The sequence below is a fragment of the Delphinus delphis genome, chromosome 5 (assembly GCF_949987515.2).
Source record: "Delphinus delphis chromosome 5, mDelDel1.2, whole genome shotgun sequence".
Lineage (NCBI taxonomy): Eukaryota > Metazoa > Chordata > Mammalia > Artiodactyla > Delphinidae > Delphinus > Delphinus delphis.
The window spans coordinates 75068266-75212444 of record NC_082687.1 but is presented as its reverse complement, the minus strand read 5'-3'; the positions used below and the strand labels follow the sequence as shown (position 1 = coordinate 75212444).

The following is a 144179-nucleotide window of genomic DNA, read 5'->3' as shown; positions in this document are numbered from 1 at the left end:
GACGAGCCACCACTAATGAACTGGGACACCAACAGCAATTTCCAGAGAAAGGAAAGATTTTGGGGTCATAGACCAAGCACATCTTTCAAAAAATTGCCACCAAATGTTTATCTTGTTAAAAGTAGTACCAAAGCACACACAAAATTCCCAATGCACCCACCAATTCGTAAAAAAAAAACCCTCTCCATTAGCATCAGAGTTAATTATTTAAATGGAATTTTCAGAGTTTTGGCTTTTTTAACCTTAAAAAATCAAATACATTTTCACATTTTAATAAATAATATTTAATATATATTAATAAGTTCAAAATTTATAACACAATATCTATCTTTTTTCATATAATAAAACAGAAAACTATTATCTCCAAGAAACTCCATTTCTGTACCCTGATCTGCATCCCTGATTCTCTCACTGGTAGTATGGCAGGACAGACATTCTTTTCCTCCCTGTATGCTCTTCCCTTCCTGGGGCAGAGCACATACCATGGGAACAGAAGGAGCATTTGGCAATGTTACTGAATGCAGTGGAAGAGACAGAGACCCCTTCAGAATATTAACACATGAGGGAGTTCAGTCTTTGCAATGTGAAAAGTCTGATTGTATATACTCCACTGATAGGATTTGACATACCCCAGGTCTGATCTAAAGTGGAACAGAGCTGAATGGCCCACAGCCTATGCCAGAGGTAGAGAAGAAGACATAAGATCATGGGGAAAAGGTGCAGGTGTCATGGAAGGAGAAGAAAAGAAAGGGTAGGGCCAAAGGGGAGGATGTTTTTTCTTTGTTGGCAGAGAGGGGGATAGCCAGGTAGGGTGGCTCTGTGGACTTAGATGGAAGAACCCCTGTCCACTGAGGGCTGGGGAAGCTGATATGTAAAGAGTAGAGAAACCCTTTCCAAACACTTAGTCTGTTGTGAATCTGGGGGTATCTGACACTAACTTGAAGCAAGGTACTATTGTGTACATTCTGCTAGATTACAAACCATGTGAGGGCAGGGATCTTTGCTTATATTATTCAGGGTGTATCTCAAATGTCTAGAACAGTGCCTGGCACACTCAGGCACTCAATAAATATTTGGTCAACTGAAACAGAAAATTCTGGACTATGTGTCTATCCCTAACTGGCTAAAAATATGGATGTTTAATATTGGGCTGTACCACTGCTGCCTTCCCTATCCCAGGCATGGTTCTGCTGTTTCACTAGAAATGAACCAGCACGTTTGTCAAGTGGTATACATAAGTAGAGGAGGAGAAGGAGATACTTTATAGGACACGACAGAGTATTAGACTTTTACTGCTATTATCTCTGACACCATTCCAGATACAGGAGAAATTAGGGTCAACAATGAAGTAGAATTAGGATTTTTCCAATATTACTATAATCTTTTAAGAATATAGAATCTACTGCTCTCTTCTTCCCTTTCCCAGGATTTATCCAATCATATCAACTCTGAAATGGATTGGCTTGACATAAGACCTAGGAGAAATGGGAGAGTGCTACATACTTACATTTTAAAAAAAAGTTTTTATCAAAGTATCATTGCTTTAATGATGCATAACAATATAAAATACAGATAAGTAGTTTATTATTCTATTTGAACATGAAACTGCATAGGCAGAATCCAGGGTATTTTATTATCCAGTCAACTGAACTGTTTTAAGATTTGAGGGACTTCCCTGGGGCTTCTCTGGTGGCGCAGTGGTTGAGAATCTGCCTGCCAATGCAGGGGACACAGGTTCGAGCCCTGGTCTGGGAAGATCCCACATGCTGCGGAGCAACTAGGCCCGTGAGCCACATTTACTGAGCCTGCGCATCTGGAGCCTGTGCTCCGCAACAAGAGAGGACGCGATAGTGAGAGGCCTGCGCACCGCGATGAAGAGTGGCCCCCGCTTGCCGCAACTAGAGAAAGCCCTCGCACAGAAACGAAGACACAACACAGCCAAAAATAAATAAATTAATTAATTAAAAAAAAAAAGATTTGAGGATATTGCTCTGATTTTTGAAGTTTTAAGAAGTTCTGGAGTGGAGTTTTGGAAAGTTCTCTAACAAAATTTCCTTGGCCCAATGACTTACAAGGTTATTTCAATGAAATAGATAAATTTTTAAAATTAATTTATTAATTAATTTATTTATTTTTGGCTGTGTTGGGTCTTCGTTGTTGCACATGGGCTTTCTTTCTAGTTGCGGCGAGTGGAGCCTACTCTTCGTTGTGGAGCTCGGGCTCTAGGCGCAGGAACTTCAATAGTTGTGGTGTGTGGCCTCAGTAGTTGTGACCTGCAGGCTCTAGAGTGCAGGCTCAGTAGTTGTGGCACACGGGCTTAGTTGCTCCGCGGCATGTGGGATCTTCCTGGACCAGGGATCGAACCCACGTCCCCTGCATTGGCAGGCGGATTCCCAACCACTGCGCCACCAGGGAAGTCCCGAAATAGGTATTTTAGTATTTATTCATGATGCACCCCTCAACTGACTCCCACAAAGGGATGAGACAGTGCACAAGAGGGCTTGGCTAGATAATAATCGCCTCTTACTGTAGGCATCACGGGCTTTGTTTACTGAGTCAAATATGTCAATCCTGGCTTTTCTCTTAGGATAAATTTTCTCACCAGGAACTGCTTCTGCTTTCTGGCAAATAGGATTATTTTAGCTCTTCCCACCAGGTTACTAGGTATCCCCAGACTTAAATATAGTGGACAAAGCTTGGACCGAGGCTGGGAGCCCATTGTCATCGTCATTTTATCTGTGTGTAGTTCTTTATAGTTTAAAAAGTACTTTCATACCCAATATCTTGTTTAGTGCTATTAACAACTGAGAGAGGTAGGCAGAGATGGATTTACCAAGAAGCTAATGAATTTGAAGTTTCAGCACCCCCTGGGAAGTACCTTAGCAGAGCCACACAGTCATAAGAGTTTGTAAAATTTGCAGTTTTAACCACAGTAGATTTAGACTACTGTCTCTATCCCCTGTGACTACACTTCTTTAGCACTTCCCTCATTTTGAGAGACATTGGAGTGTCCTTAGGCATCTTTTGGGATCTGACTGAGGGGGAGTTGAATTTGGTACATTTAATTTGGATTTAGCAATGGGTAATTCCCTGGCAGTCCAGTGGTTAAATCTCCGAGCTTTCATTGCCGAGAGCCCAGGTTCGAACCCTGGTTGGGGAATTAAGATCCCACAAGTCGCGTGGCAGGGCCAAAAAAAAAAAAGTAATTTGGACTTAGCCAAATATATTTATGTCGTTTGCAATCACTTTTATGTATAGTTAAGTTATTGCCAGTTGTCTGAGTGTAGAAATGGCTTCCAGGAACTCTGCCTCTGCAAACTGTCAATGCATGTTGACAACGCAGAGTTTTTAAGGTTTGTCACTGAACAAGAGATCTTCAGATGCCTTGTAATCTTGCACCTCATACATGAAAGAAACTTGGTAGGGGGCTTCCCGTATTTGTCAATGATCCTAAAAATTTATATGACATTACTGAAACAAGTTGTGGAGCTGAAATATACTTTTTAAATCTAGCAATAGGGAAAAAAAACCCTGAATAACTAGATTACAGAAAAGAAAAACTACGTTTCATTCTCTATATAGAAAATAATATAACAAAATTATTGTCATGGGCTTCCCTGGTGGCGCGGTGGTTGGGAGTCCGCCTGCCGATCCAGGGGACATGGGTTCATGCCCTGGTCCAGGAGGATCCCACATGCCGCGGAGCAGCAGGTCCCGTGAGCCATGGCCACTGAGCCTGTGCATCCGGAGCCAGTGCTCCGCAGCAGGAGAGGCCACAGCAGTGAGAGGCCCGTGTAGCGCAAAAAAAAAAAAAAAAAACTATTGTCATATGAAAAGGTGATCAAAGATAACCAAAGTTTTAGAAAATGAGAGTATGGAAGTACGGAAAGATTCATTCCTTTAGCTATTTCATCCACAGATATTTATTATTTGCCTACTATATTTTCAAGAATGTTGCTAGGGGCTGAGAATAGGATAGTGAATAGACACAAATAGTCCCTGACATTGAGATATTCATAGTCTAAGGAGGAGCAGACCCCCAGCAAGTAATCATATCAATAATTATTTATTTATAATTATGATACTGTGGTAAAAGAGAAGTGCAAGATGCTCTAGAGATAACCTAAGTCTGAATCTTAGGGAAAGTTTCCTTGGAGAAAAAGTATATGAAAACCAGAGGAGTATCTAGATTAAAGGGGGAGTGAAGGATATCCTACTCAGGGGGAAGAGTAGAAACAAGGGCTCTGAAGTGGGAAGGTACTTGTTGATTGAAATAGAAGAAAACAAAAGAATGACAGTGTAGCTAGCTCATCATAAGCAGTGGGAATGTGGTGAATGAATCCAAAAGACCAGTTTGCCAGTTCTAAAATGTCATATAAGTGAAATTTAGAGTATATATGTATACTCTATATATTTGTATAAGGCTTCTTTAACTTATATTTCATCCATGCTGTTGCATGTATCTGCAGGTGTTTGTTGCTGATGGACATTTGGGTTGTTTCCAGGTTTTGGTCATTATGAATAGAGCTGCTGCGAACATTCTTGTGTAAGAGTTGTGAGATTTTTAGTCCACTGTTTTTCCCACCTCACTGCAGTGCAGAGGCAGGAGTGTGCTCTGTGTTGCACAGAAGTTTAAATAAACAAGCAAAGAACAGTTCAATACCTACCTGATCTTTTTGTTGACCTCATGAGGCACTTGGAGTCTAGCATCTACAGATAAAAAGAACTAGGTCAGGTAATTCAACACGGACACAGCAGCAGCCTGGCCTGAGTTCCACATCACCAACATCTGATACATGAACCATACTTTGAGATAGAGGATGTTCAGGTAGGAAAGCATTCTTGCTGATGCTTGAAGGTGGGGAGCTGATCTTGTCTACACCCTCTAGTCTAAAGAGGAATCCATAACTACCTAAACGACTCTTTATGCCCTGCCAAACGGTCTTAATCCTATTTCCCCTTATCCCTTTCCTACTTCCCTCAAAGAACTGACCCCATAGCAGTGATCTGTAACTCTAGCTTTACTGTATAACCCCATGGTACTTCTAGTGTATCTGCATATTCAGCAGAAGCAGTCTCAGTCTTAAAGCAACTCCTGGGGTTGGGTGTGCTACGGAAAGTCAACTGCTACCGCCCTATGCATCACTGTCTGATTATTCCAATTTTAGTTACTGTATCTGTGACTTTATTTTTTAAATTGAATTATAGTTGATTTTCAATATATTAGTTTCAGGTATACAGCATAATGATTCAGTATTTTTATAGATTATACTCCATTTAAAGTTATTACAAGATAATGGCTATAATTCCCTGTACTATACAATATATCCTTGTTGCTTATCTATTTTATACATAGTAGTTTGTTTCTCTCAATCCCATACCCCTATCTTGTGCCTTCCCCCTTCCCTCTCCCCACTGGCAACCACTAGTTTGCTTTCTATATCTCTGAGTGTGTTTCTGTTTTGCTATGAACATTTGTTTGCTTTATTTTTTTAGATTCCACAGATAAGTGACATCATACAGTATTTGTCTTTGAGTGACTTATTTCACTAAGAATAATATTCTCTAGGTCATTCCACATTACTGCAAGTGGCAGAATTTCATTCTTCTTTATGGTTAATATTCCATTATATATATAAACCACATCTTTTTAATCCATTTGTCTGTTGATGGACACTTGGTTGCTTCCATATCTTGGCTATTGTAAATAGTGCTGCTATGAACATTGGGGTACATATATCTTTTCAAATTACTGTTTTCATTTTTTTTCCATATATATATATATACCTAGGAATTGAATTGCTGGATCATATGGTGGTTCTATTTTAGTTTTTTGAGGAACCTCCGTACTGTTTTCCATAGTGGTTGCATCAATTTACATTCCCACCGACAGTGTATAAGAGTTCCCTTTTCTCCACATCCTTGCCAAAATTTATTATTTGTAGACTTTTTGATGATAGCCCCTCTGACAGGTTTGAGGTGATACCTTGTTGTTTTGATTTGCACTTCTCTAATAATTAGCAATGCTGGGCACCTTCTCATATGCTTGTTAGCCATCTGTATGTCTTCTTTGAAAAATGTCTACTCAGGTCTTCTGCACATTTTTTGATTTTTTTTTTTTTGATATTCAGTTGTATAAGCTGTTTATATATTTTGGATATTAACCCCTTGATGCTTATATCACTTGAAGATATTTTCTCCCAAAGAGAGTTCTGCCTGTGCTTTCCTCTAGGAGTTTTATGGTTTCAGGCTTTACATTTAGGTCTTTAATCCATTTTAGGTTTATTTTTGTATATGATGTGAGGAAATGTTCTAATCTCATCCTTTTACATGTAGTTTTCCCAGCACCACTTATTGAAGAGATTGTCTTTCCTCTTGCTTCCTTTGTTGTAGATTAACTGACCATGTGTCTGTAACTTTATTTATTTTAAAAAATATTTATTTATTTAGACTGTGCCGGGTCTTAGTTGCGACATGCGGGATGTTTTAGTTGCGACATGCAGGATGTTTTAGTTGTGGCCTGCAGATTCTCAGTTGCACTATGCATGCAGGATCCAGTTCCCCAACCAGGGATTGAACCCGGGCCCCCTGAATTGGGAGTGCCTGGTCTTACCCACTGGACCACCAGGGAAGTCCCATGACTGTGACTTTAAATCGAAGAACAACACTGTACAAACATGACAGTATGAAGAATATCAGTCTTCGGTGAATTTTTATTTATGTAGTTAAAAAAGACAGTATTTTGAACCATTTTTTTCCCCTGAGTAGAGACTTATCTTTCTTGCAGAAATTTTCTTTCCAGAGAGTATTTCTATGGCCCTTTAATATTTTACATTCTTTTTGTTTCTGCTATATTTCTTCTTCATTTTACACATTTTTTCTTTTTTTAGCTCAAAGTCAATACTCCATTCCAGCCTGCTAGATAATTCATTCTTATCACATACTTTTAACTAGTACTTACTAGCCCATCATCTTCTCTATTCTCTAGATTTCTCTTAAATGAATCTTTCTGTGCTAGTGGCAGGATTTTTCCTTTTGGCCTTTCCTTTTTAGCCTCTAACTACCACACTTAAGCATGTACAGTAATTAATAAAGATAGATTCTTTCTTTTTTTATATAATAATTTTAAAAATATTTATTTTATTTATTTATTTGGTTATGCTGGGTCTTAGTTGTGGCTCACTGGCTCCTTAGTTTTGGCACTTGGGCTCCTTAGTTGCATCATGCTAACTCTTAGTTGTAGCATGCATGTGGGATCTAGTTCCCTGACCAGGGATTGAACCTGGGCCCCCTGTATTGGCAGCATGGCGTCTTACCCACTGGACCACCAGGGAAGTCCCAAGATAGATTCTTTCTTTGGTAATATATATATATATTTAAAATTTATTTATTTGGCTGTGTCGGGTCTTCGTGGTGGCATATGGGATCTTTTGCTGCAATGCTCGTTGTGGAGTGTGGGTTTCTCTTTAGTTGTGGCGTGCCGGTTTTCTCTTCTCTAGTTGTGATGCAGGTTCCAGAGCACGTGGGCTCTGTAGTTGAGGCGCAGGAGCTCAGTAGTTGTGGCGTGAGGCTTAGTTGCCCAGCGGCATGTGGGATCTTAGTTCCTCTTTCTTTGGTAATATTGTGAACTGATAACTGGAAAAATCTTCCTATAAAACATCTAGGGCTTCCCTGGTGACGCAGTGGTTGAGAGTCCGCCTGCTGATGCAGGGGATACAGGTTCGTGCCCCGGTCCGGGAAGATCCCACATGCCGCGGAGCGGCTAGGCCTGTGAGCCATGGCCGCTGAGCCTGCACGTCTGGAGCCTGTGCTCCGCAACGTGAGAGGCCACAACAGTGAGAGGCCCGCGTACCGAAACAAAACAAAACAAAACAAAACAAAACAAAAAACTAGAAATGCTGTATAAAATAAAACATTCTTTTAAGTAAAGAACTGATGTTTAATGGCCATAAATTCCTCTCATCCCAATATGCACTTCCTTTTGCAGTGCAACTTTGCTGCTTCTTGTTCAAGAGATGGTCTATTCCCTCACCCTTTACACTTGTATTGCTCTTGTATTCTGACACCAACTGGTGTGCTGCAATACAATTCAATTCTAATGCTAATTATTTGGCATTACTGTAGGAATCCACAGCTTAAATGTCATGATCTCCAACAAGACTGCTCTTGGCTTCAGATGCCAGCCACAAATGGGGTCCTCCATCCACCTGCACTTCCAACCAACTAGTTAAAAATATGGAGGGTTCCCATGAACCCCCTCAGATTCGATAATTCATTAGTATGACTCATAAAATTCAGGAAAGCACTATACTTACAATAACAGTTTGTTATGAAGGGTGCATGTCAGAACCAACCAAATGAAGAGACACATATGACAAAGTCTGGGAGGATTCTGAATACAGAGCTTCCACGCCCTCTCCTTGTAGAATCAGGGTGTATCACCCTCTTGGCACATCAATGTATTCACCAACCAGGAAGTTCAACTGGGATTTAGTGTCTAGAGTTTTCACTGGGATTTCATTATATAGGCATGATTGACTGAATCACTGGCCTTGTGATTAAACTTAATATCCAGCCCCTCTCCCCTTTCTGGAGATTACACTGGCTCAAAGCCCCAAACTTTTAATCATATAGTTGATCTTTCTGGTGACCAGCCCCATCATGAGTCTTTTTATCTCATAGCATAAACTAAGGTGATATCCAAGGGGGGGTCATGAATAGCAAAGACATCCTTAGTACTTAGGAAGTGCCAAGGATTTAGAGCCTCAATCCCAGGAACCAGAGTCAAAGACTGGTCAAATTCTGTATTATATAATGCCGTTTAACCAATAGAATATAGTGAAAATGTGTTATATGACTTCCAAGGCTAGGTCTTAAGAAACCTTACAGTTTTCCACTTTGTATTTTTGTAATGCTGCCCCAAGACTGCCATGTAAAAAAGTTGGTCTAGCCATATAGAGAAAAACTGAGGTGCATCAGCCAATAGCCGGCACTGACTGTTAATCATGTGAATGGGGTCGTTTTGGACCCTCCAGCTGAGTGCAGCTTCATCAATGACCCCAGGCAGAATGAGCAGAGGGGAACCCACATTCAACCCAGGGAAGTGTGAGATATAGTAAAACATTGCTATATGAAGCCACTAAGTTTTAGCGTTGTTTGTTATGTAGCAATGGATAACTGATAGTTGGGAACCAAAAACAAAGGTAAAACCAGAGCTGAAAGCAAATAAGCTCTCAGCCCTATCCTAAGGTTAGAGGTGGTTTTCCCATCTTGATAACAATGGGGCTTAGGTTTTTGTGTTTTTTTTTTAATATTTATTTAATTTATTTGGCCTTACCATGTCTTAGTTGCGGCTCGCAGGATCTTTTAGTTGTGGCATGTAGGATCTAGTTCCCTGAACAGGGATCGAACCCGGGCCCCCTGCATTGGGAATGCCGAGTCTTAGCCACTGGACCACGAGGGAAGTCCTGGTGCTTAGGTTTTTTAATTAATTAATTAATCTATGTTTTTTGCAGTGGTCAGGCTATTTTAATTACTTTTTTTTGTTTAATACATCTTTATTGGAGTATAATTGCTTCAAAATACCGTGTTAGTATCTGTTGTACAACAAAGCGAATCAGCCATATACATACCCATGTCCCCATATCCCCTCCCTCTTAAGCCTCCCTCCCATCCTCCTTATTCCACCCCTCTAGGTCACCGCAAAGCACCGAGCCGATCTCCCTGTGCTAATGCTGTGCTTCCCACCAGCCAACTATTTTACATTAGGTAGTGTATATATGTTGATGCTACTCTCACTTCGCCCCAGTTTCGCCCTCCCACCCCACGTCATCAAGTCCATTCTTTATGTCAACTTCTTTATTCCTGCTCTGCAACAAGGTTCATCAGTACCATTTTTTTTTTTTTTTTAGATTTCATATATATGTGTTAGCATACGGTATTTGTTTTTCTCTTTCTGACTTACTTCACTCTGTATGACAGACTCTAGGTCCATCCACCTCACTACAAATAACTCAATTTTGTTTTGTTTTATGGCTAATATTCCATTGCATATGTGCCACATCTTCTTTATCCATTCATCTGTCGATGGACATTTAGGTTGGTTCCATGTCCTGGCTATTGTAAATAGTGCTACAATGAACATTTTGGTGCATGTCTCTTTTTGAATTATGGTTTTCTCAGGGTACATGCCTAGTAGTGGGATTGCTGGGTCATATGGTAGTTCTATTTTTAGTTTTTTAAGGAACCTCCATAGTGGTTGTATCAATTTACATTCCCACCAACACTGTAGGAGGGTTCCCTTTTCACCACACCCCTTCCAGCATTTATTGTTTCTAGCTTTTCTGATAATGGCCATTCTGACTGGTGTGAGGTGATACCTCATTGTGGTTTTGATTTGCATTTCTCTAATAATTAGTGATGTTGAGCATCTTTTCATGTGCCTCTTGGCCATCTGTATGTCTTTCTTGGTGAAATGTCTATTTAGTCTTCCACCCATTTTTTAACTGGATTGTCTGTTTTTTTGATATTCAGCCCCATGAGCTGTTTGTATACTTTGGAGATTAATCCTTTGTCTGTTGTTTCATTTGCAAATATTTTCTCACATTCTGAAGGTTGTCTTGTTTATGGTTTCCTTTGCTGTACAAAAGTTTTTAAGTATAATTAAGTCCCATTTGTTTATTTTTGTTTTTATTTTCATTACTCTAGGAGGTGGATCGAAAAAGATCTTGTGGGCCGGGGCGGCTGGCGAGCACTGAGTCGCTGGGTGCGCGGAGCTGCCGCGGGACGTCTCTTGCAGGCTCAGCCGGTGGAGAGTCTTGGCAAGCAGCCACAAGGGCTAGATCCCAGGGATGAGAATATCCAGGGGAGATGTGAGCCCGCTGGGGCTCCCGCCCACCTGTCGCTGAAGCGCCCCCAGCCCTGGGCCCAGCATGCGCCTGTCAGTGCAGAGGGCACTGCTGGCAGCTGGCTTCGCCCTGGCCCTGGTGCTGGTGGTCCAGCTGGGGCAGCAGGTGCTGGAGTGCCGGGCGGTGCTAGGGGGCCCCCGGAGGACCATGTGACTGGAGCAGGAGGACCTCGTGATGGTGGGCACGGACCACGTGGAGTACCTCTACGGCAAGGCCATGCCGCTCATCTTCGCGGGGAGCGAGCCCCGGAGTGGCACAATGCTCACGCGTGTGATGCTGGAGGCCCACCCCGAGCTGCGCTGCCGGGGAGACCCGCATCATCCCCCGAGTGCTGGCCATGCCCAGGCCTGGTCCAAGTCGGGCCGGGAGAAGCTGCCGCTGGACGAGGCGGGTGTGACAGGCGAGTGCTGGACGCCGGCCTTCGTCTTGGAGGTGATCGCCAAGCATGGAGAGCCAGCCCGTCCTCTGTAACAAAGACCCCTTCACGCTCAAGTCCTCCGTCTACCTGTCGCGCCTGTTCCCCAACTCCAAGTTCCTGCTGATGGTGTGGGACGGCCGGGCCTCCATGCACTCCATGATCACCCGCAAGGTCACCGTCCCTGGCTTCGACCTCAGCAGCTACCGCGACTGCCTCAACAAGGGGAACAAGGCCATTGAGGTGATGTACGCCCAGTGCATGGAGGTGGGCAAGGACAAGTGCCTGCCCGTGTACTACAAGCAGCTGGTGCTGCACCCCCAGCACTCCCTCAAACTCATCCTTGACTTCCTCGGCATCACCTGGAGTGACGCTATCCTGCACCATGAGGACCTCATAGGCAAGCCTGGCAGTGTCTCCCTGTTCAAGATCGAGGGATCCACAGACCAGGTCATCAAGCCCATGAACCTGGAAGCTCTCTCCAAGTGGACTGGCCACATCGCTGGGGATGTGTTTAGGGACATGGCTCAGATCGCCCCCATGCTGGCTCAGCCCGTCTATGACTCCTATGCAAACCCGCCCAACTACGGCAGGCCTGACTCCATCATCATCAACAACACACACCGGGTCTTGAAAGGATGATAAAACACCAGCCAATCTGAAAGGCTATCTTCAGGCGAACCAGAATAGCACCTCTTCCCGCCTAGGAAGCTCATGATTTCCAGGTCTTTGCAAATGGCTTTGTTGCCAGAAGAGAAGAAACTTTGCATTCGAGTGGAAATTGGACCTCTAATCCAAGCATATTGCTTGCTATTAATCGCCAAAACAGAACTGCTCACGAGGAATGTATTTGTATATGTTTGCATATACATCTATGTTCATCTATGTTCATCAGTGATATTGGTCCATAATTTTCTTTTTTTTGTGATATCTTTTTCTGGTTTTGATATCAGGGTGATAGTGGCTTTGTAGAATGAATTTGGGAGTGTTTATCCCTCTGCAAGTTTTTGGAAGAGTTTGAGGATTGGTGTTAGCTCTTCTCTGAATGTTTGATAGAACTCACCTGTGAAGCCATCTGGTCCTGGACTCTTGTTTGTTGGAAGGTTTTTAATTATGGTTTCAATTTTGTTACTTGTGATAGGTCTGCTTATATTTTCTAAATCTTTCTTGTTCAGTCTTGGAAAATTGTACCTTTCCAAGAATTTGTCCATTTCTTCGTGATTGTCCATTTTATTTTTATATTGTTGTTTGTAGTAGTCTCTTATAATCCTTTGTATTTCTGCAGTGTCAGTTGTGATTTCTCCTTTTTCATTTCTAATTTTATTGATTTGTATCCTCTCCCTTTTTTTCTTGATGAGTCTGACTAAGGGTTTTTCAATTTTGTTTATCTTCTTGAAGACCCAGCTTTTAATTTTATTGATCTTTGCTATTGTTTTCTTTGTTTCTATTTCATTTATTTCTGCTCTGATCTTTATGATTTCTTTCCTTCTGTTGACTTTGTGTTTTCTTTGTTCTTCTTTCTCTAGTTGTTTTAAGTGTAGGGTTAGATTGTTTATTTGAGATTTTTCTTGTTTCTTGAGGTGAGATTGAATTGCTATAAACTTCCCTCTTAGAATTGCTTTTGCTACATCCCATGGGTTTTGGTTCGTCGTGTTTTCATTGTCATTTGTTTCTATGTAGTTTTTAATTTCTTCTTTGATTTCTTCAGTGATCTCTTGGTTATTTAGTAGCGCACTGTTTAGCCTCCATGTATTTGTGCTTTTTACAGTTTTTTTCCTGGAACTGATTTCCAATCTCATAGCGTTGTAGTCAGTAAAGATGCTTGATACAATTTCAATTTTCTTAAATTTTCCAAGGCTTGATTTGTGACCCAAAATGTGATCTATCCTGGAGAATGTTCTATGTGCACTTGAGAAGAAAGTGTAGTCTGCCACTTTTGTGTGGAATGTTCTATAAATATCAATTAGCTCTATCTGGTCTATTGTGTCATTGAAAGCTTGTGTTTCCTTATTTATTTTCTGTTTGGATGATCTGTCCATTGGTGTAAGTGGGGAGTTAAAATTCTCCCCTACTGTTATTGTGTTACTGTTGATTTCTCATTTCATGGTTGTTAGCATTTGCCTTATGTATTGAGGTGCTCCTATGTTGGGTACATAAACATTTATAATTGTTATATCTTCCTCTTGGATTCATCCTTTGATCATCATGTAGTGTCCCTCCTTATCTCTTGCAAGGAGATAAGTCTTTATTTTCAAGTCTATTTTATCTGATACAAGTATTGCTAGTCCAGCTTTTTTTTTTTTTTTTGCGGTACACGGGCCTCTCACTGCCGTGGCCTCTCCCATTGTGGAGCACAGGCTCCTGACGCGCAGGCTCAGCGGCCATGGCTCACGGGCCCAGCGACTCCGCGGCATGTGGGATCTTCCCTGTCTGGAGCACAAACCCGTGTCCCCTGCATTGGCAGGCAGACTCTCAACCACTGTGCCACCAGGGAAGCCCTCCAGCTTTCTTTTGATTTCCATTTGCATGGAATATCTTTTTCCATCCCTTCACTTTCAGTCTGTATGTGTCCCTAAGTCTGAAGTGGGTCTCTTGTAGACAGCATATATATGGGTCTTGTTTTTGCATCCATTCAGCCAGTCTGTGTCTTTTGGTTAGGGCATTTAATCCATTTACATTCAAGGTAATTATCGATATGTATGTTTGTATTACCATTTTCTTAATTGTTTTGGGTTTGTTTTTGTGGCTCTTTTTCTTCTCTTGTGTTTCTCACTTAGAGAAGTTTCTTTAGCATTTGTTGTAAAGCTGGTTTGGTGGTGCTGAATTCTCTTAGCTTTTGTTTGTCTGAAAAGCTTTTGACTTCTCCTTCGAATCTGAATGAGATCCTTGTTGGGTAGAGTAATCTTGGTTGTAGGTTTTTCTCTTTCATCACTTTAAGTATATCCTGCCACTCCCTTCTGGCCTGCAAAGGTTCCGCTCAAAAGTCCGCTGATAACCTTATGGGGATTCCTTTGTATGTTATTTTTTGTTTTTCCCTTGTTGCTTTTAATATTTTTTCTTTGAATTTAATTTTTGTTAGTTTGATTAATATGTGTCATGGTGTGTTTTTCCTAGGGTTTATCTTGTATGGGACTCTCTGTGCTTCCTGGACTTGGGTGACTATTTCCTTTTCCATGTTAGGGAAGTTTTCCACTATAATCTCTTCAAATATTTTCTCAAACCCCTTCTTTCTCTCTTCTTCTTCTGGGACCCCTATAATTCGAATGTTTGTGTATTTAGTGTTGTTCCAGAGGTCTCTGAGATTCTCTTCAATTCTTTTCATTCTTTTTTCTTTATTCTGGTCCTCAGCAGTTATTTCCACCATTTTGTCTTCCAGCTCACTTATTCATTCTTCTGCCTCCGTTATTCTGTTATTGATTCCTTCTAGTGTATTTTCCATTTCAGTTATTGTGTTGTTCATCTCTGTTTGTGTGTTCTTTAGTTCTTCTAGATCTTTGTTAAACATTTCTTGTATTTTCTCAATCCATGCTTCAATCCTATTTCCGAGATTCTGGATCATCTTTACTATCATTACTCTGAATTGTTTTTCAGGTGGATTGCCTATTTTCTCTTCATTTATTTGGTCTTGTAGGTTTTTACCTTGCTCCTTCATCTGTGACATATTTTTTTGCTGTCTCATTATTTTTTTTTTTTTAATTAGTGGGATTGTGTTCCTGTTTTACTGGTTGTTTGGCCTGAGGCTTCCAACACTGGAGTTTGTAGGCTATTAGGTAGAGCTGGATCTTGGTGTTGAGATGAGGAACTCTATGAGACCTCACTCCAATGAATATTCCCTGGGGTCTGAGGTTCTCTGTTAGTCCAATGGTTCATACTCGGAGCTGCAACTGGAGGAGCTTCTGCCTGACCCTGGGCTCTCAAATCAAGATCCCACAAGCCACGAGGGGCAGCAAAAAAAAAATTAAATTAAATTAAAAAATAAAATTAGACTAGGAAACTAACAGATATGTTAGAAAGAATGTAAAAATAAAAATATAGATGACTCAACAACCGGAAAGTACCTCAGTACCACAATAGTAAAAAAGAGGAGGAGGGAAAAGAAAAAAAAAAGCAGGGAGGGAAGGCCTTGGCTGTGGAGGGCAGGGCCTAAGCAAGGGCGAGTTTTAGGTGGTGGGCGGGGTCAATGCTCAGGACCCACAGGGCTGGAAAAGGCCCTGGGGGATGTGTGGGGTAGTGCTTAGGCTCAAGCAACAGAAGGGGCCCAGGCATGCCCCGCACCCCTGGTCTCAGAGGGCAGGAGACCTCACCTGGGAGCCCAGCATGCTTCCTGGGCTCTAGTGGGCAGGGCAAACGCCCTCCTCTCCCCTCCCGCTCCTCCGATCTGGGGTCTGGGGGGGCCACTCCCACCTGCCTCTCCTGATCTTCCAGGCCTTCCTCCTATGCCCCCAGGAAAAATGCAGGCAGGGGGTGGGGGTGTGTGCGGGGTTGGGGGGGGAAGGAAGGGCCTTGGAGGGCAGGGGACTGGCCTGGGAGCTCAGCAGGTTCCCTGTGCTCGAGTGGGCGGGGCAATCGCCCTCCACTCCTCTCCTGCTCCTCCCGCCTGCCACTCCTGATTTCACTGGCCTCCCTCCTATGTCCCCAGGACCCACTCAGCCTGGATGGGGCTTTGGAGGGGGGAACCAGCTTGGGAGTTCAGCAAGCGCTCCAGTCCGAGTGGGCCAGGCGATCACCCTCCACTCCTCTCCCACTGTCCCCGGAGAGTCCCTCCCACCTGCCTCTTCTGATCTCCCCGGCCTCGGGGCGCCAATCTTGTCTAGCCTCCACTTCTCCCCACCTCGGTCCCCCTACATTTTACCAGTTCACTCAGAGGTTCCTCCCATCTCCTTGGGGGTAAGAGTTCCCCACCAGCGGCTGGCAGGTGCCCTAGTTATGGGGATACGCTAACTCCGTGTGTTCCCACACCTCCATCTTGACTCTAATTAATTTATTTTTATTTTTGGCTGTGTTGGGTCTTCTTTGCCATGCAAGGGCTTTCTCTCGTTGCAGCCAGCAGGGGTTACTCTTCGTCGTGGTGTACGGGCTTCTCATGTGGTATCTTCTCTTGTTGCAGAGCAAGGGCTCTAGGCACGCGGACTTCAGTAGTTGTGGCACGTGGGCTCAGTAGTTGTGGCTCACGGGCTCTGGAGCACAGGTTCAGTAGTTGTGGTGCACGGGCTTAGGTGCTGCGTGGCACGTGGGATCTTCCTGGACAAGGGCTCAAACCTGTGTCCCCAACATTGGCAGGCGGATTCTTAACCACTGCACCACTAGGGCAGTCCCAGAGCTTAGGTTTTTAACAAGGATTTGACATCTCATGAGGTAAGGAGCTGGAATTTCATCCCATTAACAAAGTCGAGACTTTCAAAGACTACTCTAAGCGACAGGTGAAGTAAGAAAAACTCCTCTGGCATAGTAAAAGGACAAGAAAGCTTGTCTATCTTGGCCTGGGAATCTGGAAAGTAAAAAGGAAGTATTCTTTCTGAATTTGTAACTACTAGCTTGACCTGACCTCACTTAGATTTGGAGTTTGAGTGTATACCACTATTGTATTAGTATCCATCTGGGAACTCCCAGTTAGAATTTAACATAAAACATGATCTGTGAGTGACATAATCATCTATACAGAAAATCCTAAGGAATCTACAAAAAAGTACTAGTTCTATATGTGATTTCAATAAGCTCTCAGAATATAAGGTCAATACACAAAAATCAGTTGTATTTCTAATTATCAATGAACAATGGGAAATTTAAAATTTTAGATATCGGGCTTCCCTGGTGGCACAGTAGTTAAGAAACCGCCTGCCAATGCAGGGGACATGAGTTTGAGCCCTGGTCTGGGAAGATCCCACATGCCGCGGAGCAACTAAGCCTGTGCACCACAACTACTGAAGCCCACGCTTAGAGCCCGTACTCTGAAACAAGAGAAGCCACTGCACTGAGAAGCCCACGCACTGCAGTGAAGAGTAGCCCCCGCTCATCGCAACTAGAGAAAGCCCACGCACAACAACAAAGACCCGATGCAGCCAAAAATAAATAAAAATAAAATAAATAAATTTAAAAAAAATTTAATATCATTTACAATAGAATAAAGAAATCATGAAATACTTAGGGATACATTTAACAAAATATGTGCAAGATCTGTACACTGAAAGTTATAAAATTGTTCTAAGAGAAGTTGAAGAAATTGAAGATTATCTAAGTAAATAGAGAGATATACTGTGTTTATGAATTAGCAACATTGTTTAGATTTAATTCTCTCTAAATTGATCTATAGATTCAGTGTTATACCAAACAAAATCTCAGCAGACTTTTTGTAGCAACTGACAAGCAAGTTCTAAAATTTGTATAGAAATGCAAAGGATCCAGAATAGCCAAAAGCATCTTGGAAGAGAAAACCAAAGTTGAAAGGACTCATGAGACCTGATTTTGAAATTTACTATAAAGCTACTGTAATCAAGAGGGCGTGATATTACCATAAGGATAGATGTACAGATCAATAGAACAGATTCAACAGTTCAGGAATAGACCAACATGTATATGGTCAGTATTCCACGGTAATTCAATAGAAAATGACAGTCTTTTCAACAACTGGTGCTGGAACTGTTGGGTATCCATAAGCAAAAAATAAAGCTTCATCCTTACCTCATATCATAAAAAAAAAAAAAATTAACTTGAAATGGAACATAGACCTAAACCTAAGTTTTTCCAAAAGAAAAGTTGGCTTGGGAAAAGATTTCTTACATAGGACATAAAAAGCACAACCTATAAAAGAAAAAAAAATTATAAAATTGAACTTAATAAAAATTAAAAAGATTGCTCTTTGAAAAACACTGTTAAGAAAATGAAAGACAAGCCACACTGAGAGAAAATATTTGGAAAACATTTATTCAAGAGAGAACTTGTATTTAGAATATATATATTTTTTAAATCCTTTTTTAAAAAATCTGGTTCAGAAGCAGAGAATAGAATGAAATAGAGTATTCAAAGAGCTCAGAATTTTCCAGAATCAATGGATGACAGTGAACAAAGACATTTTAACATGTCTTACAAGACCTCAAATGATAACCTCTCTTAAGTTTTAAATTTTTTTTCTGTTGTCACTCCTCCAATTTTACACTTCATTCATTGACTAGGATAAACAATAGAAGAGGAGGAGCAACTTGCTTGTGTAAGTAGCAGAATATCATTAGTGTAATTAGTTTCAAATCAGTACGTGCTGAACCCTGAACCCTGAACCCTGAACTTTGTGCATGCTGTTGTCTCTGCCTAAAATATAACCTTTTATTGATGCTCCACTACACTGGACACATTTTTTTTCCAGTATTTTAATTGAATACTGGAGCTTCCATTTAGTGGTTAAGAGACAGTTTATTTTCTTCCAAGAGTTTCTTTACTCATGATACATCCAATATCCCCAGAGGTTTACTCAGGCCTAAGAACAATGGCCTCAAAGAAACCAGAGAGCCTGTTCCATTTGCTCTTTATGGGTTGCTTGGTCAGCCATGGAGGGATCCTGACCACTGAATTTCCAATGAAACCTGCGGGGCTAAAGCTCAAATACCCACTCTTGAAGCTAAGGGTCTGCTACCACTGCCATAACTACCTCTGTAACCTCTACCGTGGGTAAGCAGGAAGACACTGGAGGCTCAGCATAGTGTTTATCTGGACCTGTGCCCAAGGACGTGTCACCCTTAGTTCTCCTCCCACAACCTCAATAGCTGTTCCCCACAACCTCCGTGTGCATTTCCTGTATGACTCTGTATGTATGAGGGTTGGCAACAAAATGAGATGTCTCTTTCACTCATAATAGTTGGCCCAAATCGCCACAGACTCTGATTCCCAACACTTGGTTCCTTACACACAACTGAGCACAGAGCTAGTCCCCCTTCCATGGCATGTCCCCAGAGCTAAGATTGAGGTCACCAAGTTCTGATAACTCTATTCCCTTTTTCTTCCTTCTTCTAATTTGTACTCTATTTTTCAATCCCTTCTGCAATCACCCTGGCTTAGATCCTAAACATATCTTTTCCAGAACATCGCAACAGTCTCCTAATTAGTCTCCCTGCCTTCACTCATCATTCATACTGGCTCTGCTTACCTCCTTGCCACTGCCATACACTTACTCTCTTGAATTCCTTTCACGCTGTCACCAGAGAGATCTTTCTTTTTTAAAAAAATATATTTATTTATTTAGGCTATGCTGGGTCTTAGGTGTGACATGAGGGATCTTTTTTTAGTTGCGGCATGTGAACTTCTTAGTTGTGGCATACATGCGGGATGGAATCTGGGCCCCCTGCATTGGGAGTGCAGAGTCTTACCCACTGGACCACCAAGGAAGTCCCCCAGACAGATCTTTCTAAATTTCCAAACTGATTATGTTCTTTTCCTGATTAAAGTCACATCATGGTGGGACTTCCCTGGTCAGTGAACTAGATCCCACTTGCATGCTGCAACTAAGAGTTTGCATGCCACAACTAAGGAGCTCGTGTGCTGCAACTAAGGAGGCCCGCCTGCCGCAACTAACACCAGCACAACCAAATAAATTTTTTAAAAAATAAATAAATAAATAAAGTCATATCATGGTAAGTCAGAAAGAGCCAGCAAACCCTGGTTCCATAGCTTGCTAGCTACTTAGCAATTCTGTCTTTTAGTTTCCTCCCCTACAAAAGAGAGATAAATAATAGTATCTATCTCATAAGATTATTTTGAAGGTTAAATTATATAATGTGTGCAAAATTCCTAGCACAATGCCTAGCATTAGTAAATACTCAAAATAATGGTGAGCATCTCCATTTCCCCTCTCTTCTTCCTAATCACCTATGATTAAATCTAAGTGTTTCATGACATAACGATGTCTGCAACATCCCTAGCTCTAAAACGGAGCTGGTTCACTCACACATGGTCTATCTGTGAGCATTAAGCTCCTGTCTCTGGTGTTCACTCAGAACATTCTTGTTCTTGTTGTCCAGGTTTTTTTATTCTTTGATTCTTGTTCACCAAGTTTATATCAGACTTCTGGGTCTTTTGACCTGTTTGGAGGCATTACACCACCCAGCTATTCTCAGGCCAACTTCCTCTGACTTTAAATTTACATTCTTATGTGATTTGGGTGTAACTGAAGCTTCAGATAGAGACATTTCCATCAGTCATTACTGTCCAGGTACAATCAAGACTGAGTTCCTCCCCCTTCTCCTGACCCCCAACCTCCATACCCCACAGAATTCCCCTTCAGTTTTGGGGACTGGACATAGAGTCCTCCAGTATCCTTCCCTGTCTCCCTAACTACTGTCCCTCCCCTATATGCCATTCATCATTTTTTGGTATCTTTGTACATTTATCCATGCTGTTTTCTCCCTGATCCACCCAGCAAACTCTAATTTAAGACCTGTTTCAAGCGTTTCTTCTTTGGTAAAGCCTTGCTTGACTCTCCTCCTTTTCCTCTCCTGAAGGACAAGCATCGTGTTTGATTGTATTGGACCCAGGGTGGTGCCAGGTGTGTAGCTGGAGTTCAGTGAATATTTGTTGAAAGGCAGCCCTTGAAAGGATTGGTCATTTGGTTCCAGGTTCTGGGGGCTGCCCTTGCTGCTATCTTTTCAGATACCCATGTCTTCAGTTCTTCCTTTGATTCTATGAACAACTCTGATACAGTTCTGATAAATTCTTTTTTAATTAAGTTACCAAATTTGTGTTATGCTGTTTGCAATTATACACTCCTAATTGATGCAAGCATGCATTGCTTTCTTAATGAGAAAAAAAGTTTGTTTTCTACAATAGAAATATAAATAGACTCCAATTTCATCAATTGTTCTTTGGCAGTTGTTTTTGAGGAAAGTGAGAATCTTCACATTCACCTAGTATGGGAGAGCTGAAATTTGACAAGGGTTTTCAATAATGAAGTGAGGTCATTCATGGGAGATAGGAGGCACAAAACCACTGGCCAGGACACTGTGCTGAAATGCACATAAGGAATGCCACACTAGGGTCCTCTCCAGGAAGAGAGTACATCCAACTTAGGTTGAATTTTTTTTTTTTTTTTCGGTATGCGGGCCTCTCACTGTTGTGGCCTCTCCCGTTGCGGAGCACAGGTTCCGGACGCGCAGGCTCAGCGGCCATGGCTCACGGGCCCAGCTGCTCCGTGGCATGTGGGATCTTCCCGGACCGGGGCATGAAACCGTGTCCCCTGCATTGGCAGGCGGACTCTCAACCACTGTGCCACCAGGGAAGCCCTTAGGTTGAATTTTTAAAAATCCTTACAACATAATGTACATCACGATAAATATAATTAACACTGCTGTATATTATATATGAAAGTTGTTAAGAGAGTAAATCCTAAGGATTCTCATCAGAAGGAAAAAAATTTTTTCTTCTATTTCTTTAATTTTGTATCAATATGAAATGATGGATATTTACTAAATTAATTGTGGTAATATGTAAGTCAAATCATTGTGCTGTACACCTTAAATTTATACAATGCTGTACATCAATTATATCTCAATAAAACTGGAAGAAAAATTAAAAATACAGTGGCATATACATATGTGCATGCTTTTGTAACCATCAGAAATATGCATGTGTGTATCCATCAGAAATATGGTTAAAAATACTCAAAAAAAAAATCCTCCAATAGGCATCATTAGGCAGGTACCTCTCCCTGAACTTATTGGAGGCAGACCCATCATCTTTAAAACGGTGCTCTACACAAAACAGCTTCTCAAAATGTCATTGACAAATCAGATTAAAAAAAAATCAAATCGTGGGCTTCCCTGGTGGCGCAGTGGTTAAGAATCCGCCTGTCAATGCAGGGGACACAGGTTTTATCCCTGGTCCGGGAGGATCCCACATGCCGCGGAGCAACTGAGCCCATGCACCACAACTACTGAGCCTGCGCGCCTAGAGCCCGTGATCCGCAACAAGAGAAGCCACCGCAATGAGAAGCCCGCACACCGCAACGAAGAGTAGCCCCTGCTCACTGCAACTAGAGAAAGCCCGCGCACGGCAGCGAAGACACGACACAGACAAAAATAAATAAACAAAATTTAAAAAAATTTTTTAAAGAATTTAAAAATAAAAAATCAAATCATACGCTGAAAGTGAACTTTCCTTGACTTGATTGTGAAAAGAACTTAAGATAGGAGAACAAAGGTAAAAGATAAAGAAAGTGGTGGGAGGGAGATTAGGTCATTTGGGGAAGCATACCTCCTAGATGTGCAAGACAGAGATATGCTCCTGGTTGTGCCTTCACCAATATGTGAGAAAGAATTAAATCCAATTAAGATGTCCATTACTAAGTTGTAAACATATTAGCTTTATTGCAGTCAGGCCTAGCTGCCATCAGTGCTTGATTCAATGTCAAACACTGTTATCTCTACTCTTATAAAATATGCAACTCCATCTTTACTATAATGGGTTTAGGAAGGACAGAAAAATACCATGAGAGGTTTCTAGGTCTTTGACAGATGACTCTTCTTCCTAATTCCTACCCCAGTTTTGTGACATTCTAGGGCAGTTGTCCACAACTGGGGGTGCCCTTCAGAATTATACCTAGAACTTTATAAAGAAAATACACATGGTGGTCCCCACCACAGACCTACTGAATTATAATCCCCAAGGCTAAAGGTTTTTTAAAATTGTTTTTGCTCGATTGTTTTTAATGTTTTTGTGGAGATAAAATTTGCTTACAATGAAACGCACAGATCTTAGTGTTCAGTTCAGTGAATTTGACAACTATATAAACCCAGTAACTACCACCCAAAACAAGATATAAGACATTTCCATCATCCTCATATTCCCTTGTGTCCAGTCCAATCTGCTCCAGCCTATCAGAGGCAACCATCCTTCTGATTTCTATCACTATAACTTAGTTTGGGGTTGCTAGGATTTTAAAAAATACAGGTAAGTGGGGTGAAGTATAGCTACATGAACCAACTTGAATAAATCTCAAAAACGTAATAAAAAGCAAAAAAACAAGTTGTAGAAAAATACAAGAAAATGATTTTATTTATATAAATCATTTACAACTTAAAGCAATGACAATTATTCTTTAGAGACATATACACATGTTATAAAAATATAAAGATGTACATGGCAATGATAATCATTTCAGAACAGAGACTGCCTTTTGTAGAGTGAGAGGGACTAAGAATAGGGAAGAGCACTCAGGGGGTTTTACTTTTTATTTTTAAATATTTATTTATTTATTTAGGCTGTGCTGGGTCTTAGTTGTGGCATGTGGGATCTTTTACTTGTGACATGCAGACTCTTAGTTGCAGCATGTGGGATCTAATTCCCTGACCCGGGATCGAACCTGGGCCCCCTGCATTGGGAGCACAGAGTCTTACCCACTGGACCACCAGGGAAGTCCCGAGAGGGTTTTAATATTTTATTTCTTAAGCTGAGTAGGAGGTACACAGGTGTTCTTTATATTTGTACTTTATGTTTGTAATATTTCATAATCAAATAAAACTTCACAGCGGATTTTGATGCTCATGCTCTTATAATCTCTACACACCAAGAAATACTCAAATTTTTTATAAATATATAAGTAAAAATTTCAAAAACCAAAATTAATTGTGCCGTCATCTGTTCAAGGAGCACTTTTTTCTTCTTTTTTTTGCAACAAACTAAGGTTCTATTGCAGGGCGACAAGCAAGGGGAGTGGGAGACAGCCTCAGATCAAACTCCAGCTTGTCTCTGAGTTAGGGGTTTCTTTTTTTAATGTATAAATTTATTTATTTTTGGCTGCGTTGGGTCTTTGTTGCTGCGCGCAGGTTTCCTCTGGTTGCATCGAGAGGGGGCTACTCTTTGTTGCAATGCGTGGCCTTCTCTTGCTGCGGAGCACAGGCTCTAGGCGTGCGGGCTTCAGTAGTTGTGGCACGTGGGCTTCAGTAATTGTGGCTCGCGGGCTCTAGAGCGCAGACTCAGTCATTGTGGCGCACGGGCTTAGTTGCTCTGCGGCACGTGGTATCTTCCTGGACCAGGGCTCGAACCTGTGTCCCCTGCATTGGCAGGCCGATTCTTAACCACTGCGCCACCAGGGAAGTCCTAGGGGTTTCTTAAAGGGGAAGAACAAAGAAGCTGGGGTTAATCATCATCTTGTGACATTTCTTTTTTTTCTTTTTGCGGTACGCGGGCCTCTCGCTGTTGTGGCCTCTCCCGTTGCGGAGCACAGGCTCCGGACGCATAGGCTCAGCGGCCATGACTCACGGGCCCAGCTGCTCCGCGGCATGTGGGATCTTCCCGGACCGGGACACGAACCCGTGTCCCCTGCATCGGCAGGCGGACTCTCAACCACTGCGCCACCAGGGAAGCCCTCTGTGACATTTCTTAATCGTAGTCTCAGGAGTCAAGATGTTTCTGGTTTACAATTCTCTCACCAGGTAGTTCATGGCTCAGGAGTCAGGTAGTTCATCTTGCCCTGGAGAAACAAGGAGCATTTTAAAATTCTATTTTGGTCCTTACCCTATGTTCTACTGTAATCCATTAAGCACATATACTCCATGAGAGCACAGATAGTGTTCTATTTAATCTTTTAGTCCTCTGAGTACCTAATGTTATATGCATGGCACTCACAGACAAAAAACAATTAAAAAACAAACCTACCAATTGACCCACATTTTAACATTTCACATTTGCAGGTTTTCTATCATCCCGCAATATTTTAAGGCCTTTTGACATCTACAAACATCAATTTCACATCCACCTCCTTTTTAAGGTTTTTGGGTCCAAAAGGAAAAGAACAGGCCCAAGGACCTAGTTATACCCATCTCATACCAGTCTTGTTATGTCACCATAACATAACTTACGCATGAGTTGAGTTTCAAAGTTCTCTCCATGTCCTTTGTACATACCGCCTTATGGTATTTTTTGCACCATATTGCACCTACTTACAAGTCGCCCCTAATTAGACCATGAATGCCTAAGTGGTAGAGCCAGAATCATCTGCATTTTTGTTCTTCTGAATCTAGTAGATAGCATTGCTCAATAAACATTTATTGGAATAAGGACAGGAAAAGTGACGGAGAGGAAGAGAAAAGTAGATGTGTCTGGCACATGGCAGGGAAGAATGGAAACAAATATGCAGAAAGAAGATGAAAGGAAGGTAAGTAAAAGTATTGATTAGGATTAGGTTCAGCTGTGACTGACAGACACTCCAAATAAACAATGGCTTACAGAAAAGAGAAGTTCATTTTTCTCTTATGTAAAAAAAAGTCTGGAGATGAGTATTCCAAGGCTGGTAAAGGCTTCACAAATTCTTCTTATCTTGCTACTTACTCAGACTTAAGATGTGTTTTTTGCCTCATCATCCAAGATGGCTGCTTAACTTCCAGTCATTATGTCCTCATTCCAGCCAACAGAAAGAATAAAGGAGAGAAGTGCTTACCCTCTCCCTTCAAAGACACTTTCTGGATGCTGCACACTTAACTTCTGGGCTTACTTCTCATTGCCCAGAGTTTAGCCATGACCACACCTAGTTACATGGGGATTTGGAAAATGTAGTCTTTATTCTAGGTGGCCTCATCCAGGAGGCAACAAGGGTATAAATATTTTTATACATTACTATGTTTATTATACAAATATTATGTATATTATATATATTTAATATTAATTGAATACCAGGAAAATGTACTGTAAAAATGTTTTTCTTTAAAACAAATTCAAGCTTATTCATTTTTTTCTTTGTAAAAGTCTTTTTTTTAAATGAATTTATTTGTTTATTTATTTATTTTTGGCTGTATTGGGTCTTCACTGCTGCGCGCGGGCTTTCTTTAGTTGCGGTGAGCGGGGGCTACTCTTCCTTGCAGTGCGCGGGCTTCTCATTGCGGTGGCTTCTCTTGTTGTGGAGCACAGGCTCTAGGCGTGCAGGCTTCAATAGTGTGGCACGCGAGCTCAGTAGCTGTGGCTTAGTTGTTCTGCAGCATGTGGAATCTTCCAGGACCAGGGCTCGAACCCGTGTCCCCTGCATTAGCAAGCAGATTCTGAACCACTGCGCCACCAGGGAAGTCCTAAAAGTCTTTCTTGTTATCTACTATGAATGTAAATAACATAGTAGAGCTTTTAAATGCATGGACCCCAGAGGAGAATGTCTATATTTAAATCATGGCTCCATAGTTTACTTCCTGTGGCTCTGTAACTTTGGATAAGTCACTTATCCTCTCCAGTTGAAATTTCTTCATCTGTAAAATGAAGATAGTAATAGTACCTACCTTACAGGGTTGCGGCAAAGATGAAATGTATTAATACACATACTATATACAACAATAAGTGCTCGATAATTCTTAACTATTACTATTTATGGTTGAAACTTTAGAAGATTCAAACAATTAGAAAGAGTAGGAAAAGTAATCTATAGTCCCACTTCCCCCAAAAAAACAATAATAAAATGTTTATGTATTTACTTAAATCTAATTGCTACGGATATTTTTATACTGTTGAAATACTTGTGTATATGATTCGTACCCTGCTTTAGTCCAGATCAACTTCTCTCCCTTCTCCATTCTGCTTTGTGTCCCCAGAAGCTGACCAGTAAGGACTCCATCAATAAGTTCTATTGCGTTCTTCTGTATGGATTAACCCAATACCACATAAGAGTATTTATTTTCCCCTCCCTCTTTGAGGGATTGCTGTGGGTTGGCTGTGTTCCTTTATGGAAGGTTCCATCTCCTATCAGAGGCTGTCTCTCTCATACCTACCCTTTCTGGGATCTTCCCTTCTGGCCTAGGATTGGTAACAGCTGTTGACAGACCCAAAGCTCTGCAATAATCCTTATTGGTTTCCCTAAACCTTTTGTAAATAATCCCTTTGTTAAATCCCCTCAAAATACGCAGTTTCAGTGTACCAGGTCCTTTCTTCCAGGACTTTGACTGACATACATAGGAGAACAAGAATTTTTTTCAGAGAGGTTATTTTAGTAGCTGTATAATATTCTATAGTGCCAATGTACCTTAACAATAATAACAATTACTTAATGTACCTGTCAAGTACTTTACAGACACCAATTTTATTTACTCCTCACCAACCCCAGGGATTGGTATTTTACAGATGAGGAAACTGAGCCTCAGGGAAGTCTGAAAATTTACTTGCCTTTGGTTTCAGAGCTGATAAGCAACAAGGTTAGCCCTACTTCTATTCTTCCCATTAAACCCAGTGGTTCCAAAACCTGGCTAATCATCAGAGGAAACTAAGGAATTTTTTTTCCCTGTGTCCACTCAAAGAGAGCTTAATTTTGTAGGTCCAGTGAAACCCAGAAATCTCTATTTTTATGAAAGTTGCTCAGGGGAGTCTGACGATCAGCTAGATTCGAGAAGAAATTACCTCATTTTAGTATGCATATGTTTCCTTTTGTTGGATATTCAGATCATCTGTATATTATATTTTTATAAATAAGACTGCAATAAAGATGGTTATATATAAAGCTTTGCCTTATTTAGTACTGTTCATGTAGAATGAGTCTCAGAGAGTGATGAGTGAATTAATGAGATAAATATTTTTGATTCTTTTTTTTTTTTTTTTTTTTTTTTTTTTTTTTTTTTTTGCGTTACGCGGGCCTCTCACTGTTGTGGCCTCTCCCGTTGCGGAGCACAGGCTCCGGACGCGCAGTCTCAGCGGCCATGGCTCACGGGCCCAGCCGCTCCACGGCATGTGGGATCTTCCCGGACCGGGGCATGAAGCCGTGTCCCCTGCATCGGCAGGTGGACTCTCAACCACTGTGCCACCAGGGAAGCCCAATATTTTTGATTCTTGATGTGCTTCGTTCAAATGTTTATTCATTTAACTACTTAAATATTCACTTAAAAATATTTTTTTTCTACAAATATTTATTTACCATGCTCCAAGCTCCAAGCATTGTGCTGATGGTTTGCAATGTAACAGTGAGCAAGACACATAGTGGGGAGATGGATATTAAACAAATAATTATCCAAATAAAATATTTAGATTATAATTGTAAGAGGGTCTATGAAGAAAAAATAAAGAGGACTATAAGCCTGGTTTGAGAATGATTAGTGAAGATATTCCAGAGAAAATGATATTTAAATTGAGGCTTGATGAATGAGTAGAAGTTAGCCATGCAAAGAGAAAGGAGAGAGCATTCCAGACACAGAAAGTGGCATATGCAAAGGCTCAAAGGTATGGGAGAACTTGGAAAGTTATATAAAACTAGATTTATATCATAAGAAGATGGTATAAATATACTGAGGTAAAGCAAGAGTGAATGAAAAGGGAGAAATTAAGAGGCTATTGCAGGGACTTCCCTGGTGGTGCAGTGGGTAAGAATCTGCCTGCCAATGTAGGGGGCACGGGTTCGCGCCCCGGTCCGGGAAGATCCCACATGCCGCAGAGCAGCTGGGCCCGTGAGCCATGGACGCTGAGCCTGCGCGTCCGGAGCCTGTGCTCCGCAACGGGAGAGGCCACGGCAGTGAGAGGCCCGTGTACTGCAAAAAAAAAAAAATTTAGTTGATGGAATGAGTTGAGAATTGAATGATATGCACAGATGATATTTCATCAAATGAAATGAACAGGGAACTTCCCTGGTGGTACAGTGGCTAAGACTCCGTGCTCCCAGTGCAGGGGGCCCAGGTTCGGTCCCTGCTCAGGGAACTAGATCCCACATGCTGCCACTAAAGATCCCATGTGCCGCAACTAAGGCCCAGTGCAGCCAAATAAATTAATTAAAATAAATAAAATTTAAAAAAATGAAATGAACCAAGATGATCACTGCAGCCCTATTTGTGGAAATAACCTGTCTCCTAGTATAGCAAAAGATACTTATGCTCACTGATTTTATTTCTCCGAAAGTAAATACTCATTTTAAGGTTGGTATGGTGAAGTTATTTTTTTGAACAAAAATTGGGGCATATTGTTGGACAATTTATTCTATGTGAAATATCTATAAGAACAGTTTTGTAATCTTATAAAATTAAACCATTGTTAATTACAAAAAACCCCCGGATAGATGCACTGTAACTTAGTGAGGGTGAGCCTTCTGCAAGTAATATGTAAAAGAGGGATAATCCCTGAGGATGTTGAAGGAACACTGTAAAGGGATTAGCCTCAGGTAAGGGAAGAGATGCCTGTCTTGTTAACGGGAAAAAAAAATCAAAGAATGATTCGCTGATAAAAGTTAACAGAGTTCTCTTCTATTATTATTTCTAATAATCTTCTACTATTATTACCAGTTGCCTTTTCTTTCTACAGTAAGAGATGAGGAAACTTGGTACTAGTGAGAGAGAGGCAGTAGGATTGGAGATGTGATAAGAGTAAGGAAGATCTATGAAGAATGGGTGTGTGAACAGGATATGGGAGTCAAAGAATTCCTGGACAGTGTTGTAAGAGCCCAGTGGAGATTGGAGACCATGAATTCATTGTGGTGCCAATCATACCAATTTGCACATTATGCTTTTTTCCAAGTGTTCACAGCAGCACAGGTACACATACGGATAGTATGAACCATCGGATTGATCGAGGCCTGGGATTTTTGCCAGACTGGTGCCAGAGAAGGACAATTGAGCCAGCGAGTTCAAAATAGTAGTCAAAAGTAGTTGATATTATAAACCACAGAGAATTTTATTCAGTAAAATGGGGTAGGAAGTGGGGAAGGAGAACGTTTCTCTTAAGTAAAAGCAGTTTGAACAGGAGACAAAACTACCTCTCAAGGTTTGCCAGTAGGTGGAGAGGGAAAAGAATGAGACCCACCCAAGGAGAAAACAGAGGGAGAGTCCTTGAGGGGAAGGGGGAAAGGGATAGAGAAGAAAGACAGGGAGGAAGAGGTAGAGATGGAGAAAGGTAGGGAAGGAGAAAGGGACGAAGAGGGAGAGAGAGTAGGAGACAGACAGACAGACCAGAGACTAAGAGGACATTTGATTTTGTGTGTGATAGTTTTCCATTCTTAGTTCCCTGGCTATGTTTCAAACCCATGGGTTCAAGAGATTCCCCTGTATCCTTACAGTGAATTTGCTTCTTTGGCTGAAGTTTCTATTTCAAAATAGTCTTAACTAAGACAAGAAAATGTAATATAGACTCTTGTACTCTCATAGCGTGTTTTTATTTGTCTTGTTTCTGGGGTTAGGGGTGGGGGTGGGTAATGTATAGCCAAAGTTGATCAGTTTTTCAACCCCTAAAGGGCACTTCTGTTGAAGCCATCTAACAGCCCTATTGCATAAGGCTCAGAGTTCTGGCAGCCCCTCTGGGGCTTGGAGTCACCAGCAGGTTTCCCCAAGGATCCCTGCCTCCTTGCCTCACTGGCCCTGTTCAGGAACAGCCAGGGCTTCATGCCTGGTGCTGCTGGGGTAGAAGGTGGCTTTTTTGATCTGCTGAGGATCTGGTCCTAGGAAAAAGGGAATGTGAGTCCTCTGTTCTTGACTGTATCTGAGATCTTTCCCCACTGGTTTCCTATTACGCAGTGAATCAGTTCACTCTTGAGGTAGGTCGACATTGCCCCCACCATCCGTCTCGTCTCTTTCCAGGTGGTACCACTTTGAGATCATGCTATTACTAACCCTTGTGTCCTCCTTCCCAAAGCCATCAGATACAGGTTTACCAAAACATCTACCTCTTGTTTCCTACTTCCTATCTACAATACTAAATACTAACAACGTGGGAGCTCTGAGGTTGCCTGTTTGGGCGTTTACTTGATTGATTGATCTTTCTGCAGGCATTTAGTTTTAGTTTCCCACAACAGTAACACGCAAGCAACTCTCATTCTCTTCTCAGTCCTCCTGTCAATTTAACAAGCTGCTCTCAAGGCAGGTTCTATAGTGAATCCTTGGTGTGCAGAAATGACTGCAATGTTATTGATTTAAATTCCATGAAGTGATGTCACAATTTATTTAACCATTCCCTACTTGTTGGACATTTAGATTGCTTTCAATATTTGATTTTATAACTGATTACTATAAAGCATAACTTTATGCCAAGAAGTTTTTCTGTATTTAGGAAAATATGGGATTCCTCCTTAATTTTTCAGTTTTCAATACCACTAGCATGTATTTATGTTGTTTACTACTTAGCCTAGAAGTGTAGAATAATGACATTAACCACCCTCACCCTACCCTTTTTTTTTTTCCTCTGTTTAGTTTTCTTTGAACCTCTGACTAGGTTCAAAGAACTTTCTCCCACATTCTCCTTCTGTAAAATGCCTGCGAATCCCATTTTTCACCCTTTTCATTGCCACTTCCTCCCCATGTAGACCTCCCTCCTAGAGATGTCTGTCCTCAGGCTTGGATCTGTACTGATTTCTTTCCAGACCTATCACACAGTAGTCATCCTTGGACTATCCAGGGTCCTGGATCTGATGACCTACTCCTTCTTGGTTTACTCTCTTATTTTGCTGAAGTGCATCCTCCAATAGCATCCTGACGAGGGATAAAAAGAAGATAAACGTTTTGATACTATGCATGTCTAAATATATCTAAATTAAATGTTGTTTTCTAATTCTGAATTTTAAGGACAATGATCCATTGTCTTCTAGCATCCAATGTTGTTGAGAAACTTAATACTATTTTAACTCCCAACCTTTTGTATGTGGTCTTTTTTTTTTTTTTTTTTGCGGTACGCGGGCCTCTCACTATTGTGACCTCTCCCATTGCGGAGCACAGGCTCCGGACGCGCAGGCTCAGCGATCATGACTCACGGGTCTAGCCGCTCCGCGGCATGTGGGATCTTCCCGGACCGGGGCACGAACCTGTATCCCCTGCATCAGCAGGCGGACTCTCAACCACTGCGCCACCAGGGAAGCCCTAATTTTCTTATCTTTTTTACTCCACCCTCATTTTTAATGTCCAAAAGCACCTAATGTTCTCTCATGTTTCTCCCTCCTCCCTTTCATTTCCCTCCCTCTCCCCCTTTCTTTCCTTCCTTCCTGAGAGAATTTCAGTCTTATTTAAGGGATATAAAATCTTATCTCCCTGAGAATGTTAATTTAATGTTAATCTACCGTCTGCATTATCTGTTTCCTCTGAGTTCTTCTTTTCCCCCTCCAGTTTATTTGTTTTGATCTCTGTCTTTACTGTTGGAAACTTTCCTCAAAGATCTGGTGATCCTTGAATGTTTGTTCAGATTTTCAAATGAATCGCTGCAAAGCTGATTGGAAGCTCTGTGTGAGTGGGCAGTTCTTGTCAGCTTGTGGGCTTATTTTTAGATTAAAGAGGTAGTCAGCCAGCTTGTGGGTGTGGGTGTGAATGTGGTCCCCCAAATGTCAGTACGTGTAGGTATTTTCTCTGTAGCAATTTAGTTTATCAAGAGAAAGAGCCTGTAATCTGCGGGGAAGGATAAGCCTGGCCATTGGCACTGTAGCACAGGGTGAGGTAAGGGGACTGAGGAACCTCAGTTCAGTAGGCAGACTTTCATTTTCCTTAAATCCTCACTCCTGCCCTCTTCCTGCCTGTTGCTCCCCAGGAAGCCTCCCCCCAGATAAAGTACTGTGGGAGTGGGGGAGGGGTGGTTGGCTGACTGATGGGAGTGGGGCTTGGAGTGCTAACTGCTTTTTTAGTCTTTTCAGACCCCACTCATCGCTTTCAATGCCCTATTCCTACCACTGCCTTCCAGGGTACTGCAGGCTTCAATCCTTCCCTAGGTAGTCTTGCTTCTTGAGGGTATTCTCCAAGAAAGTTCTGCTAACCATTCCCCCACCTGCTTTTTGTCTTCATATGTTGGGGTCTGGGAGTACAAATATTTCCTAGTTTTATTGAAGATGGGGTTTGTGTTTCTGTTTCTCGTTCTCACTTTTTTGGGGGGTGCTGCACCGTGCGGATCTTAGTTCCCCGACCAGGGATTGAACCCCGGGCCCTTGGCAGTGAAAGTGCGGAGTCCTAACCACTGGACCGCCAGAGAATTCCCTGGAGGAGATTTTCAAAAGAAGAGGTTAGAAATTTCAGTGATCAGCCATCTTAATCCTGGGAATTGTGGAGGTGACTTCCAAGCATTTGCTTTGATCATGACAATCCAGACTTTATTGAAAATAAAAAAAACAAAAATCAAAACCAGCAGTTTTCTGAAAGCAGTTCTTTCTGCATGTACTTGTTCAATGGCGGTGCCAAGCAGTGATATGCCTAGCTATGCCGAAGAAGCCTGAGACCAAAGAGAAAATTAGCAATACTGATCCTATCTTTAAAATTTTGATATTCTGTTTTTTTGAGGCTTTCTGCACCAATTTTTATTTTTAAAAATATTGTATTAAATATTATTTATCTTGATTACTGAGCTTTTGGGGCACCCCGTAAATTTTACCCCCTAGTTGAGTGACTTACTTGCTCTACCTTAATCCTGGCCCTAGAGGGGTATCGCATTCTTCATTAGCTACCCTCACCCCCCCCGTAAACCACTACAAATAAACATACAATCTAAGTAAAAGTAGCCTACTTATTGTGCAAACTTACAGCTTCAGGACAAATTTCACAGTCACCCTTCCAATCAGTTTGCCTTTTTAAAGAGTGTGTTACAGGTATTTCTGAGCCCTCTCTTCTGTTCATAGCAAGAGTTGGTCTCTTTCTAGGAAATACTGTATAGGATTGGGTCAAAGCGACTTCCTCCCAGTATATTTGAGATGCCAGAGCTCTATTGATGCATGTTGCAAAAAGGACAGGTGTGGCACTGCCATAATAATGAGTTCCGCAGCTTTTCTTACTAAGATGATGTGACATCAATGGAATCAGAAGCATTTCCCCTAAGTTCTTCTGGTGTTGATTTTTCTCCTACAAACCTTGAGATAAAGTAAAAGAAGTAAAAATTCTTCAAGTATTTCTACACCCACTTATACACACGGGCGGTGTCAGGAAAGGATCCTCCCTTGCTAATTGCAGGATTTTGGGTTGACTAAGTGGGAAATGGAGGAGGCAGGTGTTTGAGCTTCTATGGGGACTATGATACAGTGAGAGTGAATTTTTTTATTCTTTTCAGTTCTTGTTTTACCTAACTGTAGTGATGCAGAGGAGTCTTTTAGACCACTGTGCATTGTCACAGTGAAGATCAGTCATGTTGAAGGCATTCTCAGTCCTTGTGTGTTTATAGGAAATCTTAACTATTTTGGGATGCTCTGTCTATAAGCCATAGAGGCACCATGGCTACATAAAGACACAGTGGTTACCTCACCTTACTTGCCATACCACACCCTTGAGGAAGATCTAGAGGAGTGCTACTCAAAGTCTCAGAGTGTGCACCATGGACTAGACTTAGTTCCTGAACTAGTATTACCTGTCTGTGTCCAGATAATCATGGAAATTGAGAACAAACATTTAGAAACTTTTATAGCAATTTGACAGAATAATTTATGTTTGTTGCATTTAATAATAAAAATGTCAGCTTGCATTTTTGAGGTCTTTCTTCTTTTTAAAGTCACTTTCTAGTAATTAATTTTTATTGTATTTTACAAAAGTATTTGCTGGCGATGGATTGGAAAGAAAAAACTTGGCTTTCATCACAGGTAAACAGAAAAATCTGGATCTGGAGAGCATTTTTTTTTTTTTTTTTTGGCCACACTACATGGCTTGCAGGATCTTATTTCCCTGACCAGAGATTGAACCCGGGCCACTGCAGTGAAAGCGCCAAGTCCTAACCACTGGACCCCCAGGGAATTCCCTGGAGAGCATTCTTGGTATTTAAGAAAGTGTTAAAGTTTTCATGATATTGGACTTGGCAATGAGTGGTCTCTTGGATATGACATCAAAAGCAAAGGCAACAAAGGCAAAAATAGAAAAATGGGACTACTTCAAACTAAAACTTTTGTGCATTAAAGAGCACAGTCAATGGAGTAAAAAGATAACCTTCTAAATGGAGATAATATTTGTAACTCATATATCTGACAAGGGGTTAATATCCAGAATATATTTAAAAACTCCTACAACTTAACAATAAAAAATCAAATAACTTGATTAAAAAATGAGCAGAGGGGGCTTCCCTGGTGGCGCAGTGGTTGAGAGTCCGCCTGCCGATGCAGGGGACACGGGTTCGTGCCCTGGTCAGGGAAGATCCCACATGCCGTGGAGCGGCTGGGCCCGTGAGCCATGGCCGCTGAGCCTGCGCGTCCGGAGCCTGTGCTCCGCAACAGGAGAAGCCACAACAGTGAGAGGCTCCAGTACCGAAAAAAAAAAAAAATAAGCAGAGGATTTGAATAGACATTTCTCCAAAGGTGATATACAAATAAGTGACACACATATGAAAAGATTCTCAACATCTCTAGTAATCAGGAAAGTACATATCAAAAGCACAATGAGATATCACCTCACACCCATTAGGATGGCCACTATCAGAAAAACAGAAAATAGGAATTCCAAATCAGCGGCACTATTGTTCATTTTCAACGGCAATGTATGATGGTTCCAATTTCTCTGCATCTTTGCCAACACGTATTATTGTCCATCTTTTTAATTATAGCCATTTCAGTGGGTGTGAAGATTACTGATTTTTAAGCTAATCAGAATAATATGTGCAAATATGACCAACTCACTCCCATTCAATGGTCCTAATTTGTTTTTCAGAATAAATTCCAGAAGTGTAATATAACATAAGAAGCCTTCCATGTTGCTATCCCTACCTCCCTATCTCTAGTCTCACCATCTGCCACTTCCCTTTCCTGCACTTTATACTCTAGGGATACGAATTGTGTGAAGTTTTCTGCATGCGCTTTGCTACCTCTAACCTCTGAAACTTTGTTTCTGCTTTTCTGTCTGCCTAGATTTTCCCACCTTTTTGCCTAATTTTTACTCACGCTTTAATACTACCCAGGCAATCATTTCTCATGGAGCTCTTCTCTAAATCCCCAGGTGTTATTATCATTTTTTCTACTAGGTATTAGCTTATGGATGTAACAACCCTATGAGGCAGGAACTCTTATCCTAATTTTATGCATAAGGAAAATGACCCTTAGAGACAGAGAGAGATAGAGATATTAGTAACTTGCCAAAAAGTCACACCGTAAGGGAGTGAAGATTGAATTAAATGCCATTCCTCTGTGCTCTCATAGCAGCCTCTGCACACATGGGTTCGTTTGTTTGTTATTTTATTTTTAATCTTTTGGCTGTGTTGGGTGTTCGTTGCTGCGCACGGGCTTTCTCTAGTTGCGGCAAGCGGGGGCTGCTCTTCGTTGCGGTGCGTGGGCTTCTCATTGCGGTGGCTTCTCTTGTTGCGGAGCACGGGCTCTAGGCGTGCAGGCTTCAGTAGTTGTGGTACACGGGCTTAGTTGCTCCGCGGCATGTGGGATCTTCCCGGACCAGGGTTTGAACCCATGTCCCCTGCATTGGCAGGCGGATTCTTGACCACTGCACCACCAGGGAAGTCCCACACATGGGTTCTTTATCTCATTACATATTTATTATCTCCTTATATCTCCCAATTCAATCATGCACTCATTTACCTATTCATTCTCCAAGTATTTATTTATAGTTTACCATATGTCAGGCACCGTGGCAGGTGCTAAGGACACGACGTTGACAAGACAGATCCTATATGGGACCTCATTGAACTTAAGAGTCTATAGGGGTGTGCAGATGATGCAACTAATGGATATTTGCTATGGTAGCAAGTAGCAGAGGGACCTAATCAGTAGTTAAAGAAGCCTGGAAAAAATGATCTTGAAGCTGATAAGGATAAGGATGACTGGGGAACATCTTTAAGGATGACTGAGGATTAGTGAGGTAAACATCTTAAGATGTTTGGCTTGAGGGTGACATGTAGCATGTCATATTATATAAGTTATCTCTTTTTTAAGCCCCAATGTCTAGTGGCTTAAGAAACAAATATTTGCTTTTTTAGCATCATCTGCTCATGGTGCCACCTTCTGCTCCCACCCCTGCCCCCCACCCTGGCTGCCACCCTGATTCACTACCTGTGCAGCTCCGGCCACCTGGCTCCCTGTGCTAGCCACCGATATTTGGAGTTCTTACAGTAACACAGACATTGACAAGAAAGAGCAGTCTGAACTTGATCAAGGTTTGGTTGATGTTGAAGAAGTAGAAGAAGAAGAAACTGGTGAAGAATCAAAAATCAAAGCAGGTCAGCTGACTGTTCAGATGTTGCAAAATCCTCAGATTCTTGCAGCCCTTCAAGAAAGATCTGATGGTCTGGTAGAAACACCAACAGGATACATTGAAAGCTTGCCTAGGGTAGTTAAAAGACAAGTGAACGCTCTGAAAATCCTTCAAGTTAAATGTGCATAGATAGAAGCCAAATTCTATAAGGAAGTTCATGACCTTGAAGGAAAATATACTGTTCTCTATCAGCCTCTATTTGATAAGTGATTTGAGATCACTTATGAACCTACATAAGAAGAATGTGAATGGAAACCAGATGAGGAAAATGAAATTTTGGAAGAACTGAAAGAAAAGGCCAAGATTGAAGATGAGAAAAAAGATAAAGAAAAAGCAGACCCCAAGGGAATTCCTGAATTTTGGTTGACCATTTTTAAGAATGTTGACTTGCTCAGTGATATGTTTCAGGAACATGATAAACATATTCTGAAGCACTTGAAAGATATGAAAGTGAAGTCCTTAGATGCAGACCGGCCTATGAGTTTTGTCTTAGAGTTTCACTTTGAACCCAGTGAATATTTTACAAGTGAACTGTTGACAAAGACACATAGTATAAGTCAGAACCAGATGATTCTGTTCCTTTTTCTTTTGAAGGACCAGAAATTAAGGCTTGTACAAGGTCCACATAGATTGGAAAAAAGGAAAGAATTGTCACTTTGAAAATCATTAAGAAGCAGAAACAAGGGACTTGGGGCAGTTTGTACTGTGACCAAAACAGTTTCTAATACTCTTTAATATTTTTGCACCTCCTGAAGGTCCTGAGAGTGGAGATCTGGTTGCTGCTGCTGAAGCTATCCTTGCTGCAGACCTTGGAAGTCATCACTTTTTACATGAATGTATAATCCCAAGATCAGTGTATACTTTACTGGAGAAGTTACTAAAGAAGATGATGATGATTATGATGAAGAAGGTTAAGAAGAGGATGAGAAAGGGGAAGAAGAAGGAGATGAGGAAAATGATCCAGACTATGACTCAAAGAAGGATCAAAACCCAACAGAGAGAAAGCAGCCGTGAAGCAGGATGTATGTGGCCTTGAGGGTAACTTGCACTGATCTAACTTCAGCTTCCTTGGAAAGGAGGAATTTACATAACTTGAAAAGCCTATTTCAAGTTTTTTGTTGTTGTTTGTTTGCTTGTTTTTGTAGCTTAAAATAAAAATATCAAATTAAAAAAAATGATCTCACAGTTTCTGTGGACAGGAATTTTTTTTTCTTTTTCTTTACTTTCTTTTTTTTTTTTTTAATTTTTGGCCGCACCGTGCAGCATGCAGGATCTTAGTTCCCTGACCAGGGAAGAGTGGAAGTGCAGAGTCTTAACCACTGGACCAACAGGAAAGGCCCTGTAGTCAGGAATTTGGAAGTGACTTAATTGGGTAGTTGTGGCTCAGGGTCTCTCATGAGGTTACCATCAAGATATTGGCTGGGGCTGCAGTCATCTGGATGCTTAATAAATCTGGCTGGAGGATCTGCTTCCAAAATGGCTCATTCTCATGGTTGTTGGCAGGAGGCCTCAGTTCCCTACTGAAACCGTGCACCTCAGATTGGGACTTGAACCCACATGCCAGGACTTCACCCCGGCCAAAACCCAAGAGGCTGGGACTCGAACATGGCCAAAACCCAAGGTCTTCTAACTGAGATCACACACCTGGTTTCAGGACTTAATGAAGCTCAGGTTCTTGATGTCTCATTGCAGAAAGAATTCAGTGAGACATAAAGTGATAGGTGAGACGTGGATTTATTTAGAGAGAAACACACTCCACAGACAGAGTGTGGGCCATCTCAGAATGCAAGAGCAGCACCAGGGTATGGGGTTGTCAGTTTTTATAGGGATGGGTAATTTCACAGGCTAATGAGTGGAAGGAGTATTCTAGCTATTCCAGAAAGAGGCTGGGATTTCCAGGAATTGGGCCATCACCCACTTTTTTTTTTTGCGGTATGCGGGCCTCTCACTGTTGTGGCCTCTCCCGTTGCGGAGCACAGGCTCCGGACGCGCAGGCTCAGTGGCCATGGCTCACGGGCCCAGCCGCTCCGCGGCATGTGGGATCCTCCCGGACCGGGGCACGAACCTGTGTCGCCTGCATCGGCAGGCGGACTCTCAACCACTGCGCCACCAGGGAAACCCCACCAGCCACTTTTTGATCCTTATGGTCGGCCTTGGAACTGTCATGGCACCTGCCAGTGTGTCATTTAGCATGCTAATATAGTACAATGGGCGTATACTGAGGCTCAAGGTCTACTGGAAGTCGACTTGTCCGCCATATTGGACCCTTTTGGTTCTAATCAGTTTATGTCATGTCCTCAGGCTATGTCGTTCTTTCAAAGGTTGTGTCCTACCCACTTCCTTCCTGTTTCACTACCACATGAGTCTATCCATAGGGCTACTTGAGTACCTTTGAAATATGACAACTTCCCTAAGAGAGAGCAAGGAGGTCACAATGCCTAATGACCTAGTCTTAGAAGTCATGCAACATCACGTTACCACATTCTACTCATTAGAAGTGAGTCACTAAGTCTAGCCCATATTGAAAGGGGAGAGAATTACACTTCAACTTTTTGAAAGTAGGAGTGCCAAAGATCTTGTAGACATATTTTAAAACCATCAAACATATTCAAGGAAAAAAAAATTCAGCATGGGGCTTCCCTGGTGGTGCAGTGGTTGAGAGTCCGCCTGCCGATGCAGGGGACACAGGTTCGTGCCCCGGTCCGGGAAGATCCCACATGCCGTGGAGCGGCTGGGCCCGTGAGCCATGGCCGCTGAGCCTGCGCGTCCGGAGCCTGTGCTCCGCAACAACGGGAGAGGCCACAACAGTGAGAGGCCCGCTTACCGCAAAAAAAAAAAAAAAAAAAAAAAAAATCAGCATGGCTAGAATTAGAGTAAAAGATGACGGTAATGACTGATGAAGAGAGGACTGGTGAATGATGACAGTGGAAAAATTAGCTGGAACCAGATTCCTTATTTCCCTATTAATCTTAGTGATTTAGTTTTTATTTTTAGGGCAGTGGTAAGCCATTGAAAAGCTTTCTTTTTTATTTATTTTTAAATTTAAATTTGTTTTCATTTTTTAATTTTTTGGTCACACTGTGTGGCTAGCAGGATCTTAGTTCCCTGACCAGGGATTGAACCCATGCCCCCTGCAGTGCAAGCGTAGAGTCCTAACCACTGGACTGCCAGGGAATTCCCAAAAGTTCTCTTTTTTAAAGCTTTATTGAAATATAATTCATAAACCATACAAATCACCCATTTAAAGTGTTCAACTCAATGGCTTTTAGTATATTCACAGAATTGTGCGGTTATCTCTACAATCAGTTTTAGAACATTTTCATTACCCCAAAAAGAAACCTTTAGTTGTTACTCATCCTCCCTGTCCCTAGGCAACCACTAATCTACTTTTTCTCTCTATACATTTACCTATTCTGGGCCTTTCATGTAAATGGAAATGTGGTACTTTGTGACTGGTTTCTTGAAATTATGTTTTCAAGTTTCATCTATGTTGCAGTATATATCAATAGTTCATTCTTTTTTTGTTTTAACAAACATTTTATTTACTTATCTTTTGGCCTTGCTGTGCGGCTTGCAGGATCTCAGTTCCCTGACCAGAGACTGAACCTGGGCCACAGCAGTGAAAGTACCAAGTCCTAACCACTAGACCACTAGGGAACTCCCAATTTTTCATTCCTTTTTATGGATGAATAATATTCCATTGCATGGATATACACATTTTATCTATCTATTAATTGATAGACATTTGGGTTGTTTCTACTCTTTGGCTATTGTGAATAATGTTGCTGTGAACATTCATGTACAAGATTTTGTGTGGACATGTTTTCATTTCTCTTGGGTATATACCTAGGAATGGAATTTCTGGGTCATGTGATAACTATATGTTTAGATTTTTGAGGAACTTCCAGGCTGTTTTCCATTCATTTGCACCATTTTACATTCCTACTAGCAACATATGAGGGTTCCAGTTTCTTCACATCTTTGCCAATACATGTTGTTGTCCATCTTTTTGATAACAGCCATCCTACAGAGTGTGACAAGGCATTTCATTTTGTTTTTAATTTGCATTTTTGTCTTAAAATGTAGATTTTGGGACTTCCATGGTGGTCCAGTGGTTAAGGCTCCGTGCTTCCACTGCAGGGGGAACGAGTTTGATCCCTGGTTGGGGAGCCCGGGATCCCACATGCTGCATGCTGCGGACAAAAAAATAAAATAAAATAATAGATTTTGTTATTATTCAGGTATGACAAGGTCAACAGATCAGATTGCCATTGAAAAGACAGCTGTTATGCTCAGAGATCCCAAGAGGAGGTGGCACGCCATGCCATGGCAGAGGAAACCACCAAGTTCAGTCAGGAGGGGAGGGGAATGTGGGTAAGAATTTTATTGTGATTTCTGTGGTAACCACAAGTGAGGCTGAGTACGGTTTAGGATTGGCTAGGTTGAATAATTTCCATAAACCATGGGGCAAAGGGACTGCTCCTAGCTATGTGGTACCTGGCCGGGGGGAGTAAGATAGGGAAATAGTAGCCTGCAGTATAAGAGTTTGATAAAGAATGTGATTGAGGATTTGGGCTGTAGATTGGTTGGTTTGTCTATGAAAGGCATGCCTCCAGGCAAGTCGTTTTACTGTCTATAAAAATTGGCTAACCCCGGCAGGGGAGGGGCAGGAGCTTCAGGTCAGCAAGGTCCCAAAATGTCAGAGCATCAGAAACGTACAATGCCCCTGATAGTTAATGTTGTTGAACCCTTTCATATGCTCATTGGCCATCTTTGGAGAAGTGTCTGCTCAGATCCTTTGCCCATTTTTAAATTGGGTTGTCTTTTATTATTGAGTTGCAATAGTTCTTTGTACATTCTAGCTACAAGTCCCTTATCAGATATATGATTTGCAAAAATTGTCTCCTGGGACTACCCAGGACTCCTTGCTTCCACTGCAGGGGGCACGGGTTCAATCCCTGGTCTGGGAACTAAGATCCCGCAAGCCTTGCAATGTAGCCAAAAGAAAAAATAAATTAAAATTATAAATAAATAAATAAAGGTGAGGGGTGAGATCTAGAGCACAGGGAATAAGTAGCCTTAGTTAGGAGGAGAAGTTATGCTGCTCCCATGGAACCAGGAAGGGTGGCAGAAAGCATGAGTGGCCATGTAGGTAGGTTTACTGGCCCGCTGGCAGGAAGCTGATGGAGTTCTTCAAAGGAAGGCCATGGCTGCACCCTCAATGCCCATCACAGGGCCTGCTGTAGAGTAAGGACTCAGTAAATGTTTAATGAACTGAACAGGCTTGGGTTTCAGTCATGATTGCATCATGATTATATCACGATTTCTAGATACGATCTTAGGAAAGTTACTTACTCTCCGTGCCTCATTTCCTGTGAAAGTGGGGATAAAAATCCCAGTCATTGAGTCAGAAACTAATATATATATATATATATATATATATATATATATATATATATTCACCAAAATCTGTTTCCTTTTCTTCTTGGACACACAGCTAGATAATGCTTTGCCTCCTCCAGTTATGTTAGGCACATACTGACTGGCACATCATTGGCTCTCAATAGATGTCTAATGAAAGACTATAACTACTGAGATATTCCATTATAAACTTTGTTGTGTCACCAGTTCTTCCTTACCTTGATCCAAGATGACATCTTGTCTGGCCATGGAGGTAGTTAAGTCCAAATGAAAATTTCCTGTGGATGATCTTTTGTAAAGAATATAATTTGTTTTACACAGAACTAACTAATGATAATTAATTTCCCCCTAATTATAATTCATGGAGAAAAGCAGGTGGTATTCTTAATTCCCTGAATAGAACTGGAGGGAAGCAGTAGTTGTGGAAAACTTTTGCCAGAGTATTTCTCCCCCCACAGCCCCCCCCCCATGTAATTTAAGGGTACACTGTTATTAGAAGTAGTGTGAGGGACGTTTTGATTAGAGAATGGGAAAATTGAACTGCCGCCAACAAAAACTTGCTGACTATGGAGGTGGAGCGCTCTAGGGTTTTAGTACCTTAGATGAAGCTGTCAGTGATTCAGATTTTCAACCTCAACTTTTCTGGTTTAATAACATGGTCAAGTCAGTTACATGAATGCATTAAACAAATTCATGAATTCTCATGCCAACCAATTTCTTGTGCAAATAATATGTAAATCAGGATGCTAATTTATTAATTTACAATGATAAATGTAACCAGAGAGCAGGTTGTATGGCTTATCAGCTGCTTGATACACTCTTTTTTGGTAGGAAGATATGGGAGGCCATATAGTTATAATCAGAAAGTTTTCTGGTAAACTGAAATCTGGAGCAAGAAGAGTTAGATGGGCAATCTTAAAGGCCAGGATTATCGAATTATGGTAAGTGAATGTAACCATTTCAGTAGTAAGGACAGGCTTGCTAAGAGAGGGTTGCTTTTTCTCTACTGATTTTTTTTTTTTTTTTTTCGGTACGCGGGCCTCTCACTATTGTGGCCTCACCCGTTGCGGAGCACGGCTCCGGACGCGCAGGCTCAGCGGCCATGGCTCATGGGCCTAGCCGCTCCGCGGCATGTGGGATCTTCCAGACCAGGGCTCGAACCAGTGTCCCCTGCATTAGCAGGCAGATTCTCAACCACTGCGCCACCAGGGAAGCCCAAGAAAATGTTTTAATATATGGTATTAATATATTTTATTTATATCAGTGCAGTCATAAAATATGGCTTTAAATATTTTTTTATGGAAGAAGGGACCCATAAAGGCAGAAGTGCCTATGGCCCCATGCAAGACCCAGTGTGGCCCTGTGCTGCCTGTGGAATAGGGTGGGGAAGTCTACTTAACTGAGTTGTTCAGGTGACAGATCAGTTTGGTTCTCATAAGCTATAGCCTCCAGTTGGTCCTTATCAGTTCAGGAGATACTTGATCCATCATTTACCTTACACTTGCCCTTTATTCTCAATTTAGACAGAGAAGACCAATGCTATTTACTGGGCTCCCTGAAGACCCCCACATAAATCACAGGAATATATATTTACTGGGAATTCCCTGGCAGTCCAGTGGTTAGGACTCCAAGCTCTCAGTGCCAAGGGGGCGGGTTCAGTCCCTGGTTGGGAACTAAGATCCCACAAGCCCCGAGGTGCAGCCAAAAAAACCCAAACAAAACCAAACAGAAAAGGAATATATATTTACTGAATTAAATGGAAGGAGACTGGAGAATTTGTGTACTGAGCAGGGCTACTCTAATCAATGATGGTCAATCTCTGACAAATTACTGTTATTTAACTTCCCTTTTCTATGTTCCATGCAGCTGCAAATTCCTCTGTATTTTGGAATCAGCCAAAAGAAAATGAGGAAACTCCTTGACATCATCCTACAAACCATCCTGATTTGGAACAGGTATTTTTCAGCAGTCCATCAAAGCAAATAATGAGAAATTCCTATGCCCCACCATGAACAAATATCCAATGTAGTACATATTTTGAAACACTCACATCTATATGGGACCTAAAGTAAAATCTGGAACTGTTTTACATGTGACAAAGGCACTTAGGTGATATTACATTCAGAGAGCAAGTTGGAATGATAATGTTTTTCTAGGAAAACAATATTTAATTTTTTTCCCTTATCTAGTTTACTTGATTAAAACTCTGGATATCGGGCTTCCCTGGTGGCACAGTGGTTGAGAGTCCGCCTGCCGATGCAGGGGACACGGGTTTGTGCCCAGGTCCGGGAAGATCTCACATGCCGCAGAGCGGCTGGGCCCGTGAGCCATGGTCGCTGAGCCTGCGCGTCTGGAGCCTGTGCTCCGCAATGGGAGAGGCCACAACAGTGAGAGGCCCGCGTACCGCAAAAAAAAAATAATAATAATAAATAAAAAAATTGTACATACTTAAAGTGTATAACATGATGATTTGATATAGGTATACATTGTGAAATGCTTATCATAATTAACACATCCCATCACTTCTCATAGTTACCTTTTGTGTGTGTGCGTGCACACGAAGAACACTTAAGATGTATTCTCTTAGCAAATTTCAATTCTTAAAAGTTATCTCCTCTCCGTAGATATTCTTAGTACCCTATTCCTTCCTTCGAGATATTTGTTTCTTCACTTTTTAAAAAAAAAAAGCAGCACTTTATGCCTGCCTTTTTATAGATAAATAACTGCACAGAGAAAATTACTTTTTCTTCATGATTGAATCCATAATATCTGCAATTAATAACTACCATCTATTGAGCCTTTACTTTTACATGCTTTCATTATTTTAATTAATCATAAGTAGATATAATGAATGCATTAGAGAGATGAGAAATTTGAGTTTTAGAGGGCTTAAAGTAATTTTCCCAAGGCACAAAGCTTGCAGCTCCTGTTGAGTGTGGTAAAGAAATCTTTTATAAAGATAAGCCCACTGATATTACTTACTTTAGATAACAGCAATATAACTCACTATCCAGTTTCTACCAGATTTAAAATTGAAAAACACAGGAGTTCCAGCATATGTTGGTTCTTACTTTCTTTTAGTAATGTTATTGCAAAATGTTATTCTAAGTTTAATTGGGAATGAAAACAAGTATTTATCAGCCACTATGTAAAAGAGGAAAAAAATCCTGAGACAGATTTTCTTTTGATTTGCCATATGCTGTGTCATGGAGTAATGCTCATTCTTTTACTCATCAAGTGTTCAAGGAGTGTTTTGTACAAGGGTCTGAGTTTGGTAATGAGGAATACAAGACTAAATGGGAAACAGAACCTATCTTCAAGGAATTGATGATCTACTAAGGGAGATTATAAATATGTAAATAATTAAATTAAGTGGAATGCTCCAAGTCAAATTAAAAGGATAGAAATGTAAAGGTGGCATAAATTATTTTCGACTGAGAGGAAATCATACTTATGTTCTAAACAAGCATGTTTAGAATTTAGCTGTTAAATAGACCGAAGATGCTTTAGACAAATATCAAAGATTTGTTTATAATAAATTACAAAATTTTATTTATTTACAAAAACCCAAGACATTTTTAAAAATGTAAATTTCATTATTTCCTTAAAGGCCAGTCTTTCATCTAAAGAAATGCCAGGGTTCATCTTATTTAAAGTGTTAAGTGGTAGCATTTTGCCATTCTACAGATTCATCTGGCATTTTAGAGAATTAAATATTGTAACATAACCAACTGGAAGATTATAGAGAACAATGTGAGATCAGGAGTAGCACCCTGGTATTTAAGGTACATCAAGATACTCAATAATTCAGATATTCTTAAATTTCTTCTTTAAAATTAAAAGATACCCCATCTCAAATGAGAATGAGCATGATAAACAATCAGTTTATCCAATGTTTTAACCTAATGCTTATGTCTCATCCTTTAAAAGATGTGTTGTACTTTTCCCATTGGTTTAGAATTTAAACCAATAAGGAAGGAGGAAATCTTTATAAATATTCACAAAGAAGGCTGGCATTGTGGATGTTGAGTAAAGATTGCTTTGTTCTTCATTTGAGTCTGACTTTAGAACTTTATAGTATTGATGTTTTTCTTTTATTGATATAGGAAGCAAACACTATTTTTTCTTTAAATATTCAGCCTGGGTGATGTCTTGCTGGCTTGAAATATATTTTCCAGTGTTAAGAATACTTTATTTCTTTTTGTTCAGACCTAAGATGTGATGAATCCTTAACAATGTTCAAAGGAAAAATCAAGAATTTAAATGCCAGTTTTTATTATCATGCTGATATTATCAGCATGATAATCATTTTATTATCATGTTCATATTTCATATGAATAAAATTAATATTAACTTGCTAGATTTCTTTGAAGTTTATAATTACTAGGATTCTTTCATTACTAAAGTGGCATGTATCACTGTTATTAGTCTCTTTTAATGGATGTGCAGAGGCAGAGATAATGTCAGGGTCTCAGCAAAAGTTATTTATATCTTGAGATTCTGGGTACTTTGTTAAAATCTCTGCTGCTTCAAAATTAATAAAAGCATTGATAGGGGTGTTTGTATTTTAATTTCTTAACAGGGGCTCAAGAGACTTTTAAAAATACAAAAATCATACAAAAGGGAAAAAAAAAAACAGACCTTTTTTTCCCCGTGTGGTTGGTTTCATTAGAACATGTACCAAACCCGAGGTCTCTGCTTAAATATTTCGGGTTTCTAAAAAAACCACTAGAATGTTTTCGTGAGTTACTGTTCCAACTAGACCTAAATGAAGATAAAAATTCACTTGCATTTTCCCCAAATTTCCACTCAGTTTATAGCAATTACTAAAACAACACTGACAGTCTGTCTCTTCGATGCAAAGGAATATTTTGTCAGGGAGCTACTTCTTTTCGCTACGAAAAACACTGATGGTGGAACAAAAAGTAATTGCAAAGGGAGGGGAACAGAGAGAGGGAAAAAAACAAATAAGCATAATCACCACCCCCAGAAAGCAAGGGTGAAAAATTCGTGTGCCTGAAAACACAACATTTCACGTCAGAACACAGAAGAAGCAAACAAAGGAAGGCAGAGTTTAGGAGGACAAAAAAATGGAGCAGGTTTTGGGGACGATCTAATAAGACAGTGAATGCAAAAGGGCAGAAAACCTCGTTGCTTTTTCTTGGCACCTGAAAACTGAAGCTCTAAGCGGGGCAAAGGTCAGCGTCTGCGGTTCTACGTTGCAAACGTGGTCTCGTTTTTTTGTGCTTCCGCCAGCGTGTTCTGACCGCATGTCGGTGGCGCCGGTTGGGACCAGGCGGCCTCGGTCCCGGCTGCGGCCGCGGCTGCAGCCGACCCCTTTGTCTCCCGACTCCGAGGCGGCCGCGCCGTGTCAGACGCCCGAGCGCGCAGAGGGGCAGCGGGCCGCGCGCCCGGAAACCTCCCGCGGACAGCGCGGCGCGCGCGGAGGCGGGGTTCGCGCGCCCGCCGCCGCCTTGGCCTTACACGCCTCGAGTCAACGGCTCAGTTAGGCTAAGCCGAGGCCGCTTGGCTCGCCCCGCGGTCTCTACCAACTTGCCGCTGGGACCCGCGAGCTGGCGGGCCCGCCCCGGCTTCCATTTCCTTCCCAGCCTCAACCAGCGAGTACAATCTTGTGTTTCTGTTTTGCTTTTGAAGATTGCGAGAGAGTGAAGAGGCTTATACACGGCTGTGTCTAACACGGTTACCGCGCAGCTTGTTTCGGCCGAAATTACGGGCCCCTTATTGCTACGTTCACCAGCTCAAAACGGCTCCCGCCTTCCCCGAAAACCCGACGCATTGAAAAGGGCTTGCTTCTCCGTGTGACCCCACCACAGGGAGAGGGGGAAACACGTCAGGCTTTCGGGCTTTCGGGGGTGGGAGCGGCTCAGATGCAGCAGAACCGGCCAGGCCGGGGCCCGCTCTCAGTGGGGAGCGGGAGAGGCGGGAGCGCCCGCGGGCAGGGGTCGCCGGGGCTGGCCCTGCGGGGCGGGCCGACGCGCCGCAGCGGAGCTCGGGGACGAACCAGAGGTCTTGGTCGGGAGCCGGCGTGGGTGGGGGAGGCGGAGAGCAGCGATTCACCTGGGCGACGTGGCAGCCATTCCCTACTCTCCGAGACCCCTCCCCATTCGGCCGCCCACCCGCCCTCTCGCGGCTGGTTGCTGCGAGGCTGCTCTTCCCCGGCCGGACGGAGAGCGGCAGTGTCTCCCCGCCGGGCGCCCGCCGTGCGTCTCCCCCGCGCGGCCGCCGCTGCTCGCCAGCCCTGCGCCGTGCTGGAGAGCGCAGTGGCGGCGGCGGGAAAGGGCTGCGGAATCGCGGCGCTGCGTCTCACACTCGACGACGCGGCCTCGGCCTCGACGCCCTCCGCCCGTTCCCGGAGCAGGTAAAGGCGGCGGGTGGGAGGCGGGGCGGCGGGGCTGGGCTGAGGGTCCGGTTGGGAAGGAATCCCGGAGTCCCCGAATCCGAGCGGAGGGCCTGAGGTAAGCGGCGGGAGGCGCTGCCACTGAAACCCCAATCCCCGAAGGTGGGGGGCCGGCGCTGGCAGTCCGGCCCGCGGGCTCGGTCGCCCGGACGGAAGGGAAGTGAGGCGTCGGTAAGAGGCGGGCCATGGCGCGCTGCCCGAGGTCGGGCGAAGGCGGAAGCTGCGGTCGCTTTCCTGGCCCCCCAGTCCCTGGCGGCCCTCCAAGCCCTTGACACACCCCTCTCGCCCCCAGTAGCTTCCCTGTCAGTTCCCGCCCGGACTTGACCTCGAGGCCCTCCGAGCGCCTTCGGCTTTTCCCAGGCGGATCCTTCTTGGAACTTCGGGCCACCCTCCCGAGCACGTAGTCCTATTAGAGCTGTTTATTTACTCACTTCCAATCCAAACACAGCCTCTCCGCACGTTCCGAGTTTGGATACTGCGGGGAGGCATTCCCGGTTCCCGTTGTCTGTGCCGCTTGGATCGTCGTCCACACCCCCTCCCCCGCGGCAACTTTGATCCTCGCTGGGTCCCTCCTTGAGCCCTACCGTGATCCGGACCCTCTCCTAGAGGTCCGTGTGGAAATCCGTCTTGGATAGAGTGAGTCACTCGACCTGGGGCAGTTTATTTCTTAAGCTCTTGGTTAAAACGTGGTGTTTTTTGTTGTTTTCTCTCCGAAGGAGAGCTAGAGTAATTTAAAAAGAAAAAAAGTGTAAACGGCCGATTGCGCTCGCTGTTGGCTTTAAAGAATCTTCTTTTCGGCAACAGTCTTTAGAACTAGGATCTGATATTTGTGGCACGGACAGGTTTGTACACATTCTCGCCATGCAGTGGTTGTAATGTCTTCATAGCACAGTTCTGACTTGAAGGTAGGATTGGCTGGTTTTTCTACTCGACATCTTTAAGCCAATCAAGAAGCGGTGCTTGCCTGGAAACTGGATAACTCAGAAAAGGTGGGGATTGGTTGAGCTCAGAGAAAAAAATCCTGGACATGAACCTGGCTTCTCAGAAAAAACTGATTTGCAGCTGCCTCTCTTCCCCCACTTAAAAAATAATGTTACCATTTCATCTCAACAGCAGGCTTTTTATTCTTTTTTTATTATTTGTACTGTTTTTCTATCAAACGCCCAGCTCTCTTTTTAACTCATTTTAGCTTTCATCCTTCAGTTTTCAATGAAAGAATCTTTAAACGCCTTAAGAAATGTAAACATCATGTGTTTGTTTTGATAATAAGCATGGTTTAATTTTCTTACGTTGTCCGTTGTTAAAGGTCAGAAATTAAATCAACAATTTTTTGTTCCTGTGCCAGAGCCTTTATTATTCAAGTGGCTGTGGTAGGATGGGGGGCTGCCGTGATGGAGATGGTGAAAAGAATAGGGAAGAAGTGGCTGCTTTTCTGCATGGATGCTACACTTTAGTTCATGAAAAAAGACTAAACGTATAAAACAAACAAAACCCATGACAAATCAGCATTTAGTACTTACGAATGTCAGTTTGTGCACCTGTTGACTTTAGTTGCTTTGAAGGGGAGAGTAAAGAGGACCGATCACTGGACTTCATATAGAAAAAGTGGGCTTAAGTTATTGAATGTTTTTTTTTTATTGAAGTAGGCATAGTATCTGTACACAAGAGAGGCTAAATATATTATCAGTGTAGGTGCATGTTTTTTTAATACTATCTGAGGATTTTCCTTCTCTTAAAATCTCCCTTTTCTTCTTGATTATCTAATGATTATGCATGTCTTTTGATATGCAAATCAGTTAGAAGAGAATTACCGTCTTTGCCTTCCTTCTATTCAGCTTTTTATATGCAAACTCACATTCTAAGTCTTGGGAATAATCTTAGTTTGTCAGGTCAAACATTAAATCTTAGCAGATCACATTATTAAGTGCCTTTAGTAGTAGTTTTATTAGGAATTGAAGAAGAGATTGAATTTTTTTATTTTTATATTTATCATGCCAGTCTATGAGTAAGCCAAACGTCATTAGAATTATATCTGGGGCTTCCCTGGTGGCACAGTGGTTGAGTATCCACCTGCCAATGCAGGGGACATGGGTTTGATCCCTGGTCCGGGAAGATGCCACAGAGCAACTAAGCCAGTGCACCACAACTACTGAGCCTGTGCTCTAGAGCCCATGAGCCACAACTACTGAGCCCGTGCACCGCAACTACTGAAGCCCGCACGCCTAGAGCCCGTGCTGCACAACAAGAGAAGCCACCGCAATGAGAAGCCCGCGCACTGCAACGAAGAGTAGCCCCCTCTCGCCACAACTAGAGAAAGTCCGTGTGCAGCAACAAAGACCCAACACAGCCAAAAATAAATAAATAAAATAAATAAATTAGAAAAAAAAGAATTCTGTCTGGACTCTTGACTTTTAATAACAATCCTTCCATCTTTTATCGAATTTTTGTAGCCATACCATTTAATTGTATAATGTTACTTTCATAATATGATATAGTATTTAGTAGAATGAATTTTCCCTATGTGTCTTTAAAATTTTTTTTTAATATATCTGCTCTATTTATTAAATTTAAGAATTAGTTTTGGAGACTGACATGAATAATATTTAATTTTTCTGTTCTGAAGCAGGGTATCTTTTAAAAAATTTTTTCTTTTGTGTTTAAATTTGTTTCTTCCGCCTGTAGTGTCTTCACTGTTCTCTGTGTCCTCCTCTCCCTAAACTCTCTGCTAACCTACTTCAAGATTTAGGTGGTACATGTTGTAAAGTCTTCTTTCCTTCCTTCCCCCAGCAGAGATAATCACGTACTCATTGTATTACCTCTGAACCATTACATACTTACTGCTATATTGAGCTACCTCCTCCCTATAGTAACTGAGTTTCACTGAATTTTACTCAATTCTTTTTCTCTAACACTAGTCCCAAAGCTATAGTTGTATAGATATTAAATAAATATTGGCATGAATAAAGGAGATATTTTACTTTAAAAAATATTTTTCCCAGTTACTATCTGTATGCTGTTAATTCTTAAATCTCCAACCCAAAGCTCTTTCCCGATAACCGACTCGTATATCATCTACCTTCATGACATGTTCATTTGTATGCTCCCACAGGTAACTCAGACTGAGCATATCCCAAACTGTAGTTATTATCAACCTTCCCTCTCCCAGCCTCAAACCAAAAATATGAAACAAACTGTGTCTTCTTTTTAGGGGAAGATTAAATGAGATAATGCATGTGTGCTAAGAATTCGGTAAATAGTAGGCGCTGCTAATAATAACTTGGCAGAAACATGGGCTATTCCGTTTCCTCTCTTTTTCGCTTCATATTCTGATTGATCACTGAGCCCTGTTGAATTCTTTCTTCTTAATATCCCTTGAACCTGTGCCTTTTCCTCTATTCCCAAGGCTAACATCCAACTCCATGGTTAGCATCATCTCTTACCTGGATTGCCGCAGTAGCCTCCTAAGTGGTTATCCCTTCTTCCAGTCTTGCCTTCCAATCCACTTTTCCCACTATAGCCAGAGTAATCTAACACATTTAAACCTGTAACTCCCCTGCTAAAAAAAATTTCTTTTTTTTTTTTTGGCCACACTGTGCGGCTTGTGGGATCTTAGTTCCCTGACCAGGAATCAAACCTGTGCGCCCCTGCAGTGGAAGTGCAGAGTCCTAACCACTGGACCGCCAGGGAAGTCCCAAAACATTTTTTTTTTGTGACTTTTCATCGCCTTCAGGATAAAATCTGAACTTTTGAAAAAATTTTTATTTATTTATTTTTGGCTGCGTTGGGTCTTCGTTGCTGCGCACAGGCTTTCTCTAGTTGCAGCGAGGGGGCTACTCTTTGTTTCCGTGCATGGGCTTCTCATTGCGGTGGCTTCTCTTGTCGCGGAACATGCGCTCTAGGTGCGCGGGCTTCAGTAGTTGTGGCTCGCGGGCTCTAGAGCACAGGCTCAGTAGTTGTGGCGCACGGGCTTAGTTGCTTCACAGCATGTGGGATCTTCCTGGACCAGCGCTCGAACCCGTGTCCCCTGCATTGGCAGGTGGATTCTTAACCACTGTGCCACCAGGGAAGTCCCTGAACTTCTTAATTTGGCTTTCAGGATCATGATCTGGCATGTTTACTTCTTCATCCTCTGTCACTTTCTCCTTTTGCCCTCAATGTGCTGCTAGTCATAAACAGTTACTTGGATTTCTCCCTCAAGATGCCACATTTGTTAAATCTAGGCCTGAGTACAGAAGCTTTCCTCTGTCTGGAATGTCTTACCTAGCTCCCTGCTTCCTTCCCCTTTGGTTTTGTTAGCTCATACTTATCTTTCAGGTCTCCGTAGAGGTGATGACCTCTCTAGGGAAGCCAGCCCTCTACTTGTTTGCCTAGCATTCTACATTCTCATTGTAATTGCTTATTGTTATCTCACCATATACTGGTTAGGGTGTAACAAAGAAAAAGGTAAATTGACTATGTTAAAAAATGATGTGAAGGACTTCCCTGGTGGTCCAGTGGTTAAAACTACATGCTTCCACGGCAGGGGGCACTGGTTCGATCCCTGGTCAGGGAACTAAGATCCTGCATGCTGCGTGGCATGGCCAAAAAAAAAAAAAAAAAAAGATGTGATTTGCATAGAGTGTATTAAAAAGGGAATTAAATAGTAATTTGGGGGTTTACCTAGTAGGGAAGAGAAAGACATTATATCGGATAGATGAAAGTTTTCTTAGTAGGAAAGGCATACTAAGTAGGTCCTTTTACAGTTTCAGTGAAGTATACCTTTACATATAATTTCCATCTTATTCAGTTTCTCTGAATATTAGTTAGAGGTTATTAGTTAGGACTTTTTGGATTGCAAATAACAGAGATACAGTTTGAAATGGCCTATGGATGGAAAAGTTACTGGTTCAGTAACCATATAACAGAAAGTGTATGGATAGAGATGGCCATAAGGAGCTAAGGTGGGAACTTGCCCATAGTTAGATCCTTCCTATAAATTTTTTTTTTTTTTTTTTTTGGCTGCACCCCGCGGCACGTGGGATCTTAGTTCCCCGACCTGGGACCTGGCAGTGAAAGCGCCGAGTCCTAACCACTAGTCCTAACCACTGGCGCCATCTCTCCCACTGCAGACATGCTTCTTCACAAAGTGGGACCTGGTTCCTGGCGCACAGGCTTACCTAGTTAGAGACTAATGTCAGAGGATCTAGATAGAGTGGCTCACATGCCTGTCCTTCGACCGGTTCCTGCAGCTGAGGTACTATGCCTAGTTCAGCCTAGATCATGTGTTGTGCTTACTTATATAGCCAGGGGTCTATTAGCAGGCATCAGGCCCCTGGTGGAGTAGGGGAGGAGAAGGAGTTCTGGGCAGACACAAAGAATATCCATTCTAAATCTTAACCACCCTTCTGACTTTCAATTTATTTTCCTAGATATTTTATTCATGGGAAAGAGATGCCCTGTATTATGGACCTGAGTATTCCAGGTACCGAAATGGTAAGTCCAGTATTTTAAAGGACTAAATTGGCTTTTTGGTTTATGCTGGCATATAACAAATATTTGTTAAGCTTTTGTTTGCTAAATAGAAACACATTGTGAGATGCTTATAGACTAGTAGTATAAACAAATAAATACAAAGGTGCTAAGGTAGAGGTGTATCTAGGATGCAGTGGCAGCTCTGTGTAAATCAAACTTTGGGATAGTGGAAAACTTTCCTGAAAGAAAGTTAATTGAGGCAAGAAATATGGGTTGTGTGGGATGGGGTAGAGGGACTTTTGGGTAGAACGTGTGTGAGGCACAGAGATGTGAGATGGGCCAGGGGCCCATCTATCTAGTTATTTGGGAAACAAATAATTAGATACAGGAGGAGTAGAGAGTACCTGGGGAGGAGTAGAGGAAGAGAATGGTAGGGGTAGGTAAGGGGCCAAATCATAGAAGTCCTTGAATGGTTTAACCAAGGAGTGGGAACTTGATCTTGAAAGCTGTGGAGTCATTGAAGCATTTTACGCTGGAACTCTCAGGCCTGAAGTGCCTGTGCAATATACACATGGATATGTCTGTCAGGCAGTTTTTGGAGAGACAGCAGTGAGCAGTCCTGAAGAGAGATCTTAGTTCTCTGCCCAGGAATTGAATCTGGGTAGCCTGGATGAAAACTAGGAATCCTAGCTGCTAGACCACCAGGGGCTAGAGGCTAGAAGCAAAGTGGCCCTGGCTCTTGCCCCCATTTGAAAGCAGGAATGTTTCAAGGAGGCAAAAACTGTAAAAACAGGTACAAATTTTATTATTAGAGACACAACACAACAAGTGGGAGAGCACACAGAGAAACAGTTTGTTTATTTAAGCCTGAAGCAAGGCAGAAATATACACTTGGAGAGAAAGGGTATGAGTCTCTTCTTTAATGAGAAGGAGCGCAGTAAAGAGGTGATTTAAATCACTTATATAGGACAGTCCTTCCGGGTCTTTGTTTACTTTAGGCCAATAATCTTGTTTCTTTTTTCACATCTGACCTGTCCTAGGACTCTCCCCAGCATGGGTGCGCAACTTTTTGCTAAGATGGATTCCACCGCAGAGGGCTGTTGGGGGTATGTCCACACTTATTATGGGGTGGCGCCCCCTCCCTTTTTTGACCCCTCAAGGAGCCTTCCTGTGCATGTGCAGACAGGGAAGTTTTTGTCGACCTCAGGAGTGGTCATCTTATCTTTTTACTTCAGCAAAGCTCAGCTCTTGCCACTAACTTTGTCCTTGGAGTGTCTAGGGAAAACAAAGCTTCAATTTTACTCCACTTGACAAACACCAGCTGTCTAGCCAGGGGCCCATCTATCTGCTATCTCAAGGCAGTTAACTATATTGGAGTTTGGGAGAGAATTCTTGGCTGGAGTCATAGGTACTGAAGCCATGGATTTGGATGGGCCTAGAAAAAGGTGGTGGAGCAGAAGGTTGGGAACAGAACCCAGGGTAACAATGACACTGAAAGAGGAGCATGAGAAAAGCAATCAATGAAGGAGACTGAGAAGGGGCAGCCAGAGAAAAACCAGTAGGTGTAGGCGGCAGATTGCATTGGATCAAGAAGTCAACAGAAAGTGGGAAGTTGAAACAATAAATTGTAAACTACTTTTATTTTAAGGAACTGAAACTGCCTAGGAAATACTGGGAGTTTGGATAGTCTGAGTTAAGAATTCGCTTCATTGTTATCAATTCAGGGTGTATTGAGAAACCAAATTTCAAACAGTTTTTCCACTACAGGAATTTGAACTTTTTAGAATTAGAATTTTTAAAGATAGGGAGGAGAGGATGGAGGCTTTTTGGAGGGTGGTAGTTGGTAGGAAAGAAGTGGTTGAATAGGGCATGGATATGGTTTATGTACAATCAGTCATTTTGGGGTGTACAGAGCACCTAGTAGAGTATTCTGTGTATAGTTTCTGGAGCTATAAAGATTCAGTAAGTCTATTTTATCAGGAGACCTAGAGTTGATAAATGATGGTGTAGTTGAAATTAAATTTATACTTCTTGGGATTTCTATTTGTGATTTTCTTTCCTGTTCTATTTCTGACTTAACCTCTCTTGAGTGAACATTTTCTTTCCCTTCTCTTATATTTGTTTTTCTTTGTAGTTAAACCCCTTATAGATTTTTTAAAAATTGTAATAAACGTATAACAAAATTTATCATCTTAACTACTTTTAAGTGAACAGTATAGTAGTGTTAATAATACAGTAAGTCCCCTACATATGAACAAGTTCCATTCTGAGAACGTGTTCATAAGTCCAACAAAGTTAGCCTGGGTACCCAACTAACAATCGGCTGCATGGTACTGTAATATAATAGATTTATAATACTTTTCACACAAATAATACATAAAAAAACAAAAAAAAATAAACATTTTTAATCTTACAGTACAGTACCTTGAAAAGTACAGTGGTACTGTACAACAGCTGGCATACAGGAGCTGGCATCAAGTGAACAGGCAAGAAGGGTTACTGACTGGAGGAGGGAGAGGAGCTGGGAGATGGTAGAGCTGAAGGACCGTCAGCAATAGGAGACAGAGGGCAAGCTGCAGTTTCCCTCACACCTTACTTGATTGGACATGCGAGCACATGTTTGTATCTTTGGAAGTTCGCAACTTGAAGGTTTGTATGGAGGGGACTTACTGTATATACATGGTTAATACAACAGGTCTGTAGAACTTTTTCATCTTGAAGAACTGAAACTCTATACCCATTGAACAACCCCCCCCTTCCCCACCTCACCTCTAGCCCCTGGCATCTGTCATCCTACTTTGTAAGAGTTTGACTACTATATTTGTTTATTGAGGTATAGTTAATGGACAATATTATATGTTTCAGATGTACAACATAGTGATTGACCATTTTTAAAGGTTATACTCCATTTATAGTTATTATAAAATATTGGCTATAGTCCCTGTGTTGCACAGTATATCCTTGTAGCTTATATATATATATATATATATATATTTTTAACATCTTTATTGGAGTATAACTGCTTTACAATGGTGTGTCAGTTTCTGCTTTATAACAAAGTGAATCAGTTATACATATACATATGTCCCCATATCTCCTCCCTCTTGCGTCTCCCTCACTCCCTCCCTTCCTCCCTTCCTATCCCACCCCTCTAGGTGGTCACAAAGCACTGAGCTGATCTCCCTGTGCCATGCAGCTCCTTCCCGCTAGCTATCTATTTTACGTTTGGTAGTGTATATATGTCCATGCTACTCTCTCACTTTGTCACAGCTTACCCTTCCCCCTCCCCGTATCCTCAAGTCCATTCTCTAGTAGGTCTGCATCTTTATTCCCATCTTGCCCCTAGGTTCTTCTGACCACTTTTTTTTTTTTTAGATTCCATATATATATGTTAGCATATGGCTTGTAGCTTATATTATACATAGTAGTTTGTACCTCTTAACTCCCTACACCTATCTTGCCCCTCACCCCCTTCCCTCTCCCCACTAGTAACCACAGATTTGTTTTCTATATCTGTGCATCTGTTTCTTTTTGTTATATTCATTAGTTTGTTTTATTTTTTAGATTTCACATATAAGTGGTATCATACAGTACTTGTCTTTCTCTGACTTGTTTCACTTAGCGTAATATCCTCCAAGTTTATCCATGTTGTTGCAGATGGCAAAATTTCATTCTTTTTTATGGCTGAGTAGTATTCCATCGTGTATATCTTCTTTATCTATTCATCTGTTGATGGACACTTAGGTTACTTCCATATCTTGGCAATTGTAAATAGTGCTGCTCTGACCACTGGGGTGCATCTGTCTTTTCCAATAAGTGTTTTCATTTTTTCTCACATATGCCCAGGAGTAGAATTGCTGGGTCATATGGTAGTTCTAATTTTAGTTTTTTGAGAAACTTCCATAATGTTTTCCACAGTGGCTGCACCAATTTACATTCGTGAGGGTTCCCTTTTTTCCACATACTCACCATTTGTTATTTGTGTTCTTTTTTTTTAAAATTAAAAAAAATTATTTATTTTTGGCTGTATTGGGTCTTTGTTGCTGCACATGGACTTCCTCTAGTTGAGGCAAGCAGGGGCTGCTCTTTGTTGCAGAGTGTGGGCTTCTGTTGTTGCAGTTGTAGAGCACGGGCTCTAGGCGTGTGGGCTTCAGTAGTTGTGGTGCGTGGGCTCAGTAGTTATAGCTTGTGGGCTCTAGAGCGCAGGCTCAGTAGTTGTGGCACGTGGGCTCAGCTGTTCTGCAGCATGTGGGATCTTCCCGGACCAGGGCTCGAACCCACTTCCCCTGCATTGGAAGGCAGATTAGTGACCACTGCACCACCAGGGAAGCCCCTGTGGTTTTTTTGATGATAGCCATTCTGACAGGTGTGAGGTGACATCTCATTTTTTTTTTTAAGTCTTTATCAAATTTGTTACAATATTGCTTCTGTTTTATGTTTTGGTTTTTTGGGAGTGAGGCATGTGAGACCTTAGCTCCCTGACCAATCAAACCCGCACCCCCCCTGCATTGGAAGGTGAAGTCTTAACCACTGGACCGTCAGGGAAGTCCCGCATGTGGTTTTTTTTTTTTTTTTTTTTTTTTGCGGTACGCGGGCCTCTCACTGTTGTGGCCTCTCCTGTTGCGGAGCAAAGGCTCTGGACACGCAGGCTCAGCGGCCATGGCTCACGGGCCTAGCCGCTCCGCGGCATGCATGTGGGATCTTCCCAGACTGGGGCACGAACCTGTGTCCCCTGCATCGGCAGGTGGACTCTCAACCACTGTGCCTCCAGGGAAGCCCCCCTCATGTGGTTTTAATTTGCATTTCTCCAATGATTAATGATGTTCTGTAGGCCATCTGTATGGAACTTGACTACTTTAGATACCTCATATAAGTAGAATCATACACTGTTTGTCTTTTTGTGACTGGCATATTTCACTTAGCATAATGTCCTCAGGTTTCATCTATGTTAGAGCATATGACAGGATTTCCTTTTTTTTAGAGGCTGCATAATATTTCACTATGTATATGTGTGTGTATCCCACATTTTCTTTCTTTTTCTTTGTCTTTATTTATTTGGCTGCATTGGGTCTTAGTTGTGGTGCGCAGGCTTCTCTCTAGTTGTGGCACACAGGCTCCAAAGTGCGAGGGCTCAGTAGTTGTGGTGCGCAGACTTAGTTGCCCTGCGACATGTGGGATCTTAGTTCCCTGACCAGGGATCGAACCCGCATTCCCTGCATTGGAAGGCAGATTCTTAACCACTGGACCACCAGGGAAGTCCTTCCCACTTGTCTTAATCCAGTTTTCTATTGATGAACATTTAGGTTGCACAAACTTTTTTTTCTTAATTACTTGTATGTTCTTCTGTATCAACTAGTCTGCTGTCAACTCCTTGTGTGTATTTCATTTCAATTATTGTATCTTTCAGCTCTTACTGGTTCTTTTTTATATTTTCTTGTTTCTTGTTAAAATTCTCACTGTGTTCATCTCAATTTTTTCCAAGTTCAGTTAGCATTCTTATTACTAATGCATTGAACTTTTTATCTGGTAAATTATTTATCTGTTTCATTGGCTGTTTTCTTTTTGCCCAGGGTTTTTTTTTCTTATTTTTTCATTTGAAGGAAATCCCTTTGTCTTCTCATTTTGTTTAACTCACTCTGTCTCTATGAAATTAGGATACCTATCCCAGTCTTGAAGGGGTGTCCTCTGCATGTGAGTATGGGTCACATCTTCCCCCAGGGTGTGCTGGAAGCTATCACCTTGGTGTGAGGTGAGACTAGAGACTGAGAGGCTAGAACCAGAGACAGGTGTGAACTGGAGCTTCTCCCATGTTCAGTGGCCATCACCACCCTATTATGGGCATCGTCAGGTCCCAAGGTGTTGGAGTTAGAAATCCTGAGGGTCGGGTCCTAGCTGGTCTGTTCTCTCTAAGTGTGCACTCTCCCCATGCCTGGTAATGGGGAGCAGCATTGAAGCAAGAGGAGCTGGATCGTGTGCCTGGTCCAGGCTGGGACACATGCTGGGACAGTTCTGGTATGCCAGCCAGAGCTCAAAACAGCTCCCTATCCAACATCTCCATGAGCACTAGCAATGGCTGCCCTTACCCCTTTCAGTACAGTGCTGGGCCCAAGTTGGCTCTGTCCCCCAAGGGTGAGATTGCATGGACTTTTAATTTGCTTCTACCTCTTGACTATTGTGAATAATGCTGCAGTGAACATGGGTGTGCAAATATCTCTTGGAGATCCTGTTTTCAATTCTTTTGGACGTATGCACAAAAGTGGGATTGCTGGATCATATTCTGTTTTTACTTTTCTGAAGAACCTCCATACCATTTTTCATAGTAGCTGCACCGTTTTACATTCCCACCAACAGTACACAATAACTTTATTTATTTATTTATTTGGCTGCGTTGGGTCTTTGTTGCTGTGTGCGGGCTTTCTCTAGTTGCGGCGAGTGGGGGCTGCTCTTGGTTGCGGCGTGCAGGCTTCTCATTGCGGTGGCTTCTGTTGTTGCAGAGCATGGGCTCTAGGCGCATGGGCTCAGTAGTTGTGGCTCATGGCTCTAGAGTGCAGGCTCAGTAGTTGTGGCGCACGGGCTTAGTTGCTCCACAGCATGTGGGATCTTCCTGGACCAGGGACTGAACCCATGTCCGCTGCATTGGCAGGTGGATTCTTAACCACTGCGCCACCAGGGAAGTCCCCACAATAACTTTAACTTTTTTTTTTTTTCCTCAAGCTTGCTTTGGCTATTTGGGGTTCTCTTAATTTTTTATTTTAATTTTAATTTATTTATTATTTATTTAATTTTATTTTTGGCTGTGTTGGGTCTTCGTTTCTGTGCGTGGGCTTTCTCTAGTTGTGGCGAGCGGGGGCCACTCTTTATCGCGGTGCGCGGGCCTTTCACTGTCATGGCCTCTCTTGTTGCGGAGCACAAGCTCCAGACGCCTGCAGGCTCAGTAGTTGTGACTCACGGGCCCAGTTGCTCTGCGGCATGTGGGATCTTCCCAGACCAGGGCTCGAACCCGTATCCCCTGTATTGGCAGGCAGATTCTCAACGACTGCGCCACCAGGGAAGCCCTCTTCTCTTAATTTTTATCCTTTAAAAATTTTTCTTTCATTTTCTTCCTTCCCTTACCACATGATTAAATTTTTCTTTTTCTTAGAACACATACGTAACCAGATATAACCTTTAAAATATGGAGTGTGCCCTGCTTTTATTAAAACTTTGTATATTTGAATTCAGAGTTTCAAATTAAGGGTTGGTATTTGAATTTAAAAAGGATTTTTTACTTTGTAGAGGTAAACAAACCAGTTTACTTGAAGCATGGTACATATTAAAAACTTTTATTAGCAAAATACATAGACATATATAGAAAAGTAGAAAAGTACATTGAACTCATGTAAACCCACCTCCTAGATTTAATGATTACTAATATTTTGCTACATTTGCTTTATATATGTGTATATTTCTATGTATATATAAATTTCCTGAGCGTTTTAAAAGTAAATGGTGGCAAATGAGGGTTTTTTTCTTTTTGTGTACTATACATTTGTATTATAAATGTTATATATATTTTGAACTTTGATAATTTCATTTAAGGATTAAGCTTGAAATTTACTCTTTTAAAAAATCATAAGAGGGCTTCCGTGGTGGCGCAGTGGTTGGGAGTGCGCCTGCCAATGCAGGGGACACGGGTTCGTGCCCCGGTCCGGGAAGATCCCACATGCCGCGGAGCAGCTGGGCCCGGGAGCCATGGCCGCTGAGCCTGTGCTCCGCAACGGGAGAGGCCACACAGTGAGAGGCCCGCGTATCGCAAAAAAAAAAAATAATTCATAAGACGTATTATCTTTGACATATCTTCCAGAAAAAGGATATTCTCCTATATAACCACAAAACCATTATCATTCCTAGCAAAATTATCAATAAGTCCCTAATATATAATACTTGTACCATATTCAGATTTCTCTAATTGTTCCAAAAACATCTTTTATTGCCTTTAAAAAATATGAAAATCTAGTCAAGAGCTACCCATTGTATCTGGCTGTCTCTTGAGTCTTTTTTAATTATAGAATTGTCTCTTACCTACCCACCCCCTTTACCACCCTCCCTCCTCCTCCCCATAATACAGATTTGTTGGCTCTGTTGGGAATGTCTGACATTTTGTATTGCTGATAGTTTCTTCATGGTCAGTGTAACTTTTTCCTCTATCCCCTATATTTCATATAAACTGGGAGTGAGATTTAAAGGTGTTTCAGGTTCAGGTTAGACATTTTTGGAAGAGTAGTTCATTTAGCAATGCTGTGTACTCATATTGTTTCACTTACAGGCATGTAATGTTTAGTTGTCCCACCATTTGGATGCTGTGTTTGATCACCAGGCCAAGGTGATGACCACCAGATCGTTTTATTGTAAAATTATATTTGTCTTTTTATATCTTGCAAATAATCTGTGGCATGGTACTTTGGCACCAGGTATGTCAATATCAACCTTTCACCTAATGATTTTAGCCTTCATTGATGATTGTTGATCAGCTATTTAATTATGGTTTACGATATGGTAATTAGTTTTAGATCCTATTACATAGTTGTCTTCAATAAAGAAGGTTTCCCTCATCAATTAGCGCTATTTTGTTGCCTTGAAATAATGTTTTACTTAAAAGACAGAATAAATGCTTAGGTCTTTCCCTTGTATAACCATTTCCAGAGTGTAATAGTCACCTCTAATGGCGGTGGATGAAGTTGGTCTTTTTTCTTTACTTTGTGGTTTTCTCTTTGGAATATGATATATATCTATATTATAAATATGGTATATATTTTGGACTTTGATTTCATTTGGGATTACTATTTGATATAAATTTGCTTTTGTTACGTATGTATATAATATATCATCATTTACATTTTTTTTAATAGTAAGAAGACATTACGTGGATAACAGGAAGAGCTGTAGAGTTTGCAGGTGTCAGCTGTGGCCTTAATAAGCACATTGATAGCATCAGTGATAGACAGATGGTAAGTTTATTGAAGTCTAGAGTGAGTATATTTTACACATAGGTTTTCAAGCTTTTATTTACATATTTGAGTGATTAAAGAAATCTCTCATAAGAAGGAAAATGTAATCACATATTTTGTTACTAGAATTTCTCAAAGAGCTTGTGGTTGCATAAAACATGCTGATCCAAGAAGTCTAAAGAACTGTATTGTGGTTTTCCCATTTAATGTGTGTTTTGGTGTCTTTGCTTCTAAAATACCACTTCTTACTCCTTCATATTTTACGTATTTTAGCCATCCACAAATATATTTTGTGCACCTATTTTATGTATGGGACTATGACTAAATGCCAAATTGGAGTAGTATGTATCATAATCTGTGTTCTCAAGGAACATGGCTAATTGGGGAAATAAACACATACAGATGAAAATATGTCAGTAAAACCAACAATGTGAGAATCTAAAATATCTAAGGAAGATTAGTACTGGTAGTAAGTAATGAAGGAGTATAGAAAGTGTTGAAGAATTGTAGAGAAATACACTTTCCTGCCATTCTTTGGCCCAAAGCTGTATATGGTTCAGCAACTGGCTTTTTCCCTTAAGAATATGTCTCAGAGATCTTTCTGGTTTCTACATTATACCTTCAACTTTTCATAGCTGCATAGCATTACAAAGCATGATTTTTTTTTGCCATAATTTATTTAACCATTCTTTATCAATAGTTAGTATGTCCAGTTATTACTTATAATAGTTCTTATGACAGATGGATGCATTTTAAGATTATTGGTTACCTTAATTTGGTTACATTTTCTATAAATACTGTCTTTTTTAGTGACACACCCTTTGGTACCTTGATGAGATTTAGTATCTACCTTCAGCTTATCAAGCAGGAGACTTAAAATCATCTTGTAGGGTAACTTACTCCCCAGTAAATGATTGTATTGGTTCTTGGTAGCAGTTGTTTCTGAGAGAGATGTTTTCTGATCTTGTCTGGGATTGTGCCATATTTGAGTCTTCTAACTTCCCTATATGTTCCTTATAGAGAGATGATTTTTGTTTTTGTTCCTTTTAAAGGGATGATTTTTGTTTTCGTTCCTTTTATGATGGTTTTAAAGAGCTAAAATACTATTGATATATTTGATTGTTAGTATCAGTTTTCTTAGGCCTGTTATTTCTAGATGGTTGGTATTGAGTATTAAATAGAATATCTTTCTTGACTGTTAACAGAAATTTATTTCTGGATATTTTTCCATAAAGATAAGTTCTTTAAAATTACTAGCCCTTATATGCATGTAACAGATTTATTCATAAACTGATACAGGAAAATTTTTAAGTGTTAGCACTGTGTTGATGATGTAGTGTTTAGTAGGAAAGTTTTTTCCTGAAGTGTTGTTTATTGGTATATCCACTTTAATGGCAGTACTGACCATTACCATACCACTTCTAGAGTTCATGTTTACTTCTACTACTATTTATAGACTTCATGTTCACCCTGAATTTTTTTTAATGGTTAAAAGAACATATATCCTTATCTGTTAAAAAAAAAAAAAGAACTAGAGTTAATAAGACCTCTGCTTATCATGCTGAAATTTTTTTTTTTTTTTTTTTTTTTGTGGTACGCGGGCCTCTCACTGTTGTGGCCTCTCCCGTTGTGGAGCACAGGCTCAGCGGCCATGGCTCACGGGCCCAGCCGCTCCGCGGCATGTGGGATCTTTCCGGACCAGGGCATGAACCTGTGTCCCTGCATCGGCAGGCGGACTCTCAACCACTGCGCCACCAGGGAAGCCCCATGCTGAAATATTTTAATGATAATCTGTGAGCAAGTATGTATTGGTTAGCTTCTCTCAGGTTAAAACTGAATAATAGAGGTAGAAGAGCTTGGAAAATGGGTATATGAAATTTATATATATATTCATGGTATCACTATTAATAACAATTTATATTATTTGTTTTTAGGTTCTTCATTTGAGAACCAGCCCTTTCACATTTCTCCATAATATATCAAACCTTCTTACCCATCCTAATTTCCCATATCCTTTTAGAATATTTAGGTCAGGTATGTATATGAAGAAGCTACACAAGCTTGTTTAGTGTATTAATGAGACCTTCTTTATGGAAAAATGAAGATATATAAAATCAGGTGTTAAAAGTTAAATGTGAACATTACTTAAGTGAATAAATAGGATTGAAGTAAACTGGATCTACAGAGTGATTGGGAGGTAGTGTCAGCTATGTATGTTTTTTGTTTTTTGTTTTTTTTTGTAGTACGCGGGCCTATCACTGTTGTGGCCTCTCGCGTTGCGGAGCACAGGCTCCGGACGCGCAGGCTCAGCGGCCATGGCTCACGGGCCCAGCCGCTCCGTGGCATGTGGGATCTTCCCGGACCGGGGCAGCGGACTCTCAACCACTGTGTCACCAGGGAAGCCCAACTATGTATGTTTTTATACTTAAGAGTTTCTTCCTATACTGGTTGGATACTTAAACTGCCTATATGTTTAGATCCTTTTCCATATAGGTAGACACAATAAAAAAAGGGGTGGAAGGATAATATAGTTTGCAAGCTGGAGGAAGTGTATAGGGAAGTCCAAGATTCACCTTTAATTGATAATAGTGGTTGTTTTTTCCCGTGATGATGAAAGAATGTATATATTATAGATTATTTGGAAAATGCAAAAAGTAGTTTATAAAAAGTAGATAAAAAAAGTAGTAGTTAAAAATAAAGTTACCATTACCCAGGATTTCCTTTCCAATCTAATATAGTCCAGTCCCATTTAGGTGTCTGTATAAATTATATTCAGTTTTGTGTCTTGCTTTCTTTTTTAACATAGTTTTTAAAAAAACTCTAGTTAATATCCAAAATATAGTCTTTAATGGCTGTATAAAATTCCATTCTTATGAATTTACAGGGATATTGTATCTAGTAGAGTCTAGCAAACCTGGGTTCAGATCCCAGTTTTGCTACTTAAGAGCCTTAAGCCTGATAACTTACTTTTTCTAGTCCTTAGTTTTCTTACTTATGAAATAGGCATAATATTAATTACTGTTTTAAGAATTAAGTAAAATCATGATCTTAACATTCTAGCTGGCATATGTTAAGTATTTAATACATTGTACTTACTGTCATCAGAAAGTTTTTTATCATTTCTTTCTCACCAAATATTTAGTTGTTTTCCATTTTTCTTTGTAAAAAGTTACAGTATTTTGAACATCTCTATATAAATATTTATGTAAATCTGTGATTATTATTATTATTATTTTTTGCGGTACGAGGGCCTCTCACTGTTGTGGCCTCTCCCGTTGCGGAGCACAGGCTCCAGACGCACAGGCTCAGCAGCCATGGCTCACGGGCCTAGCCGCTCTGCCGCCTGCGGGATCTTCCCGGACCGGGGCACGAACCCGTGTCCTTGCATCGGCAGGCGGACTCTCAACCACTGCGCCACCAGGGAAGCCCTGTGATTATTTTTTATGATGAGTTCCTAGAAGTAGAATCCAAAAAATGGGTCAAAAAATATAAGTAACCTAAAATTTCTTGATACATAGTCAGTGCCATTTTGCTTTTCAGAAAGGTTATACCAGTTTACACTCATCACAATGTATAAGAATTTTTATTTTACTCTAGCCTTGCTAACACTGGCTATTGTCATTTTTAAAAATTATGTTTTATTTAATAGGCAATATAAAAATGTTTTAATCCTGTATTATCTCTTTTAATTTGGTTTTATTAATGGGGTTAAACTTTTTAATGTTTATTGAGTATTTCTGTTTCTTCTTAGAATTCTGTACCTATTGCTTTCTCGTTCTTAGTTCTTTTTCCCTGCCTTAATCCTTTATTCATCAGCAGAAATTTATTGAGTGCTTACTATGTGTTAGACATTGTTTTAGTATTGGTATTTAATTTTGATATTTACTATAGTTTAGTGATGGCAATGCAGGAGTGAACAGAATTGACAAAAACATTTTCTTTCAAAGAGCTTACTTTTAGTGTCAGTATACTGGTATTAAACAAAATAAACATCTAAATTACAGAGTGATAACTGCTTTGAAGCAAAAAATAATGAAAGGGAGATGGAGAGAACTCTGTGTGCGCACGATTTTACACTGGGTGGTTAGGGAAAGCCTCACTACAAAGGTGCCATGAGTAAAGTCTTGTAAAAAGCAAGTCAGATACATATCTGGGGGGTGGGGAGGAGTGCATTTCTGGCTATGAATCAAGTGTAAGGGCAGTGAAGCAGGAGAATACTGGGTGAATTTAAGAAAGAGCAAGAGGGAGACTAGCAAGAAATGATGTGAGAGAGTTATTAGGGAACCAGACTGTTTAGGATTGTAACTAGGCCATTTTAAGAACCTGGGCTTTTACTCTGCATGAGATGCAGAGCTATTGGAGGTTTTAAAGCAAAGGAGTGACCTGATTTGACTTATGATCTACTGATTCAACGCAGTCCCTGTCAGTGTACTGTCTGACTTTGCAGAAATTGACGAGCTGACTCTAAATTTCACATGGAAAATGCAAGGGGCCCGGAATTGCAAAACAGTCTTGGAAAAGGAGAACAACGTTGGAAGACTCACATTTCCTAATTTTAAAATTTACTGCAAAGCACAAGAATCAGGACAGTGTGATACTGGCATAAGAATAGACATATAGATGAATGAAATAGAACTGAGAGTCAAGCAGTAAACTCTTATTCTCATGGTCAGTTGATTTTCAGCAAGGGTACCAAGACCATTCAATGGGGAAAGAATAGTATTTTCAACCAGTGGTGATGGGACAACTGGCTATCCACATGCAAAAAAATTAACTTGGACCCCTGTCGTACACCATATACAAAAATTAACTCAAAATGGATTGAAGACCTAAATGTAAGAGCTAAAACTACAAAATCCTTAGAAGAAAGCATGGCACATATCTTTGTGGCCTTGGTTTAGGCAATGGTTTCTTAGGACACCAAAAGTGTAAATGACAAAAAAAAAAAAAATTCATCAAGATAAAAAATATGCTTCGAAGGACACCATCAAGAAAGTGAAAAAGACAACCCACAGAATGGGAGAAAATATTTTATATTTGATAAAGGACTTGTATCCAGAAATACAAGGAATTCTTAAAGCTCAGTAATATAGACAAGTAACCCTTAACTTTAAAAATAGGCAAAGGATCTGAATAGACATTTCTTCAAAGAAGATATATGAATGCCAGTAAGCACATAAGTGATGGTCAATGTTAGTTATTAGGGAAATGCAAGTTAAAGCCACAATGAGATACCATTAGGATGGCCGTAGTCAAAAAGAGAGACAATAACAGGTGTTGGTGAGATTGTAGAGAAATGGGGAATCCCCATACAATACTGGTAGAAGTTGAAAATGGTGCAGCCACTTTGGGAAACAGTCTGGCACTTCCTCAGAAGGTTAAACATAGAGTTACCACATGATCTGAATATACATTGAATTTAGAACTGGCAAGATTTGCTGAATGATTAGACATGAGGTGTGAGGGAAAGAGGAGGCAAAAATGACTCAGTTTTTTTTTTTGCCTCAGCAACTGGAAACTTCTATTGCTGCAGTTGAGAGGATTGTAGTTAGGGGGGGTCTGCAGTGGAGTTTCAGAAGATCACTTAGACATGCTTGGTTTGAGATGTCTATTGGATACACAAAGTGGAGATGTTCAGTGGGTAGTTTGGTGTGGGTATGGAGTCAGGGAAGAGGTGCAGATTGGAGATGTAAATTAGTTAGCATTTTGTTAGTGTTTAAAGCCATGGAAAGATCACCAAAGGAGTGGGTAAGCTCCACTGTTTCCAAATTGAGTGATGAGGAAATCCTGAGAGTGGCACTGTCCTGAGAAGAAGATAATGTTAAACGTTCTTTGGAGGAGGGATTTATCAGCTGAGTAAATGTGGCTAGTAAGTCTAGACCATTAGATTTAATTTCATTTTCTCAATGTTGGTGTTAAAGAGATATACAGTCTGGCAACCTTGCTAAATTATCTGGGTAATCCAACAGATAATCTGTAAATTCTTTTGGATTTCATATGCACTCAATTTTAGTGTCTGAATAACGATGGTTCTATTTCCTCCGTTCCAATCTTTAGAACTTTTATTTCCTTTTCAAGTCTTAATGCTCTGGCCATGAGCTCTGGTACGATGTAGTTGATTATATGACTTTTCTTCTTTATTTTGTTAATATCAGGAAATGCATTGGTTGACTTTCAAATATATTTTTTAAATTAATTAGTTTTATTTTTGGCTGTGGTGTGTCTTCGTTGCTTGCGTGGGCTTTCTCTAGTTGCGGTGAACAGGGTCTACTCTTCGTTGTGGTGCATGGGCTTCTCATTGCAGTGACTTTTCTTGTTATGGAGCACGGGCTCTAGGCATGCGGCCTTCAGGAGTTGCAGCGTGTGGGCTCAGTAGTTGTGGCTTGCGGGCTCTAGAGTACAGGCTCAGTAGTTGTGGAGCACGGGCTTAGTTGCTCCGTGGCATGTGGGATCTTCCCAGACTAGGGCTCAAACCCATGTCCCCTGCATCGTCAGGCAGATTCTTAACCATTGTACCACCAGAGAAGCCTGACTTTCAAATATTTTGACAACCTTATATTCTTAAAATAAATTCAGATTAGTGATGCATTATTCTTATCAGTCACTAATATAATTTTTGTATTTTATGTAACATCACTCATAATTTATGTATTACTACTTTAATATTTTGTTTAGGAATTTTGTATCTATTTTCATGAGTGAAATAGGCTTGTAATTTTTCTTTCTTTTAATAACTTGCAGAGTTATCAGGTTATATTGGCCTCATAAAATGAGTTGGGAAGTGTTTCTTCTTTTTCTAGTCTCTGGAAAAGTTTGTGTAAGATGGGTATTAGATTATTTAGTGGAATTTATTTTATTTTTTTTTTATAAATTTACTTATTTATTTTTGGCTGCATTGGGTCTTTGTTGCCGTTTGTGGGCTTTCTCTGGTTGTGGCGAGCGGGGGCTACTCTTCACGGGCTTCTCACTGTGGTGGCTTCTCTTGTTGTGGAGCATGGGCTCTAGGCGTGCGGGCTTCAGCAGTTGTGGCTTGTGGGCTCTAGAGCACAGGTTCAGTAGTTGTGGTGCACGGGCTTAGTTGATCTGCAGCATGTGGGATCTTCCCGGACCAGGAATTGAACCCGTGTCTCCTGCTTTGGCAGGCAGAATCTTCAACACTGTGCCACCAGGGAAACCCGTAGTGGAATTTATTTATTTTAAAAAACTAGAAAAAAATTTTTTTTGGCCATGCACTCGGCATGTGGGATCTTAGTTCCCCAACCAGGGGTGGAACCCGAGCCCCCTGCAGTGGAAGAGTGGAGTCCTAACCACTGGACCGCCAGGGAAGTCCCTTTAGTGGAATTTATTGATGAAGCCATGTAGACTTGGAGTTTCTTTGTGGGAAGGTTTTAAATTACAGATTTCATTTCTTTAATAGATACAGAACTATCAGGTTTTTTAAATATCTGGTATGGTATGATGTTTGTTTTTTAAAAAATAATATGTGCATTTCATTTAAAGTTAAAAATTTATGGATGTTAAATTGTTTATGATATCTTCATCTCTCTCTTTTTTTATTTTTTACAACCAAGACAAAGAATTTATTCATTAATTTCAAACTAACAGGTGAAAAGGAAGCAAATTTCTTCCATAAATTGTATATAGACATATACTGGACTCCTAAAGAGATGCATCAGAGTCTTAAGATAATGAGAGTCTTGTAAGACAAGATTCATCTCTTTTTTTAAATGTCCGTGGGCTTGACAGTGATGTCTCCGTTTTCATTTCTGATATTGGTTGGTTGTGCCTTTTCTTTCTTTTTTTGATCACTCTTGCCAGTGATTTATTCTTGTGCTTTTTTTTCCCCCAGGGAACCATCTTTTGACTTTTTCGATCGTCTGTACTGTATAGTTGTTTTCTGTTTTCTCTTTGCTCTTTATTATTTCCTTCTTTCTAGTTTCTTTGGGTTAGATTTGCTGTTTTTTCCCCCCAACTGTTATTTGGATGCTTAGATCATTTATTTTTTTAGCCCTTCTTCTTTTCTAATATATGCATTTGTATGCTCCTCTTCTACACGTGACTTTGTTTCTCACAAGTATGGATATATAACATTTTTATTTGGTTAAAAATATTTTCTAATTGATATTAATAATTATTTTTAAAATTAACTTTAATTGTATGTAATTATAATGAATTCTTCTTTGATATATAGACATGTATTTCTTAATTTTCAAGTAATTTGGTTTTCTAATTATATTTTTGCTACTGATTTCTAACATAATTCCATGTGTACTTGAAAATAAAGTGTATTCTGTGGTTATTGGGTCCAGTGTTGTATAGATATTAAGTCGTTATACTTATAGTATGGCTCAAATCTTTTATGGCCTTACTGTTTTTTCTCTCCCTTTTTCCACCTCCTCCTTCTTCTCTGTGTGTCTGTGGTGGGGACCTCCTTGTTCTAATAGTTACCGAGAGAGGGCTTTCACTAGTTGAATGCAAATTTAGAACTGCTGCATCTTCCCTGTGGATTAGACCTTTTGTCTTTGACTTTTATCATTGACATAGGTTACTGGTGATTTAGATATGAGCAGTTGTTAGTGTAGTGGTAGAAATGGTGGGGGCAAAATCCTGTCTAAGAAAGAATGGAAGGAGAGAAATTGGAAAGAGTTGCCATTTTCCTGTATTTTTTTTTTTTTTTTTTTTTTTTTTTTTTTTTGGTGGTACGTGGGCCTCTCACTGCTGTGGCCTCTCCCATGGCGGAGCACAGGTTCTGGACGCACAGGCTCAGGGGCCATGGCTCACGGGCCCAGCCGCTCTGCGGCATGTGGGGTTTTCCCAGACCGGGGCATGAACCTGTGTCCCCTGCTTCGGCAGGTGGACTCTCAACCACTGCGCCACCAGGGAAGCCCCCCACTTTTTTTTTTGATATACAGGTATTTTACATTTAAATGTGGCTAGATGTGTTAGTACTTCTTTTTCTTTATGACCTTCAATTTGTACTTTTCTGTATATAAAGCTTCTTAACTTCCTAAAATGGGATATTCACTTGCCCAATGGAACTTATATTCTAGAACAGTGCTGTCCAGTAGAATTATGGCAAAGTTCACTGTGCAGTATGATAGTCATTAACTACATGTAGCTATTGAGCACTTGAAATGTGCCTAGTGTGACTGAATTTTTAATTTTACATCCTCTTTTTCAAAATTAGACTTTTTGAGATTGTAGATTCACATGCAGCTGTCATAAATAATACAGAGAAATCTCCTGTGCTCTTCACCCAGTTCCCTCAATGAAAGAAGCATGTTTGCAAAACTTAGTATGGCATCACAACCAGGTTATTGACATTAATACAGTCAAGATATAGAACATTTCCATCACCACAAGAGTCCCTCAAATTACCCTTTTATAGCCACACCTACTACTACCCTCTCCTTCCTCCTCCTTAACCTTTGACAACCGCTAACCTGTTATCTATTTCTATAATTTTGTCATTTCAAGAATGTTAAATAAATGGGGACCATTCAGTATATAGCCTTTTGGGATTGACTTTTTGTACTCAGCATAATTCTTTGGAATTTCATCCAGGTCTTGTGTATCAATAGTATATTTTCTTTTTATTGGTGACTAGTACTTCATGAATGGAAGTAACATAGTTTGTTTAACCATGTTACCCATTGAAGGGCATCTGAACTGTTTACTAGTTTTTGGTTATAATGAATAAAAGCTGCTACAGACATTTGTGTGCAAGTTTTTGGGTGAACATAATGTTTCATTTCTTAGAGATAAGCACCCAGAAGTGCAATTGCTTAATTGTATGGTAGTTGCAGGTTTAGTTTAAGAAACTGCCAAACTCTTGTCCAGAGTGGCTTTACCATTTTACATTCCCATCAGCAGCATATGAGCCATCCAGTTTCTCTGCATCCTTGCCAGGATTTGGTGTTGTCATTATTCTTTATGTTAGCCAACTTAATAGATGTGTAAGTAATATTTCATTGTAGTTTTAAATTGCATTTACTTAATGGCTAATGATGTTGAAATCTTTTATGTGCCTATTTGTCATCTGGATATCCTTTCGGTGTAATTTTTTTTCTGTTTTTTCCCCCCATTTTCTAACTGAATTATTTGTTATTTTTTCCCCCTCTGATTTAATTAATCAATTTATTTATTTATTTAAAAAATGTATTTATTTTTGGCTGCGTGGGGTCTTCATTGCTGTGTGTGGACTTTCTCTAGTTGCGGCGAGCGGGGGCTACTCTTCGTTGTGGTGCACGTGCATCACATTTTAGTGGCTTCTCTTGTTGCAGAGCATGGGCTTTAGGCACGCGGGCTTCAGTAGTTGTGGTGTGTGGGCTCAGTAATTGTGGCTTGCGGGCTCTAGAGCACAGGCTCAGTAGTTGTGGCACATGGGCTTAGTTGCTGTGCGGCATGTGGGATCTTCCTGGACCAGGGCTCAAACCCGTGTCCCCTGCATTGGCAGGTGGATTCTTAACCACTGTGCCACCAGTGAAGTCCCTGTTTTTACTTTTGAGTTTTGATAAAGTTCTTTTATATATTTTAGATACTAGTCCTATGTTAGATACATGGTATGCAAGCATTTTCTCTCAGTCTGTCACTTTTCTTTTCATCCTCTTAACAAGGTTCTTCACAGAACAAAAGTTTTAAATTTTGATGAAGTACAGTTTATCAATTTTTCCTTTTATGGATCATACTTTTGGTGTTTTTGCCTAGCCCTAGATCCTGAAGATTTTCTTCTTTTTTTTTTCTCTAAAAGTTTTATAGTTTTATGGATTTAAGTCCTTGATCCATTTTTTTTTAACTTTTTATTTTATATTGGAGTATAGCTGATTAACAGTGTTGTGATAGTTTCAGGTGCACAGCAAAGGGACTCAGCCATACATATACATGTATCCATTCTCCCCCCAACTCCCCTCCCATCCAGGCTGCCACATAACGTTGAGCAGAGTTCCCTCCTTGATCCATTTTGAGTTTTTTTTTTTTTTAATAAAGTGTGAGACTTAGGTCAAGGTTTATTTTTTTTTATCTGTGGATGTCTGCTTGCTTCAGTTCCATTTATTGAAAAGGCTATATTTTCTCTATTGAATTGCTTTTGCACTTTTGTCAGAAGTCAGTTGGGCATATTCATGCTGGTCTATTTCTGGGTTCTCTTGTCTGTTTCCAAATCTATAATTTGTTCTCAGATCTATATGTCTGTCCCTCCCCTGATACCATATAGTCTTGATAAGTTTAGCTTTATAACACGTCTTAATAATTGAGTTGACTGATTCCTCTTGCTCTATTCTCTTTCAAAATTGTTTTAACTATTCTAGTTCCTTTGTCTTTCCATTTAAATTTATTAATAATCTTGTCCATATCCACAAAAAATCTTTGCTGGGGTTTTGATAGGAATTGAGTTAAACTGTATATCAATTTGGGGAGAATTGACATCTTTACTATATTGAGTCTAACAGCCCATGAATCCATTCATTTACATTTTTGATATTTTTCATCATGATTTTGTATTTTTAGCATACAAGCCTTGTATATGTTTTATTAGATTTATATCAGAATATTTCATTTTTTGAAGCATTTGTGAGTCATATTGTATTTTAAATTACAGTGCCCATGTATTTATTGGTAGAATATATAAATACAGTTGCTTTTGTGTGTTTATCTTGTATCCTGCACTTTGCTGAATTCACTTATATGTTGGAGATTTTGTCAGTTTTTTGGGATTTTCCACATAGATAGCTATGTCATCTACAAGTAGGGACAGTTTTATTTTTTCCTTTTGAATCGGTATGTCTTTTATTTCCTTACCTTCTCTTACTTCACAGGCTAGAGCTTCCAGCATTATCTTTAATAAGAGTGGTGAAGGTAGACATCCTTGCTTTGTTCTCAGTCTTAGGAGGAAAGCATATAGTATTTTACTATTAAATAAAATGTTATCTGTAGAGTTTTTGTAGATGCTCTTAATCAAGTTGAGGAAGTTCTCTTATATTCCTATTTTTTGGGTACCTTTTGTCATGAATGGGTGTTGAATTTTGTCACTTTTTTTCTTCGTTCATTGATACAATTGTGGTTTTTCTTCATTAGCCTGTTAATATGGGTGGGATACTGATTTTTAAACATTGAGCCAGCCTTGTGTCCCTGGAATAAACCTCGCTTAATCATGGCGTATAATTCTTTTAAAATAAATTGCTGAATTCTATTTGTAATATTTTGTTAAGGATTTTTATGTCTGCATTCGGGAAGTATATGGGTTTGCAGGTTTTTCTTTTTTTTTTAACTGGCTTTGTCTGATTTTGGTGTCAGGATAACAATACTGGCTTCATGAAGTGAATTAAGAAGGTTCCCTCTTCCATTTTTGGAAGAGATTATGTAGGGTTAGTTAATTCTTCTTAAAAATGTTTGGTAAACTTCTCCATTGAAGGTATTTGGGCCTGGAGTTTCTTTTTTGGGAATTTGTAAATGGTGAATTAAATTTCATTAAAAATCATAGAGCTTTTATCTGTTTCCTGTTGGGTGAGTTTGATAATTTGTGGTTTTTGAGAAATAAGTCTATTTCATAGAAGATGTCAAACTTTCACATGTACATTTGTTTATAATATTCCCTTATTAGTCTTTTTTTTTTTTTTTTTTTTTTTTTGGCGGTACGCGGGCCTCTCACTGTTGTGGCCTCTCCTGTTGCGGAGCACAGGCTCCGGACGTGCAGGCTCAGCGGCCATGGCTCACGGGCCTAGCTGCTCCGCGGCATGTGGGATCTTCCCTGACCTGGGCACGAACCCGTGTCCCCTGCATTGGCAGGTGGACTCACTGCGCCACCAGGGAAGCCCCCTTATTAGTCTTTTGATGTCTGCAGGGTCTGTAGTGATTGTTTTTCTGTTTTTAGTTTTATTCATTTCTTCTCTGATCTTTATTATTCCGTTTTTCCTACTGGCTTTGGGTTTATTTTTCTCTTCTTTTTCTACGTTCTTGTGATGGGGGCTTAGATTATTGATTTGAGACTTTTCCTCTTTTCTAATGTATGCATTTAGTTATAAATTTGCTATAAATTTCTGCCATTGCTGCTTTAGCTGTGTCCTACAAATTTTGATATTGTATATTTTCATTTTTATTCATTTCCGTGTATTTTGAAATTTTCCTTGAGACTTCCTCTTTGACCCATGAATTATTTAGTATATTGTTCATGTTCCAAGTGTTTGGAGATTTTCCTGTTATCTTTTTGTTATTGATTTCTAGTTTGATTACATTGTGGTCAGAGAACATACTTTATATGATTTCAGTTCTTTTAAGTTTGTTGAGGTTTGTTTTATAGCCTAGGGTATGGTCTATTTTGGTATATGTTCTTTGGGCACTTGAAAAGGATATGTATTCTGCTGTTGTTGAATGTAGTGTTCTATAAATGTTGATTAGATCTTTAAAGGATGGTGTTATTGAGTGCTTCGGTATCCTTGCTGATCTTCTGTCTATTTACTCTTATTGAGAGAGGGGTATTGTAGTCTCTAACTATAATTGTGAGCTTGTCTCTTTCTCCTTTCAATTTTGTCAGTTTTTGCTTCACTTACTTAGTGGCTCTGTTGTTTGGTGCATACACATTTAGAGTTGCTACGTGTTCTTGGTAGACTGATCCTTTATGATTATATAATGTCCTCTATCTCTGCTGATTTTTTTTTTGCTCTGAATTCTACTTTATCTGATATTAATATGTAAAAATGTAATTTTATTTAATTTTAATTAATTTAAATTTAAATAGGCTCATGTGGCTGGTGGCTGCCATATTGACATTGCAGTCCTGGAAGATGGAGAGAGCTATGACACAATAAATTTGATTAAAAGGTAAATTTTATAGTATGTTAGAAGGTGTTAAGGGCAATGGGTGGTTAGCAGGAAAGGGAAATTGGGGCAGAGAAAGTGGGTGATATGACTTTAAATTGGGTAATCAAGGAAGAAATCATTGAATGTGACACTTGTGCAAAGATTTGAAGGAGTGAGAGAGTTAGCAATACAAATATCTTGGGGAAAAGTATATTAAAGGCCAAGAGGGAGGCGGGCCATAGTAAGAACTTTAGCTTTTACTCTGAGTGACATGGAGAGCCACTTGAGAATTTAAAGCAGAGCCTGATTCATTCTGACTTATATGTTGTATGAAGATCATTCTGGCTGGTGTGTTGAAAGTAGACTGTAGGGGACAAAGGGTGGAAACAGGGAGGCCATTTAGGAGACAGGAATACAGGTGAAAGATGACAGTAGCCAGACCAAATGGTTAGAGCAGGTTTTTGAGAAAATATCAGACATTTGGTTTTAGGTGTGTTACATTTGAATTGTTTATTAAATAGATCCAAGTGGAGAAAGCAAGTAGATTGTCAAAGTTCTCCAGACCTATCAGTCCCTGCCCTTGTGGAGCTTACATTTTACTAGAATATGGGTAGTAAATACTATACATAAATAAAACAAATGGATAAAACATACACTATGTTAGAAGGTAAATCTTAGGGAGAAAATTCAAGTAAGGAAAAAGGGATAAGTGGTGTTGGGCGACTGACTTGCTGAGAAGGTAACAACTGAGTAATGATAGGACTAATGATAGGAGGAAATACATCTTTTAGATACCTGGGATAATATTAGTTTAGGTAGAAGGGACCAAATGTAAAGGTTCTGAGATGGGAGCATGGCTGATGTTTGAAGAAGAAGGAGGCGAAGTATGGCTGGAGTGACATGAGCAAGGGAAAGAGGATTAGGGATGACAGCACAGAAGTAAAAAGTGTCTGTGTTATAGGCCCTTTTAAGGGCTCTGGCTTTTATCCTGAATGAGATGGGAAGCTAGTGGATAGTTTAGCAGAAGAGAGGCATGATCTGACCCTGTGGTTTAACTGAGTCACTCTAGTTGTTATGACTGAAGGGGCAAGGGTGGAAGCAAGGAGATTAGCTAGGAGACTTTTATACTAATCGGCTGTGGTAGCAATGGAAATGGTGAGGAATGATCATATTCTGGATACATTTTGAGGGTTGCATTGACAAAATTGGCTTACTGATTGGATGTGGGCTGGACAGGAGTCAAGGATTATTTCAAGGTTTTTGACCTGAGCCGTTGGAAGGATAGAGTTGCATTAATTGAGATAGGAAAGACTAGGAAGAACAGGTGTGAAGTAGGTGATCAGGAGCTCAGTTTTGGACATGTTAAGCTTATGATGCCTATTGGACATCCAAATAGGTGTTCAGTAGGCATTCTCATTATGAATACTGTTTTTGTTTTAAAAATGAAATAATTGTACTAAAACAGTGTACTCATTGTTCTGAAAATATATTGCATTTGTTAATATCTTAATTTTTAACATGTTCAATCCTGAAAAACTTGAATATTTTTGAGAGAGAAATTGTTTGACTGCTTTTTGGCTTTGCTGCCACCAGAGTTGATGGTACTTTCTTAAATAAAGATGTCATTCCGATTTTAGACATGGAAATATAACTATAGTCTGAGTGTTTCAACTTGCTTTCTATTTTAGGTCCTATTACTGCTGGATTGTGCAAGATATTTAACCCTATTTTCTTTGAGGTATGACTTAAATATCAAAAGTCTTAAATAAGAGAAGGGAAACATTTTAGTTTTGGAAGTCAGAATGCCAAGGAGAAGGAAAAATCTTGGGGGAAATCCTTTTCGGAAGACTACAAACTCTAAGGAAGTTGTATCCAGTGTTGCTAGTCATGAGGAGCCAACAACTACTCTTCCTTCCATGTGTGAGACAAAAGTTGATCAGGAAGAACTCTTCACCAGTATCTCAGAGATGTTTTCTGATCTGGATCCTGATGTAGTGTATTTGATGCTTTCTGAATGTGATTTCAAAGGTGAGAAAAAGTTTAGTTTGAACCCTTTGCATCTTATAAGAAGATTTCATGTACTATGCTATGACCAGTAGTAATATAGAAAATGACTACCTTATTTCTATTTTGTTCATCATTTTTTGAATATCTGCTGCGGGCAAGGTATAAGTTGGGTATTACAAGGGATATGAAGAAGGATAAAGCTTAGCTTCTTCTTTCAAGAAATGTACAGTTGTAAGTGTAAGATGTATGTGTAGATATCATATTCTATGTTTTATTTCTTTTTATCTTCCCTCTAGAATAGGTTGGCACTATTTGACGTTTTGGACCGGATAATCCTTTGTTGTGCGTGGCTTTCCTGTGCATCGTAGGATGTTCAGCAGCATCTCTGGCCTGTACCCACTATCTGCCAGTAGCACATTCCTCCCTGCTACCCCAGTTGTGACGACTAAAAATGCCTCTATATATCATCTTATGTCCCCTGGGGGCAGTATCATCCCCCAGTTGAGAATCATTGACCTAGAATGTAAGCTCCTTAAAGACAGGGATTTAAAAATCTTTCGTTTTACTGTTGTGTCTTCAAGCCCCCAAATACCAAATGACTCAGTAGGATCTCAGTAAATATTTTTTGAGTGAAAAGGTAATTATAATTGTGGAAATGAGAGCTGATTAAGAATTGAGGCTAATAGAGTAGTGTGGTTTCAAAAATTTGGCTTTGGAGTCAAGAAAATTAGGTTGGATTTCCAGCTCTGTCACTTAACCTCTCTGGTTTCAGTTTTCTTATCTGCTAAGGAGAATAATAATAGTATGTACCTCATAGGACTTTTTCAGTGAAGGTTGAGTTTTCGTTTTTTTGGTTTGTTTTGATAAAGTCTTCAGTATAGTAAGTTATTAATGACTTGTAATAAATTGTTTAGATGTATGTTTGCAGCCATACATATCAAATTTGACTGATGAGTAAATTAAATATTGATGTTTAGCATTGCTATTGGCCATGATTAGTATAAGAAAAATTATTCCAGATTTAGGGAGTTTTGGTAATGTGATAAACTTCCATTTTTTTTTTACATTCCGTGGTCTGTGATGTGAGCATATCTTATCTATCCTGTTATGATATGTATACAGAAAACCAGTTTTCAGCAGTTCACGTGATGCTCAGAAATGATAGTGTTTACAATTTTACTTGTGGCTTCAACATTTATTTCCTAATTTTGATGTGTTTAAACTTTATTTGTTGCACATACACTGACATAGCAATGAAGAATTACAAGGAAAATATATTACCCTTACATCCTAACAAAAAACATTTCTCTTTTCCAGGATCTTCTCTACACCTTGTTCATAAATAGTGATGTTTTGAGTAGTTTGAATAATAACATTGATGAAATTGTATATTCTACTTTTTAAACTTAACATAAGCATTTTTTTCAGTGTTGGCTGCAGTCTTTATATTTATTTTTAATAGCTTTCTAATATTCCATTGGGTTGTTGTGCTCTAATTTATTTAATTATAACTAAGTTTTACATGGATAATTAATATTGCAAAGAACATCTTGGTACAAATAAACTTTTCTGTCTTTTGGCTTTTTTCTCAGTTCCAAAGTTTTATTTTCTTCTATCACAGGGTTAGGACAGTTTTTGGCTCTTGGAAACATACTGCTAAATTGCCTACTAAAGAGGTGTGCCATATGGTATCAGCATGGGAAAGGGTGGGGTGGGATAAATTGGGAGATTGGGATCGACATATTCACACTACTACATATAAAATAGATAACTAATAAGAATCTACTGTATAGTACAGGGAACTCTTCTCAGTACTCTGTAATGACCTACATAGGAAAAGAATCTAAAAAAGAGTAGACATATGTGTATGTATAACTGATTCACTTTGCTGTACAGCGGGAACTAACACAACATTGTAAATTAACTACACTGCAATAAAAACTTAAAAAATAAATTTATTAAAAAAAAAACGGGGGTGTGCCTATTTGTAATGACACCAGCACTGTATAAGTATAGGAGTTTCGTCACAGCCTTTTGAGCATTGAGTGGTATTATTTTAAGATTTTAGGAATAAGATTTTACCTTTTCTTAATGCTACTTTTTTAAGATAAAGAGAAATGTTGAATATATTTGTGTATGATTGTTTATTAATTCTTGTATTGTGTGAATTGTTCATGTGCTTTTCATTGTTTTATACCATTGTTTTAATTTTTTTCAACATTCTGTGAAAGAACTTTTCTTTTGTGTTATATAAATATAGTTTGATCTTTTACTTATTTTTACTTAATACTGTTTTTTTCATTATATACACATTCATTTTTTTGGTTGATTTTTTTCTTTTGTGATTTTTCTATCACATAGATTTTTTTTCTTAGAAATACCTCTTATATTTGCTTTTTTTTCTTTTCTTTTTTCTTTTTTCCATGTTTAGGGCTTCTAGCTTTTGTAGCATTGCTATAGTCTTCTAACTGGTCTCTCTGTCAGCCTTGCCCCCTCCAATCCCTCTTTGTTTTTCTTCTTAAGGGAACATAATTTGGGTGCTTACTAGGTGCCAGTCCTTGTGCACAGCCCTTTTTCATGGATTATCTCATTTAATCCTCACAACAACACTATGAGGTAGGTACTTTTATTATCCACACATTGCAGATGAGGAAATCAAGGCTTAGGCAAGTTAAGTAGCTCATTCAAAGTGTTATTGCCAGCAAGTAGGGATTTAAATGTCGTTCTGACTCCTGACCAGAGCTTTTACCTACTGTGCTGTGCTGTTTCCACATTTATCTTCCATAAAACAAAACAAGATAAAACACAAAAATAATATAAAAAAGCCTCAAATTTCTGATGCTTAACAATTCTAATGGCTCTGTATTTATGTTATAAGGGAAAGAGCTCAGCAGTGGAGTCAGACATACCAGTCCTGGCTCTGTCACTTACTATCTGTGTGACTTGGGCTAAGTTAATGTACTTTCTGAACTTCATTTCCTTCATCTATTTGCTAGGAATACTGTAACTCATAGTATAATTTGAAGATTCAGTGAGATGACAAAGCATCTAGCCCAAATGCTATGACAGGTAGTTTCCCTTCAAGTTCCCTTAGAAAATAAAATTGATATTTCTTACCATGAAATACAGGACCCTTCCCAATTTCCGTTTCCAGTTTTATCTCCTCTTACCCACCATACTACTTGTACTCGCATTCCAACAAACTTCTCTTAATACCTTAAACATGCTTCGTGTTTTCAAGACTGGCTTTGCCTTTCCCTTCTGTGTCTGACAAGTTTCTTTTTGATCTTCGACTCCCAGTTCACATATTACCTTATGTGAAATCTTTCCTTACTCTCCTATAAGGCTGTTAAGGCATTTGTATATTATAAAAAGTGTGCATTATTTAACCTATATTATAGTGTGATTGTCTTCTAACGTAATTATCTGTAATTGCCTCCATTAGACTGCAAAAATCCTTTGAGTGTAGTTAAAAGCCGTCTTATTCATCATTGTACAAAGTATGTCTGATACGTAGTACATGCTCATACATATTTTTTTGTATTAAGTGAAATTCATAGCATGGACCATATATACAAATTACATTTACTAGGAGAGTACTTAAAATACTTCATACTTAAAAGGACATGCAGTAGGTTAGTATTTGTTGAGTAAATCAACTGATTTTAGGATCTGTATAAACAACCCTAATGTATATAATTACAGATATTTTTACTTTTAATCAATAAATTCATCAGAGAATATCTACTTGATGGCAGTTCATTAGCCTAGTTTACTACTGTTTGTTTGAAAGTAACATTGCATGTCTTCATAATTTAAACCTTTCACTGATACAGACTGATATATTAGTAAAATATTAATTTAAGGAATGACTTGAATACTTATAAATTTCTCTGTATTTCATTCAATGTGAATTCTAGTATAATTTTATGTGGATTTTAATTAAATTATATTTTACTGTTTTCAATACATACGGATATATTTTGTTGTCGTTCTTGTTGTTGTACAGTTGAAAATGCCATGGATTGTCTATTAGAATTATCAGCCACTGACGCTAAAATAGAAGAATCGCCTTCAAAAAGCTTCGTTGCTTCTGAGAACCAAGTAGATGCAGTGGGATGTGAAATAATGGAAAAGTGTCCTCCTGAAGAAGAGAATGAAGATTCAAAAATGGATTCATTTTTGGACATGCAGCTAACTGAAGACTTAGATTCCTTAATACAGAATGCTTTTGAGAAATTGAACTCTTCTCCTGATGACCATGCATACTCATTTTTGCCTTTGCAAGATGTTAATAATCTTAGTAACCCGAGTGCATTTATAAATTCAGATTCAAGTAGTACGACTCCCATTCTTTCTACCCAAAATATGGATTTGAACAGTGAAAATGTAGAGAGTTCTACCTCTACATTAAGTTCAAATTCCTTAACTTCACATTCACTTTCAAATGAGTCCAAAAGTTTTACAAAGGATAACACATTGGCATTGGAAGATTCTCTTCTCAGTAGTTCTTTAAATGTAGCAAATGACACTACGATGGATTGTAGTAACCAAATTCAGAAAGAGCTTTTAGAATCTGTGTGTGTCGAGACTCAGTTCTCTCAAGCCCCTGTAGATTTGGATGCCAACGAACTTCAGGCGCCTTTAAACCTTACTGTGCAAAATCTGGGGCTTGGTTTACTAGGTACAGATGGAGATCAGAAATCTTCTGTCCCTGATGTTTTTGTACCTTCTGAAGAATTCAATTTCCAGTCACACAAACAGACTGAACTGCTACCAAAGGGGAAGGATGTGAACTACTGCCCAGTACTTACCCCTCTCCCTCTACTGCTGCCTCCTCCTCCCCCTCCACCAATGTGGAATCCAATGATTCCTGCTTTTGACCTCTTTCAAGGAAACCATGGCTTTGTAGCTCCTGTTGTAACCACAGCTGCACACTGGAGACCTGTCAACTATACATTTCCACCCCCGGTTATTTCTCATACTTCCCCAACAAAGGTATGGAGAAATAAAGAGGGAACAAGTGCTTATCAGGTACAAGAAACTCCAGCTTCTCAGGTTGTAAGAAAGAAGACATCATCTTATGTTGGACTAGTTCTTGTTCTTCTCAGAGGGCTTCCGGGATCAGGAAAATCTTTTTTGGCAAGGTATGAGGTTTAATTGACTTTAAAGAAAGAGTGTAATGCATGAACTTGAATATTTATAACAGCGTAAATATGTGGAATACTTTTAGTTCATAGAGATGTTTACTAATTTTTTTAAACTTTGTAGCTAATAGCACTGTTTTCTCTAGAAGTTTTTATTGAATTCTTTCATCTCAGAATATTTTGAGAGACAGAATAGAGGAAAATATTAAAGATGATTCCAAGATTGTGAACTTGTGAAATCAACAGAAATAAGTTCATGTGGAAGAGAACTAATTTGAGTGGGAGAAAGATGAATTCAGCTTTGATTATAGAGATAAAGGGCCATAATTGATTTTGAATTCAAGGAAGTCTTATACACAAGAATTCTACTGGTAGTTGGAGATTTGGAAGTGTAGCATGTTGTTAAATAAGGTTTTAGAAATGTATGTTTGAAGAAAGAACATGGGATGAACCACTGATAGAGAACTTCAAATTCTCAGTGATTTATTTCTTGCAAAATGTGCTCTCAGTTGTTTTATCTCAGATACCCATCTATGTCCCTTTTGTAATCAAGGAATGTTGTGGATGCCTTGGTGTGAGAGACTAGAGTCAGGGTTAGAGGCAGCTTTGTTGTGTTTTCAGTAGCACTTGTTAAAGAGTGTTGTTTTCAAAGTTTTCTCCTACCCTCCTTCTTTAAATTCCAGAATATTTACATCTAATATATTTTATTTGCCAGTTTTTCCCTTTTCCTTCCAAATTTTAACTCTTTGCTCTCTTCTATTCTTAGCTGGGTCTTTTCTATTTGATCCTGGGTGTATCTAGCATTAGTGAGTATGCATGTATACCTTGATGAGCTCATTTTCAGTTTTTTTTTTTTTTTTTTGCGGTACGCGGGCCTCTCACTGTTGTGGCCTCTCCCGCTGCAGAGCACAGGCTCCGGATGCGCAGGCCCAGTGGCCATGGCTCACGGGCCCAGCCGCTCCGCGGCATGTGGGATCCTCCCGGACCGGGGCATGAACCCCCGTCCCCTGCATCGGCAGGTGGACTCTCAACCACTGCGCCACCAGGGAAGCCCTTCAGTTGTTTTTTTTAATGTCCTTTCTTAGTGTGGATTTATTTCCCAATAAATTTCCACATATTCTACTCATACACTTATAAGTATATTCTTCTGTTGACATAGGCTTTCTCATTGATTTAATGACCACAAGAATAAAAAACACTTTAATTTAATATTATAGACATTACAGTCAGTTATGATATTGCATTTTGTGAAAGATTGGAACAAAAGGTTGTACCTTAAAAAGTAATAGTGCTGTGACATTTGTTTGAAGAACTAGGTTTCAGAGGCCTTAGAGCCAGAGGCAGCTACAGTTAGCAATTGGGAAGAGAAAGAAGTGCGTGTCACAGAGTCAGAGCTTACTAATAATTTTTGAATGAATAGAGAGAAATAACTGGGAAGTACAGAGACATAGAAGCTGAGTTTTCTCAGAGAGAACAGTCCACAGTATTAAGCTAGCATGCAAGCCCAAGGAAAATGAAAGATGAAAAACAGCTTTTGGATTTATTGGAAAGAAGGTCATGAATGGATATCTTGAAAAACGATTTTGTTGCGCTGGGAAGGTGGAAGACCTTAAGACCTTAAAAAAGCATTTATACTAAAGCAGTTAAGGGAAGGAGAGGAGTTGGGTAATAGTTGAAAAAGGGGTCCTTAAAGTGTGGTTAAAATTTTAAAAGATAGCTGAGATGTATACACATTTAAAGGGAAAAGAGGAATTAAAGTGTCAGAGGGGAAGACTTAGAGATAAAGGAGAAGAGGGTAAATGTAGGAGTCTTAAAAAGTGGGATCAAGTGAGCATTCACCAGAATGTGAGCTCCATGAGTGCAAGAATATTTGTTGTTTTTATTCACTGATGTATGCTCAGTGCTTAAAACAGTGCCTGGCACTTAGTAGATGCTAATAAAAATTAAATTCAAAAGGTATATTTTAATATGGGAAAAGAATCTAAAAAAGAGTGGATATATGTATAACTGATTCACTTTGCTGTACACCTGAAACTAACACAACATTTTAAATCAATTATACTACAATAAAAATTAATTTAAAAGTATATTTTAACTTCAGGAATATTTATACGTTTTAGGAGAGGATAAATGGTGATATTTTACAAATGGTTAAGAGGGTAGCATTGTTATGTCTCTGTGGATTCTGTTTGCTTAGTTTTTGCACGCATCTCATTACATAGAAGATAAATTCCAGAGTCAAGAAAGAGAGATGGGAGACTTCCCTGGTGGTCCAGTAGTTGAGACTTTGCGCTTCCACTGCAGGGGACACAGCTTTGATCCCTGGTTGGGGAACTAAGATCCCCTGCAGCCTGCGCAGCATGGCCAAAAGAAAGAGATGTCAGAAAAGCCCCGCAAAACTATCTTAACTTTGTATAATTTAACAGATTAAATTAATAGTCTATTAACATTATATTTTTGGATGTTTTCGGCATACTCACTAAATTTATGGCAATATACAAAGAGCTTCATCTACTTTTGAAGGTACTCACCTAATGGGAAGTGACCTTCCACTTAGAGTGGGTAAGGTAGATCAGTGTGTATCAGGTGACCAGATGAGGGGATTGCCTGTGACTGATAAGAGTTCTGAAGCATTTGCAGTTGTCTGGTTTTCTTGATAATTAAAATGTGTTAATTTTCAAACCTTTATAGTATATAAAGTGAAGTAGCCTTGCCTCAGGTCAGTATACCTGGGAGTCAAACTTCTGCTTAGAGGATTTCTAGTGTGATTTTATTTTTCTAATATTTTATTTATTTATTTATTTAATTTTTGGCTGCGTCGTGTCTTAGTTGTGGCACACGGGATCTTTCGTTGTGGCATGCGGGCTCTTTGTTGCGGTGCACGGGCTTCTCCCTAGTTGTGGCGCATGGGCTCCAGAGCATGCGGGCTCAGTAGTTGCAGCGCGCAGGCTTAGTTGGCCCTCGGCATGTGGGATCTTAAGTTCTCTGACCTGGGATCAAACCTGCATCCTCTGCACTGGAAGGCATATTCTCAATCACTGGACCACCAGGGAAGTCCCTCTAGTGTGATTTGTTTGAATAATAAAATATTTTCATTCTTTTAAATAATAATATTTGAATTTTTAAGTCGGTTTTTTAAAAAATTAATTTATTTGTTTATTTTTGGCTGTGTTGCGTCTTCTTTACCTTGCGCGGGCTTTCTCTGGTTGCGGCGAGTGAGGGCTACTCTTTGTTGCGGTGCACGGGCTTCTCATTGCGGTGGCTTCTCTTTGTTGCGGAGCACGGGCTCTAGGCGCGCAGGATTCAGTAGTCATGGTGCGCAGGCTCTAGAGCACAGGCTCAGTAGTTGCAACACACGGGCTTAGTTGCTCTGCGGCATGTGGGATATTCCTGGACCAGGGATCAGACCCGTGTGCCCTGCATTGGCAGGCGGATTCTTAACTGCTAAGCCACCAGGGAAGTCCAATACTTGAATTTTTAATTCGGATTATGACCTTGCAAAAATTAGGAGAGAGAATTTAAATAGAAGAAAAATGAATGAAAATAATTACATTTATCATTCACAGGACTTTGCAAGAGGATAATCCAAGTGGAGTCATTCTTAGTACTGATGATTATTTTTACATAAATGGACAATACCAGTTTGATGTAAAATACTTAGGAGAAGCACATGAATGGAACCAGAATCGTGGTAAGAATAGACATCAGATGATGTGTAATATTAAGAGGAATATAAAGAAAAAAATCCACTTAGTGTTTGTATTTTGAGAGACGTATAACTTTTAAAAGTTATAATTATCTTTAATTCTAAACTATAACTATATATAATATAGGTAAAATTATAACAATTCTAATGTTACATAGTAAGTGAAAGAGGTAGTCTCATAGAGTTGTTATGAGAATTAAATGAGCTAAGTTTTATAGAATAGCTTAGAACATTGCATAACATGTTTAAGTTTTATTTAGTCAGTGGGTTATCTTGTCAGAAGTATAGTAAGTCAGATTTTCTGTGCTGGTCTCTGAATAGCTCAAGATGGTTACAGTTTTCTGGCTCTGTTTCCTGTTTCCTAAAATAGAATTTGCATTGTTAATCACTAGTCTTGCCTAGATTGGCTTAATTTTTATGGAGGATAGTGTGAATGTAAAAATGACTCTCCTCAAACTGAATCTGCAGGGAGATCATAGGTAAAACCTTAATTTCTTTATTAGTGCAACTGTCTATTCACTGAAGATGGTTTTATTATGAAATGTTTAGTTATGGATAGAGTTTTATGTGTGAAGTTCTTATTAAGACATATAGACAATATTTTACTTAGTGTTTCTTTTACGATAAATGCACTGTGAAGGCTATTCTTGAGTTTGTCATCTTTAGACATTGTTAAATTTTTCTAAATTCATTCTTGAACTAAATACTGAAGTGAAAACTCAGGAATACCAACACAAAAATAAACAGTGTGATGTGATGAAGAGCAGTCTTGGATTTGCCAGTTACTAGCTGTGTGATCTTGTGCAAGTTATTTATATTCTCCAGGACCCAGTGTCTTCATCTGTAAAAGGGCTTAATAATACTAAACCCCGAGGATTCTTGTAAAGGTTAAATGAGAATGAAAAGTGCTTAGCCATAGTTCAGTGTGCCCTTTCTATAACAACAACCGCAACAATTATGATATGAAATTAATTGGCAGAACTCTTTTTTAAAAAAGCTTTATTGAATGAGATAAGAATCAAATCGTTTTTAGCATATTCAGTGTTGTACGACCATCACCACAATCAATTTTAGAATGTTTTTATCACTCCAGAAAGACCTCATACCCATTAGCAGTCACTCCTCATTTCTCCCCAACTCTCTCCCAGCCCCAGGCAACTACTACTTTTTCTCTTTCTATAGGTTTGTCTCTTCTGAACATTTCATACAAGTAGAATCATATAATATGTGGTCTTTGTGAATGGCTTTCTTTCATTTAGCATAACGTTTTTCAAGGTTCATCCATGTTGTAGAAAGTATCAGTACTTTATTCTTTTTTATGGCTGAATAATATTCCATTATATGGATCTGCCACATTTTGTTTATCCATTCATTAGTTGATGGACATTTGGGTTGTTTCCACTTTTTGGCTATTATGAATAATGTTGCTATGAACATGCCTGTCTATGTCTAACCTTTTTAGTAACTGCCAAGCTGTTTTCCAAAGCAGCTGCACTATTTTACATTCCCAGTAGCAGTTTATGAGGGTTCCAACTTCTCTATATCTTTACCAACACATGTTATTATCTATCTTTTTGATTATAGCTATCCTGGTGGGTGTGAAGTGGTATCATGTTGTGGTTTCGATTTGCATTTTCCTGATGGCTGATGATGTTGAGCATCTTTTTGTGTGCTTGTTGGCTACTTGTTTATCTCCTTTGGAGAGCTTTCTATTCAAATCTTTTGCCATTTTTAAATTGAATTATTTGTCTTTTTATTATTGAGTTATAAGAGAGTATACAGAACTTTTAAAACTTCCAACTATTTTCCTTGTAAGGCTTATTTATTGTGGCTCATCATTAATTCCCTGAATGGTCTAATTCCTTGGGAAAAAAGGCAGTTTTATAAGAAAATCTCTTGCACAAGGCATATAATAATTGTTTATTTCAAATCAAGACATCTTGTTTTTTGTCATGTGTATGCGTGTTTGCCTATATTTTTTGTTTTTAAATTTTATTTTGGAATAATTTTAGATTTATGGAAAGGTTTGCAAAGGCAGTATTGAGTTTCTCTATACCCCTCACCCATTTGGCCCTAATGTTAACATTTTATATAACTATGGTACATTTGTCAAGACTAAGAAATTAAAATTAACATTGGTACATTACTATTAACTAAACTCCAGATTTTACTTGGATTTTAGTTTTTCTACAAAAGTTCTTTTCTGTTCCAGAATCCAGATTCTGGATTCATGGTATCCAGAATCTTATCCAGGATACCATGTTGCTTTTAGCATGGTATGATATTGTTTTTAATGATAGCTTTTTTCCCCATTTATGCTATTCATACATGTAACATGCACGTCAAACTAAAATCAGACAGTTTTTATTTAATTTCTCTGATTATAATTTTAGTATTTATTATTCAACATTTCCCTATGTTTTAATTTTTTATATATTCAAAAGTAGTATTTAGAAATAGAGTTGTGAATAAAATTAGCACATATCTATGATTTTCAAATTATGAAAACAAGATCAGATTTTTAAAATATCAGGATAATCCTTAATATTGTTACTAAAAGTGATTTCTCATTTTCTGTTTGTATTTCAGCAAAAGAAGCATTTGAGAAGAAGGTATCTCCTATAATAATAGATAATACAAATCTACAGGCATGGGAAATGAAGCCATATGTTGCTTTGGTTTGTACCATGAATTGTCATAAGTCTAATAGTGGGTTTGAAATTATTGGGGGATGTTAATTACACAAGTGAATCTCAAGCAAACAGTCCTTGGACTGTATGTAACTGAGCTTTCTCTGGTCTTTAGCAAAATGAGAAAAATAGGAATAGTTTTTCCATAAAACTAAATTTATTCAATTTTCAAATTTTGAGATTCAGTTTTTAAATTCTGAGATTGTTTTTGTTTTTTGATGTCTTTTATGAAAAGATAGTGGTATTAAATTATAATTTTATGTTTGTGTGTATTTATGTGTATGTATGTGTGTGTCTACACACACACACAACCATTTTCTTATTGCTTTTACTTGGCAGAATCAAAATTTGCTGGTTCTTTCTTAGTCCCCAAATTTCTTTTGAAATTTTGCTATTCTGAGAAATTCAAAATTCTGTACATTCAGCTATTTTCAGTTCTCCAAATTTGCTGGATTCCTTTTTTGTCCAGCTTTGATGTCAGCTTTTTCAGGAAGTTAGCTTTCATTCACTTACTAAAAAGCTAAATTGGGCACTCTTTCTGCTTTCCTGGCACCCTGGCTTACTTCTGTCATGGTATTAAGCACACGGTTTTTATCAGTAGGCCATGGGTTGACTAACTTTTTTCTAGAAAGCACCAGATAGTAAATATTTTAGGTTTTGCAGGCCACAGTTTCTGTTGCATATTCTCTTTTAACAACCTTTTAAAGATACAAACACACACACACAAAAAAAATATTCTTAACTCCTAGGCTGTACAAATACTGGCTGATGGGCTGAATTTAGCTCTAAGCTATCCATTTTTCTTGAGGGTAAGCCTATCATTTTTTTCATCATTGAATCTCCAGAATATAGCACTATGCTTGGCATATAATTAATATATATTCATTGAGTAAATTGATGAGTGAAGCTTTTGTGAGTATGGGTATTGTTTGTTTTATTACCCCAAGATTAGCAGATCTGGCACATTGAAGCTCAGTTTGTTTCTTTAGTTAGTAAATATTGTACTTGCTGATTTATGTTCTTAACACATCCAACTTATACCCCCATTGCTGTGCCCAGTGCACTTGTACTGTTTTGAAGTACAAGGTATGATTCTTTACTTTTCTGAAGAAAATTGTGTCCTTTGAACAAGTGAGATTTTACTTCTGTGCAGGGCAGTAGAGGGAACAAAGACTTGATTTTAGTGCATTGGGAGCACTAAAATCACACACAGTTTGCTTTCTGGCCTTAGGAGTTTCTAGTTTCTAGACTAATATATTCACCACTGGGACCTGCTTCCCCCTTAACCTTACTTAACTCCTCTGTAGGTTTTTCTTAGCTTCCTGCTCTCATCTTAGAAAGTTCTTTATTTTCCTATGAAAATAGGAAAAAAACCACTTTACTTTCCTATGTAGAAAACAAAGAAGTCCTTGAATTATGTGTTTCTGATTTTCATTTAGGCTTCAGCCTCCTATAATGTTTTCTTTCCCCTTTTTTATTATATAATGATTGAAAATATGAAGCTATTTTTCCAGTATTGATTCCTTGACTCTTTGCAACTCTACTTAGAAGTATAAAGGACTCCTGCTTATCATAGATGGCAAATGCTTTTGTCTTCATAAAGAAGTAGATGAAGGAATTACTGTAGAGAAGAGGATCACTTTTTGCTTCTTTTGGTAGTAAGATAATGAAAGCTGTAGGGGAGTGGAATAGAGTAAACAGTCTATTACCATCTTGACTGTCATTTACAGAAGTAGCTAAAGTAGTAAGAGATAAATAGGGAGCAGTCAAATATGCTTAGTGGCAATTGGCAAAACGTGTGTGTGTGTGTGTATGTGTGTGTGTATGTATGTATGTATATATATGGCAAAGCAATATTGTCCCTTGTGGGCTATCATAGAGGTTGACCTAAGTCAGAATCCTCTTAAGTAATGTAACATATTTTTAAGGTTTGCCTATTGATATGGGAGTTGAAAAAGTCTTTACATTGATAGTCTCTCTTTTTCTCTTTGTGTATGCATGAATTTAAAATTAATTTGATCCTAACAGCTGTATGATACCCCTTTAGGTAATTAGAGACCTGGGCTATTGCCAGGCCTTGAATCATTTGTATGAAATTTGGTGCTGAGGTGAGGAGATGGAAGTGAGTAAGCTCATTACAGGGTGTTATGTCACTACCTACCTTGGTGTCTGGGTTGAATTTTGGACTTTTCTGTCAGAATGACAGAAAATAGCAGTGACCACTCTTGGCATCTTGTCATAAAGCTGAGAGGATCAATAGTGGGAGGTGAGGTCAGAGATGTAATGGTGGTTGGGGAGATGGTAGGGCAGATTATGTAAGGGCTCATACATAGATCACTGTGAGGACTTTGGATTTTACCTTGGGTGACGTGGAAGATACATTAGTCTGCTCAGGATGCCATAAAAAAAATACCATAGACTGGGTAGCTTCAACAAGAGGAAATTAATTTTCTCATAGTTCTGGAGGCTAGACGTCCCAGATCAAGGTCCAGCAGGGTCAGTTTCTGGTGAGAGTTCTCTTCCTCCCTTGCAGGTGGCCATTTTCTTGCTGTGTTCTCACAAGGTGGAGAGAGCAAGTTCTCCGGTGTCTCTTCTTTTTTTTCTTTTTCTTTTTTTTTTTTTTTTGCGGTACGCGGGCCTCTCACTGTTGTGGCCTCTCCCGTTGCGGAGCACAGGCTTACTTTCTTAATTTATATTAAGTACATTTTCTCATTAACACATATAGTATTTTTAAAACCATTGTATATATTTTCACTGTATGGCTGTATCTTCATTTCTTTAGCCAGTTCCATGTTAATAGACACTAAGTTGTTTGTATTCTTTTGCTGTTACAAATGATGGCGAACTGGATATCCTGCTGTGTATATATTTCTGCACTCTGACATAAGTTTTTATCAATAGCATAAATTTCTGAAAGTTCATTGCTGGATCAAAGAGACTGTGCATTTTACCAGGTAACACACTCATCAAGATTAGATAATCTTTTAGGTTCTTTCAGTTTTAACATGCTGTGAATTTGGAAACAATGAATTAAATTTCATGGAAGTAATTATTTTAAAATGCATTTGTCTTTTTTGTACGTAGTCTCAAAAACATAAATATAAAGTCCTTTTCCGGGAACCGGATACCTGGTGGAAATTCAAACCAAAGGAACTTGCAAGGTAAAACTTGGAGTTTATCTAACATGTTTTTAATTTCATGAGAGTGATAGAAAGTCCATCTAGATTTTTTTCCCCTTGTAAATAATGAACGAAACAAAATGTATTAGATTGCGGCTTTGCCACTTAAAAATTGATAACAAATTTTGTATTGCCTATAGGCTTTCTTTTTTCAGTTTGTGAAGAATTTGTCTTTCTGTTCCTAAATTGTTAATTAACAGTCAGAAAAATTCCAATTGTCTTATATAGTCAGTACTTTATTACTTATTAATACTATAATGTCAATATCTGAAACTAAAAGAGATTCTAGGATTTGGCAAACCTGAACCGTGTGCTACTGGCAGGAACAAATTGTTGTAGCTGCCTAGTGACTCACAATGCTGGACAGAAGTGAGGAGGTATAAATGGAAAAGGTAGCAAATGTTCAGCTGTCCAGGTTTTTCACTACCCACTCTGCTTTCCCCCCAAGGTTATACTTTTTTCTTTGATTGTTTGACTTGGATAAAAATGTTAACTCAGGACATGGACATACAGTGTATTTTGTTTTGTGCTATGTATTCCCTTAGAGATAGCCCTAAATTAATTTTGGTCAGGGTATTTTCTCCATGGTAATTTAAACTAATGTCAGTACTAAATAAAGGACAACCTAACTTTAGGATATCCACAATGTTGTGCAAGCATCACCACTGTTTAATTGACGAACGTTTTCATTACCTCAACAAAGAAACCCTGTATTTGCTATTAGTCACTCCCAATTCCCCTTTCCCTTGGCAACTACTAATCCGCTTTTCTGTCTCTATCAATTTGCCTATTCCAGACATTTCATATAAATGGGATCATACAATATGTGACCTTTTGTGTCTGACATCTTCACTTAGCATAATGTTTTCAAGGTTCACCCATGTTGGAGCATATATCAGTACTTCATTCCTTTTTATTATCCTTTTGTTACATTACTAGATACATTACTAGATTTGGTTTTCTAGTATTTCACTTAGGATTTTTGCATCTGTATGAATGAGTGAGATTGACTTAAGTTTTTTCTTCTTTGCCCTGTCTTGCCTGGTTTTGGCATCATGGTTTTAGGTTCATAAAATTAGTTGGGAAGTATTTCTTCTCTTTTCTGAGTTTATGTAAGTTTGAATGTTTGATAGAATTTACTTATGAAACTGTCTGGATCCTCTGTTTTCTTTGTGAGAAGTTTCCATTGGAATTTGTCCATTACACCAAAGTTTACAAATTTATTAAGACCGTTTATGGGACTTCCCTGGTGGCGCAATGGTTAAGAATCTGCCTGCCGATGCAGGGGACACGGGTTCAAGCCCTGGTCCGGGAAGATCCCACATGCCACAGAGCAACTAAGCCCGTGCGCCACAACAACTGAGCCTGTGCTCTAGAGCCTGCGAGCCACAAATACTGAGCCCTCGTGCCACAACTGCTGAAGCTCACGTGCCTAGAGCCCATGCTCCACAACAAGAGAAGCCACCGCAATGAGAAGCCTGTGTACCGCAACAAAGAGTAGCCCCCACTCCCTGTAGCTAGAGAAAGCCCATGCGCAGCAACGAAGACCCAACGCAGCCAAAATATAAATTAAATAAATAAATACATAAAACAAAAAACTTTTTATTAAAACTCTTGTAGTATTCTCTTACCATTTACATCTCTGCTGCATCTATACTTTTAAATACTAATGTGTTTATCTTCTTTTTTTTCTTGATTATTCTTAGCAGAGATCAGATTTTTTTGTTTTTATAAATTTATTTATTTACTTTTTAAATTTTTTTTTTTGCGGTACGCGGGCCTCTCACTGCTGTGGTCTCTCCTGTTGCGGAGCACAGGCTCCGGACGTGCAGGCTCAGTGGCCATGGCTCACGGGCCTAGCCGCTCTGCGGCATGTGGGATCTTCCCAGACCGGGGCACGAACCCGTGTCCCTGCATCAGCAGGCGGACTCTCAACCACTGCGCCACCAGGGAAGCCCTATTTATTTGTTTTTATTTTTGGCTGTGTTGGGTCTTCGTTGCTGTGTACGGGCTTTATCTAGTTGCAGCAAGTGGGGGCTACTCTTCGTTGTGGTGTGCAGACTTCTCATTGTTGTGGTTTCTCTTGTTGCAGAGCATGGGCTCTAGGCATGCGGGCTTCAGTAGTTGTGGCACGAGGGCTCAGTAATTGTGGCTCGCGGGCTCAGTAATTGTGGCTCGCGGGCTCTAGAGTGTGGGCTCTAGAGTGCAGGCTCAGTAGTTGTGGCGCACGGGCTTAGCTGCTCTGTGGCATGTGAGATCTTCCCGGACCAGGGATCAAACCTGTGTCCCCTGCATTGGCAGGCGGATTCTTAACCACTGTGCCACCAGGGAAGCCCAAGATCAGATGTTTTATTAGCCTTTTCAAATAGACATCTTTCTGCTTTGTTGATCTTTCTATTATAAGTTTGTTTTATGTTTCATTCATTTCTGCTTCTTTTATTCTACTTTCTTGGCTTTAAAAAAATCTATTTTGCTTTGTTTATTCTTTTTTTTTTTTTTTTGGCTGCATTGAGTCTTCGTTGCGGTGCGCGGGCTTCTCACTGCAGTGGCTTCTCTTGTTGGGGAGCATGAGCTCTAGGCGCATGGGCTTCAGTAGTTGTGGCATGTGGGCTCATTAGTTGTGGCTCTCGGGCTCTAGAGCACAGGCTCAGTAGTTGTAATGCACGGTCTTAGTTGCTCCACAGCATGTGGGATCTTCCTGGATCAGGGCTTGAACCTGTGTCCCTTGCATTGGCAGGCAGATTCTTAACCACTGAGCCACCAGCGAAGCCCTAGGTCATTTTCTAATATGAGCATTTAATGCTATAAATTTCCCTAAGTATCATGTTAGATGCCCCTAGAATTTTAATATATAATATCTTCTTTTTATTATTTATTTTCTATTTTGCATTACTGTTACTTTAATTCTTTAACCCTTGGGTTGTTTAGAGCTATGTTTTAAATTTTGGAACAGATGGTTTTAAAATTCATCTTTTCAAAAAAATTGGTTTTCAACTTTACTGCAGTAGGTAAGATTGTGCGGTTTGTATGATACTAATTCTCTGATATTTTTAAAGATGTGTTTTACTAGTTCATTGTCAATTTTTTATAAATGTTCATATTTGCTTGATAATGTATAACAGTTATAGTATATTAATATATCATTAAATCATGGTTATTCTTTTGCTCGCATCTGTAGCTTTACTTTCCAGAAAATTTTGCTTGATGGATTAATGTTTAAGAGAGGGATGAGAAAATGTACTATGGGAGAGGTGTTGATATCTCCCTCTATTATGTTGATTATGTCAGTTTTTCCTTATAATTCTGCCCATTTTTGCTTTAAATATACTGAGGATATTTTTTGAAGTACATATAAGCTTAAGATTTTTATATCACTCTAATTGAACCTTTTATCCTTGTCTAGTAATTTTCTTTTATTAATATTAATTTTTGTTATAAAATCTAATTTGTCTAATATAAATAGAACTATACCAGTTCTTTTAGTTAGTATTTGAGTGTTACTTCTTTTTCTATACTTTTCCTTTCAACCTTTCAGTATCTTTGTGTTTAGGTATATCTCTTATAACCAGTGTGGCTGGGTTTTAAAAAATTCACTCTATCTTTGGCTTTTAATTGATAAGCTTAGTTCTTTTACAGTTATTTTGGGTATTCATATAATTGGTCTTGTTTCTTGCTGTCTCTCTCTGTACTTTTTATTAATCTCACCTTTTCTGTGATTGTTTTTTCTCCTATCACAGAAAATTATATATTTGACTTTTTTTCCTCCTGTCTTGCCTTTTTTGGATTTTTTTAATTGAATGCAAATTTTCTTACTCGTTTTTTCCTTCTCTACTAATTTGGAGATTATATACACTTTTTAAACTCTTTTAGTGGTTACATTAAAAGTTTTATCATGCAGACTTTAAAATTAAACCATTTTCCTAGCTTTCCTCTTCACAAATGCAAGGACTTTCAAACATGTTAACTCTGATACTTACTTCCTTTCCAGCTCACGTGCTGTGATTGTCTGGAATGTACAGATGGTGTTTTCACTCGTGTAGTTATTTGTGCTGTGTGTAGTGCTTTGTGCTTAATTTTCCTTTCATTATAGGTCTTTCATCTGAGAATTTCCTTCTGCCTGACAGTTCATCTTTTAGGATTTTCTTTACATTGTAGACCAGTTTCATGTCAATCTCTTTCTTTTTTTTTTTTTTTTTAAATCTGAAAATCCTTTTATTGCCCTCATGCTTATAAGATACTTTTGCTGAGTGTATATATTCTAGATTGATAGTTTCTGTTATTGATGATGACATTTGTCCATTATTATTGTTGTCAGGTGTAATTCTAATAGTTGGTTTCTTTGTAGATGATTTGTTTTTTTAAATTTCTAGTTGCTTTTAATATCATCTCTATCTTTGGTGAATGACAATATCAGTACTGTGTTTCTAGTTGTAGATTTCTTAGTTATCTTGCTTAAGATTTGTTGGATTTGTGAGATTAGGAGATTGATGTCTTTCATCAGTTCTGGAACATTCTCAGCCATTTTTCTTTAAATGGCTTCTGTCCCACATACTCTCTCTTCTCTTTCTGGGACTTGGATTAGATGTATACTAGACCTCTTTGCTCTGTCCTCTATGTCTATGTCTCAACCTCTCTTTCATATTTTCTATCTCTTTGCTTCTCTGTCATCTGAAACCAGATAAGACTGAGGTATTTAAATATGAAAGCCAGATTTCCCCAGGGGGCAAATGCTAATATTAGCCCCAGGATCCAGACACTAAAGTTGGAACCATCCTGAGATAGGAGAGTTTCAACTGGGATGTTTTCATTAAGACAAGACCCTTGAAGGACTAAAGCATACCATCTTGCCTCCTGGCAGATGCAAATTCAGATGCTGTATGAATGAAAGCACCCCCAGTTTAAGGCCTAAGGATTCCCATATATTAGATTCAACTAAGTGTGAGCTCATAAACAAAAACAAAGGAATAAGCTACCATGAATGAAAGCACAAATATAACGAACTTCATATTTGGACATCCAGAGACTTCAAATACTAAGAATGTTTTTTCTTTACTTGAACTTAAAATGTTTTAAAGTGTGTGTCTGCTTTAATTCGTATGGGATCCAGTTTTACTGTAATAGAAGTGTCCTTTGGCACATCTAGTCTGCTGTACTGGCATAAGTGGAAGCCTCTGTAGTGGAATTTTTTCAGTCACTAGTTAATAATTAATCAATTGAAATAATGGTCATGTTCATATGAGATTTTTTTGGCAGAGCTTGAGAATAACTTCTTTTAAAGTTATTAAGATCTGCTGTTTTTTTCCAAGTTGATGAAGGATGTTTGGAAAAGATTGTATGGCATGATTGAGAAAATGGTAATTTAGGACATTCTGAATAAAATGAAACTTAGAATCAGATAGTTTATATTGTATCATAATAAACCAGTTTTGATATTTTTATGTATTAGAAATGTATCGTCGTTTCTCTTAACATTATATGAGCCGATTTTTTAAGAACTTAATTACCAATGTTCCTTCTACCCTTTTTTTCCCCTGGAATTTTTAGGCGTAATATTCATGGGATAAGCAAAGAAAAAATAACAAGAATGTTGGAACACTATCAACGTTTTGTTTCAGTGCCCATAATCATGAGTTCTTCAGTTCCAGAGAAAATGGAACGTATCGAGTTGTGTGCATATTCTTGTGACAGAAGTACTAGGTAGGTTAAAGTCTCTATGTACAGAAATTCAATTTAAAAACTTAATTTTAAAAAATCTGATAATTTAGGAACTTCTAAAATCACTGCCAAATAACTTTAAAAATAAGGTAGGCATTTGTTGTTTGTAGGGTTTAGGTATAGTCTTACCTGGAGCAGGATATATATGGTTAGCAAGAGAAGTAAAAGTTTATGTGGGTGATGACATACATGGGGGTTTCATTGTCTTTTGGTTTATGTAGGTCCATGTTTACACTATGAATACTCCTGCCTTCTTTATTTAACTTGCTGCTATTCCAATATTTATCTGTTACCTTATCTACCCTCTATTGTTATTTGGTATATAGTCACATTACTTCTTAATTTTCTTAGGTATTAATAAAAATACTCTTTCAAGCTAGTATCGTAAAAATGTATTATGCATGGTATACTTTTACTAAGTAATAACAAGTCACAGCCTTTTGAAAGTTTGCAATTCAGGATAGTACTGATTATGTTAAAAACATTTAGGATACATAAACAATTGAATAAATAAGTGAGTAAAGAAGAGTCTTAAATATAAATAAAGTTCTGAATTGCTCACATTTTTTGATGATTAGGGATGAGAGACCCTTTTAAAAAGGAGTTGGGAAAAGAAAATTCACAAATGCTCTTTTATTGAGGAGCAGTATTGCAAAGTGGTTAAGAATATGGGCTCCTTAGCTGTATTTCCTGGCTTCAAATCCCAAAGCTTTGTAATCTTTGACAAATTATAAAATCTCTCTATATTTCAGCTCCTCATTTGCAAAATGGCAATAATAACACTTTGCTTATAAGGATCTCATAAGGATTATGAATTAATACTTGTGAAGGACTTATAAATAGCATCTGGTATATAGAAAACTGAATGTTAGGTGTGATTTCACTTAGGAAGGCTTCATGGGATAGTTGGGACTTTGAGAACTCCTGCAATAAAGAAAGAAAGGAAGATGAGTTGTTAAATAAGGAAAATGCACTGAAGTTGAAAGTATAATGATTTGGCAAAAGTGCTCTGAGTCTGAAATTAACATTGAGGATGGCTTTAAAAAATTTAGCAAGTGACATCTCAAATGACAGCTGTCCTCCCTTTCTCTCATTTCACTTAATTGTGCAGATCATGTTGGTTGACTCTTTGAGACTTTGTAAATCAATCTTAAGCATTTTCCTCTGCAGCAAATGACAGGTGGTATAGAGGCAGACCTAGTTTCACATATGTTAAGCTTAAATAGGTTGGAAAGGAGCTAGGGAGTGTCCTCTTCTGGGAACAAATTTAGAACCTTAACTTTAATATTTAATGCATAATAAACACCTTAACTGAAAATCTCATGTTAATTATTCAATTTGAAAGAATCTGAGTGCTTCTTGTATGCCAAGCGTTGTGCTAGGTGTTGGGATTACAATAAAGCGATGTGTTCATAGTGTATTAGGGAAGGATCAAGTGTCTCTCTTTCAGTTGAATGATTCTTTAAATCATAATATTAATGGCAACATTAAGAGATTTCCTTATAATACTTAAAAACAAATCTTACAGCCCAAGAGACAATGAAGATATTGCCTCTGAAAAAGAAGAAAATGTTTTATCCTCGTCTCTGAAGCATCCAGAGTTAATTGAAGAGAAGAAACATGATGTGACCAAAGAAAATTTGTTACCTGAGAATGTTACATGTCTCCCTAATGCAGATTTAAACAACGGAAAAAAAGAAATAAGTGGTATGAATCCTAACATTCAGAGTGCTTTCATTCACGAAGCTCCAGACATTTATTTTTCTGATTCTGAAAGCAAAGAACGAGCAGTAGACAAACATGAAAAAGAAGAGCCAGTAGAAATGGCTCCTGAAAAAGAGTGTAGTAAAACCAATGCAGATAGTTTTGTAGAGAGAATATCACCAAGTATTTGCTGTGGTGGAAATAATCAAGAAGACTGTGGTCTTTCAAATACTGTACCACTTCAAAATGAAAAATCTTCATCTAGTGAAACTCTGGAAGAAAGAGCAGGAGTAAAGAAAAAAGCCTTTGGAAAACAAAAAAGCAAATCAACTTCGGAAAAGTTCCCAAGACAAGAGCTGTCTTTTGTTGGTGACTGGCCAGTTGATAAGTCTATCGGTCAGAGGACAAAAAGGAACCGAAAAACTGAGAAAGCTTTATCTATACACAGTGACAAAAAGTATAATTGCCCTCAGTCACATAAAGTATTAGACAGTAGTTTATCTGTGAGTATAGATTGTATCCAGCCACGAGGATCTCCACATGAAAACGTAGAGGATGACAGCAAGTCACAGTGTGATGATGCCTCAGAATCTTTCAATAGCTGTAAATATGGTACTTATAAAAATACTGAAAAAGACTCATTTAACATTGTGGGTGACTGGCCTTCATCTGATTCTTTAGCTCAGAGAGAGCACAGATCAAGAATGCCAAAGGCTGGCTTAAATGAACCCAACCTAGAATTTGGAACTAACAACAGTATGAATGAAATGTCCTTATATACAGCACGTGAGGCCTGTTGGGGCACAAGCCCTGAAGAACTAAAAACGTTGGGTAGTTCTTCTCGAGGAAGTTCTGAAATGCTGCCCAATGAAATGACCTGTGAGAATAAAACTTGTCCAAGTAAAAAGATTCATAGGCAACACACATTGTCTCTTACTTTTACCAATAGTGTGTCAACTGCTCCTGGAGGAGTGGGACCACAAACTTTAGCTGAATTTCAAGAAGAAAAGACTAAAGAAGTCCCTGGAATAGAAGTAGGCAAGTGTACTCAGACTGAACCACAGGATTTTGCTCTCTTATGGAAAATAGAAAAGAATAAAATTAGTGTTTCAGATTCTCTGAGAGTACTAACAGGAAGATTAGATGGATTTAAACCGAAAGCTCTCAATATTAACACAAAATTAGATGTTCAAGAAACAATTCCATATAGGGTAATGTATGACAAAAGCACATATGTTGAAGAAAGTGAGCTTACCAGTGCTGATGAATCTGAAAATCTTAACATTCTTTGTAAACTATTTGGATCGTTTTCATTAGAAGCCCTAAAAGACCTATATGAGAGGTGTAACAAAGATATTATTTGGGCCACGAGCCTTTTATTGGATTCTGAAACTAAATTATGTGAGGATACTGAATTTGAGAATATAGAAAAGTCATATGATGAAACACAAATTGGGCCATTTTCTCTGGGACTGAATTTGAAGGAAATTATTAGCCAAAGAGGAAGCTTAGAGGAGTCTAATTCTTCTGTGCGAGAATTTAGCCATGGAATTGGTATCAGTAACACGAATGCACAGTCCACCTGTAATTCAGAAAAGGAAAGCTTAGAGCAGGCAGAAATAAGAGCTGTAACTACTGAAAAACCTGGATTAATAACAGGTATACTTCCTAATGTAGATCTCAAGAATAATAATGAAGTACTTCCTAATAGTCAGGCAGAACTTTCAGGTTTATATAATGTTAAGCAGCTTTTTCCAGGCACTCTAAAAGCTACTACCACTAAAAATGTGAATGAAATGGAGAAGAATCCAGAAGTCACTGAGATTGGAGACAGTATAAATTCTTCTTTGAATTTGTCTGATATTTTAAATTCTGTATCGAGCACTTCGGATCTTGAATTACATGAAGAAATTTATTTTACTGACTCTTTTGACATAAATAAAAGTGAAAATCTTCCAAGGGATTATGTGAAATTTCCAAACACAGAAGAATTTATGAATGAAGATGAACAGGAAGTGGAAAAAATTCTAATGGCAGGGAGTGCTTTGTCAGCTGAAGTTACTGAAGAAGATAAAACTGAGACGTTGAATCCCACGCCAGTGATGGCCAAATCGCTGACCATAGACTGTCTGGAATTGGCATTGCCCCCTGAACTGGCTTTTCAGCTCAATGAATTATTTGGCCCTGTTGGTATTGATTCAGGTAAGGAAAAAGTAAATTACTTATATGTGTATCTTTGTGGAAGTAGAATATAGATAGAGGGTCTAGTTCAATTTTAAAATTATTTTATGTTACTAGAAGTGTAAAAGTAATTTGTGTTGCCTACCTTATTATTTTTGACACAGTGTGTTTGTAGAAGATTTTTAAGTATATAATTTGAAGAAATAGAGAGTATTTAGATGGACTTTGTATTCATCTTGTGCATATACTGGAAGTTTTCTCTGGTATTTACCTCATACTTATTTGCACAGGTACATCTTTTTGAATCCTTTGGTGCTACTCCAGATACACTTAAGGCAAGATAATTCCTTAGAATACGCCTACTGGAAAGTCTTGACTAATGGAAATGAATATATTAAATATATTTAGTGTAATGGACATGAATAACTTAAATATATGAAACATAATGTAATTGTACCTGCCAAGAAGTGTGAAAACAATGACATATTACATAAAAATATTCCAAGAGATTTAGAACTAGAGACATAGGTTAGTAATTAAAAATACAAATTAGTTTTATGATGCATAAGGTAGTTGAGTATGTTTTCTGCAAATGTATAATGAGTAATGATCATATTTTCTTTTCTTTTCTTCCCCCGTCACAAGGGTCCCTAACAGTTGAGGACTGTGTGGTTCATATAGATCTGAATCTGGCTAAAGTGATTCATGAAAAATGGAAAGAATCTGTAATGGTTGGTAGGCTTCTTTTTATAGAAAGCTCCTTTTGTGTACATTTTGTCACCTTTGCTCTTCAATAAAATCTGTTATATGAAAGATTCTATTGAATCTTGACTTTGAGAGAGAATTAATTTTACCAGTTAACAGGTTACTGATTTTTTTTTCTCCTTCCAGTATTTTAGATTATTTCCAGACTGGCCAAATTATATAATTAATGATGGAGCTCAATATGACTGTTGATTTTTTTTTTTAATGGAAAAAAATCATAAATAGTTTTTTACTCCTTAAAGACTTGCAGTGCTAATTTTCATAAACAGTTTTTAAAAAATCACAGCATAAGAGCTCTATAAGTAGAAAAAATATATAGATGGAATCAATTTATAATTATATTTATCTGCTTTTATTAGATTTAGCAAGAATGATTGATAGTTTTACAGGGAGAAATGATTACTAGAGAAAAATAATATAAGCTTGTTTTCTAATGCACCCTGCTTTGCCAATCCTGTTGTGCCTCTGTGTTTAGGAGCGACAAAGACAAGAAGAGGTATCCTGTGGCAAATTAATGCAAGGTAAAGCACATATTTTCACTTCTAATATTCTTGTCTTGATGTTGAAACTTGGTGTGTGTGTGTGAATTTTAACTTTTTTTTTTTTTAAGCGTTTATTTATTTGGCTGCGCCAGGTCTTAGTTGTGGCATGCGGGATCTTCATTGCCGCGTGTGGGATCTTTGTTGAGGTGTGCAGGATCTTTAGTTGCGGCGTGAGGGGTCTTTTAGTTGTGGCATGCAGGCTCTTAGTTGTAGCATGCGGGATCTAGGTCCCTGACCAGGGATCGAACCCGGGCCCCCTGCACTGGGAGCAGGCCAGGGAAGTCCCTGAATCTTAATTCATTTTAAATACACTTCCACAAAATATGTTACCCAAGAATTTTGATTTGCAAATAAAAGTTTTAACATTTAATATTGATACAAAAGAAAATAAAGCTTAAAGAAGAAAAAAGCCCCTATAATGTCATTTAACTTTCAGTTAACACCTGAAAACTAACACAACATTATAAATCAACTATATTTCAATTAAAAAAAAAACAAACAGGAGTGCTGTGGAACACCCAAGGTGTGCTCTAATGCACATAGTCAGTGTGTTTCCTGTTTATGATTTTGCTCTGAATGAAGGGAAACTGTTCTGGTTTGAGAGCAATAAAGTATTCCTGTGTTTGAGAGTATCATTGAAATATTACTTGATTTTTCAAATTTTTTATTTATGTTAATATAATTAGAGCACAAAAGTCAACCTGCTTTTTGATTACATCTGCCAAATTGAAAATAATTGATTCCAGAAGATTTCTTAGATAGCATTGTCGTAAGTGGTTAGTGCAGGGCGGCAGACCTGTTACAGGGTCATCCTTTTGTGCCTGAGTTCCTCCAGATGCCTCTTTTGTCCACTCCATATTAGGACTCCAGGTTGAAGATTCTTAACTTTAGTTCAGACCTGTGTTGTAGCTTCAAGAGCTAAAGCTGTTTGAGAGCTGAAGGTTCCCAAAGAGTATCAGAGTTATTCAGATGACAGTATTTGCTATTTCTTCACTCTCCAGGAAATCAAAGGAGTATATCAGAATGTGGTGCTTAGAAAAGCTGAAATATTATACATTAAGTCTTGTTATTATGAACTTCTTAGAATGTTTAGTTCCTTCCTTATGTTGAATATCATTTGTTCAATATTTATTGTAGACCTCCAATGGGTTACAGATTTGCAGAAATATTCATCCTTTCAGTTCTTGGAGTGGCCAAGCAGAGCTGACCAAAGCTGCTCACTTCCGGCTGACTGCAGCTTCCTCTGTTTACCAGTGTATATGTGTGTCACTGTTTTCTCTGTGTTGATGTGATATGAAAAAGAGTGGGGAAGCATTGAGTTGATTTACAGTAATACCCAGATCATTTGAATATTTCTACATTTATACTTGCTTGTGATTATGTGAAGATGTATTTTGAAACTTTGAAATACAACTTGGAATATTGTATTTATAAGCAAAGAGTAAAAAGTCATGTTTTCTGGGTCTCTCTGAGGTAGATGTAACAGAATGAATAATGCCTAATTTGTACATTTATTTTTGATGATCTGACACTATTGATACTGCTTTTGTAGATCCTTCCCTGGTTGGGCGTGTTGGTCTTGATAATCCAGAACAAAAATCATCTCAGAGAACGGGCAAAAAATTACTGAAGACTTTAGCAGCACCTGAAATGCAACCCTTATTGGATCATTGGAACACTCATACTAAAAAAGTATCACTCAGAGAAATAATGTCAGAAGAAATTGCCTTACAGGAAAAGCATGATTTGGTATGAGTTAGTATAAATATTAAGCCTTTGTCTCTGACTCTAATTTAATCATATGTTTACTTTTTGATTTTCATTTGACTCTACTTTTCCTAGTCTGAAATCATATTTTAACCTGATTGAAGTTAATGTTAAAATTGAAAAATGTTTTAAATGTAGTTTGAAGTTGGAGGTCTTTGCTTCTGGAAAATTAGTTGATATTCTATAACAGTAAGCCAATTTATGTTAAATCTGTTGTTTTAGATTTAATTTTGCAGGTGTATATATCTTATCTTTAACATTTACTTCTGCAATTTTTTAATTCTAGAAAAACATGAAAGAATATTTCCTTTGAAGATAATTTCATTTATAAGTTAGTAATAAGAAATGACACTTGCTATTAAAGAATTGTCCATCTTTGAAACAAAATTTTTTTAGAGAAAAATTATAGAAACTTATGAATCTGAAATTAAGTACTCTTCTTTTTTATCTAACTTTGCAATTAAACAAGTTCAAACAGATATTTCACTTTGCTTTGAACTTAATTTTTGTTCTTTATTCAACATATCTAATTATATGATATGAAGCCGTAAGAGAATTTTGTTTATTTTGCATTTCTTTTTCTTAACGTTTTGTGGAATTCTGAAAATTAGTATTAGAGAATTTCAGAACCAAAACGGAAAAGACCTTAGAGGTTATTTAGTCCAATTCTCAAGGAAAAAAAATTTCTTAGTTGGTGATCTTAAAGCATTTTACCCTCTTTTTTCACTCATTTGACTGCTCAAAGGAACACCTTTATATTGGCTGAAATACATAGAATTGGGGCATAGAAAGAATGATGGGATTCTTCTACCTTCATATTTATTTCCCCCAGTTATCTTGTTAATTAAGTTGGAAATAAGCTACCATTACCATCTTTGCATGTTTACATAATCCAAAGAACAATCTCTTCAGTAGGATCTTATAATTTAGTGTTGTTTCAGATATCTTCTTCAATTTACATATGTAATAAATTGGAGAAATAGATTTTCTTAAAAAATAAGGAAAGCCTAGAACTTATGCTCAAATGGTGTGACACTTTTTGTTGAAATGCCATTTTCCTCTACTGAAACTTATCTTTATGGTTCTAACCTGCCTTTTAATCTCTTAGTATAATAATGAACAAAAAAGTTTCTTTGACTTTCCAACTTAATTTTTTTTTTTTCTCCTATCAGTGATTTTTGCTTTTTTTTCCATGGGTTTGGTAATAGAAGCTATACTCTTCATCCCGAGGGTATTCCCCCTTAGAGCCTCAGTTAAGAGAATTTCTGGAGAAATTTCTCAGTAAGAGAATTTCCCAAAGGAGAAATATCATTTAAATTCTTCTAAAGCAAAGCATATAAAATAAACATTAGGCATAATGTATGAATAGGATAATTAATTGTAACATGATTATGGTTATGAGTTTTCAGTTTATTGATGGGACCCTAGAATTTGTAGTTTAGAAACTCTGTGATCTGGCAGATTGCTAGTAAATCTGATCACTGAATTTTTTAGTAAGGTCGGATTATAATGTATATCTTAAATAAGACGTGAATATTTAAAATTCTTGAGGTGGCTTGTTTTCATCACTCTTGTGATGTCTGATCAGTTCTTTTTACTGGTCAGATTGTCACCTATTGTGGTTCTTTTTTTATTGTTGTTTGGTGTTATAAATGGCCTAAATATGGTTAGGCTTCAAAACCATTAACTATTCCAGGATTTTCCTAAATTATTGTAATTTTTATATTTTCAGAGACACCTTTGAAATTTTATAGGAAGTTATTTTTCAGACATTAGGATTTTTGGAATAAACAAAAATATTACATAGTTAAATCACAATGTCAGTAAATTGTCTTAGAGTTAGAAATCACTTTAAGAGTGATTACCATATTCCTCAATTAGAATTCACATGGCACATTTTAGGAAAGCTCTTTCGGTTTGGCTATTTAAACAATCCAAATATGACTTTGAAAAAATAACAATTAGTAACAAATCTCATGCAATTACTTTGGAGTAAATATGTTTGTGAAAAAAATTTTTTTATGTGAATTTTAAGATTTTCTGTCAACCTGAATTTGCAACTTATTTGTACATTGTAGTTTCTGCCCATTGAGGAGAATATGTTTTTGAGGACGTTGTTCACAGCATCACACAGTGTCCCTTTAATGAGGACCCATGGGAGAAATTTCTCTCAGGTCTCAGTACCAGAAAAAGCTGTACTTCTCCTGAGCAACTGGTTTGTTTTTATTTTATGGACACTGAGAATCTTTGTTTCCCCCTTTGCTTTGGCCACTAAGAAGCTAAGAACTGAATTTGTGGCCCACCTTTAGCAATTGTACAGGATTTTGTGGCATGCATTTATATACTAATTTTACTTGCTAGCTTTATCCTATATTCTTACCTTTATTTTCTCTACTCTCTGACTTCCTTTATTTATATCCTGTTTATATATATATATATATATATATATATCCTTTTTTGTATAATATGATTGAATGTGTTGGGTGTGTATATGTGAGAGTATATATACACATGCACACACATATATGTATATGTGTGATTGTGTGTATGTGTGTGTGTGTTAATGAACAGCTTCAAATACTTAGCAAAAAATGGGATATAAATAAATTGTGCAAGAATACTTATATTACTAATTTCAGCCTTTAATCAGTGAAGAAAGTCTGTGACTGCTTTTAAATTATTAGTCTTTTTGCAATAAAATAACCATGCTTTTGGGTCAGCATAATTAGTATTGTAAATTCCATCATAAAGATGGTTTTTGTCTTTTTTTTGTTTGTTTTAGAGAAGGGAGCCGCTTATATTTGAAAAAGATTGCGCCACTAAACTAAAGGAGAAACAGCTCTTTAAGATATTTCCAGCCATTAACCAAAATTTTCTGGTGGACATTTTCAAGGACCACAAGTGAGTGCTAGAAGGATTGTGTGTAATTTCTGTTGTGATGTCATTGAAAGCATATGTCATGCATTTTAATCTCTTATTTTTATTTTTCTGTTAACAAAAATAATATAGGTATATTATAAACCATTTAAATGCAGTAATGTAGAAAGTGAGGAGTTTCTGTCAATTGGTTCATATTCCTCCTTAGTTTTTTCTCATATACATACACTAATGTATGTGTGTACATGTGTACCTATTTGCTTTTGTGTCTATATAAACACAAAAATAGGTTGTGTTTTATGTACTGTTTTGTAGTTTTACTGTTATTTGTTTTTTCTGTCCATACTTTGTGATCTACTCTTTTCTTTTTAAAGTCTACAGAGTATTCCATAGTATTCTGAAGTGATTTCTTAAAGTACCGTAGTTTATTTAAACATGCTCTGTTTATGGGCTTTTTGACTGTAAGAAAAGTTGGAAACCATGTTGCACTGAGTATCCTTGAACATACATTTTTGTGTGCATGGATGAATGTTATTGTAGGCTAGTTCCTGAAAGTGAAATTGCTGGTCCAGAGTGTGTATATTAAATTTTTTTACAGCTAATGCCAAATTTCCTTTTAAAAGGGCTTTCCATATTAGTTATATACGCTGATAGCGTAACCTGCCCTGGATATTAAGAATCTTTAAATTTTTTGCCAGTCTGGTGCGAAAAATATTTCATTGCTGTTTAAATTTTTATTTTCCTTATTACTACTGAGGTTGAGCTTTTTTCCATTAATTTCTTTTTCTATTAATTGCTTACCCTGTGCCTGTCTTCCTTTTGACTGTTTGTATTTCTTTCTAGATCTGTGAGAGCTCTTTATATATCATGTGTAGTTATCTTTGTTAATATAGATTATAGTAATTTTTTCTGATATAGCCATATACATATTTTAATTCATGTTTTATCAGAAAGTCTTTTCCCTTATTGGTTCTGAGTTTTATCACTTTTTAAGAAAATCTGTCCTACCCCAATATTATGAAAATATTTTCTGCAGTAAATTTTTTTTTTGTGTGTGTGTGTGTTACGTGGGCCTCTCACTGTTGTGGCCTCTCCCGTTGCGGAGCACAGGCTCCAGACGCACAGGCTCAGCAGCCATGGCTCACAGGCCCAGCCGCTCCGCGGCATGTGGGTTCTTCCCAGACTGGGGCACGAACCCGTATCCCCTGCATCGGCAGGCAGACTCTCAACCACTGTGCCACCAGGGAAGCCCTCTGCAGTATTTTTAATAGTTAAATTAAAAAAGTTTATCTAGCATTTTTATGTGTATGGTATGAAGTAGAGTTTAACTTAATTGTTTTCTCCAAATGATTAACTGGATGAATAGGTCACCTTTACCCACTGATATAAAATATAATTACTAATATTTACTACATTCTCAAATATACATTTTCTTTTATAGACTCTTTGATTCCATTGAGCTATTTGGTCCTAAGTTTCCACCATCTTGTTTTAGTTATTGTGGTGTTGTAGTGTGTTTTGATGCTTAGTATGTTAGGAATGCTTCTGATTTAAGTAATACATACTTTCGATCTTAATGTATTCCTTAAATTCCTATTTTAGCAAGAGTTGTTTTAAATAGATGCCTTTTTAGAATCTTTGGAGAATCCAATATAGATTTTTTTTCTTTAGTTTATTAGTATATTTCATGTTAGTCACAGTAATTTCTGGAATAAAAAAATCTTTCAGGTTTTATTTTTTTCCTTTAATGTAGTGTCAGAATTGATTTCAGGATTTTTGCAACAGTAGTTAAATGAGATAAGTCTGTGATATTCTGTTCCTGTGTTATCTTTGTCAGATTTTGGTTTTAGGGTTGAATTTGGTGTTTGGCTTAATAAAAGAACCTGGCAACAAGACTGCCATTTTTCTCTGTGCCCTGGAAAGTTTAAATAAATCAGTACCTTGAAGGTTCTGGGGTTGTGCCTTTTTAGGGGGAAGGTCTCTTTGCTTTTCTTTAGGGAGAAGGTCTTTTCACTATCTTTTTAGGGGTATTGCTTTATTCAGATGTTTGCTTTTTTTTTTTTTTTTTTTTTGCGGTACGCGGGCCTCTCACTGTTGTGGCTTCTCCCGTTGCGGAGCACAGGCTCCAGACACGCAGGCTCAGCGGCCATGGCTCACGGGCCCAGCCACTCCGCGGCATGTGGGATCTTCCCAGACTGGGGCACGAACCCGTGTCCTCTGCATCGGCAGGCGGACTCTCAACCACTGCGCCACCAGGGAAGCCCAGATGTTTGCTCTTTTTCCATGAGTCTTTTCTGGTAGTTTGTCTTCTAGAAAATCATCAGGTTTATTATTGTTAAGTTGTATATAATATTCTGTGATAATTAAAAACATTATTTTGTATTTATCATGTCCTTTTTTCCTTTCCTAATTTTTTTTTCTATTTTCTTTGTTATTGCTGTTTATCAGATTGACCCTTTTAAAGAACAGGCTCTTGGTTTATTGATCAAAGTCTGTTTTATTTCTCTAATCATTTATTTTTGGTGATTCTTTTCTATTTTTGATGGTTCCTTTCTCTTTAAATTTGTTATGTTTTCAATTCTTTGGTTAGTTTGTTTCCTTTCAATCTTTAATAACAAATATAGTTAAGGGTGTGAATTTTTTTCTGTATAATGTTTTTGATATATATGTAATGTTTTGATTTTGATATGTAGTATTTTCATTTTTTTTCTAAATAATCTCTAATTCACTTTGACTTTCTAATTTATCCAAGAGTTTTATATTTTCTAAATGGTTTGATAGTTTGGTGGAGGGGGGGATTACTGTTTGTTTTGTTGTGTTGGGGTATAAGAATGCAGCCTGAAAGAGTCCTGCTTTTTGGAAGTTGAGATTTCCTTTGTGGTTTAATACATGATCAGTTATTATAAATATTGCACAAAGTGCCTTTTTAAAAAAATATTTATTTACTTATTTATTTGGCTTCTTCGTGTCTTAGTTGTGGCATGCAGTATCTTTCATTGCAGCATGCTGACTTCTCTCTAGTTCTGGCTCGCGGGCTGCAGAGCGCGCAGGCTCAGTAGTTGTGGCACATGGGCTTAGTTGCCCTGTGGCCTGTGGCATCTTAGTTCCCAACCAGAGATTGAACCCATGTCCCCTGCATTGGAAGGTGGATTCGCAACCACTGGACCACCAGGAAAGTCCCTGAAAGTGTTTTTGAAAAAGAATATTCTCTGCTGAGTATGCAGAGTTCTAAATATGTCACTTGAATCAAGTTTTTCATGGTATTATTTCAATCCACAATTTTTCTATTTATTTTTGCTACCTAAACAGCTGTTTTCTTAGAGTTGTGTGTTAAAATATTCCAAGGCACTGGGGGTTAGGAGGGTGGTGCTGGCATATGGCAACTCTCTTCTATGGGGACCTAGGACAAGAAGCCCTGATGTGAAATTACCCAGAGTTGTGGTTCCCCAGGCAAGGTAAGGGGACTAAGTTGAGTCCTTCCTCTCGATGCTCAGAGTGATTGGTCAGTCAGGCCCCTCGGGGCAGGTATTATGGTATTAAATGATTACCTCCATTTGTCTGCCAACAGGTGGATAATTGTCTCAGTTACCAGTAGCTTCAGTTTCACCCTGGGTAAGAAGGGTAGGTTCGTTCAGTTACTGCAGTATACGCCTGCAGTGTCATCTTCCAGGGCCACACACTGCTAACAGCGCCTGTGGTGGAGACTGGCTTCCGGCCCTAGGAGTGGGCAAGCCAGGTGATTTTAAGAACTAGTTAGGATGTGGTTAATTTCTGGTAGTTTCTAGCCCCTAGAAACCCCAATTTGTTGAGCATATGTGAGGCGGCAAGATGATAGTGCTCAAGGAGAATTGGTAGTCCCAAATGGTTCCCCTTCAAGGGTTGTCTTTAATAAATTGATGAATAGCAAAATATCACAGTATTTTAGATAGCTGTCACATTTCAAAAACAGTCCTTTGTGGTCAGCTCTTCATTATCTGGCCATTGGAAAAGATCAGAGGCATAAATAGTCTGAAATAATGAGCAGTATAAAATCATTTATAATTTTCTTTGGAATGAGTTTCTTTGGATACAGGGACATTAGCGTTTCAGATGTTTGTCAATTTTTGTAGAATTTCGTATTCCACATAATATAGTATCACCATGAAAATATGCCTAAATAATGTAGGGGTGGGAGGTAGGGTAGTGTTTTAGTTTTTCCTTTCTATATCCCTGCTTAGAATTTCTTTGACTAGAACACCATGGTATAAGTAAAATGTAAAATTTGACAGGATAAAAATGTCAGTTTAAGGATTTATTGTCTGTTTTTGATGTTTGAAGGAAACTGAAACCATGTGTGAATCCAACAAGGGACTTAAGTATAGGTGATAAGATAAAAGAAAGATTTGTGGAAAATTTACCTGGAATAAAAGATAAGAAAATTAATTAATTACCAATATGTTACTTTTCAGTATTCATTTAAAAAATTAGTTTTTGAGAGCCTCTAACTTGACACTTTCCCTCTGTTCATTCTTGAGTCTTGAGATACACAATGAGCATTTAATTTTCATGTTAAAACTCAGAAGTGAGCCAATTTTTCATATTCTTCGAAGATTTTGTAAGATTGCTTATGTTAATGTTTCCACATAACTTTTATTTTCATTTATTGACTTCATATTTGTACTTCAACTCTCTACAGCTATTCGTTAGAACACACAGTGCAATTTCTAAATTGTGTTCTTGAAGGAGACCCTGTAAAAACAGTGGTAGCACAAGAGTTTGTTCACCAAAATGAGAATGTCACTTCTCATACTGCACAGAAGTCTAAGGAGAAAAAGGTATAGAGCTACTTAATTTTTTACAGTAATGGTAAATAATTGTGTTTGAAAATATAATTGGTTTGTTAGATAGTTTAATGATAATTTCTCACCATTTTTCATAGACTGGAAATTTAACCACCAATAGCGTATTTGGTTTAGAATATCTGTTTGCTCAAAATAGTGAATTTATAGCTGATTATATTTTTTTCTTTAAACCCTTTGTGCACAAGCATTGGAATTTCTGTAACTTTTTATGTGTAGACTACACAGTAGAGTATGAGGCTTAATTGAATAGCAGTGGGTGTAATATGATGGGTCTTAGGGCATAAATAATGTGGGTGGAAATGTTTAGCCATTTGAGTGTCGATAGTGACCTGTGCTCACACACAGGCTTCTTGGTGGCGGCAGCAGCAGCAGCCTTAGCGTCTCCTGCCCGTCTCTGGGGTCCGCGCTTTTAGCCGCCGCTAGCGCCTGTCTCTGGAGCTCCTTTAAGCAGCGCTCTTAATCCCCTCTCCTCGCACACCAGGAAACAAAGAGGGAAGAAAAAGTCTCTTGCCTCGTCGGCAGGTCCAGACTTTCCCCCTGGACTCCCTCCCAGTTAGCCGTGGCGCACTAACCCCCTGCAGGCTGTGTTCACACTGCCAACCGCAGTCCTCTCCTGGTGCTCTGACCAAAGCCCGGGCCTCAGCTCCCAGCCCCGCCCATTCCGGCAGGTGAGCAGACAAGCCTCTCGGGCTGGTGAGTGCTGCTCGGCACCGATCCTCTGTGCGGGAATCTCCCCGCTTTGCCCTCCGCACCCCTGTTGCTGTGCGTTGCTGTGCTCTCCTCTGCGGCCCCGAAGCTTTTTCCCTCCGCCACCCACAGTCTCCGCCCGCGAAGGGGCTTCCTAGTGTGTGGAAACCTTTCCTCCTTCACAGCTCCCTCCCACTGGTGCAGGTCCCGTCCCTATTCTCCCGTCCCGTCTCTGTTTATTCTTTTTTCTTTTGCCCTACCCAGGTACGTGGGGGGTTTCTTGCCTTTTGGGAGGTCTGAGGTCTTCTGCCAGCGTTCAGTAGGTATTCTGTAGGAGTTGTTCCATGTGTAGATGTATTTCTGGTGTATCTGTGGGGAGGAAGGTGGTCTCCGTGTCTTACTCTTCCGCCATCTTGAAACAGGAACCTGTTGGATGTACTTTTGGTGTCATATCTAAGAAACTATTGCCTAATTCAAGGTCATGGGGATTTACACCTGAGTTTTCTTCTAAAAGTTTTATAGTTTTAGTGTTTACATTTAGAGCTTTGATCTATTTTGGGTTAATTTTTGTATATGGTGTGAGATAGGGGTCCAGGTTCATTCTTTTGCGTGTGGATATCCAGTTGTCACAGCACCACTTGTTGCAAAGACTGCTTTTCCCCATTGAATTTTCTTAGCACCCTAGTTGAAAATGAATTGACTATAAATTTATCACTAGACTCTCAGTTTCATTCCGTTGATCTGTATGTTTCTCGTTATGCCAGTACCACAGTCTTGATTACTGTAGCTTTGTAGTAAGTTTTGAAATTAGGAAGTGTGCGTTTTCAACTATTTTCAAGATTATTTTGTCTATTCTGGTCCTCATGCATTTCCATGTGAATTTTAGGATCAGCTTGTCAATTTCTGCAAAGAAGACAGTTGGAATTTTCATGGGGATTTTGTTGAGCCTGTGGATCAATTTGAGGTGTATTGCGATCTTAACAATATTGTCTTCCAATTCATGAATATAGAGTACCTTTCGATTTATTTAGGTCCTCTTAATTTCATTCAACAGTGTGTTGTAGTTTTTTTTTTGTTTTTTTTTTTTGCGCCACGCGGGCCTCTCACCATTGTGGCCTCACAGGCTCCGGACGCGCAGGCTTAGCGGCCATGGCCCACGGGCCCAGCCGCTCCGCGGCATGTGGGATCTTCCCGGCCCGGGGCACGAACCCATGTCCCCTGCATCGGCAGCCAGACTCTCAACCACTGTGCCACCAGGGAAGCCCCTGTTGTAGTTTTGAGTATAAGTTTTACATGCCTTTTAAAAAATTTTTTAAATTTATTTCTAAGCATTTTATTTTTTTGATGCTATTATAAATGAAATTGATTTCTTAATTTTATTTTTGGATTGTACATTGCAAATACATAGAAATATAATTGATTTTGTATATTAATCTTGTATTCGTTTTAGGCTTTTTTTTTCTTTTTTAAACAGTCCTCAATCATCCTGCTATACTTGCTCATTAATAAGACCACTCAGGGTAGTGGAGCACCACTTGTATGTTGCCTTTTTTCTTTGAATATTTCACCATCACTTAGCTGATATGTAGAACTTAGGTAATTTTGGTTTTCTTGTGATCTGTTAGTGTGTACACGGAACAGGAACCAAGTGTACTGCTGATGCCTGTGTTCGTCATGGATAGGTGCAGTATATTATAAGATTCAGGGAGTGTACAAGATGATGATGAGACCTTCAGTGCCAAACTGGGAATGAAGATTACTTTTTCACCTGATAATAGAGCAAGGCACTCTTGGTCATTATGGCGATAGAGGAAGTGATGGGGACAAAGTGTGCTTGCTCAAAGTGGGAGATGGTTAGAAAATGTTGGAATCAGAAAAGGGTTTGTGAGTTGTGTAAATGTTGGCCAGAACGTAAATTTGGGTAAGTTATACTGGAGATTATTCTTAGCCTTTCTCAAAAAAACATAGGTAGGTGTCACAACACTGATAAAAATCTTTTAAGATTTTGAACAAAATAGAATAGTCTGTCTTTGATATCCCAGGATCCCAAGGGATCAGAGATACTAAAGGGGAGTATCATGATACCAGTAACATTTTGGTTTATCTGCTTTGTTCAAGAAACTAACATTTATTTAAAACTGTGTTTTATTAATACTACTACTTTTTCCCTTTAGCCTTTAATAAAATTTGCAAGTTTGTTACCATTGGAAATGGTTTTGGTATAATAGTACATCACACTTTCAAGTGACACTAATTACATAAATTCTTAGGCAGCACGTATTTCATTTGGCCCTTGTTAATGAAGTAAACCACATCACTATGAAAGAGATGTAAAAATAAATTTTGGTTTTATTTAAGAAGAGAGTAGCTATTTGATAAAGTGTCTCTCATTATGTACTGTCTGTTTTGGGCCATGTGGCTTGCGGGATCTTGATTTCCCCACTAGGGATTGAACCCTGGCCTCTGGCAGTGAAAGTGCCGAGTCCTAACCACTGGACTGCCAGGGAATTCCCTGTTTTTTCTTTTTTAAAAATAAGCAATGAAGGCTCCCTTCCCAGAGAACCAAATGTATTTGCATTTTTTAGTATGAACACCAACACAGAGAGATTTTAAAGCTATGAAATGTTTATGTCCATATTGTTAGGCACTATGGGCTTTTCAAAGGTCATAGAAAGTGTTTTTATTATCCTCTCCCTGGAAAATCTTTGATTTTATCAGGGATGCAAGCCATATACTCACAGAATATTTAAACGTTAATATGAAAGAAGCTTGTGAAGCTTGACTACTGAGCATGACATAAGGATGTAGGTCCTATGAATATTCGTAAGTAAGAGAGAGCCTTGGGTTTGTTGCAAAAAATAAACTGACTGTATATTTACAGATTTTTGACTGTGGTAATGAGTTAGGAATATGGTGACGCATTAATTTTATTCTTTTCTATTTGGTGGAGAGTATTGAGGCATATTTGTATAATAATTATTATTTTCATTAACCTTGTGTTTTAAATTAGAGTTAGTTTAGTTTCTTTAATTCAGGGTCTCATATGGGTAACAACTACTTCATGATATTTCAGAAAACTCAAGAAGTCAACACTACCATAGCGGCTAGTTGGTAGTTAGCTGGTTGAAAACTGCCCATAAACCTCCTTATGATTTTTTACCTACTATAAGGCATGGTTACTCCACATGCCTTTCTGTTTTAACAAGAATATTTTTCAATTACTTTATCAATTGGTTTATAAAAAATATTGAAATATGCCATTACTTCCTTCAGTGGTTGGACTGATCCTTTGAATGGGTTTACAAACTAAAATTTGGAAAATATTGCATTTAGATAAATGAGCATCATTCCTTGAATATCTTATATTCTCTCTTTTGGCTTGATTTTTTTTATTTTCATAATTTTAGAGAACTTTTTAACATCTTCTAAGATAAGAATGGTTAAAGAAGGAGTACCCTTATGGCATGAAAAAGTTAACAATAGTTGCCAAGTGCATGACTTACTAGATAGACAGTAGGGAGAGTCTGTTTTTTAAGAAGAAAGATAAAAATTAGTAGAGCCCAGTTTTCATGTACATTTTTTTGAAGGTAAAATGTGTGCTTTCTACTTTCTTTCGTATTTTACTTATTGTGTAACACCGTACAGGCAAAGAAATTGAAAGAGACTGAAGATATACCAAGCGAACCATCTTTCCAGGATTTTGAGTACCCAGAGTATGATGACTACAGGGCAGAGGCTTTCCTGCACCAGCAGAAGAGGATGGAATGCTATAGCAAGGCAAAGGAAGCTTATCGGATGGGGAAGAAAAACGTTGCCACGTTTTATGCCCAACAAGTAAAGAGGAAAATTATTTTTTCTTTGTCACTTACAACATCTGAATAATCTTGAAGCAGTTAATACTCATACTGTGACTGGATTAAGTTATTCTGGGGAATGTACATTGTATAAGTGACATAAAGTGCCCTAATATGTAAGAAATGTATGGTTCTGAGAATTCTTCCGGCAGTCCATATTTTCTTTTAGGCTGGATTCTCTCATTCAGTACTGCTTCTAAACAGATATGAATTTTCTGGAGGAAAGGAAGCAGAATGTTAATATTGGCCATCCCAGGGTGGGATTACAGAGGTCTTGTGCTTTCTATCATGCTTGAATTTTAAGTTGTGTATCACTGTCATAGTCAGAAAAAGAAAGTTACATTAATATCTCTCAGGGAAGTAAAATTTCTACCTGGTCTCATACAGCATGGTATTACAAGAAACCTGATGGATTTACTTTTCGTTTTCTGTGGTTCCATATTGCTTACTTTTTTATGATGGAGCAGAAAAAGGTATCAGACTGGTATAACCTTGTGAGCAATAATAGCAAACCTTGAGGAATGACTTCAGGGGTAACTGCAAGGGTTTAAAGGGTTGAGACTCAGGATTATCAAAAGATAAACCAGTGGATTCCTTCTTGAGATGTGTGTTGTTTATTTAAGTGTCCTTTTCCTATGATTTTTGGATCAGAGAATGTGTTAGAAATGATGATTTAGTAGTTTAAGAACTATGTTATTTGTCCACTGAAATTCACCTAAATTTTGGTGCATTCTTGCATATTAGCCCATTGCATTATTTAAAATTTTACATTTGTTGTTGCCTTTTTTGTTCTTCCTTTTATTTGGGGCACTATTTGTTTCCTCATTGCTTACTAAGTAGCAGATATCAAAAGTGATTACTGATGATATGTTTATAATTAAAGGGTAGTCTCCATGAGCAGAAGATGAAAGAAGCCAATCACCTTGCTGCTGTGGAGATCTTTGAGAAAGTCAATGCCTCCCTGCTGCCACAGAATGTTTTAGACCTCCATGGGCTGCATGTGGATGAGGCTATAGAACATTTGATGACAGTTTTACAGGAGAAAACTGAAGGTAGGACTATAGTCATGACAGATTTTCACAAATTCAAGGAAGTCTGAATGTGCAGGCTGAGGATATCTGTGCCACATTTATAGATGTTTGTATTAGATTCATTCTTCAAGAAAACCTTGGGAAAGAATTCTAACTGCCATGTCCATTAACATTTTTATTTTCCTGTTTCAGTTACGTTTGTATTCCTTTGTTATAATTGTCAAAGGGAGGGCATGATGTAATCTGAGAATCCTCTGGACCATTCAGGAATATAATACATCTTTGTTCAGTAGACATTTATTAAAGCTAATAGATACTTATTAGATGTCAGTTGCTCAACAGATGTTTAATAAAATGCAGAAGTAGGGCTTCCCTGGTGGCATAGTGGTTGGGAGTCCACCTGCCGATGCAGGGGACACGGGTTCGTGCCCCGGTCCGGGAAGATCCCACATGCCGCGGAGCGGCTGGGCCCGTGAGCCATGGCCGCTGAGCCTGCGTGTCCGGAGCCTGTGCTCTGCAACGGGAGAGGCCACAACAGCGAGAGGCCTGCGTACCGCAAAAAAAAAATAAAAAAAAATAAAAAATGCAGAAGTAAATTAGGTGATAGGATTTTTATAGAATTATCATAAAGGCAGGATTTATGAGTGTTTGCATTTTGGTAGTATGCCCTTCTCCCTTTCTGCTTGTATTTTGTCTTTGCAGGTCAGTAGGAATGCTACTGCCTACCTCTTACAATCAATATCATGTACTTTATATACGTTAAAGTATCTTGTTGGTTTATCATCTTGTTTCCTTTTCATCACCAGATGGTAGCACTTGGGAAAATTCAATCTGTTGTAGTACCCCAGACTCTAATACTAGGGAGTCATCTCCTCTTAGCACTACTAGGATATTTTTGAATTCTCAACTTGGCTTTCTCTTTGTCTTACATTTTATTGTGGAGACATGGAATCCATGCCTCAGTTATTACTCTGTGGTTCAGTAATACTGCTGTGTCATTGATAGCTGTATTGTTCTGGTTAATTAATTTGTATATATTTTAGAAAGTTTTATACTATATGTTATACAGGTTTATTAGTTCAGCACATATAGGTTTTACAATTCAGTTGTAATTAAATACTCGACTAAATATAATTGATATAAAAACTTTATCATGAAAACCACATTGAAAAAGTTGCGAGTAAAATAACGAACACCTGTGTACCCATGAATGTAAGTAACAAGTGATAACATTTTACTGTATGTGCTTCATATATATATTTTTTGTTGTTGTTGTTCCTCCCTTTGCATTATCCCCAATCCTTTTCTCTTTCTTCTCTCCCCTTCTGATGGAAATCAACATCCTTCAGTTTGGTCTGCATCATCCTGGACAGTTTTGAAAATACCTTTACTACGTGTATTATACATTCATCCATAATTGGTCTATAGTATCCTTTTTGTGAATTTTAAAAAATGAACATACATGGTGTCACACTATATCGTCAGCCAAGCCACTTATTTTATTTTTACCCAATACAGTTTTCAAGATCTACTCATCTCGACGGATTGAGTTTTTTTTAAATTATAACTGCTGTGTAGTATTGTGTGACCTTATCATAATGTATCCATCCCTCTATTGATGGACGTTTAATTAAAATGTTGCAGTGAGCTTTATTTTGCATATCAACATGTGTCCTCTTATCATTATCCTTTTTCCTAGCTTTTTATATTGAAAAATTAAAAACCTGCAGAGAAGTTGAAAGAATTGTACAATATACATATTGTACAAATTTTTTACAATATATGAATTGTACATATATCTTTTACCTAGATTGATCAGTCGTCAACATTTGGCCACATTTGTTTATATTATCTCTAGAATTTTTTTCTGCTGAACCATTTGATAATAAGTCTCATTAAACATTGTGGTGCTTTACTTTTGCATACCTCAGCGTGTTTATTTCTTGAGGACAAATTCATTCTCCTACATAATCACAATACATTATCACTTTTAAGACATTTAACATTGTTATAATGATGTTGTCTAATACACAGGCCATATTCAGATTTTTCCAGTTATATGGAAATGTCCTATGTAGCTGTGCCATGTCCAACCCCCAATCCAGGATCTAGTCATGCATCATATGTTCCAGTTGATTGTCCCAAACCTGTAGCCTCCTGTAATATAGAAGTGTTCCTCAGTCTGTTTTTTGTTTTCCATGTTATTGACACTTTTAAAGACTCCACGCCAGTTGTTTGGTAGATTGCCCTACAATTTTAATTTGTCTAATTGTTTCTTCATGATTAGATTCAGTTTAAAATTTTCTTGGTGAAAATACTGCATAGGAGATGTTAGGTCATCCTTGGGGAACTAATCAAGAGACATATATGGTCAGTTTGCCCCAGTATTGGTGGTGTTAAGTTTGATTTCTTAGCTTAATGTGGGACTCTATCATATCAGATTTCAATTTGTAAATGTACCTTTTCTTTCTTTGTAATCAATTAGTAAATTTTGGTGATTGATACTTTGTGGCTGTGTGAATAACTGTTCTCATTTTGCCTAATGATTTTAGCATCCACAGATGATCCTTGTCTGAATCAATTATTATATTGGTGGTTGCATAATGGTGTTTTAAAAAAATTTTATTTTTTAAAATTTATTTATTTTTGTCTGTGTTGGGTCTTTGTTGTTGCACGTGGGCTTTCTCTAGTTGCGGTGGCTTCTCTTGTTGCAGAGCACTGGCTGTAGGCATGCGGGCTTCAGTAGTTGTGGCTCACGGGCTCTAGAGCGCAGGCTCAGTGCTTGTGGCGCATGGGCTTTGTTGCTCCGCGGCATGTGGGATCTTCCAGGACCAGGGATCAAACCCACGTCCCCTGCATTGGCAGGAGGATTCTTAACCACTGCGCTACCAGGGAAGTTCTCATAATGGTGTTTTATAATTTTGTGTTCCTTCTCTGTTTATTAGCAGACATTCTTTGATAAAGTAGAAGATCCCCCTCCCCCAGTTTTTTAAATAGAATTTTGAAAATCTTGGAGAAAGAACTAGAAAACAACAACAATAAAGATTAGAAAAGAGAAAATTTAAGAGCGGTTTAAATACATTATTTAATCTGGAGAAAAGAAAAGTAGAAGTATTATATGGAAGTATTATAAGGGAATATTTTGTCTATAGAGGACAAGTAAATCATTTACTCAGTAAAATTTGATTATCTTCTATATTCTAGACATCAGGGATAAAGCAGTGAAAAAGACACACAATCCCTGTCTTTATGGAGTTTGCTGTCTAGTAGGATAGATGACAGTGAATAAATAGTTACATAAATGGTTAGCATTGTGATAAAAAGTACAGGTTGCTATGTTTCATTTAGCATAAATTCCCAGATCCCTACATAATTGTTCCTTGGCCTGTCTCTACATTCTCATCTTGTGTTTTGCTGCTTCTCCTTTTCTTTATGTTTATCTACATTATCATTTGTTAACCTCCAGATTAAGTTAGGCTCCCTATTAAAAGCCTCTCATAGTACTCCTCTGTATCACAGTACTTATAAAAAGCTTGTTGTATAATTGATTATTAAATGTCCATTTTTTTGGCCAAGAATTGAGTCAATGATGATTATTGAATCATTATTGTATATTGAGCCTTTCATTCACCACTTTAAAAAACTTTTGAATAAATGACTGAATAAAGGGTAGGTATTCCTCTCATTTTATAGTAAGGAAACTGATGATATAAACAGTTTAATAAAGTGGAAAATAATAAGTGTCAGTAAGGATATAGAGAATTGGAACCCTCATATATTGCTGGTGGGAATGTTAAATGGTACAACCACTGTGGAAAAGGTTGACATTCCTTGAAAGGTTAAACACAGAGCTATCATATAACCCAGCAGTTCTGCTCCTAGGTTTGTACACAAGATAATTGAAAACACAATTCATCCATACAAAAGCTGGTACATGAATGTTCATAATAGCCAAAAGGTGGAAACAACGCAAATCTATCAACTGGTGAATGGAAAAAATGTGGTATATCCATACAATGGAATATAATTCAGCCATAAAAAGGAATGAAATGCTGATACGTGCTACAACATGGATGAACTTTGTAAACATTATGCAGTGTGAAAGAAGCCAGATACAAAGGGCCACATATTACACGATTTCCATTTATTGTACATGAAATGTCTAGAATGGGCAGATCAATAGAAACAGAAAGTACATTAATGTTTGCTGGGACTGGAAAGGGGGGATGGAGATTGACTGCTAACAGGAACAGAATTTCTTTTTGAGATGATGGAATGTTCTGGAATTAGATCGTGTTGATGGTTACACAACATTGTAATAATGTACTAAAAACTACTGAATTGTACATTTTAAAATCATGAATTTTATGTTAGGTGAATTTTATCTCAATAGAAAAAATTATGAGAATAAAAGTGTTAAATAATTTGTGTAAGGTGATACTGGATCAGACTCAAGATACAAGCCCTTTTTGGAAGCCAAAGCCCATCTTGTGCGTGCTACCTGTGGTAGCCTGTAGTTACTGACATCACCAGCAGATGGTAGTATTGTTGAATAGAAATGTGTCCAGGCGAAAAATCTGTGGCTCTGCCCCACATTGCTTTTAGTCATAAAAGATGATTGTCAAAATTGGGGATGAATTAAAAAACAAAAAAGATATCTGGACCTTTTGTGTCTTCTTATTGAAATATACACCACTACTACTCATGAAGCTTCTTTTGCCCCCAAATAACCAGAAGCAGGTAGAGCCTTTAGATCTGACTACTACTTTATACAGATTTATAGGGAACAGAGGAACATGTTAGATGGCACCATGGGGATACAGTCAGCAAAATCCAGACTGTAAATATCTAGGATAAATGATCTAATTTTTTCAACAAATTGTAAAAAAAAAAAAAAGATAAAAGAAAGCACACACACACACACACACACACACGAAGGAGAACATTTAGATTAAAAATTAAGAAATATATCAACCAAATACAATGTGTGGAGACTTGTTTCAACCCTGATTCAAACAAGTCACAGTAAAAACATTTTTTTGAGACTACTGGAGGACATTTTTAGCCATTTTTAGAAACATATTAAGGAACTATTTTTTACTTTGTACCATATGATGGTGACATTGTGGTTATGTTTTTTTTAAAGGGTCCTTATCTTTTTGAATACATACTGAAATATTTACAGTTGAAATGATAAGAAATCTGAGATATGCTTAAAAATCAGTTAAAAAAGGTGGTAAGCAGGATTAACCTGAAATTTGGGAACCTAAGCATATTATATTAATTCATTCAATAAACATCCTCTGACACCCTACTTTGAGGCATGTGAGAACATTTTCAGAGCAGTAAGTAAACTATTGAAAGGTGAAATGCTGTAAATGACTGACTTAACTGATGAGAGGAGCGGTAGTGAAGGAGTGATGAGAGCTGAATTATGGTTAGTTGAGATTTTTTTTTTAAGTAAGCATTTATTTGTAATATCACATACATAAAGAACAATGCACAAATAATTATTGTATAGCATAAAAACTTTTTACAAAGTGAATACCCATGTATAGCCATCACCCAGAGAGAGTTGAATTTTGAACAAAATGTTGCTTGAAGTTCTGGAGGTGGATCTTAAGCAAAGAAGGAATTATAAATGCAGGACCAACATATCCACTAAAATTCTAGTCTAAATATTGCCCTGGAGATATGAGACTCGAAAAACAATCTGTTTGTGGATCTGGTGGAGTCTTAGGGCAACTTACTGAGCAGAATATGGAATGTTTATGTGTATATGTATTTTATGCTAAAGGTCAAAACTTGTGCTTTTTTTTTTTTTTTTTTTTTTTTTTTGCGGTACGCGGGCCTCTCACTGTTGTGGCCTCTCCCGTTGCGGAGCACAGGCTCCGGACGCGCAGGCTCAGCGGCCATGGCTCACGGGCCCAGCCACTCCACGGCATGTGGGATCTTCCCGGACCGGGGCACGAACCCGTGTCCCCTGCATCGGGGAAGCCCAAAACTTGTGCTATTTATAACTGAGGAACAAGTATCTATTGAATTATTAAATCAGCTCCTATTATTAACAAGTTTTTTTTGTTATTTTATTGTAGCTGTTACTGACTTTCAGGATTTATATACTTGATTTTCACAAGGTCATTTCCAAAGCAGAAGCTGTGGTCTTTTAAGAGTCTCAGGTTCATTCGATATTTTAAAATCATCTGTTTGGAAGAGTTTCTTAAGTTAATAATTGATTATTTTTAGCGGTAAGACTGCAGTCCATGCTATAATTAGTGGATTTGCTAATGGCTCTTCCTGAGGATGATATTCTATAAAGCAGTTGCCTTATACCCCATTTTATTGTTAAGGAAATAGGCACAGATAGGCTAAGTAATTGTCCATGGTCCTATCACACAGTCATTTAGTGGCAGAGCTGCTAATCAGACCAAAGCTGGGTGGCTTCAGAGTAATAGAGTTGTTGTAAAGATTCTTAGTTAATAAATATAAGTCACTTAAAGCAATGCCTGACTCCATGTGTGTAATAATTGTTAAGTATCATTAATATTATTGTTGTTATCATTATTTCAGAGAGAAATTCTGATAACACATGGAAATCTCTCTCCCCACAGGAGAAGTCCCACTTAAGTCTTTAGGTGGATGAGTTGCTAGGAAGCTTCCATACTTAAAGTGTAGGTGAAACAGTACATTTAAAAACATTAATTTGGGGATTTTTGAAGTGATAAATCTCTAAATCCTCATGAAAATTATTTCATACGTGTTTGAGTAAAGGTTTGTTTTCTGTTGAGAATGTAAGATCAATTTTAACGGTTCCAATTCCTGTTGTAACAGAATTTAAGCAGAGTGGTGGTAAGCCCTATCTTTCTGTGATTACGGGGAGAGGAAACCACAGCCAGGGAGGAGTTGCTCGCATCAAACCAGCTGTCATTAAATACCTCACAAGCCATAGCTTCAGGTGAGTATAGATTTCTGTTATCGATAATGGCAGTTGCCCATATGCAGATGGTAAACACTAATAGTTTGCTCAGAACAATTTGTTAAAATAGTTAACTAAATTTAACCATCTGATTCTAGCCATAAATTCATGACTAGATTATGATATATAACATTCCTTTCTAGATTTATGATGTCCACTAAACCAGAAATGAAAGAAAAATGTTTGTTATTGAAGTAATCATTTGACAAAACTATTTCTATCATAAATTAAAAATCTAAAACTAAGTATATTTGTGTTTTTTTGATAATGTATCATTCAAGGTAGTTAGATTATACATATCATAGTTTAAGGTTGCTGTTTAATTAATTCCTTTGAAAAGAAATAACATGTCTGTGGATTTTGGAAGGAGTTGGAGCTTCTGCTAAAATGTGGTTATAATTTGGATGTATTTAAACATTAGTGGAAATCTCCAGTCAGTTACGAATTTACACATCTTCATAAATTAAGTGCCATTATTGATCTTAGCTGACAAACATGAAATGTCCTTTTTCATTAAGTGGTTATGAAGAATCTAAGTACCCTCCTTCCCTTACTTCCAGTTTTAATGAATGTAGCATATTTTGTTTATGTCATGTGATAAAATGTTGGCTATATTATAGAAAATGGTAGTGTTAATTCTGAGCATGAAAATAGATGACATTTTAGAGTTACTTTTACAAAAGGAGTAGTTAGACCACAACATTATCATGTTGGGATTGATGATCTGTTTGAGAGACTTGTGTTTCTTTAAATTTCACAGTGAGGGAGTTGAAAGCATTTCATGGCCTGATGAATCAGACTTACCTATTAGAGATTTCTTGGTACTGTTACAATGCATAGAAATAATGTAATGCAGACATCGCCTTCTCCTTCATGCAGCGTGCTGTTGTTCATGAGGGTCAAATTCAGGCTTGAGAATTTTAAAAAATCTTAAATTGTAATACTTAATTAGGAATAACCCCCAGCCTTAGTCATGTATTTATTTTGACAATAGATTAAAAGGAACATAAGCATAGATATTAGTGCTGGATTTAACTTAAAGGAGAGTGTTTTGATAGTTAATATTATGTTTACCATAGGCACTTGAATTGATTACAAGATTATGTTTCTTAATCAGTTTGAAATTCTTATCTTTAAAATAACTCTTTTTTTCATTTCTGCAGGTTCTCTGAAATTAAACCAGGGTGCTTGAAAGTCATGCTAAAGTAAAATAAATGTCCTTGACTTAAAAGTGTGAAGGTTTGTAGGTTAAAATTAGTTTTATTTGCAGTAATTTAGTCAACTGTACTGTAAATGTGTGTTTTATTAGAAGTAATGTCCAGTTATAAAACAGAAAAACACTATGTTTTTCAAAATTCAAGAGAAGTTTAATTTTTTACTGAATCACATGCCAAATATGTAGTCTATTAAAAGTATTAAAGAGAATTTTTACTGATTACAAAATATCTAAGAAAATTATCAGCTGCAGTTTTAAAGATTGAAATGCTCTGATTCTTTCTCAGACAGAAAATGTAACCTTTATATTAATTGTTGTTTGACGTTTAGTAAAGTCTTAAAGGTTTCTATGAGAAGTATTTAAAGTGCTTTGAGACCTGGTTCATAATACAAGCCCTTCAAAAGCTTGTATTTAAAAAAGAAGTACTGGGCTTCCCTGGTGGTGCAGTGGTTGAGAATCTGCCTGCCAGTGTGGGGGACACAGGTTTGAGCCCTGGTCTGGGAGGGTCCCACATGCCGCGGAGCGTCCGGGCCTGTGGGCCACAACTACTGAGCCTGCGTGTCTGGAGCCTGTGCTCCACAACAGGAGAGACCGCGATGGTGAGAGGCCCGCGCACCACGATGAAGAGTGGCCCCCGCTTGCCGCAATTGGAGGAAGCCCTCGCACAGAAACGAAGACCCAACGCAGCCAAAGGTAAATAAATTAATTAAAAAAAAAAAAAAGTACTAGTACCAGTAGTAATGAAAGAAAGGAGATCTAACAAAAACACTTGAGTGCTTTTTGATTTCAAAACAATACAAAAAAACATTTTGGTGTATCCTACAGGAAGGAAGACATGCTGTTGCACTTTCTTCTGCTTTGTATATGATCGTGATCTCTTACCTTTTGTTCCTTTGTTCTGTGTGTGTACATTTTCTAGGAATAAAGTTGGAGTCTGAGATTATATTGCAATTTTATACCTTCCATAGGCAGGCAAGTTTTCAGAGAAGGAAAAATGGTTAGATATCTACCAAGTGCTGCTGTCTTATAAAACTGCTTCTAGTCTTACAGAACTGTCTGTGTAAGTGGTATTGAAGACAGTACTAAAGAGCTATATTTTATATTTGAGGCATGTAATTTCTAAACTACAGTAGGTCAAAATCCTATTAACTTAAATAGATATAGAAAACTTTTTTGATATAATCATAAAAGAAATTTTTACAATTTAAAAGTTTTTTACCTTTATTTTTAAAAAGAACCAACTTTCTGAAAGGAAACTTTCATTGACTTCTGTTTTTTGGTGAGCTAAAAAGTCCTGTTAGTATGTCAGTTATAATTTCCTTTACACACAAGTTTAGTGTGGCGAAGTATAATTTTCCAATGTGAGACACTGGCTTAAATAAATTTGACTTTGGATATGAAGGATATTTTCAACATATGTAATTTTAGCAAACAATTGTATTGTTTTTTGATAAGCTTAAAAAATTAATTGGATCAGGAATGATACGATTGAGCTATTACTGAAAGAATCCTGAATTTCGGAATGGTTTCCCAAAAGAACAGACATTTTAATGAAAATAAAATTCAAAAAATGTTTTTATATATCATAAAAGCATGCTTGTAAAAGAAGAGCCATATCATTGAATTTATTTCCACAAAAATAAAAATATATGTTTATTACTTAGAAATAGTGACTGGTATTGAAGTATTATTCACATTTGTTATGTTTGTGGTAATTTGTTAAAAAAAAGAAAAGAATGCCAACAGTTTGGCATTATGTTTTTTGTGATGTCTAGAAGAATTGTGTACATTAAAAATAAAGCAATTCCTTTCAGCAACTTATTATAAAACTACAACTGTTAATGAAATAAAATCTTTCTATATATAAATTGATATGATTTAAGAAATGTGAATAACAATACTAAAACCTAGAATTATTCTAGTGTGTGCAGCTGCATACTCATTTTCTGTGTTTTTATATTTCCTTACCCAGTTTTAAAAAAACATCACTTTTGAGCACTTCAGCTAGACTTATTTCAGTATTATTTATTATAATTATGATTGATGTGGGAGCAGTCAAAAAGAACAAGAGGTGGGGTATTTTGTGGGCAGAAACCAAATGAAAGAACCTATGTTTTGTACTGTATCAACTCTAATTTTATGCTTTATTTGGTAAATCTAGGGTATTTCTTCTTAATCATCCATAAATATATAGGCAAATTTTGAGCATCATAAATGTTTTTATGAAGTTGTTTAGTACCAAACTGCCTCCTACCCCACTATGTAGCATAGTTTAACCAACACGTAATTATGAAAGAAAATTTTATAATTGCCCCTTTCTTGTTTTGCCTATTTCTAAATCCTGTATGCCAAAGGTAAACAGAGTTTGAGGATTATCAAATTTTTCTCTTTTACCCATTTCTAAATCCTGTGTGTCAAAACTAATGATAATGTGGGGATTATCAAAGTTTTGATGTATGTATTGGTATATTTGTGCTAATATATGACTTACTAGAATGGCTCTTTGCAAAGTTATTAGTATTTTAAAAGTATAGGGCTTCCCTGGTGGCGCAGTGGTTGAGCGTTCGCCTGCCGATTCAGGGGACACGGGTTCGTGCCCCGGTCCGGGAAGATCCCACATGCCGTGGAGCGGCTGGGCCCGTGAGCCATGGCCGCTGAGCCTGCACGTCCGGAGCCTGTTCTCCGCAACGGGAGAGGCCACAACAGTGAGAGGCCCGCGTACCGCAAAAAAAAAAAAAAAAAAAAAAAAATTATAACACTTCTATAATTTGCAAGAGTTTAGTAACAGTTATATTCTTTCAATAGTCTCTTACCAGTATCTACCAGGGGAAAAAGAGAACTAATGTGGAAACCACAGGGAAAGTGGGGTTGGAATGAGGGGACTCTTAACAGTATTTCCAACTATTCATTTCCTTCCTTCAACAGGAGAAATGGAAGCATGTTGTCTTACATTTATTGGCTGTTCATATATCTCTATATTGTTTTCAAGTTGAGGTTTCTTCAATTTATTAGTGTTTCAATACTACTTGCAATTCTAAGGCCTTTAAATATAGGACATATTGTATAGTAGAAATCCTGACTTTAAAGTGTCTTGTGTATTATAACACATTTTGAAAAGAAAAGCTAAATAATTCTGTTGGATTGTTTCCAATCCTTTATTTTGGTCTTTTTCTTTTTAAATTCAAGTGTTTTGTATGCTTAGAAAAAGGACATGTATAAAAGTAAGATTGGTTTTTTCTGAGCTGGAAATTGGAAACTTTGAAACTCAGGAAATTGCTCTGACAATGTTTTAACTGCTCTCAATTTAAGAAAATGACAAAATGTATAAAAAAGACAGAAATAATGTGTGCTGTTTTTTTCCAAGTGCTTTTTCTGAGTGCTTTTCCATTGTGCAATTGAGGTGAAGTTTGATAATTTTTCTGTGTAGTGGTTAAATATTGCTCATTTTTATTTACATAGTAAAGAAAACAGATTTAAATGTTTGCGTGGCCAAAAAAAATTGTCATTTAAAAGGTGAAGTAAGTTTGTGTAGAATGTATGTTAATGGTGCTTATTTTTAAATTGTAATTCAAGTTTACAGTGTTACTTAATGTCTCTTTGCAGAGTTTATTAGAGAAATAAGGCTAGAATACATCTACATCCCGAAGAGCTTTTTATAACTCCACATTACATGATGATGAATTTTATTATTTTCCTTAAAGTTGAGCAATTGAATTTTATGGTCCAAATGATGAACCCTGATTAACAAATGATTGAATTAACCATGAGACTTCTCATTAAAATATATTGCAGCTGTCAGTTGGAGAATATATTATAAAATTTTCAGATAGTATATAAGAAACAAAATACTTTTATTTGTACTATAAAGAAAATGTAATTTTGCTGTTAACGCTGTACTTTTTTATTGAAAATGTTTATAACTTTGCTTTTAAAATTTCTTATGAAACGATTTGCAAATTATGTACTTAATTTAATAAAATACTTTAACCACTGTCTAGTGTGAGGATATCCTTCATTTGATGTGGTAGGGTTAGTGGTTTAAATATTAAAATATATGTGTATGTGTAACTTTGTAATTTCAAGGGAAAAGGGTCAAAAAATTTTCATTTTTGTACCACACCTTTTATTCTAGTTTAAATTATCTTGCTATAGCAAATAGGGGTCTACTTTTGAACCAGGTAAATGCGTTAGCTAGGTTTATCTTTTCATAACCTTATATCTTTTGACTGATGTCAAAATTAAGAATTGCATCTCTAAAGGATTCAAGTAATACTTTAATTAATATTAAAGACCTTTGAACTTTATTCACCTCCAAAGCAGAATAATTTACTCATTTAGCAAGGACTTAAAAATATTTATACAACAAATATTTATTGAGCATTTGTTACTAGGGATACAAAGTGAGACAGACAGAGCTTCTGTCCACAGGTATCTTACAGTCTCATCAACTATTTTGTGTATAGTGATTTATATGGTGGAACACTTTTCATATACATTATATTTTAAGACTCAAGAGAATTTTATTACATAGGTGTGTTACAAAAGCTTAGACTGATTTGCCTAGTTAGTGATGGAGGTAAGACTTCAACTTAGATTCTCTGACTCCTAGTATAGAGCAACAGCATTTGTCCTAACAGTAAAAATAATTACTGAAAAAGAGATAATATCCTATTATCCCCAACTGAGAGAGATGTGGCTCCACAGTATATGTCTATGAAAGCCTGTCGTTTATAAATCTGCCTTACTCCTTTATCCAGGGGAAGCTGGTATTACGGATTTTCCCAATGGCAAAGATAAAAGTTCATTTTTCTCTTAATTGAAAATTCAGAGATATAGAGAGTCCAGGACTGATGGGCATGCTCTTTTCCACAGTTTTTGGGGATCTAGGATCCTTTTAGCTCACCACTCTACCATATCCAAGGTGTGGCTCTCATTTTCCTAAAGCAGTGCGAGTGGCTACAGCTCTGATCATCACATCTACATTCTGTTGGAGGGAAGACAAAGAAGGGAGCAACAGGCAAGTGCCATGATCTTTTATAGAAGAATTATGGAAGCTGCCACAGGACACTTCCACTTACATCTCATTGGCCAGAACTCAGTCATGTGGTCACATCTAGCTGCAAGAGAGGCTGGGAAATTGTCTTTATTTCAGACTGCCAAATATTCAGCTAAAATTTGGACATTCTCTTGGAGGAAAGAGAATGTATATTAGGGGAATGAAGAGCAGTCTCTGCCACATCATTTTTGATTACTGAATGCAAGTAATGTGAAAATTAGTTCTTATATGTTTATTCAACAGATCTTTGTTGATGACTACTATGTGCTAGGAATAATAAAAAAGATATCATAGTTGTATGTATTTAAACTTAAATATTCAAATAGTAACCAACATGGCTGATGGAATGGGTTTTCAGTTGACAATTTAACTGCTAGTGGGATCACTTTTAATTTAATAACTCAGTTGTGGCAACTAGATTAAGTACATAAGTTATTTCTAGTGATACTGCTAAATATATTTGCATAGTGACTTCTGTGTTTTCTTAAACATTCATTAATCACATCCATGTGTACAAGCAGTACTTGGTACAAGTGATGTAAAGCTAAATAAACTGGGGTAGGGAGATGTAAACATGTAAATGTCCTAAGAACTAGAAGCTGTGTATAAAGAATTGTGGAAGCACTGTGGGGAATAAGTAATTCTTTTTGGAGGTGGTAAACTTGAACTTTGCTCTCTTGATTGAATTTTTAAGTGACTTTTTGTAGGGAAAAGATTAAACACTGCAAATTTATGGCTTTTGTACATGTATAACCATACAATTGTACCTTTCATAGGTTCTGGAGCGCTTCTCTGGGTAATCTCAATTTAAATTTAATTTTGTGACTGGTGTAAGACAGTGGTCCAATTTTATTCTTTTGCATGTGACTATCCAGGTTTCCTAACACCATTTATTGAAGAGAGTATCTGTTTCCCCTTGAGTATTCTTGGCTCCCTTGTCAGATGTCAGTGGGTTTATTTCTGGGCTCTCTGTTGTGTTCCATTGGTCTGTGTCTGTTTTGATGATTGCTATAGCTTTGTACTGTAGTTTTAAATCAGGAAGTGTGATGCCTCCAGTTTTGTTCTTTCTCAAGATTGCTTTGGCTATTCAGGATCTTTTGTGGTTCCATACAAATTTTAGGATTGTTCTGTTTCTGTGAAAAATGCCACTGGAATTTTGATAGGGATTGCAATGAATCTATAGATGGTTTTGGGTAGTATGGACATTTTAATGTTAACTCTTCTGATCAATGAGCGTGAGATAATTTTTCCACTTATTTGTGTCTTCTTTTCTGTCATCAACCTCTTATAGTTTTCAGTGTACGTATCTTTCACTTCCTTGGTTACATTTATTCCTAAGTATTTTATCGTTTTTGATGCTATTGTAAATGGGGTTGTTTTCTTTATTTCTTTATCAGATAGTTCATTGTTAGTGTATAGAAACACAACTGCTTTTTGTATGTTGATTTTGTATCTTGCAGCTTTACTGAATTCGTTTATTAGTTCTAACAGTTTTTGTTGGCGTGTTTAGGCTTTTCTATATTAAGATTATATCATCTGCAAACAGTTTAACTTCTTCCCTTCAGACTTGGTTGCCTTTTATTTCTTTTTCTTGAGTAATTGCTCTAGCTAAGATTTCAGTACCGTGTTGAGTAGGAGTGGTAAGAGCAGGCACCGTTGTCTTGTTCTTGATTGTAGAGGGAAGGCTTTCAGCCTTTCACCATTGAGCATGACGAGTCACCTTGGCTTCAGTTTTCAAAGTCTCACTGGGGAGCAGTGAGAAAAGACAATGGCCAGCAAACCTGGAGGCTAAGAGACACCCCATAAATATAGCACCTGAAGGGGCTTCACCCTTAGTGGGGATGAATCAGAAGTAATTTTTCCCGTCTCCTCCTTCCCACTGCCAAAAGACTGCAAGGACTCAGTCTTTTGGACTGCAAAAGACTCAGTTGCCTTGGCACTGAGCAGAACAAGAGACCAAAAAAAAAAAAAAAAATCATAAAAACTTAAAACCACTACTGGCCCTCACAGATTAGCAGCCCAAAGTCACATGATGTAGGTAGTCCAAAAAACTTCAATGAAGTGAGTTTGAAGAGGTTCCAGCCCGATAATGCCACCATTAGCTGCCTGGCAGAGACAAATGCACGTCTTCTCAGGGAGAATACACCGTCATCTTGGTGGATTAAAAAAAAAAAAATCCCACAAATTATTTCCAAGGAAAACAAGCAGTTTATAATAAAATAACCAAGCATACAAGGAACTAATTCACCAAGAGTGCCAACTAGTAGAAATAAGAGAGCAGAAACAGACATGTAAAAACTGTCTTCATTGGTAACAATAGATTAAAACATAATAAAAGATATATCCTATGTTCTTAATGACCATATATGCAGAAATCCTAACAAAATACTACAAAAACAAATCCAGTGATATATAAAAAGGATAATATATCGCAACTAAGTGGGTTTTACAAGGATATAATTTACCACAGTAACAGAAGGGGAGAAAAAAGGAAAAAAATCATATGGTTAACTTGCTAGATATGGAAAATGTATTTGATAAAATTCAACACCTATCATGGTAAAATACTTCAGATACTTAAGAATAGAATGGAATTACTTTAGTCTGATAAAGAGTATTTAAAAATCACAAATATATTTAAAGGTAAAATATGGAAATCTTGCCTCCTGAGATCAGGAAGCTAGATTTATATGAATTAAAATCAAAATGGATTCCTACCTAAACATATACATAGGTGGGCTCCAGAAGGATTAATGATTCAGTTGTGACCCGTGAAGCTATAAAATTGTGTCATCAGTTTTGAGAATCACGATTTATCACTTCTGAAAATGGGATGAGCCTTACCATAGATTTTTTACAAATTGCCATTGGCCATTTTTTCCCACAATTAAACATCTCTGATATCAGTATGCGTCTTCATATACTGCATCTGAGATTTCATTAAATATGAAAAATAGTTTTGGAAAACATCTTTGTCACGTAGGGACGGGGAGGAATTTAAAACACCCAGAAACAAAAGCCATAAGGCAAAACTGTGATGCATTTGATAACAAAATTAAGGTTTTCTGCCCAACGAAGAACATGAGTGACAATAGAAAATATTTGCAATGTCTGAGGGACAAGGAACTAGTTTCTAAATATAGAGGAACTCTGGTAAAAATAAATCTAACAGGAAAATGGTCAAAGAATATGGTAAGGCCGTTTACAGAAGGAGAGACTAAAAGCCAGCAAGCCAATAAACAGATGCTCAAGTTTATTCCTAATAGGAGAAATACAATTAAAATAAAAATGAGGTATTCTCTCACACTTATTAGTCTGGCAAAATGGAAACCTGGACAATGCTACATGTTACTCTCATGCACTCCTGGTGAGAGACCTGGAGAGCATTCTGGTAGTGCTTAGTTGAGTTAAAATGTTTATATATCCTATGGCACAGCAGTTGTACTGCTGGGGGGTGTATCCCTAAGGAATTTCTACACAAGTTCACAAGGACGCAGGAACTTGGAGGTAATTTAGGTCTTCATTACTGGGAGAATGTGAAGGTGGTGGATAATACACTATTGAGTACTGTGAAGGAGTTAGAATGGGCAGTGATGTACACACAGCAATGTGGATCAATCTTAAAAACAGTGCTATGTTGGAAAAAAAGATGTATAGCACAATACTATTTATGTAAATTAAAAATACACGCACAAAAACAATGCATGTTTTACAACAGATAACAATGATACACATGCAAATACAAAGTTTGCCTGGGGGTGAGGAAAGGATATGGAAATGAGGAAGGCAGCAAAAAAGGAATAAATCAATAAAATGTAGGGGCCTTACATAGAACAAAGGTGATAGTTGCCATGAACTAGGGAGAATGACTAACTCAACCCTCTGCTATGAAATCCACTAAATAACTTGGTGGGCCGGGTGTTGGGGGGAGGCCAAAGTCTGCTTGTTTCTAGAAACTGATGCTTAGACATGCTTTAGTTTGGTTTGGGTCATCTTTGCCCAACTTCTGCTAATGCTAAAACTGCATGGTAGAGCCAATGGTTACAGTAACTGAGATCTTTTTCTGAAAAAATACCTGGAATTGTTCTTGTTCTGTTAACTGAACCCTGACTAATAACACAATGAGGTTGCTAAAATTGCTTAGCCAGGTTATTAAAATGAAGTAAAGAAGAGGTTATCCAGGATCTTAAGCTATTTAAATCTTATTGGAAACGGCAAGCTTCCCAGAAACAATGTAGACAGTAAATAGTGTATCTCTCGGGAGACCTGTGCTTGGCTGTAGCAGTCAGAAATGAAAACAGATTTTTTTGGTAGTTAGACACATGTTGTAATTTTGAGCAAACAGTTCCAGAAGCCATTATCCAAATGCCCTTTGGGAGGTTTCCCACTATCAGCTTTATATAAGCTAAAATCAACAGTCTAGGAAGCTCAGACTTACAGTTTATCAAGAGAAAAGGAAGGCACGTTTTACCTGGGCTGTCATAACAAGCTAATGAATTGGCTTCTCTTTAGGTGGATCTTGGTAATACTACCTCTTTGGAGTACAGTGAATTAAAAGATCAATTGGATAATACTGTTAAGAAAGATTTCCTGCCTTTAATGGGTCAGGTTGTTTATCCCCATTAACTGTATAGTTGTGGTCCCATCTGATTGAATGCAGAATATTATGTTTTTGTTTTGGGTTTTTTTTGTGGCTTCTACTATCCCAGAAAGGTATCTAATACATAGAATGAACCAGTTGCTCAAAAATCAGTGGAAATCACCTTATATTGTCAAAAACAAAACCAAATTCAACTTTAATCTGACCAAGCCTATAGATCCAACACGCAATTTATAGGAATTACAGAAGACAGAGGAATATGTTAACACCATGGGAGGCAATCATCAAAAATACAGACTGTGGGAAACTCTTAACAACACAGTTTCTTCAAAAATTACAAAGAGAAGAAAAAAAAAAACAAAGGGAAAGGGAACCTATAAACTGAGATTTAAGAGGCATATTAGCCATTGCAATTTGTAGTCCTTATTTGGGTGCTGGTTCAGAAAAAAAAACTATGAAAATTTTTATGACAATAACAAGACAATTGGCAATGTGAAGATTGATTGGTTACTTAATTATATTAAAGAACTTTTTTGTCTTCTTTTAGGGATGATGATACTGTGGTTGCATTAGGAAAACCCAGTCATGCTTCCTGTGTGTTTCTTTTCTGTGTGTCTCCTTTACTATTCACACAGAACACTTCACTTCTGGTCACCAAGTGTGTAGTTTTCACCCACACCAAGCAATTGTCTGTGACACCAGTGGGTGTTCTACAATTCAACTCAATTTGACACTATCTACCCAGAGATAGCATCAGATTCCACAGGTTAAGGGCTCAGACTCACAAGACTTACCCGCCCCCCCCTCCACTTCAGATGACAATCACAAGTAGTAGGTCCCCAGGTTACCCACAACTTTTTTTGTTAAATAAATTTATTTATTTATTTATATTTGGCTGTGTTGTGTCCTCGTTGCTGTGTGCGGGCTTTCTCTAGTTGCGGCAAGCGGGGGCTACTCTTTGTTGCAGTGCATAGGCTTCTCATTGCGGTGGCTTCTCTTGTTGTGGAGCACGGGCTCTAGGTGCGTGGGCTCAGTAGTTGTGGCTCGTGGGCTCTAGAGCGCAGGCTCAGTAGTTGTGGTGCACGGACTTAGCTGCTCCGTGGCATGTGGGATCTTCTCAGACCAGGACTCAAACCCGTGTCCCCTGCATTGGCAGGTGGATTCTTAACCAGTGTGCCACCAGGGAAGTCCCTACACACACTTCTGTCTGACCTGGCTACATATTGGAGATTCTCATGACCCTCTCCTCAATTTCAATTAATTTGCTGGAGTGGCTCACTGAAACAGTTCCTTATGTTTACTAGGTTATTAAAGAACATGATAAAGGATACAGATGAACAACCATATGAAGAAATACATAGGGCAAGGTCTGGGAGGGTCCTGAGCTCAGGAACTTCTGTCCCTGTGGAGTTGGGGTGTATCACCCTTCTGGTGTGGAGGTGTTCACCCACCTGGAAGCTCTCTGAGCCCCATTGTATTGGGGTTTTATGGAGGCTTCCTCACATGGGCATGATGAATTTTTTTATTTTTATTTTTTTCTTTATTTTTGGCTGTGTTGGGCTTTCATTGCCGCACACGGGCTTTCTCTGGTTGCAGCGAGCGGGGTCTACTCTGTTGCGGTGCGCAGGCTTCTCACTCAGTGGCTTCTCTTGTTGCGGAGCACGGGCTCTAGGTGCATGGGCTTCAGTAGTTGCAGCACGCGGGCTCAGTAGATGTGGCACACAGCCCTAGAGCAGCCTTAGAGTGTGCAGGCTTCAGTAGTTGCAGCACACAGGCTCAGTAGTTGTGGCACATGGGCTCTAGAGCACAGGCTCAGTAGTTGTGGTGCACGGGCTCAGTTCCTTTGTGGCATGTGGGATCTTTCCAGACCAGGGATCGAACCCATGTCCCTTGCATTGGCAGGCAGATTCCCAGCTACTGCACCACCAGGGAAGTCCCTGGGCATGATAAATTTAAAACTCTATTTCCATCCCCTCTCTCCTCTCTGGAGGATAAGGGATGGGACCGAAAATTCCAAGCTTCTAATCATGACTTGGTCTTTCTGAGGACCAGCCCCCATCCAGGAGGCCACCCAGAGTCACCTCAGTAGAATAAAAGATTCTCCTAGTGCTCTTATCACTTAGGAATTTATAGAGGTTTTAGGAGCCCTGTGTCAGGGACAGGGTCAAAGACAAATATTAGAATAAGAGATGCCCCTTATGTTCTTATCACTTAGGAAATTACAAGGGTTTCAAGAGCTCTGTGCCAGGAACCAGGGGCAAAGACCAATATATATTTTCTAATCTCACAGTGGTTGTATTTTTTTAAAGAGTCTTTGCTTTTTGAAAAAATGATACATATTTACATAAAATGATAATGTCTGGGATTTTCTTGAAAATAAGATGAATTGGGTGGGGGTACTTATGAAATAAGATTGGCCTAAGTTGGTAAATGTTCAAGCTGGGGATTCATTATTGTATAATGCCTATTTTTGAAAGTATTTAAAACTCTATAATAAAAAATATATTTTAAAAAGTTGGTAGAAGAGCTGAAAAGTGGATTCTAGACTTGGCTATGCAAATGACTTCCAGAATACAGCAGAATTAACCTGCCATAGTAGCTGCCACCTCTGTCATTATTAAAAGATGGGCAATCAGGAGGCCACTACGACTTACTCTCAACATACCCAGAGCTTGTGACTAGACACTAGAAAAATATTGCCAAAAACCCTGGCATCTCCATAACCTGACTTTTTAGCAGAATGAGCAATAGCAGTAGATAGATGGCCTCCAACTTATTTCCGCCTCCCAAATCTCATAAGAGTATATCTAACTGGTGGAAATTATTTTATACCCAGATTTTTACCTGCAAGAGGAGTCTAGGAAATGTAGTTTTAAACTTTCCAGCCTCTACAATACAAAAAGTCTCATTAGAAGAAAGTGGAGCTGGAGGATGAATTATCAAATGTCCATATTTACAACACTTATGGTACTTGTCAAATCAGCCACTAGAAATAAACTAGGTTGATGAATTTATCACAAAAGCCTTGCATGTCAACTAAGGTATGTAGAGGTATGCCAGGGGTTACCACAAGCCCAGGATAAACTTAGCATATCTTTCAGAAGCATTAATTTTATTCAATGGCAAATAATGCACATTATTATTTAATGTACTTATTTGTATATTAAAACAAAAATGGATAAATTGTGGAGAAGAATGGAAAACTGCCTTAATTTTTAAAATACAACAGTAGGGTTCAGACGCAAGAGGGAGGAGATATGGGGATATATGTATATGTATAGCTGATTCACATTGTTATAAAGCAGAAACTAACACACCATTGTAGAGCAATTATACTCCAATAAAGATGCTAAAAAAAAAAAAAGTAGGGTTCAAAGAGATTAATCTTCAGGCTATTTACCTGGACTCTCCCCAGAGTAGTCTCTCAAACTTTAGCATACACAATAATCATCCACAAAATGCTCAGTTAAAATACAGATTTTTGCATTCCTTCAGATTTCCTGAAACAATTTCAGGAGGTTGGGCTCTGAATTTTAAATAAATACCCCAGATGATTCTAATGCAGGTGGGCCACACCTTAAGAAATGCTACCCTAGTATGATAGGCCCCCATGAACACTTTATCCTTTCCTTACTCAAGGTAGTGTTTCTTGGCTTCTACCCCAATCCTGGTTTGCAGGTTCTCAACCATAATTAACTCTGCAATGGGACACAGAAAGAAATATGTACTCTTTTAAGTTTACATGCAGTAACTTATTTAATTCTCATAACAATCCAGTGAGGGAAGTTGAAGAACAAAGAGGTTAAGTGACTTGAAGTTTACACAGACAAGAGGTGATGGGACCAAGGTTCAAACTAAGGCAGTCAGGTTCCAAAGCCTGTGCATTTAACTATGATGTCTATTACCTCCAAGCAATGGTCTAAGAAGCTCAGACTTCAAATTTATCGAGGAGAAAACCAAGATACATTTTACTTGCACTGTCATAGTGAGCTAATGAACCTCCCTGCCCTCCCTGGCAGTCTCCTCAGAGCCCACCAGGCTTCACTAACAGTCTCGTCAAGGCCCTTTAAGTTTTCACTAATTTTCTCCTCAAGGTTCTTCCAGCTTCTTCCAAATGCCAAATTCCAAAGCTACTCTCACATTTTAGGTTTTTGTTATAGCAGAACCCCCTTTTGGTACCAAAATCTCCATTAGTTATCTATTGCTGTCTAAGAAATTATTCCAAGACTTAGGGGCTTAAAACAACAATAAACATTTATTATCCTTAGAGTTTCCCAGGATTCTGGGAGTGGTCTACCTGGGGAATTCTAAGTTGGAGTCTTTCAGGAGGTTGTAGCCAACATGTCTATTGGGGTATCAGTCATTTGAAGGCTTGACTGGGGCTTGGAAATCCACTTCCAAGGTGGTGGCTCATTCATATGTATTGTAAGTTGGTGCTGGTTGTTGGTGAGAATCCCCAGTTTCTCCCTATGCGAGCTTCTCCACAGGCTGCTTGAGTGTCCTTCGAACATGGCAGCTCTCCCCAGAGTGAGCAATCCATGTGAGCAAAACAGAAGCTGCAATATCTTTTATGACCTAGTATTGGAAGTCTCACACCATTATTTTTTTCTTTTCCATTATGGTTTATTACAGGATATTGAATATATTTCCCTGTGCTATACAATAGGACCTTGTTTTTTATCCATTCTATATATAATAGTTTGCATCTGCTTGTCCCAAAATCCGAATCCAACCCTCCCCCAGCCCCCCTTGGCAACCACAGGTCTGATCTCTATGTGAGTTTCACACCATTATTTTTGCCAAATTCTATTTGTTAGAAACAAGTCACTAAGAACAGTCTACATTCATAGGTAGGGGAATAAGCTCTACTTTTTGAAGGAAAGAATGTCAAAGAATTGGTGGACATTTTTTTAAAAATTAATTTATTTATTTTTGGCTTTGTTGGGTCTTCGTTTCTGCGCGAGGGCTTTCTCTAGTTGCGGCATGTGGGGGCCGCTCTTCATCGCGATGTGTGGGCCTCTCACTATCACGGCCTCTCTTGTTGCGGAGCGCAGACTCCAGACGCGCAGGCTCAGTAGTTGTGGCTCACAGGCCTAGCTGCTCCGCGGCATGTGGGATCTTCCCAGACCAGGGCTCGAACCCGTGTCCCCTGCATTGGCAGGCAGATTCTCAACCACTGCGCCACCAGGGAAGCCTGTGGACATCTTTAAAGCACATCATGTCTACCATGTGCCAGGCACTGCTAGGTACTTTGCAAATGTATCCAACATAATCTTTATAACCACCCTCAGGGTAGGTATCATTACCCACATGGCAGAGGTTGTCAGCCTACCCAACAGCTATTCTTCTTTCTCATTATCCCAACTCTTTTTGTTCAGGTATCTGGTGGCAATGTGCTCAGGAAAGATTGACCCCTCTCTAGCCCCAGAGGGTGAATTATGATTGGTTGAAAAGGCAATCATAGCACTCCCATTTCCCTTTGTCAGTGACCGGTTAGAGGCTGGATATATGACCAAGCCAAAGGGACTAGAGGATTCTACTAGGAGGGTTCTAGGAAAGGTTTTCCTCACTAATACAGAAAGGCACATGGGAAGTGCGCTGTTCTTCAGCAAGACTTTATGTCTATTTGTGATGCCTGGAATTGCAGTCTCCAATGTCGTAACCATGAAGAGACACATCCAAGGCCCAACTCCATGAAATAAGGATTGTAGAGCATAAAGAGGAAAGAAGCTTTTTTCTTGATGACATCAATGAGCCACTGAATCAACCCTGGAACCAATTTTAACCACCTTGTTATGGGAGACAACGTAGGTTGGCTGGGTTTTCTGTTACAGCTGAAAGCATCCTAATGGACATACACCATTTCACAGATTAGAAAAAGATGTTCAGAGAGGTTATGTCACTTGCCCCAACTTTCCCAGCTAATAAGTAGCAAAATCATGTTTCAGATTGAGATTTGTATATTTTAAAAACTTGGTATTTGTGTATTGTATCAAGTGATTTTTCTCCAGCAGTTATTAGGAGTCAGAGAGGAGAAACAGAGACATCAGTTGGGTTAAGTAGAATCAGTGGTTGGCAAACAGGTATGGTAGGTGGTCAATGTGGGAAGGAAGGGAGAAGGATGTTATATATGTAAAGGGTGTTATATATGTAAAGTTGAAATGGCTGACTGGGAGATACATACTAGGTAAGGA

General features: G+C 38.5%; 1 protein-coding gene and 2 pseudogenes across 1 annotated transcript; all 3 read left to right on the top strand.

Annotated features, from left to right (window-relative positions):
- Positions 1-4752: 4752 nt before the first annotated feature.
- Positions 4753-12158, top strand: LOC132425473 (protein-tyrosine sulfotransferase 2-like; annotated as a pseudogene).
- Positions 12159-37217: 25059 nt separating this feature from the next.
- On the top strand, positions 37218-38387 carry LOC132426289 (nucleosome assembly protein 1-like 1 pseudogene; annotated as a pseudogene).
- Positions 38388-48614: 10227 nt separating this feature from the next.
- On the top strand, positions 48615-132316 carry N4BP2 (NEDD4 binding protein 2). Its single transcript, XM_060012670.1, has 18 exons — positions 48615-49173; positions 54621-54684; positions 83461-84598; positions 88165-88289; positions 90894-90982; positions 94079-94155; positions 99718-99870; positions 101417-103794; positions 104419-104504; positions 105014-105059; positions 106633-106829; positions 109630-109748; positions 114400-114538; positions 118898-119086; positions 119990-120158; positions 126969-127092; positions 128277-129022; positions 129155-132316. The coding sequence occupies exons 3-17, from the start codon at positions 83472-83474 to the stop codon at positions 128320-128322; spliced, it is 5064 nt and encodes a 1687-aa protein (XP_059868653.1). The 5' UTR covers positions 48615-49173; positions 54621-54684; positions 83461-83471; the 3' UTR covers positions 128323-129022; positions 129155-132316.
- Positions 132317-144179: the final 11863 nt, after the last annotated feature.

Excerpts from the sequence above, each read along its gene's own strand:
- N4BP2 (XM_060012670.1), top strand. The coding sequence starts at position 83,472 with ATGGATTGTCTATTAGAATTATCAGCCACTGACGCTAAAATAGAAGAA. Across the intron at positions 90,983-94,078 it reads TGAAGCCATATGTTGCTTTG|TCTCAAAAACATAAATATAA; the intron begins GTTTGTACCATG and ends TTTTGTACGTAG. Across the intron at positions 104,505-105,013 it reads AATGGAAAGAATCTGTAATG|GAGCGACAAAGACAAGAAGA; the intron begins GTTGGTAGGCTT and ends CTCTGTGTTTAG.